Source organism: Lytechinus variegatus, chromosome 9 (genome assembly GCF_018143015.1).
Source record: "Lytechinus variegatus isolate NC3 chromosome 9, Lvar_3.0, whole genome shotgun sequence".
NCBI classification, from domain to species: Eukaryota; Metazoa; Echinodermata; class Echinoidea; order Temnopleuroida; family Toxopneustidae; genus Lytechinus; species Lytechinus variegatus.
Window position 1 is genome coordinate 20,374,236 of NC_054748.1, and position 144,179 is coordinate 20,518,414.

The window sequence follows — 144,179 nt, forward strand, 5'->3', positions numbered from 1 at the left end:
GTTCATTATTTCCATTTTTCCCAGTTTTGTGACATCCCGAAATATAAATAACCCCCGAGAAATCATGGAAAGCAGCAATTTAGTCATGGAAAAGACATGGAATTGTTTTCAAAATTTCTGTGGGAACCCTGCCAGTGGCCCGTATTCTGAACTTGAGTTTAAATTAAACCCTGGTTTAAAGTTGTGGTTTTTAACTACGGAGAACCAATGGGGCACAAATCCCAATTTATGAACTCATGAGGCCTGCATTATTCTTAATTTTCTGGGAATGATAACAAGTATTTTTCTTCATGATGAAAGCAATAGGAACCAAAATAATGAAAACATAATATAAACAGAATATTTGAATTTCGGCTCCCTATAATTTTAGCACACAGACCGTGGTCTAAGTTAAACCCGACTTCAGAATATGGGCCAGTCGATCCATGCTTTAACAAACCCATTCAAGACAACATCCTGAAGCATTCAATAACACAAGACACATCCATGTCCAATTTACTATATTTTTATTTTCTTAATGCAGTCTATTCTTCAAAGAAGCAGACCAGAGTAGGGCCGATACCGGGTCCTGTTCCATCGAGACTTATAATAACAAATGCACAATGTCCATAATCAATTTACCGTATGTCAGCCAATCAGAGAGAAAGATTTCAGTAGCTTTTAACTGTTAGAGCAAATTTGTTGTAACAAGTGTTATGAAACAGGCCCCTTGATTATTTGAAGTACAGATATCTTCATCTTTTACCATCACTGTTCTAGTAATACAATCTAGAAATGTGTAAAAAGACAATAAATTTCAGAAACAGATATCACAATCAGCATGCCTCATGAATATTCATAGAGGGCATATAATGTAAAAAAAACCCCAGCAAATTAATTTAAAAAAAAGATAATCACGATCAACAATTATCTTTGGATAGTTTGATATTCCTGAGATTCATTATTCCAAACGTTCAAATAATCTTTATCACATGAGCACTAACTTAAATATTTCATTGTTACACTCATGAATATTTATAGATAGCAAAAGATTTCAAATCAAATATAAGCAGTAAGTATCTCTGGTTGCAGTTTGATATTCCTGAGATTCATTATTCCAAAAATTTGAATAATAAATCTTTATCACACGAGCACCAACTTAAATATTTCATTGTTACACTCATGAATATTCATAGATATCAAAAAATGTCAAATCAAATATCCTAAGCAGCAAGTATCTTTGGTAAGTTTGACTTTCCTAAGATTCACTCTTTACCACACAAGCAACAATTGACCAACAATATAGTTAGAATACTCATGAATATTCATATAATCACATATGCATATAAAAAAGAATACATGCCCTCAATTCACCTAACCTTTTTGAAAAAAAAAAAAATCAACCAATATTAAAAAATAAATGTTATCCCTTATCCTAATAGAGCAAAGATATACAAAATTTTTAAACAATTTGTGTTCAATTCAGTAGTATACAAAATAGATTAATAGACAATATCAATAAAGGCCTAAGGTTTACAACATATGCTCTTATACTGTTATACAGTGCAAAACATTTCAAGAATTCCTTCACACACAAATTAGTTCACAATACACCTATGACGTACAGAGATGTTATTAAAAATAAACCCATTCAAAGATAATATATAAAACAAGATGGATCTCGGACTACTACAGCTGCAAGATTGCATAAGCATTTCAAATGCTTCACTTCTAAATTTGTCAAATAACCTCTCAGTGACCTTTGACCTTGTGACAAAATCAGATAATTTCACTCCTGTATGCATCTGTGACATAGACTGAATTAAAATCCCTCGATCAGTTGTTTTCATCACTGCGCGCAGAAGCATATTTCTACGAAAATTAAGACCCCTACGACCTCTGACCTTGTGACTCCCAAATCTATAAAGATCATCCTCCCTTACACATGTTTAGCTTGAAGTTAATCCTTCGAACTATTCTTGAGTTATTGCGATAAATTGATGATTTCAGATATGCAATGACCTCTGTGACCTTCAACCTATGAATCCATGACCCCAAATCAAATCAGCCCATTGATTTTTAAACAGTTCTTCAGGATTATCAAGAGAAAAGCAACATTTAAAAAAATTAGTAATGACATCTGTGACCTTTGACCCTAATGACCGAAGATCTACTCAGATTATCGTTATAGCCATATGCATACTTGGACCAAGTTTGAAGTTGTCCCTAAAATTATTCTTCATTTAAAAATATAATAACGATCGAATCGTTCTAGCGAAAACTGCATTGGCTGGACTCAGCAAGCTCATGAAAGATAGAGATATTACCAAGAAAACAATGGTAAAGATCTCTTTATACATGAAAGATATCAAAATAGAATGAATAAATGTATACTGTTTTTCATTATAGGTTCAGATTAATCTACTTTTGCTCCACAAATTAAAATACAATTTAACTTTGAATAACGCCTTTCACATGTAGTTTACCGAGTGCTCATATACTTCATGCAACAGAGAGATGTAAACAAGTTTTTAACATAAATAAAAGACAACAAATCAGAATGAATGAATACTGTTCTTTAGTATACATGTTTTTAAATTAATCTGCTATTACTCTGCAAATGGCACCAATTTGAACTTTCTTTACCCCCATTTTACTTAATGAGTACATTCTAATGCCAAGTATCATGAGTTTTTTTTATACATTCAAATTTATTGCAAACCTGACAACTATTTATTGAAGTCTTACTGCCATAATATTCAACAATACTTCAAATAATTTATATTGTTATTACAAACCCATCCATTCATGGAAGTCCTTATCCACAATATTTCATTTTTTTTCTATTTCAGCATCATTTGGAAGAATTTTCAGCCGTTACTGAGTTAATCAGAAAGTAAGCAGTGATGTACACAATAAGAATCTCTCGTACCGTGGCTGGGCTGATAGAACATCACATCTCAAAATTCAAACGAATGGTGACTGTCCGAGCACCACCGGTTTTGGGGCATTAATAATTATAATAATAATCCGCTTTTATATAGCGCTTAATACATCGGAATGACGTGTCTAAGCGCTTTACAGATATATTATTACCCCGGTCATTGGATTCGATCAGCCATTCCCGTACACGTGTGCACATCCTCCACTCCCTGGGGAGTATTCCAGTCAGTCGCCGGTGAGGCGCACACAGTACTGGAATAGCTACAATGACTTTCACATTCTACCGGGTACCCATTTAACACCTGGGTTGAGAGTGGCAAAGTGTGGATTAACGCCTTGCCAAAGGACGCCAGACCGTGGTGGGATTCGAACACACGACCCTCTGTTTACAAGGGAGAGTCAGAACCACTAAACCACGGCTTGGTCGCTGCTCAAGATTTAGAGCGGAGTTGAAATTCTGGTGGCACCATATCTAAGTGACATCATAATTACATTGAAGTGACATAGCGAATCAAAACAATGAATTACAGTCACATGATCAGCTCAGATTTAAACCTGTTGGTAGGCTAGGTGTGATGAAAGAAAAAAACAAACAATAGAAACAAAGAACATATGGTAAAGCAACACCTATAAATCCAGAAATGCCAACCTTATCAAGATCATTTCAGTGTTTTAAAGGCTGAAAATCAATATTTTGGTAAGAAAATCAGTGTTTTCAAAGAAATACCATAGGACTACATATAAACTGAAACTTAAGAAATCATTAATTTTCATGAAACCACCAACACTCTTTCTCATATATATATATATATATATAAAATATACTTGATTTGTACAATTGATTGTACATTAATTGTAGTCAATCCAATCAATCGTAATGATATTCTTCTAGGATGAATTCTAAACTTTGTGTTAATTAAGGGCCCAAATTGGTTGAAATACAACAGCCAAAATACCCCGACCTAAAAATATGAATTTCTTGATAATACTTTCTTTACAGCATAAGTACCATTTTCACACTGAATAACGCCAGCATGAGATCATAACTAGAGTGCTCATTCAGTTACCAGATTCTCACCCATGATGCCGTATTTTTACTATATGTAGTATTGTCATATATTCCTGCTAGAATGATAATGATAATATCAATAATAAATATTTCTAATGCGCACTTTCTAAAGAATCATTATACTCAAGGCGCCGTAAATAATATAAACAAAAACATTGAAAATATTTAGAATAATAGTCATCAAACATAACATTCATATAAGGAAAAAATAAGGACTTCTCTAATATGCAAATATGTAATGCTTGACACTTGATTGGAATGTCTTAAGATAGTGCTTGGAAGTCTATTTATTATCCTAGGACCGAAATCCAGTTGAAACCACTTTGAGCTAAACCAGTTGAAACCAGTTGGCCAACTGGTTTCAATAGGGAAATTAGAAACAACTGGTTCCAATTGAAACCAGTTGCCATGCAATCGGTTCCAGTTAAAACCAATTGGGCAACTGGAACCAGTTGGTTCCAGTCTTACAATTTCCCTAATAAAACCAGTTGAAACCAATTGGAGGCAACTGGAACCAATTGGAACTTCCGGTTGGCATGAAGCTAATTAGTTACAAACTAATTAGCATTTGTAATAACTATTGCTCATGCCAACACAGAAGCATTGTTATATGTCTATTAATGAAATATAGACTCTCATATGTATATATATTTATATGGAGGAGCTTCGAATATATGTTTTTGTGTTTGATGTAATTTGGTAACAGATAGTGGTATACTAATTATCTTTTAATCTGTTTAATTATAATCTATAATATTTATGAACATGGTTTTAACTGCTTACTGTTCTAAACATTTATCTTAAACAGTTGAGGCACTTGAGAATGAAAAGAAATAAATCGATAAATTGTAAAGGATGATAAAACATTAATATGTGCACACTAGCGGATAATATGCAAATCAACTGGTTTCAATTGGATCCAGTTCGCTAACTGGAAATATTTCCAATTGGAAACCAATTGGAAGTCTTTTCCAGTTAACCAACTGGATCCAGTTAGGATTTCCAGTTACCCAACTGGTTCCAATTGGTTTCAATTGGAAATTGTTACATTCCAGTTAAAACCAATTGAAACCAGTTGAAACCAATTGGAAATCCAACTGGTTTCGATTGGGGCCACATAGCTAAAAGCCCTGAGATATAACAATATTATAGGAGCAATATAAGCAATGCTCCTGAACGACACAAGAAATGTAATTATCATGAACCATTAAAAAATGGCAATTTTGTCCATTTTATATTACATATGGGGCAGCTGCTCGTATATGACTTCAATAAAAAATGACAACTTCTAATAGTTATTTTTATCTTTGATGGAATCTCCTCAACCTTCACCAACATTTTTTTCCTAGTGTTTTCATTACAAACCTTTCGTCAGGGTGATATTCTCCTTAAATGTCAATCTGAGATGTAACGTAATTGCATGGAACGCCACAGAAAAAAACCAAAGGAAAAGGCATGACGGTCACCGGTGAGTATTAGGAACGGTGCTCGTCACTCGACCATAGCGTAGAAAACCGAAGAATATCTTCATGACGAAGGCCCAGATGTTACGGGCGAGTTGTGATCGGTTGATGAGGATGCGCCAGACGATGAGGATGAGTACGGAGTTGAACGTCCATCGGATGTTGCGAAACCTGAAGAAAAAATGGGAAAGCGGTAATTGGGTCAGCTATCTTTTGTTTTATAAACATTAATCTGTTGGATTTTGTTATAACATGTGTTCTCAATAGACTCAAGCCAGCATGCGGGATCAGTGTCCAACGGGTTAATCAAAAACTGCATTTCTAAAAAGTAAACATCAAAGTTTCCTATTTTGTACATAAAACTCACTTTTGATTGTTTTTTTCTTTTTTTTCACATACACCTGCAATAGTTGGTACCAGTTTGCCCAGTAAGTCATTTGGCGGCCAAGGAAACAAGAGAGCAACTTATTATTATTAATATATGTTTGGAGTCACCAGTGCCTTCGAGGCGAAACGCAAACTGAATCACTATGACCCACAGGTCTCTCCTTCCGATATAACTGATTGGGGGGAGTGCAGGTGGACCACTACACCGGGGTTTCCCCCTACTCTTGTAACACGAATAGTGCAGTGGGTTCTTAACATGCAAAGTTGGGGACTCTCCTCTACACGTGGCCTCTATTCAATGTCCTATCCGAGGGACAGTGTTTTCAAATGCATCTATGGAGAAGGGGAGAGATGTTTACACATGTGAGGTGTACTCAAACCCATGACAACCTTTGGTTGACTGGCCGACTGAGCTAACTCGCTCCCTGGCCTAGTACCTACTGTGGATCGAGGCATTATGTTTTGTTTGCTTATTTTCCGGCGTCAAGCCTGAGGGCTAGTGATTAATACTCTTGTCTTTCAATCTGAGGGAAGTAGGTTCGATTCCCCACCATGGCTTTCTCATATTGTGCTTCACTCAACTCCAGCTCCCAATCAAGGTAGCCGTGCTAAGCTGGGGTAATAATATCATAATGTTAAGCAAGACCTGCTGGTAGAAGAGATTTCAGAACTGATTTGGCTATCCTGGGTAAAATATGACATTATTATCACTGTTCCTCCCATCCCACTATTAAACAATGCAAGGGAAATAATGGTAAAAATATATCGCCATGGGGAAAATACAAATGACCATTAAAGAGAAAGCCAAACACAAATTAAAATAATCAAATCAATCAATGGTAATTTCAGTATAAGAAATTGTTGCCAATTTGAGGAGCTCCTTACATTCTGATACGACTGAGTGCCGCTGGGAGGTCGTTCATGTCTTCATTGAGAACGAATCTCTTTGTACCGAGGCAGAAGGTCTCTATGTATGACGGCCAATGAAGCGGTCTTATATCGGTGAAGTATACCTGAAAAGATACGCAAAGCGCCGACAAACTTACGTCATTCAATAGATTGGGTTTTGTAGTAAAAATCTTTTTCATTCATTAACTTCAAATAAGATTCTTACAAGCATAAATCTAAAATATCATAGAGAATAATATAACAAATTAACTGCAGCTGTAAATACCGAAGTCAAACAACATTATCGATAATTCTAAAATAAACATAGCAGATAAATAATTGATTCAAAATAGATACATAATCATCATAGAAACATATCAATTCAAATGAATCTAATTGAATTGTTTTAAGTAGTGCGTGAAGTTAAGAGGCTAAATTAAGTCAAGGGGTTACCATCAATGGCAACTCCTTGATAAATACACAATGGCAATATTAATACAAATTAATATTCAAAAATAAAATGGAAAAGATATAAACTTAACAAAAATGTTTTTTCAGAGCAATACGCATGAGTCACATCGTATGGTCTGATTGATGGGTATTTCATAAAGCTGTTCGCAAGTTAAGAGCGACTTTAAGAACGACTGGTGATCCTTTCTTACAAGCTACATAATCACAGAGCTCCCAACCTCTGTTGACCCCCAAAACATACTGATCCATAATTAAAATCATATTTTGAAGGAAAAAAACACATTGTGAAAGAAAAAAATGGATATGAAGCATGGCAATCGAACATATTTTGCAATAAAAAAATCACATTTTGTCACTTTTGATTATGAAAAACATACGAAATATTGTTAAACATATTGGCAGCTTTGTCATCATCGATGAACATTCAATGGTGAACATCATTTACAAGAAAGGATCACCAGTCATTCTTAAAGTCACTCTTAACTTTAATAAGAACAGCTTTATGAAAGGGCCTCCTGGTTTATACGAGGGGACTTACGGATGTATCTAGAAATGTTTTTAGTCGATTTCAACATACCTTCCTGTCTTCCTCGCTCATAGCGGCTGAGAGGATTGCTGTGTTCCCATTGGTCCACTCCCATTGGTTGTTTGTGAAGTATTTCAGCGTGTAGACCATGTTCTTGATTTTGTGATTTAACTTGACCATACTGAAAGAAAAGTCAAAAACTCATTTAACATAGGACAGATCATCATTGTCATCATCATCATCATCGTCATTAACATCATCATCTTCAACTTCATCATCATCATCATAATCATCATCATCATCACCATCATCACCATCATCACCATCATCATCACCATCATAATCATCATCACCATCATCATCATCACCACCACCATCATCATCATCACCATCATCATCATCACCACCATCATAATCATCACCATCATCACCATCATCACCATCATCACCATCATCATCATCATCACCATCATCATCATCATCACCATCATCATAATCATCACCATCATCATCACCATCATCATAATAATCATCACCATCATCACCATCATCACCATCACCATCAACATTATCCTCTTCATCATCACCATCATCCCCAACATCAAATTTCAGGGTGGAGACCATGTTCATCATCATCACCAACACCACCAGCACAACCACTATCACCAACATCATCATATCATCACCACCACCACCACCATTATCATCATCATCATAATCACCTTCATATCATCATCCTCATCAACACTAAAATCACCATTACTATCAACACCGCAAACGTCATTATTATCATCATCCTCTTCATCACCACCACCATCATCATCATCATCACCACCACCACTACCATCATCATACTTACATGGGTTTCTTGCCTTGTAACCATCTAACAAAGTCCATAGTTAACGCTGGGATCTTTGCTTCAATCATATTGTAATACTCAAAGGCAAGCCTATTAATAAAGCAAAAAAGAACCCCATTTAATAAAAAGTTGCTTTGATAGCAACTCTTGTTGGAAAGTCAACTACCAAGCCAACAGTGAAAATTCTGCTTCCTGATTGGCTCTTCAAATAAAAGATGATATTCCAGCAAGAGTTGCTATCACACATATCAATCTTTTATGAAATAGGTACCTGCAGATCAAATGTAAGCCTAAATGTAAGTCTTTCATGTAGTAAACTTATAACTTTTATTAACAGCTATTTTTCTTAAAAACTCCTGTTTATTCCCAATTACCTTTTGTGTGACACGACATTCGCTCAAGTGATATTTTCACCATGCATTATTTTGTGTATGGTGTAGGATTAGAGGGTTAGATATTTAGGTTTAAAGGCTAGGTTTAATGTAGGGTACGGTGTATGAATCCAGGATTGAAGTTAGGCATTCGATTAATACGTAGAATTTTTATAGTGGAGCAATTGTCGTCAGAGCCAATGGTAATAACTTTTATACCAAGTCTAATGGTAATTTACAGGGGCTGCCTTTGACAATCCAAGAGCTAAATTTCTCTTTACTTGGCCTCTGTATCTGTTACTACCTGAAAGGTGTTGAAAGGACAAGTCCACCCCAACAAAAAGTTCATTTAAATAAAAAGAGAGAAATCAAATAAGCATAACACTGAAAATTCCATCAAAATTGGATGTGAAATAAGAAAGTTATGACATTTTAATGTTTGTTTTGCTTAATTTCACACAATAGTCATTTGCACATCCTGGCCGGTATGCAAACGAGGGGACTGATGATATAACCCACTAATTATTTCTTTTGTATTTAATTATATGAAATTTGAATTGTTTGAATTTTCTCATTTTTCATGCTAAACAAAGGATATTCCTCTATCCCTGAACAAGCAGTGTTACAATTGTTGCAACATTTTGTGGTTCAGTCAAGTTGGTCATAATTTTACACATCGCACGCTTTCTTACCAAAATTTGGTGAAACCACATTTTGGCCGTCTGAAGACATTTTCCAAGGGTGTTCTGTTGTACAGTTGTGAAACGACTTCTGCGGGGCAAATAAAACACATAATACACAGGATGTAAGTCAAATACCCCCCTCCTCACAATCATCATTCAAATAAGATTGAAATTCAACAAGCATAAAACAATCTATGAACATAATTTTTTTTGACATTCATTTGTGCCCTTTTATCTTATTTTTAAGCCTAGAGTTTTTTTAAATTCATCAATTGCTAATTTGCTGTCGATATCACGTACGATCATCATGTGTTTGCGAGTGATCTTGTTGCGTAAAAAAGCTAACCAATGCGAATATACATATATATATATTTGATAAAGTGAAAACATGAACGAGGATATTGGTCCCTATTCAGAATCACTGCTCACGGAAACAAGTTCAAACCAACAAGATTTTTGCTGGTCTGCTACTTGGTGGTAAAAATACAGAACAGAAGTTATGTATGAATATATTCGCAGAACTGGGGGCGTTTCATCAACATTTTTGTCTGAAAAGTTGTCAGATATGACAACTTTTTTTGCGAGAGTGATCACGAATTTCCTAGAAAGCCAGTGAACACTTTTTGCGAGAGTGATCACGAATTTCCTTGTTGACCATAGTAGATTGCGAGACAAATGAATACCCTCTAGCGGTTATTTCAATCCGCAATAATGAACCTATTTAGTATTATGACAACTTTTTTGGATTTTGATTGGCTGAGAAGCACTGTAACTATGGTAACTGTCAGATAAAATGGGACTTGTCGGATAAAATGTCTGACAAGTCCTTTCATGAAACGCTCCCCTGTAGTTCATCTTTTATAAAAATATATTTCACTATCAAATCCCTGTATTCTGAAAGATTGAATGAAAATTGAAAGATTAGAATTGCTTATCAAGTACTTACTCGTCTGGTCTCCTAATAAGTGAGGATTGGTAGGACTGGAGACCAGGTTGTAGATGGGAATGGTAGCAGGTCTGTTTGTGATATAAAAATATGAATTGGGTTACCAGTCTTTATTTATTGTACTATCAAACATTGCTTGATTTAAGAGGACTGGTGACCAAGTTATAGACAGAATGGTAGCAGGTCTGTGTGTAATATAAACATATGAATTGGGTTACCAGTCTTTTATTCATTCTGCTATAGAGCCCATGCCTAATATCAATCTTAACCCTTTGAACCCCGAGTTATTTTGGGCCGCTGTGACCCATACCCTGAATTATTTGCACATATCGACACATTCACTAACTCCCATGAGCCCCTGCGGCATCTTCCCCCCCGCTGATGCGCGGCCCGGCTGAAATTGTTTGGTTTCTTGTAGATCCTAGTCAATATATCTTTATTGTCTGTTTCGCTCTGTTTTGACTCAAGTCACATTTTATGATAGCTTCTCATAGTCCGCAGGTTACTAACCGTGCATTACGTATGCCACACATGCCACAGTTAGTATATTTTGGCCATTTTTTATGCCAAAACCTTCCACATTACGAAACTTTGTGTTTAAAAATGGGTCTCATCTGACACCCCAATTTCAAATTCCAAGCTACTTTCACTCGCCCCCCCATCCCCGATATCAACAAGGAATGGTTATCCTTAAGTAAACAACCACGCACTCTCCCAGATAATCCACCTTCCCCCAAGGAGAAGTGACCTTCATAAGGCCTGGCAGAGAGAGAGCAAGAGAGAGAGAGGGTGATTTTTTTCCGGCAATTGTGGGTCATTTTGCATCATTCAAAATTTCATGTCGATCTTCATCTAAATTCTGAATCGTTTTTAGATATGCTAATGTCCTAAAACGAATAGAATACAAATTCATTCTTTCAAGATTAATGTCAGCCAGGAAGCTCTGAAGAGTTTGTTTATACTATTACGTAACAAGGACAGCTGCAATCCCACTCCATGCTGTTCATCAGCCTGTTGTGGTGGCAGGCATCGGTGTTATCGGCTCTTATCAGCAGCAGCAGTCACTAAATCTACCCCACCCCAGTTTAAACGAGAGAAATGCAACTTTCCCCAAAAACTTAAATTGGGGTGTCAATACCCCACTTGAGCTCCCATTGACTAACAGGCAAGGCATTATCAGCAGTCAGATGAACCCCACCCCAGTTTAAACGAGAGCTCTCCCAAAATCTGAAATTGGGGTTTCAAATACCCCACCTGAGCTCCCATTGACACAACACGCAAGGCAATGGAGTTCCTGTGTTATAAGCTGGTGGGGTATTTTTAAACACAGGATTCACGTAATGCAAAATCAAGACTTTTCTTGACTGAAATTAATGACTGAATATCCCTATACACATACTAGAAATATTGCATCATTTTTAAAAGATCACCTGACATTTAGATCTTCAATTCATATGGATTTAGGCCAGTATTCCGACCTATCCCTATCAGGTTTAAAAGGTTAAGTATATCAATGATTGAGATCAAGGGAAAGAAAGGGGGAGGGGGTTGGAAGGATGGGGGGGGGGGCAGTTTCCACTTCCATGCACTTACTTATAGATACCTGTATGCCATGTTGCACCTATTATCGCATTCACTACAAAATCAACAGGAGAAAAATCCACGATGGCTTCCTCGTTGCCGATCATCATCCTCAACAAGCCTTTGCCCACCTAAAAGAAATATATAAAATGGTATACAAAAAAATAAAAATATAGAAAATGCCAGTTACAATTATGATTCCAAAATGATTTTGTACAAAATCTAATAAAATGGCCACTCAAGTTAAAGATAAATGTCAGTTGTAGTAACAATTTCAAAATAAGTTCATAGAGATTCTAATAAAATGATCACCCAAGTGATATGTAAATGCAAAATATGTAACAATAATAATAATATGCTACATTGATAAAGTGCTTAATACAAATGTTTCGAAGCGCTGCATACTATTACCCCAGCTTTAGCACAGCTACCCTGATCGGACACATCGAGCATTCAAGGAATTACTTCCTATCGGGTACCCATTTACTATACATGGGTGAAGAGTTTCAAATGTAGATTAACGCCTTGCCAAAGGACATGAGTGCTGCTGTGGGATTTGAACCCGGACCTTGTGGTTCAAAGTCGAAGACTTATCCACTGAACCTCGACTCTTCGACAATGGTTTCTGGAAGAAATTATGTAATTGCTGAGAAATTAGCAAAATAAAACATGACATTCCAACACAAAGATGCCAACCTAATCAAGAACATTTCAGTATTTAAGCCGAAAATCAGTATTTTTAGTATTTTGGTAAGAAAATAAGTATTAAGTAATGTTTTCATGAATAAATTTGCATATTTTATTCATAATAGATAAAAAAAAAAATTGGGGGGGGGGGGGGGGCGTCATGCCTCCCTGGTCCTCAAAACATCTTAAATCGCCCAGTCTTTTTGAGATTGAAACTTATCAAAAACCGTAAATATTAAGGTATCCACATTCCAAATCTCCACAAACATATACAGTGAGCTTGAATGACATTCAATGCTAAAAAAAAAAATATATGCAGAAATAGCCAATATATGAGAGGCAGCAAAATGCCATCATGGTGAATTTTATTTTCAAAAAACTCAAAGCACATTAATTTTATTTTGTACAAACCTCATAAATTGCTTAAGAACTATATATTTTCATATGATTTTCATTACAGATTGAGCCTGCGATCTCAAACACACAATGCCGAAAATTTGTTCACAAATTATTATTACCTCCCTAAAGCCTTACATTTATTGTCCACAGTGTACTGCATTTGCACATTAATGAGTCAGAAACAAGAGGATCGAGGGTATTTGTAATCCAGTTCATCGTGACTTAACCGTGAACCAGAATAGCCTGGTGGTTGAGTCACTGCTCAACAAGCAGTAGATGACAGGTTATAATCCCACTGGTACCGATTTTTTCAGACTTATGATTCTCATTACAGAACGAGCACGTGATCTTAAACACATAGGAGAAATGCCAAAAATTTGTTCACAAAAAATATATTTTCATTCTCATTAATTTCTGAAGAGGTACCAGGGCAGAGAAAAATCTTCCATGGATCATTTTGTTTACTTACAGCAATAAAGAGTCCACTAGGGCCGTTGAAATTATCTACCCATCCCTAGAAGAATAGAAAATGATGATAAAGCAAATATTATAAAACAATCATGCAGTGTCAAAACATGCCAATGGATAAGCCAAGAATAAGTCACAGAATCATTGATTTTGAGCTTATTTATGCTCTCAGTCTCCTGGTTTTTGACTTCATTAAACAAATGCATCACTTTCAAGATAGATTCGTAGGGCATTACCGTATGTGTAAAGTGCAAGTTTCATTGACTTGTGCGGCCTTGTGAATCTATCTTGATCAAAGCTGAAAAAAGTTTTTAAGTCAAGAAACGTAGCCCAAAACCATACTTACATGTTCGGTCAATATCAGTGATGCAATAACTTATGCTGTGGTAAACTTTGCCACTATGGTAACAAGGTCCAGCAGCATGCAATTTATCATGGCAGTTACAATAACAGTAAAGTATTATGATTGAAAGTGTTATATGAAAGAGGCACTTGGTGACATACACATTTGAATTTTTTTCAGTCTTATAACTCCTGATGCTTTACTTACAGGGAAAGGTTCTTTCCATGATGCTCCGACGATGGACGGTCTCGTGATGCAAATTGGCAACCCCTTACCCTCTTCTTTAACGACATACTCTGCTAGAGCCTTCGTGAAGGTGTATGTGTTTGGTCTCTTACCCAGGAGCATGGGGGTTAATTCCTGGATTATATCTTCCGACATCCATCTAAAACATAAGGATAACACACATAATCTTAATTGGTTGTTACGATGCAATCTTGATCAGACCGAAAATTGGTAAATGACGTCATGAAAAGACTGTTTATGCTTCCTCAGATATATTTTTATGAGAAATGCCAACATATTTGTGTGTTCAGGGTCAGTATTGGCATTTAAATGAAGAAGGATGCAAATTAAATGTACCCTATAATACATGAAGTATCCAAAAGGGTTGACTTACCCTACTGCAAAATGGTTCACTTTTCCTGCGGCATAAGGATTGACTTACCCTATGGCATAAGGGTTGACTTAATTGGGTCTAATGCATAAGGGTTGACTTACGCTACTGCATAAGGGTTGACTTGGGTCTACAGGATAAGGGTTGACTTACGCTACAACATAAGGTTTGAATTACTGTACGGCATAAGGGCTAACTTACCATATGGCATAAGGGCTGACTTACCCTGTAGCATAAGGGTTCACCTACCTTTTAGCATAAGGGTTCACTTACCCTACGGCACAAGGGTTGACTTAGCCTACAGCATAAGGGTTGACTTACCCTACGGCATAAGGGTTGACTTACCCTACGGCATAAGGGTTGACTTACCCAATAGCATAAGGGTTAACTTACTATGGCACAGAGGTTGACTTACTCTTCGACATAAGGGTTGACTTACCCTATGGCATTAGGGTTGACTTACCCTATGGCATAAGGGTTGACTTACCCTACAAAGTAAGGGTTGACTTACCCTACAGCATCCAAGATCTTGTATGGGTCGACAGGAGGAGGGTAAAAAACTTCCTCTATCTTTTTTCTGTCGCAGTAAGCGTACGCTGTTGATACATGTTGAAACACCTGTAAAACATGGAAAGTATTGAATTGATTTGTTCCACTTTTACATATGTATACATGTAAATATATGCATAAACATAGCATTTCAGGATCAAATTAAGTATCTCTGTTCTGTTGCAGTAAGCACACCCTTATGATACAGGTTGAAATACCTGTAAATATATCATAGTGGAAAGAATTCAACATCAAACATAATAGTAACAGAATATTTACCCAGGGTAGCCACTTCAGTTCCGAAAACTGTTCTCCCAGCGGGCAATGCTATTATTATTACCCCGGCTAAACTAAGCTACCTATTCAGGTGCACACAGCTTTTTGAGGAATTACTTCCTGCCGGTGCCCATTTGCCTCACCTGGGTCGAGTGCAACACACTGTGGATGAATTCCTTGCTAAAGGAAATTACGCCATGGCTGGGATTTGAGACCACGACCCTCTGTTTCAAAGTCCGGAGACTAATCCACTGGGCCACAACGCCCCACATCTTTCAGCAAAATGGTAGCAGACTAAGTGACAAGTGTTGGTAGACCTCTCCTCAAGATTTGTTCTTCACCGCCCTAGATATTGATATCTAAAGTTATTTCAAGTTCATTTTAACAACAGTATTGGACAACTTCAAGTTTGGACAGAAAAGTGATCAATATGAGTGCCGGAATCGAAAAGAAAAGTGAAAAATATACCTCAAGGAAAACACGCTCAAACTACAAACTGTTGAACGATGAACTAGAGGACAATACTACCGTCCCTGCAGGCGTGGAGGTCCCTCCTCAGCCTGCTGGAAATACAGGTACAGAACTGGCAGGCCTTCTTAAAGAGGCAACCAGTAACTTTGAAAAGATGATGGACAAGGCGGTGAAGACATTAGTCGATAGTGTCAAGAAAGTGGAGAGGGCCCTTGAGTTTGAAGGACTTCGAATAAATGACTTAGAAAAGAAAAATGCCGAACTAGAGGGTCGCCTGGAGAAGGCATATGAAACTTTAGTTCAAAAGGATCGATCTAGAGATAGTGAAAATAACAAGGCAGATCGTCTTTCACGAAAAAATAATTTTCGAGTTGTGGGAGTTAAGGAAGCAAAAGATGAAGAGGATTGCCTGAAAATCGTCGAGGACATGCTGAAAACAAAATTTCATATGACAGTCAAGGTGGAGAAAGCCACCAGGACTGGCAAAAGGGGAGATAAGCCACGCCACATCATAGTGAAAACAAATTCCTACGACGATAAGGTTAACATACTAAAGAAATCTAGAGAAGCTCTCAAGACAGAGAAATATTACCTGACCAACGATCTCACAAGGATGGACTTAGAGGTGAAAAGAAAGCACCGAAAGGAGGTGGAGGAGTTGTATCAGAAGGGGACAAAACTGCGTTTCTATGCTGGGCAGTGGAGAAACGAGAAAGGAGTCCCTTACTTTACTTCTTAAGTTACCACATGTAGTGCAGCTTTAAACCTTTAGTTATGCCAGTTCTGAATTACTTTGCCTTGGACATGTTGGAGAGGATGATTTATTTACCCATGGGATTAAAACCACACAGCAGATTTGAGCACATTATCATCTTCTAGGAAAACCAGCACAAGAAATGAACCATTGTTCTCATCAGAGAAACTCTCCAACTCCCTCTCTCTCTTCCTCCCTCCCTCCCCCCTTTCCCCTCTCTCTCTTCCTTTCTCTGCGGTCTCTCTCTCTCTCACACACACACACACACACACACACACACACAGCTATATTGATACTTGTCACAGGAGAGGTTGCCATAATCTTCCTCTTTTTCATTTATTTATTCCTGTTGTAACTGAACTTTGTTGCAGGAGTGGGCATGGCCTCGTGTCTATCGTTTGCCATGTTCTTCACTTTAAACTTAGTTGTATATATGTTAATAAGTAGACAGTTTTTCTTGTTTTACATTTATGTCATTTGTTATATCATGTCGTACTTGAGTCCATTAGCATTGCTAAGCCTATACAGTGGGAGGTGTTGACTACTATTTCCATGTTTAAATGATGTTGGATGATTATCATTTACAACAAGATATTGATTGTAGGTACTATATTCCAAATGAGTTTAACCCACCTACTGGGAAGCAACAATCTCATTACTTAAGCTTCTTGCACTGCAATGCAAGAAGTCTCTCTAAAAGCTTTGAAAACCTAAATATGTTGCTATCATCTCTAAAATTTAATTGCTCTATAATAGGTGTTACAGAGACGTGGTTGAGTATAGGCGGCCATAAGTGCCAAAATTACCGATTTGAGAAATATATATGTACCGTTGAAAATAAACTAAAATGCAGAAATATATCTAAAAATAAAGAAATTTTTAAAATAATTAAGATAACAAAAAATAGAAATTCACAGAATCAAACATTAGTGCAGAAATAAGGACAAACACAAAAACAAGACAATCGCAAAGAATAATAAATGATAAAAAAAATACGTAGATAACCATATAATTGAACACAATCACAGAAATATAGGTTCATGCAGGAATAGAGAAAGACTGAGAAATGTAAAGACATTCATAGAATTAAATACAACTTCAGAAATATAGACAACCGCAGAATTGAAGAGAACTACAGGAATAATAGAGACCACAGAAATAAAGACATTTTCAAAAATATAGACAGCCAGAGAATTGTAGACAACCTAATAAATATAGACAATCTCAGAATTTAAGAAAACTTCAGAAACATAAACAACAGAAATATAGACAACCTCAGAACACAAAAACTTCAGAAACATAAACAACAACAGAAATAGAGGCAACCTCAGAAATACAGACAACCGCAAAATTAAACAAAACGACTGAATTATAGTCCATCGCAAATAGCGCTACCTCGTCGAAAATAGAGACTGCAGAAATTCTGGAGAGCACAGAAATTCTGTAGAGCTGAGAAATAAAAGTACAGCACGTCAAACATACTGGAAATGAGAGGGCAATAGAGGGCGTACTACCACCACGCACGTGTATGATGCATGCATGCGACGAGTGCGATCGAGCATGTGCTATGGTTTTCATCGTTACCGGTATTTTGTATTACATTTATCCCACTTGTTTTGGGATTTAATTTCAACCTCTATGGTTGATTACGTTTGTTGGGCCTGAACTTGGTAAAGAGGACTTCGTGAAACAGCGGACAAGTAGCTCACTATCTCCGATTCAGTCAAGAAGTTAGACTTATAACGGTGTTGAGAAACGGGCCCCATGATGTCTAATCTACGATGACCGGCGTGAAGTTGGTTGGATATTCGATATTCGATATTCAAACTGTGAAGTTGGTTGGATATTCAGGTTCGATATTCAAACGCGTGTGAAGTTGGACAGATATTCAATATTCGATATTAAAAAATTAGGGGTTTTGAAAGCTAGCTAGGGGGTTTAAAAGGTGGAACACGTCTCGGGCAACCATAAAATAGCTGGCTTGCCCTAATACGAGGATTTTTTAGGGGACAAAAGTCAGTGAATAAAAGGGTTGGAAATTTCTAATTTAATTTTTTTTTTCAAGGGGCCCCCAGGGATATCCCGACGGCCTAGCCAGGGTAACCACCTATCCTAACTTGTAGAACTCGATTCGGGTAACAAGATAAACACCTGCTTGACCCGGCGCATGTACATTAAGGGGGCTCAAATTAACAAAATTAAAGTGAATAAAGGGCTATTTAGACCATTTTTTAATTTAAAAAAGTATTTTTTTCAAGGGGCCCCCAGGGATATCCCGACGGCCTAGGCAGGGTAACCACCTATCCTAACTTGTAGAACTCGATTCGGGTAACAAGATAAACACCTGCTTGACCCGGCGCATGTACATTAAGGGGGCTCAAATTAACAAAATTAAAGTGAATAAAGGGCTATTTAGACCATTTTTTAATTAAAAAAAGTATTTTTTTCAAGGGGCCCCAAGGGATATCCCGACGGCCTAGGCAGGGTAACCACCTATCCTAACTTGTAGAACTCGATTCGGGTAACAAGATAAACACCTGCTTGACCCGGCGCATGTACATTAAGGGGCTCAAATTAACAAAATTAAAGGGAATAAAGGGCTATTTAGACCATTTTTAATTACAAAAAGTATTTTTTCAAGGGGCCCCCAGGGATATCCCGACGGCCTAGCCAGGGTAACCACCTATCCTAACTTGTAGAACTCGATTCGGGTAACACGATAAACACCTGCTTGACCCGGCGCATGTACATTAAGGGGGCTCAAATTAACAAAATTAAAGTGAATAAAGGGCTATTTAGACCATTTTTTAATTTAAAAAAGTATTTTTTTCAAGGGGCCCCCAGGGATATCCCGACGGCCTAGGCAGGGTAACCACCTATCCTAACTTGTAGAACTCGATTCGGGTAACAAGATAAACACCTGCTTGACCCGGCGCATGCACATTTAGGGGCAACTCGGTAAAGCATCTCATCAGCAGATTTTATTCATTAATGACACTCAGTCCTAATTCCTCCGCCACTAACATAGTTCCGAAAACCGAGTGATACATGTATTTTGTTTTATTCGCACAAAGTTTGTTGAGTTGTTAACCATATTTTTCTTCTCGAATCAGTCTAATCATTATACATACTTTCTTTTTTGTAATCAGATTACAAAGTAAGAAAAATGAGAATGGGTTGGGTCGAATGATTATCTTTAGCCTTTTTTTGTAGATCGGCTGTCTCTGCATGCTCTTGCAGAAAATAGGCATACCGAAAAAATATGGGGCCGTATATCGATACAAAACGTCTTGTTGAAAATATGAGTTTAACGTTCTTCTAATCTTCAAATAATTCTCAGGAAACATTTTCTATGGCACGTGTAGCCTTCAATTCAATTAATCAACAAGGACGGAGTTATACCCCTAAAAAATAATTGTATTATGAATTAACATGTCTCTTTTATACGATATCGCGTGACTAATTATTGATTGATTGATCGGCTAAATTGCCAATGCGACCATCACATAATTTGAATTTATATTTAAAATCTTTTTAAAAGGCCAAGATTTTCTAGCTCGCTTCGCTCGCTGGTGACTTATACAAATTTTCCACTTTTGCTATGTTTTGCTGCTTTAATATATTTCGTTTATTATCCGCACTGAACTGCTTTGAACTTAAAGGGATAGTCCGGGGTGAAAATATTTATATTTTGATACATAGAGTGGTATTCACTGAGCAAAATGCCAAAAATTTCATTAAAATCGGAAAACAAATACTAAAGTATTTGTTATTAATTTACCCAAGCCAAATTCTAACAATTGTAAAAGGACATTTTTCTATCGGGGATATCAATTTATAATCGATTGCTCAATGAAATTCATAATGTACCAACTTTAAGTTGCTTTCATACTCTATTATGATTATTTAGATTGAGCATTTGTATTTTTACTTCTTTCTTTTTGTTTTCATAGTTTTAGTAAGTTTTTTTTTTAACACTTTTCTGTCAATGTACTTTACTTGGAAATGTTTTTCTTTTAGTATTTTTATTGGTGTATATTACTTTGTTTGGTAAATGTAGGACCCCAAGGAAGAACAGCAGTATTTTGCAAATACAGCTGAATTGGGCGATCCTCCGTTATTGTATCTATATTGTTATGAAATAAAACAAACAAACAAGTTTAAAGTTTAGCAATATTTTGTGAAAACAATCATCATGAATATTTATTAGATGGGCTGTGGATGTTACATCTCAACTTTCATTTTTCTTAACGTGTTAATACATAATTTTTTCCCCGTTATTTCATACTTGTGTGAATAATGTCTCCCTTATAGTGAAATAAGTTGCAGCAATAAAATAATATCAAATAATCAAATAATAAAAAATGGTCTAAATAGCCCTTTATTCCCTTTAATTTTGTTAATTTGAGCCCCCTTAATGTACATGCGCCGGGTCAAGCAGGTGTTTATCGTGTTACCCGAATCGATTTCTACAAGTTAGGATAGGTGGTTACCCTGGCTAGGCCGTCGGGATATCCCTGGGGGCCTCTTGAAAAGAATCCTTTTTTAAATTAAAAAATGGTCTAAATAGCCCTTTATTCCCTTTAATTTTGTTAATTTGAGCCCCCTTAATGTACATGCGCCAGGTCAAGCAGGTGTTTATCGTGTTACCCGAATCGATTTCTACAAGTTAGGATAGGTGGTTACCCTGGCTAGGCCGTCGGGATATCCCTGGGGGCCTCTTGAAAAAAATCCTTTTTTAAATTAAAAAATGGTCTAAATAGCCCTTTATTCCCTTTAATTTTCTTAATTTGAGCCCCCTTAATGTACATGCGCCGGGTCAAGCAGGTGTTTATCTTGTTACCCGAATCGAGTTCTACAAGTTAGGATAGGTGGTTACCCTGGCTAGGCCGTCGGGATATCCCTGGGGGCCCCTTGAAAAAAAAAAAAAGAATTAGAAATTTCCAACCCTTTTATTCACTGACTTTTGTCCCCTAAAAAATCCTCGTATTAGGGCAAGCCAGCTATTTTATGGTTGCCCGAGACGTGTTCCACCTTTTAAACCCCCTAGCTAGCTTTCAAAACCCCTAATTTTTTAATATCGAATATTGAATATCTGTCCAACTTCACACTCGTTTGAATATCGAACCTGAATATCCAACCAACTTCACAGTTTGAATATCGAATATCGAATATCCAACCAACTTCACGCCGGTCATCGTAGATTAGACATCATGGGGCCCGTTTCTCAACACCGTTATAAGTCTAACTTCTTGACTGAATCGGAGATAGTGAGCTACTTGTCCGCTGTTTCACGAAGTCCTCTTTACCAAGTTCAGGCCCAACAAACGTAATCAACCATAGAGGTTGAAATTAAATCCCAAAACAAGTGGGATAATGTAATACAAAATACCGGTAACGATGAAAACCATAGCACATGCTCGATCGCACTCGTCGCATGCATGCATCATACACGTGCGTGGTGGTAGTACGCCCTCTATTGCCCTCTCATTTCCAGTATGTTTGACGTGCTGTACTTTTATTTCTCAGCTCTACAGAATTTCTGTGCTCTCCAGAATTTCTGCAGTCTCTATTTTCGACGAGGTAGCGCTATTTGCGATGGACTATAATTCAGTCGTTTTGTTTAATTTTGCGGTTGTCTGTATTTCTGAGGTTGCCTCTATTTCTGTTGTTGTTTATGTTTCTGAAGTTTTTGTGTTCTGAGGTTGTCTATATTTCTGTTGTTTATGTTTCTGAAGTTTTCTTAAATTCTGAGATTGTCTATATTTATTAGGTTGTCTACAATTCTCTGGCTGTCTATATTTTTGAAAATGTCTTTATTTCTGTGGTCTCTATTATTCCTGTAGTTCTCTTCAATTCTGCGGTTGTCTATATTTCTGAAGTTGTATTTAATTCTATGAATGTCTTTACATTTCTCAGTCTTTCTCTATTCCTGCATGAACCTATATTTCTGTGATTGTGTTCAATTATATGGTTATCTACATATTTTTTTATCATTTATTATTCTTTGCGATTGTCTTGTTCTTGTGTTTGTCCTTATTTCTGCACTAATGTTTGATTCTGTGAATTTCTATTTTTTGTTATCTTAATTATTTTAAAAATTTCTTTATTTTTAGATATATTTCTGCATTTTAGTTTATTTTCAACGGTACATATATATTTCTCAAATCGGTAATTTTGGCACTTATGGCCGCCCATAGTTGAGTGCTCATTCACCACCATTATTTCTGATTGATGGTTACCAGATAGTAAGGAAAGATAGATCAATTGGCCGTGGTGGGGGTATTCTCTTTTATGTGTCTAATAAGATCTCTTTCAAACTCAGGGAAGATCTTTCCCTCCAAAATCAAAGTGCTGAAATCTTGTGTATTGAAGTAGACTTACCCTCTGATAAGAACATGATTGTATGTATAGTGTATAGACCCCCTCAAACTGATATTGATAATTTTCTCACAGGTATTGAGTTATTATTGACTGATATAAATGCATCTGGTAAATCAGTTTGCATTATGGGTGACTTCAATGTTGATCTATTGACAGAAAATGCAAACACTCTCCGTTTCCAAAATATTCTGGAGTCTAATGCTCTTTGTGCAATGATTAACAAGCCAACAAGAATAATTGACAGGTCATCAACACTTCTTGATAACATTTTCGTGAAAACTACCAAAGGTTATTCCCAATCAGGTTTATTTTTTAGTGAGATTTCTGATCATCTTCCAATCTTCTGCATGCTTTATGATATTCATTCCAACAAATACAATAAGGCCAAAGTTATACTAAAGCGCAAATTTACTGAAAGCAATATTTCTAGCTTGAGGGATGCTTGTCAGGAAGATAATTGGGAGGATGTATTGGAATGTCATGATGTTGAACAGGCTTATGAATCATTTAGTAAAATTATTCATCACCATTCGGACAAGACTATTCCACTTGTTAGAATAAATAATAGAAGTACAGGAAAACGGCCATGGATTACAAAAGGTATACTACAATCTATCAAAAGAAGAAATGTCTTATATAAAAAGAGTGTAAAGAAACCTTCACAAGAGCACGTTGAAAAATACAAAAAGTACGGAAATAAGCTTACTTCTAGTATACGGTCATCACAGAGTTTGCACTATTCTAGACAGTTTGAGAATGCTCGAGGTAACATGCCCTTGACATGGAATGTTGTTAGAGATATATTATGTAAGCGAAATAAGTCAGAACCTGCCACAAAATTTGTCCATAAGGATAAAGAGTTTACTTCTGATAATGACATTGCAAATGGATTCAACAGCTACTTTGTGAACATTGGCCCTGACCAAGCAAAGAAAATAACTCCCGTAGAAGTTAATTACAAAGAATATTTACAAGACAGGTCCGAATCATCTATATTCCTTAAGCCAGCTGATCATCTTGAGATATTAAACATTGTTAAGTCTCTTAAAAATAGTAGGTCATCTGGGCATGATGAAATAAGTTCAGAATTGTTAAAACAAATAATTGGCTCAGTCCTAACTCCTTTACTGCATATCTGTAATCTGTCCATTTTAACTGGTGTATTCCCTTCCTCTCTTAAACTAGCCAAGGTTATTCCTGTTCATAAAAAGGAAAGCATGACCGTTATAAGCAATTATAGACCAATCTCAATTTTGCCTAGTTGCTCAAAAATACTAGAAAGAATTGTTTATAATAGACTGATTGCCTTTCTTGACAAAAAACACCTACTTAATCCCAACCAATTTGGATTTCGCAGGTCTCACTCAACAGACCTTGCGTTGTTGAAATTTTATGACTATGTATCTAGTTCTCTGGCTAATCGTGAGCACGTTATTGGTGTATTTATGGACCTGAGCAAGGCATTTGACACCCTTGACCACTCAATACTGCTTTATAAACTCCAACATATGGGACATATGCCCTAAATTGGTTTACTAGTTATCTTTCAAATAGAAGACAATACACATGCTATAACTATTCTAATTCTGGTATATCAGTTCTGAGGTGCGGTGTGCCGCAAGGTTCTATATTGGGTCCATTATTATTTCTGATTTATATTAATGATATTTGTTTGGTATCAAACACATTGAATTATATATTATTTGCTGATGACACAAGTGTTTTCCTATCACACCGTGATATTGATATCTTAGAAAACACCATTAATGTCGAACTTCCGAAATTATCTAATTGGTTTCGAAGTAATATGTTATCACTGAATGTTAGAAAGACTAATTATGTACACTTTAAAGGCAGAAAGTCATGTGCTGATCATGATTTAAGATTGAAACTTGACAATGCTTTGCTGGAAAGACAGACATCTACGAGGTTCCTTGGGGTCTATATCAATGATCAACTTAACTGGAATGATCACATGAAACACATCAGTAAACCAATTTCTCGAAATATAGGTATACTGTATAAAGTTAAGTACCTTGTACCTTATAAAATACTTTACATGTTGTACAATACTCTTATTCTACCTTATGTGTCATATTGCAATATTCTTTGGGCAACATCAACGAGTGTCACAAACCCAATTCTTTTGTTGCAAAAGAAAGCAATTCGCATTTGTGCTGGAGTTGGTTACCGTGATCACACACGCCCTCTCTTTATAAAGCTGCAATGTCTTACTGTTGATGATGTCCATTTTCTTCAAACTTCCCTTTTTATGTATCGGTTTAATGCCAAAATGTTACTTACCTGCTTTTCCAATATGTTTCAACAAAATAATACTATCCATACCTACCACACAAGACAAGCATCTAATATGTATTTGTATAACCCTCGCACACTGTTGGCTCACAAATCTGTCAGACATTATGGACCAGGGCCCGTATTCCATAAACAAGATAAGCTTTTTGCTTAAGTCTTAGCAATTTGTCTTAGCATTTTGCTTGTCTAAGAAATCTTCCCTAACGATATTCTATAAACTTTAAGACATTTGTCTCAAGTCAGGCGATATGGCTAAGCCAAAGTCTCAAATTCTATGACCTTCAGTGACCTTCTTAATGATAAATTGCTGCAGAGGTCACTGCAACAAACTTGCAAAAATGTGACTAAAGTTGTTTTTTCTTTAAAAAATTGATTTAATTGAAACTAATTACAACTATTATAGTAAGAGAAGAGCATTCATCACACATATATGGTAAGAATTTTTAATTCAACTTATCTATAATTTTGTTAATTACCAAAACATTTCAATCCCAAACCGAGTGACTTGCACAGTTTTTTTGTGTATCAGTCCCATATATTACTTTTCATGTATTGTTTGTCAAAATATAAATTGAATATATTCCTCTCGACATCTTTACTCTAACTTCAGTTTAAGTAGACCTAGGCCCCCTAAGGGAAAACTTTTGTAACTTTTGAGACTAGACTTTGGTCTAACATTAGGCCTAGATCTAGCCTAGGCCCAATTAGATCTATAATATTTGTCTGTTTGAAGGAGTATTACACATTGTTTTTTACTTTTTTTACTAGGCCTAGTTTCATGAAGGCTGCAAAACGTAACTTTGTTAGTCTAGTACTAGTGGCATGCCATAGTGGATCGAGCAACCGAGACTGAAGCTATATAATAGTAGGCCTATATTAATACATCATATAGACCTATATTAGTATTGGTCTAGGCCTAGAACAACATTCAGGACTTAGCCTGGCTTAGCCTTACTTAGGACAGGGATAGATTTACATGTAGGACTAGAATAGATCTGACTTAGAGAGGCCTAGATCTAGCCCTAGACCAAAAGCTTCTGTCTCCGACTGTATTTTGGTTTTTCTGCTAAACTACGAGTACGACACTCGACAGTCTAACAACATTACATTGGACTAGACCCTAATCTCACAATGTGATATGACAGTAAATGTCAGAAACTTTTAAATAAATTCCCAGAAGTGACGGTTATTCCTGTCTACAGTGCTACTGCTACTAGTGCTAGGCCTATCGCTATGCATTGCTTGCCAACTACGCCTAAACTTAGTTCTAGGCCTAGTCCTGACCTAGACATCTAAGTCTATGTAGATTCTAAGTAGATCTAGGTCTACTTCTCTTTTACTTAGGTCCATATGTTTGTTTGGAGTTCTTAATTTATACATTTTGGGGAGTTTGTTTAGATCTAGGTTTCTAGAAAACAGGCCTAAAGTAAAGCCTAGACCAACAGCTCAGTCTAGACTGGGGCCTACATTTATATAAAAATTTACTTTAGGTCTAGGCGGCCTAGCCTATATAGTATTATGGCTATACTTTCTTCTATTCATTCTAGATTCTATTTCTAGCCTAGCCGGTAGCCCTAACGATAGGACTGGCTGATCTAGTCAGACTAGTCTACTGTTTGATCTAGAATCTCTAACGTAGGCCTAGATCTAGAAGAAAAATAAGACTAAAAGCTAGACCCTATCTAGATCTAGGCCTAGTAGAAGTAGAACTACAATCTAGGTGTTAATAGTTATAGGTCGAGATCTAAAATAGAGACTTGTAGCTCTATCAAAATATAGATTCTAGTTTCAAAAAATAGTAAATGTATGTAGGCTAGTCTAGATCTATTCATCTTACAGTAGGCCCTAGGCCTGAAAAAGGAAGCAGGCTAGGGATCCAGCAATAATTTGAATTCAGCCAAATGTGAATATCTTCTTTTTAGCCCCAAAGTACCGGTACATTTTAGTAAAATCCACATCGACTCAATCTCATTTTCTGGCCTCACTGTAAATATGTCAAGTTCTTGTCGCAATCTCGGTAGTTTTCGATTCTACACAGTCCCCCACATGTCTAATCACATTTCTTTTATTTGTAGATCAGTTCGCTACCAATTGCGAAATATTGGTTTTATTGGGAAATACTTGTCTCGACCGGCCACAGAAAAATTGGTTCACGTAACAAATTTTCCAATATAGACTATGACTATGTCTTGCAGATCTATACCTCAAAATCAATGTGTGAGCCAACTTTTATAAGAATTGGTTGAAAACTAAAAAGGGTTTCAGACCACAAGATTTTCACCTAATTTCATTATATAATATGTTGTTACCTTGGCAACACGATTTCTGATACAGACAAAAAATATTCTTGCACATTTTCAACTCAAGACTGATGTGTGTGCCAAATTTCATGAGCATCGGTTGAAAAAGATGAAGGAGTTTGAACTACAAGATTTTCGTTAAATAATATTTCGTTACCATGGCAACACGATTTTTGATACAGGCAAAAATATGTCTTAGACAGCTTCAACTCAAGACTAATGTGTATGCCAAGTTTTTAGAATAGACCAGTTGAAAACTGATATAGTAATTCAATCACAAGATTTTCATTTATTTTTGGTATTTTTTTTGTTACCATGGCAACACAATTTTTTATGTAGGCATAAAATATGTTTTGCACATCTTCACATCAAGACTAATGTTTGTGCCACGTACATTTAATGAAAATTTGTTAAAAACTGAGGAAATAGAACAGCAAGATTTATACACAATTTTTGCCAATATATACCGTTACCATGGCAACACAATTTCCGACACTTGCATAAATGTGTCTTGCACATCTTTTCCTCAAATCCTTAGCCATGTTGTATTTATGAAATACAGAATCTGCATTTTTAAGAAAAGTTACTTAGCCATTCATCCTATATCTGTCTTAGTTGCGCAAAACCTCTTAGCCAAATTCTAAGACAAAATTCTTAGCCAATTCTTTATGGAATACGCGTTTTGGCTAAGAATTTTATCTTAGACAGAAAATAAGACAAAATGCTTAGATTTTTTGACTTAAGCATGCTTGTCTAGTTTATGGAATACGGGCCCTGATGTTTGGAATTCGATACCTACTAGTATTAGGAATATATTATCAGTGCATTCCTTCAAAAATGCGGTAAAACGCATACTTGTCTCTAAGATGTAATTTCTTTAGCAAGACACATTTTGTTGCACTGTACATTTTAAACTTAAGGATTGATATAATTTCAAGTATTATTACGCCTCATACACTCCTTGTAAATATTTGTAAATAGTTGTGGAACATAATAATTTGTTTATTTAGTTTTCTTTGTTTTGTTTTTCTTTTTCTTTCCCTTCTTTGAGTAATCATTAGTTTTGACTTTTCAGTATTGTTTTTATATTTATGTATGCATTTCATATATCCAAAGGTCTGACAACAGCTCAAGCATCTGCTTATTTTGTCATACCACTGCATGTCTGCAACCTTGTTATAATCAGTTATGTTAATGTTATGTTAATCATCATAATTATACATTATTATTATGTAAAATTCAATGTAATCAATTTTGTGATGGTTACACTATGTAAATTATCATGACATGCAGAAACAAATAAATAAATAAATAAATACCTTGCTGCTGTATATGATAAACATTTTATAGAGCCCATCTTCTCTGTCAATATTCTAATGCTTGATCAGGATTCTTTTCTCTTCCCCCTTTCATTTTCATAGTAATTAACTTGTAAATATTTTTTGGGTTCATTGTGTTAAAATTTGCATTTCGCCCTTTTATGCTCAATGTTTATATCTGGTATACAGTATTTATTACATCAAATATTTAAATTTTGTATCCAGTTTTTGTAAATATGGCAGCAGGAATAAAGCTTTGCCTTTCTAGTAATTGCCTCTTCATTCATTCATTCATTATTATGAATACCCTTTCTTTCAAATGTTTTCCAGATTATATCATTACATTATTAACCATTTTCCCATGTAATGTATGTTAACTTTGCATGTATCTTGTTACCAAATCAAACATTTGGGAGAGATTGCTTTCAAAGTTTGATAATACTATAATTTTGGAGCAAGGCAGGAATAAGGCAAAATTCATGTATGCATACTGGAAGATTGTATTGTCATGCTTATTCTTCTTTTTCTCCATCTTCTTTTGGTCTTATTGGCACCAGTCAAAGTTAGTTGACTACTTTTGCCAGCTGAGCTAGTGAGCTCCTTTTCCCTCCGAAACAAGAATTTGTTCTTCTCTCTTATTCAAAACTTTCTTTCTTCTTCCTTTCCCCTTTCTCCAGGTTTTGACAATTGATATTGCAGCAGGACACTTTATTAGTAGATTCCCCTTTCATCTATCAAACTTTACAATTATTAGATGCATTTTTGACTTTGCATTCACAAGACTTTCTTTTTCAAATTCAAAGAAATTCAATTTCATACTTTTTTTATACTTACCAGTAATTTCTTCATGCCTCGGCTCAGTTCCAGGATTTTTCTTGTGGCTTGTACGTTCAAGTGGAGGGAATGTCTGGAAACAAATAGAAATAATTTGCATTTATATTAATCTGAATGTATAATAATAGCATTCATAAGGTGGCAATTATCTAGTTGCCTCTTCAATGGCGCAAATTACATTACCCTGTCCTTAGCTCAAGCTGCTCAAGAAAATAAAGTGTCGAGGAATTCATCCTGCTGGGGTACCCATTCACCTCACCTGGGTTGAGTGCAGCACAATATGGGTAAATTTCTTGCTGAAGGAAAACACTTGATTGTTGGGATTCAAACACACATACCTCTGATAGAAAGAAGAGAGTCGTAACCGTATCACGACGCCCCTTCTATAAATAATTTAGGTTTAATCACTCTGCATGTATGTCAAAGAATGAAGTCTATACTTTCTTCATTATAAACTAAATTTGACCCCCTTCCAGATTATGCTGTTCAACATGTTATGATTAAAAAGTTTCCTTATTGTCAAATCTGAAAGAATCAATTTAAACAATATAAAACGCAGATGATCTTTGTAGGTTTGCATGGTGGAATTTATAAAGTTGAGAAGGTTTACGGTTCACCATGAGTAATACATGTATGAAGACGGACAGTTAAAATTCTTTCTGCAATGCAGGTGAGACAAAAGCATATGACTTGAAATTCAGTAGAAGAGGTAATATAAAAGATAAATGCCAGTTGTGATGAAGATCTTATAAATATTTGAACAGAATCCAATGAAATTACCACCTAAGTGTTATCTATAAAATAAACAAGTAATTAAATAATTATTCACAAAAACATTCATACAATGGTATAATATCATGTTCATTGACCCAAAATGTGACCTAAGACTTGTCAATGATACTTGATTATCCATATGTCCACATTTTATAAACTATATCCAAAAATATTGAAAGTTATGACAGCAAAATTACCTCCAACATGGCCAAAGTTCATTGACCTAAAATGACCTTTGACTTTGGTCATGTGACCTGAAACTCCCATGGGAAGTTTAGTGATACCTGATTACTCTTATGTCCAAGTTTTAGGAACTAGATCCATACAATTTCAGAGTTATGATGGTAATTCAACGAATAACCCCAATATGGTCAAAGTTCATTGACCTTAAATGGCCTTTGACCTTGGTCATGCGACCTGAAAATCGCACAGGATGTTTAGTGATATTCGAGTACTCTTTGGCTGAGCTAAGATTTCATAATTTCACAAAGATAACTTTCCATTAACGTACCAGATATAGAATTGGTAAAAATTAACTTTGATTCAAGACACTTTTTCATGAAATAATTGTTATTTGCAACTACTTTCTTTTATACCTTTAAATCATACATCTAGGCATACTTACGATAGCTTTTCATCAAATCTAACGGTGGCTGCCATGTGAAACACAAGCTCTGTCTCCTGCTGAAGTGTTCTGATGTCTTCTTCTTTTAACCCTAGGTCGGAGTCCATCAGGTCGCTCTCAATGGGGATAAGTTTTGACTGGAAGCCTGGCTGTGCCTCCCGGACTTTGTCAAACAACTGTGGATCAGGAAAAAACATCAATTAAGTCAAACCTCCATCAGTCAAACATTCACTGAAGTTGAAACAATTCTTTAGACCAGCTCGCATCTTACAAAGAGTTGCGATTGATCTGATCATAAACCTCCACTATGGAAAGCCAGCAACATCAAAATCTAAAATGCATGCTTCTTCAAAATATTTTCTGATGCCAATATACTTTGGTCAGTATTATAACATACTTTGGTAAATTTCAAAAGATGCCAATATACTTTGTCAGTTTTTAAATGCCAATACATAGGTCAAGTTTAAAAGATGCCAATGCTTGGTCAGTTTTTATATGCCAATACTTTTTGGTGAAGTTCAAAATGTGTCAATTTTGAGAGAGACTGGACGTTTCGGACAGGTTGACTGTCCGAGACTCGACGTTTCGGACAGGTTGACTGTCCATCTTCAAGACGGACAGTCAACCTGTCCGAAACGTCGAGTCTCTCTACTACTCATCATCTCTACTCGCCGACTCAAGCCAGCATCTCCTCATCAGCTCTACTACTCAAGCTGTTCTCACTCAACATTCCTTCTGGTTTACAGTCCTTTTCAGGACTATTTTCAAGAAAGAATACTCTATTCTCAAATCTCCACTTTCTCGCCTATCCACTTCTTCTCTTCTTCTATCCACTGTTTCTATAACACTCCACATGGTGTACCGTAAACCACATCAGCAATTGTACATGCCACCATGCAAACCTTCAAACAACATCCAATATTAGCTAATTTCAAAATGTGCATATTTTGGTCAATTTCAAAATGTGCCAATATTAGTCGATTTCAAAATGTGCATATTTTGGTCAATTTTCAAAATGTGCCAATATTAGTCGATTTCAAAATGTGCATATTTTGGTCAATTTTCAAAATGTGAAAATTTCGGTCAATTTCAAAACATACCAATTTTGGTCAAATTCAAAATGTGCCAATCCTTAGTGAATTCATAAAATGTTAATGATGATGATGCTTATGTATTGCTGTATTCTTATTATTGGTCACTTGTAAGAAACCATTCTTGGAAAAGGTGATCTGATATTTTGGTGACTCTTCTGTGGCTGAATGAAAATAAGCTGCAACAATTGAGATGCGGCCCAGTTAGTTGAGAAGACATCTTTCTCAAACACAGCCATGCTTTTCGTCTAACCTTTCCCAGGGTAGTTTTCATGACATTGATGGTTTGAGATGAATGGTGTATTTGAATCTGGACATTATGAATTTATAATTTACTGGTGTATCTAAGAAATACTTGTTATTGATTCAGTTGAACACTTACAGATTACAGAGTTATTTATTTTACTACATTTAGAGTACGGTACCCTAGTCGAAATGAAATAGTCACATTTACATCTACTCGAGAAAACAAAAGTAAAAAAACAAGATCATGTATAGAACGAAATAATTTTTCCATGTCATAATGCCTTAGATCAATTGCTTGCTACCTTGCAAACAAGGAACTGGGTGTGAAGTGTCGCACATGTGTGCTTAACCCAGGGAACTCCCGCCCGCGTAGCCCAGGACCTTACGTGTAATTGACCATACTCACCTGACTAGCGTGAAGTATGGTCAAAATAATTCTCTGAATAAATAGTTAAAACAGAAATCAAGCACTTACCACGATTATATGGATGAAGGTCTAACGAGTGGCAGTTTCCTGACATCTGGGCACAAACTGGAACCTCAAAAAAACGAGAACTTCTCTCCTACCCCCGTCTCGATCGGCCATTTTTGTTATGAATTGTAACAAAATGGCCGATCGAGACTGGAGTAGGAGAGAACTTTTCGTTTTTTTGAGGTTCCAGTTTGTGCCCAGATGTCAGGAAACTGCCACTCGTTAGTCGTGGTAAGTGCTTGATTTCTGTTTTAACTATTTATTTGGAGAATTCCGAATTTTGACCATACTTCCCTGGGTTAGTGTGCGCTATGCTGAATCATGTTGATGAATTCGATTGTGCACATTTTAGCGATGTGCAAAATTACTAGTTTGCTGGTCTTGTGTTGATGGTGAATTCTTATCAATTTATTTGTAAATATTACTTGAATCATGCAATGGTTCCACTCAGCAGAATTGTTGTGATGAGGCAGATTTCTGTGAAGATGCTGGAGAGCATGCACGAGGGAAGGTGCAAATGTTTAGTTTTCAGTGTTCTGAGGTCAAAGGTGACCGATTACGGGTTGTGATGGCGGTGTTGGTGGATATTTATTTTATTTATGCTCCAGCAATCGAGCCGAGAGTCGCTTTATAAACGAATGTTGTAAAGAGAGGAGAATCTAGTGCTCTCATAAAAAGGCTAGATGGTGGCAGCTTACCATTATGAATGATTGATTTATATTTGGTGGAGATTGATGAGAAATTGTGAGAAGTATAGAGTGCAGATAGACACTCTCAACTTCTCTCTCTCCCCTGTTCTCTCTCTTTATCTCATGTACATAACACCCCCTATTCCGTCACAATAATAATTTACAAAATGTTGATTACTGCAAAGAAATTACTTGTAAAAATCACGATTTCAGAATGGAACTTTGTACACCGAAGTCTAACATAATTGATGAACAATTACAAACGTGTACACAAGTGTTCATTGAACACCTGTGTACACGTTTGTAATTATATTATAACATACTAGATTATTCATCCTTTTACCTTTTCTTTGAATATTCAATATTCAAAACATGAAGTAATCATTTTGTATTTTACTGCCCCTTCGTAAACATTTTCAATTCAGTCTTAGTTTTACAACCAATCATATTTTTACCATTAACCCTTATTTAATTGAATATTCCATTGATCTTGACATTATTGTACCAGTCAATTAGGCCAATAAAACTAAAGCAATACGCCCGGGGAGGGGGGGGGGGCCACTTACATTGACGAGTGGATACCATGCGCAACCCCAAAAACATGTAAAAAGGATGTCCTTTTCACGATAGGGCAATTTACGTACGTAACGTGATAAGGGTGTCAAAAACACAAAAATAATGAAAAAAGGGTATCTATTTCGCTAGAAAAATTACGTGTTTAGGGTCGAATTTGCGGGGATGATAAAACAAAATTAAAATGTTTTATAAAGGATGTCCTTTTTGCCCCAACACTTTGTGCTTAGAGTCCGATTTGGCGAGGTGTAGAAGGTGGGGTCGTACTAAACCAAATAAGGTAAAGCCGACGACCGAAGGACCCGTAACAATAAAACATTCCTATACTGTTGTTTAGGGGTTCATTTCAGGGAATATTTGCCAAGAGTATCGTTTTGTTTCCAATACTTGTTAAGGGTAGGGTTTCACACGCCAATACTTGTTAAGGGGTGCATTTTCAGAATATGGAAATTACGTGTTTAGGGTGCTTTTCGAGACCCCATGGTCGCGCATGGTATCCACTCGTGAATGGAAGTGGCCCCCCCGGGGCAATACGCCATACTTGTACAAATTTAAAATTCAACTCACTATTCCGGAAGTGATTTCTTCAATACGGGCGGACGCCTTTATGCCTGATTTTGGTCTGACGAGAAGGAAGACTCTTCTGATGTCCGGGCAGCACCGGAGGAGTTTCTCCAACATCACCTTGCCGATGAAACCAGTGGCGCCGGTGATCATCAGGGTCTTGCCGGCGTAGAAGTCGCTGACAGAGCAATACCCCATGATGACTGAGGGAGATATGATCTGCTTCTGAAAGAAAAAGGGAGGGTGTGTTATTGTTTTCGAAAAATCTCTTGACTTTAGATAAATGACTTACACAATTCGAGGTCCACCTGCAGTGCTTCAGTTCGCTTTTGCCTCCCAGGCACAGGTGATGCCAAACAATTAATGATAAGAACACATCTCACTAGACAGCTGGCAGCCGTCTATTTCGAGGAGTTTTTTAACATTTTTTAAAATTTCTCCTCGTACACAGACGGCTTGCTATCGTGCAGCCACCATTAGGGGACTTGCAATGCAAAATCCCCCCGTCGGGGCTTTTCAATTTTTGTCTTTAATGAATAAAAATTTCGAAAATTATAGTGACCAGAGTGCAAATTTATATTCCCTCTTGGCATCAATTGCCAAAAAACGGAGAAAAATGAAGTTAAAAGGAACAAAAACAGTGACTTACCTCGGCTGTCGCGCAAATTCACTTCCCCGTTTTATCCGATCTTAAGTACATAAACATATGGCCATTGAGTCCCCTGTACAGCTTACAGATCACGCTAGAACCACTCATTCAATGAACAAGGTTATAATATAACCTTGTTCTCAGTTATATCTCCATGTGTGACAAAATAAGGGTGGCAATGTTTGGCTTATTTTCTCTTTTTCTTTGGGGCAAATGCTTGATTTTTTTACACTGACAGTTTCCATTAGACCTGTTTATTCATACTGCTTGGCTCTTATTCAAATTTGATTCTTTATATCATTTTTTCTTAATTAAAAATAGAGATAAAAAATGAAAATTTTCTTGCCATATTACTTTCCACCAATAGAGGGCGTACACAAAAATATGCCCAAAATTCAAGTTTTTGAGCGCTCTGGTGAATACAAAAATTATTCCCACATTACTAATGATAAATAAATTAAAACTGTATGAAAATTAGTAATTTTGGTCACAAAAGTGATATTTTAATGATTTTTTAGAGTGTGTGCTCTATACAGCATTGGCATACCATAGTCCTACCTGTAGATTCTCCACAGGCCAGATGGTAGCAGTGAACAAGTGGCTAGAACTTCGGTCTCTGTATTTGGTGACTGAAGCCAACGAAGTTCAGCTGAACAACCAACAAAACAGAGACCGAAGCTTTTGGTCTAACATCTCACCTGCTCAGAATTCTTCTTGTAATAAATCTTCAGCTACAGAAAACTTTCATCGGTTGGAGAAGATGATATATACAATGTTTAAACTCTTTTCCTTTTGTTGTTCAATCACAGTTCTGCCTGTACAGTTTCTGAAACACAATTTTCAGTCAAACGTAAATAAGAGCCCTCAGACATGTCAGAATTGAGCAATCCATCTCATTCGTCACCTACAATAGGTCACATTGCATGCATTGGATGCGATGCTAACCCAACTTGATTAGAAAGTAAGTTCTTGGAAAAAAAGGGGAAAGAATCACTGCACATGGATAATCCGGTAATGAATAGAGACTCTGGTTGTATGACCTATATAATTGTCACCCTTTCTTTGGTTCGGTGATTAAGAGCGATGTACACAGAGCGCTGGCACCAGTGTGTGACTGCACGATCGCTTGTATGGCATGCGCATGGCGAATGTCCACTCGAGTACCGGTACTCCATGGCCACGTCAGGAGTGAATGGAAAAACTCTCCTCTAATTATTAAACCGTTACGGTTGGTAGCAGTTTATAAACATTGTCAACAATCAATGGCTTCAAGACAAAGCTAGAAAAGATTTGGTTTGAGTGGCATGCCGTGCCTAGCGGGCCGGCAACATAAATTGAGATTATTTGGGCCACTAAATTCTGCAAAAGCGCCATGACTGTGCTATGGCATCAGACATTTGGAAATGGGGGAAATCCCAGGGGACAGGTCGGGGGACGCGCCTGGGACGCGTTCCCCGGCCCTCAGCTCAACCCAAAATAGTAGAGGGGGGGGGGGGGGGGGTGGGAGGGCGCAAGAAATGTCCCCCAACTATATTTGGTCTTTTATTATTGAAATATATACATCATTCAAAGTCGAAATAAAACATGTATTTTAATTGGACGAGATGAAATTACTTTTTTGGTGATTACCTTTTTCTTTCCTTTTTTTTGCTTGTCAAATCTATTCTGGTCGGAATGACCTTACATATTAGCGGTGATAACTCTTTTTTTTTCTTTTTAAAATTTTGCAGCCCCTAGTCGACCCCCTATACCTTTGGAGAGATATTTCCACCCTTGGGCTAATTGGATCATTAGCAGTAGAAAAGCATAAAATGGATAAAGCCCCGGTGGGGTCACTCAGCCACAGAGGGGGACACGTATGACCGTTACCACAAATGCAAGTGACCCCCTATTGCAGTCAATTTCAAGGACATTTTGTGAAATTTACCCCCCTATTTTCACGCAAAACAAGGACAAAATTGCGGTAAAATGGTACCTTGAAACACCCCTAATTATAAGATTGTAAGGACACTTTTGCCCATTTCGCAAATTTACCCCTATTTACCGTATTTCAAGGACAGGGCATTTAACACCCTTTCCTCATTAGAGGAAATTGCAACACAGGCGTCAGAGTGCTCAGTCCTTAAAGATGACCAAGAGCCAAGTCATACTGATACAATAATCCAAAAGAACTTTATTTTTCTTGAAAAATAAGAAAAGTAGAATTCTTTGTAAAAATAAATGTAGAGTTGTCCATATAAAGATACAAAGCATGATGAGCGCGCCTTCTGCGGCTGGTGACTCGGCGACGGATTTTACTTCCCGTAATCGTTCCCGAATCGTTCTCCCCTTTTTCCTGACCCCTAAATCCATCAGATCGAGGACGATGAGCACCCCTCACTACTTCGAGGAGTGTTCTGTCCGCGGACGTTCCATTAAATTGACCCCTTTTCCCGCGATTTTGGTAACGGTCATGCGGTCCCCAAGTCATATTGAGTGACCCCACCGGGGATAAAGCGTTATCTTATTCATCCCCGGTATATATGCATGCACAAATGTAGAAAAGCCCCGAGAAAAGACATGAAAATAAATCTTTCCCACAGAGCAGAGATCATTTCAATCATTAGGCGCAATACAGTAGCTAGTTCCCGCGCTTAATAGTTTAAAATGCCTGAAGAGGGTTTTTTTTCCTTTCATTTTTTCCTAGCTTAATTTCTTTTTTAAATTTCCCATCGATCCCTAATTAAGGGGGGGGGGGGCGATTTGATGAGTATATACCCTTTTCCCTATATGTCTATTTTTTTTGTCCACATTTAAGGAATAGTTCCCCCTTTAATTTTTTTGGCCATCACTTAATAAATCAAAGATTTAACACCGATGCTCTTCAAGCTATATCTGCGAATTTTAATGTTCAAATCTTTTAAGATTTGATAATCTTTATGGATCCTGGCAACTAATAACGTTGCACAGGCCTATTGGAAGACCGGTACATACGGGTTATGATTATTGGGTACTGATAAACTTTTTCATACGCAAATCCCCAAGCATAGTCTCTTCAACTCTCGATCATCCAGGTCTTGCAACATTGTAATTGTTCTTCTCGTGGACCTGTGTTTGTAACTTTGTATTCATTTGTTCACAGTGTGTCCACAATTTGTTTACAATGTGTCCACAGTTTGTTAAGTGTGCTCATGCACATTACAGTGTATCCACACTTTGTATATGTTTACAATTTGTTCTCAGTGTGTTCTCAATATATATATATATATATATGTCCACATTGTGTTCCCAGTATGTTCATTGTGTGTTTACAGAATGTTCATAGTGTGTTCACAGAATGTTCATAGTGTGTTCACAGAATGTTCATACTGCATTTGTTCAAAGAATGTTCATTGTCTGATGACAGTGTGATCGCGTACAGCATGTTCACAGAATATGTTCATTGTGTGTTCACAGAATGTTCATAGTGTGTTCACAGAATGTTCATTGTGTGTTCACAGAATGTTCATTGTGTGTTCACAGAATGTTCATAGTGTGTTCACAGAATGTTCATAGTGTGTTCACAGAATGTTCATAGTGTGTTCACAGAATGTTCATAGTGTGTTCACAGAATGTTCATAGTGTGTTCACAGAATGTTCAGTGTGTTCACAGAATGTTCATAGTGTTCACAGAATGTTCAGTGTGTTCACAGAATGTTCATAGTGTGTTCACAGAATGTTCATAGTTTGTTCACAGAATGTTCAGTGTGTTCACAGAATGTTCATTGTGTGTTCACAGAATGTTCATTGTGTGTTCACAGAATGTTCATAGTGTGTTCACAGAATGTTCATAGTGTGTTCACAGAATGTTCATAGTGTGTTCACAGAATGTTCATAGTGTGTTCACAGAATGTTCATAGTGTGTTCACAGAATGTTCATAGTGTGTTCACAGAATGTTCAAAGTGTTCACAGAATGTTCATTGTGTGTTCACAGAATGTTCATAGTGTGTTCACAGAATGTTCATAGTGTGTTCACAGAATGTTCATAGTGTGTTCACAGAATGTTCATAGTGTGTTCACAGAATGTTCATTGTGTGTTCACAGAATGTTCATTGTGTGTTCACAGAATGTTCATAGTGTGTTCACAGAATGTTCATAGTGTGTTCACAGAATGTTCATAGTGTGTTCACAGAATGTTCATAGTGTGTTCACAGAATGTTCATAGTGTGTTCACAGAATGTTCAGTGTGTTCACAGAATGATCATTGTGTGTTCACAGAATGTTCATTGTGTGTTCACAGAATGTTCATAGTGTGTTCACAGAATGTTCATAGTGTGTTCACAGAATGTTCATAGTGTGTTCACAGAATGTTCATAGTGTGTTCACAGAATGTTCATAGTGTGTTCACAGAATGTTCATAGTGTGTTCACAGAATGTTCAAAGTGTTCACAGAATGTTCATTGTGTGTTCACAGAATGTTCATAGTGTGTTCACAGAATGTTCATAGTGTGTTCACAGAATGTTCATAGTGTGTTCACAGAATGTTCATAGTGTGTTCACAGAATGTTCATTGTGTGTTCACAGAATGTTCATTGTGTGTTCACAGAATGTTCATAGTGTGTTCACAGAATGTTCATAGTGTGTTCACAGAATGTTCATAGTGTGTTCACAGAATGTTCATAGTGTGTTCACAGAATGTTCATAGTGTGTTCACAGAATGTTCAGTGTGTTCACAGAATGTTCATAGTGTTCACAGAATGTTCATAGTGTGTTCACAGAATGTTCAGTGTGTTCACAGAATGTTCATAGTGTTCACAGAATGTTCAGTGTGTTCACAGAATGTTCATAGTGTGTTCACAGAATGTTCATAGTTTGTTCACAGAATGTTCAGTGTGTTCACAGAATGTGCATTGTGTGTTCACAGAATGTTCATTGTGTGTTCACAGAATGTTCATAGTGTGTTCACAGAATGTTCATAGTGTGTTCACAGAATGTTCATAGTGTGTTCACAGAATGTTCATAGTGTGTTCACAGAATGTTCATAGTGTGTTCACAGAATGTTCATAGTGTGTTCACAGAATGTTCATAGTGTGTTCACAGAATGTTCAGTGTGTTCACAGAATGTTCATTGTGTGTTCACAGAATGTTCATTGTGTGTTCACAGAATGTTCATAGTGTGTTCACAGAATGTTCATAGTGTGTTCACAGAATGTTCAGTGTGTTCACAGAATGTTCATTGTGTGTTCACAGAATGTTCATTGTGTGTTCACAGAATGTTCATAGTGTGTTCACAGAATGTTCAAAGTGTTCACAGAATGTTCATTGTGTGTTCACAGAATGTTCATAGTGTGTTCACAGAATGTTCATAGTGTGTTCACAGAATGTTCATAGTGTGTTCACAGAATGTTCATAGTGTGTTCACAGAATGTTCATTGTGTGTTCACAGAATGTTCATTGTGTGTTCACAGAATGTTCATAGTGTGTTCACAGAATGTTCATAGTGTGTTCACAGAATGTTCATAGTGTGTTCACAGAATGTTCATAGTGTGTTCACAGAATGTTCATAGTGTGTTCACAGAATGTTCAGTGTGTTCACAGAATGTTCATAGTGTTCACAGAATGTTCATAGTGTGTTCACAGAATGTTCAGTGTGTTCACAGAATGTTCATAGTGTTCACAGAATGTTCAGTGTGTTCACAGAATGTTCATAGTGTGTTCACAGAATGTTCATAGTTTGTTCACAGAATGTTCAGTGTGTTCACAGAATGTTCATTGTGTGTTCACAGAATGTTCATTGTGTGTTCACAGAATGTTCATAGTGTGTTCACAGAATGTTCATAGTGTGTTCACAGAATGTTCATAGTGTGTTCACAGAATGTTCATAGTGTGTTCACAGAATGTTCATAGTGTGTTCACAGAATGTTCATAGTGTGTTCACAGAATGTTCAAAGTGTTCACAGAATATTCAGTGTGTTCACAGAATGTTCATACTGCATGTGTTCAAAGAATGTTCATTGTCTGATGACAGTGTGATCGCGTACAGCATGTTCACAGAATATGTTCATTGTGTGTTCACAGAATATGTTCAGAGTGTGTTCACAGAGTATTCAGTGTGTGTTCACAGAATGTTCACTGTATGTTCACAGAATGTTCATACTGCATGTGTTCAAAGAATGTTCATTGTCTGATCACAGTGTGATCACGTACAGCATGTTCACAGAATATGTTCATAGTGTGTTCACAGAATATTCAGTGTGTTCACAGAATGTTCATAATGTGTTCACAGAATGTTCATTGTGTGTTCACAGAATGTTCATTGTGTGTTCACAGAATGTCCATTGTGTGTTCACAGAATGTTCATTGTGTGTTCACAGGGTGCCAGGTAAAAATGGCAGAGGTAATAATGGCAGAGGTAAAAATGGCAGAGGTAAAAATGGCAGATACTGAGGTAAAAATGGCAGAAGTAAAAATGGCAGAGGTAATAATGGCAGAGGTAAAAAAATGGCAGAGGTAAAAATGGCAGAGGTAAAAATGGCAGAGGTAAGAACAGCAGATATAAAAAGAGCAGAGGCATAAATGACAAGAGGTAAAAATGGAAGACGTGACAATAGCAGAGGTAAAAGTGGCCGAGGTACACTATTAGAAAAAACAGTAGATTCTACAGAAGAAAAATAAAAAACAGGTTTTACAGAAAAAAACAAATAATTTTGAAGATTATAATAACAGGATGGTTTTCCACAATTTTTCTTCAATTTTACAGAACAGATATGTTTTAAAAAAGGGGAAAACAGTTTTATTACAATAAATTTGTAAGGGTACATGCACAAAATACCAATTTTCTGTAAGTTTACACAGTGCAGTAAGATTACAGGTGTTCTCCAGACTCTGTTGCAGGATTATTTTTTATTTTTAAGTATAAATTTTCTATAACAGTGTAAAAAATGGCGGAGTTGAAAATGGCAAAGGTAAAGATGGCATAAGCAAAAATGACAGAGATATGGAATGCTGGTTTGTTAAAAAGCCGAGAAGAAAAGTTTTCACTCTAAAATCAAAGGGGATTTGGTTAAGGGGAAATGACTTAAAAAATTATTTCAACTAACATGACTAAGTGAAGTTCTTTTGACTCAGAAAAAGAATTACAGCAAAAATAATAACAATCAGATTATAAACAATGTTTTTTTTTAGCATACCAAGCTAATTACCAAGAGGGTGCTGCTTATGGTGTAAAAAATACCCAACAGCACTTCTGCTTCCAAGGGTTATGACCATCAAGCCGTCTATATCATATTGGATACAATGGTAAAGAAGGTTCAGGGTCTTTTTTTATGCAAAAAATCTGAATCAGACGGTCCCCTCGATCGACCCCAAATTGGTTTTCCAGTCAAGATTATTATTGATTTTCATAATCAGTTACATATTCAGTGCCAAATCTGGGAACGCATGCTTGTTGTCATTCAAATATTTAAAAAGAATAGTACAGACGACATTACAAATAAGGACATAATATTCAACCACAATCATTCGTGACAATTTCAAGGTCTAAGCTTTTCCCACTATGTTCTTTTCCCACCCTTAACCCTCTCTGTCTCTCCACCTCCTTTATGTCTACTCTTCCTCCTCTTTGTAACGGTAAACCTGGCAAAACTTTAGACATAAAAAACAGCTAGACAAAAAGTAATGTTATAAAATGATGAATGAGAATAGTGGAGTTTCATTTTGCTCCTGATGAATTGAATGAAAAAATATTTGTCGTTTGATTTCTGTTTAAAAAGCTTTCACGGTACACCTCCAACGAATTCGTAAACAGCATTGTGAGGCCGATAAAGACATAATGATATGATGAAATGCCTAACCGTGACATGCACTTCTAATTTGTCGTTTGATTTCTTTTTAAAAAGCCTTCACGGTACACCTCCAACGAATTCGTAAAGAGCATTGTTAGGCCGATAAAGACATAGTGATATGATGAAATGCCTAACCGTGACATGCACTTCTAATTTGTCGTTTGATTTCTTTTTGAAAAGGCTTCACGGTTCACCTCCAGTGAATTCGTAAATAGCATTGTGAGGCCGATAAAGACATAATGATATGATGAAATGCCTAACCGTGACATGCACTTCTAATTTAATCTATGTACATGCGGGGGCTTTTTGACAATTCATTGCATCGGGGTTTGAGGCTGGCCATATTTTACCTAGAGCTGTCATATTTACCTCTCCCATTATGACCTCTGCCATTTTACCTCTGCCATTTTTACCTCTGCCATTTTTACCTCTGCCATTTTTACCTCTGCCATTATTACCTCTCCCAATTTTATCTCTGCCATTTTTACCTCTGCCATTAATTACCTCTGCCATTTTTACCTCTGCCATTATTACCTCTGCCATTTTTACAATGAGCCGTTCACAGTATTTTCATAGTGTGTTCACAGAATGTTCAGTGTGTTCACAGAATGTTCAGTGTGTTCACAGAATGTTCATACTGCATGTGTTCAAAGAATATTCATTGTCTGATGACAGTGTGATCGCGTACAGCATGTTCACAGAATATTCAGTGTGTTCAGTGTGATCGCTGTGTGTTCACAGAATGTTCATAGTGAGTTCATAGTGTGTTCACAGAATGTTCAGTGTGTTTTCAAAGCGTGTTATAATAATGTTCAGTGTGTTAATTACAGCGTGTTAACAGAAAGTTTAGTGTGTTCACTAGTGCATGCGATCACAGAATGTTCATACGGTGTTCCTGGAATGTTTATAGTGTGTTCACAGAATGTTCATAGTGTGTTCATATTGTGATCACATGTATACAGTGGACTATGTGAAGATGTGATTCAAACTTCAATGTGATCCAATTAAGCTCATATTTACAGTGTGAAGACGATATAACATTGACTATACTGTGATCATCCTGTGAACACACCGCAAACACCTTGTGACTATACGCTGTGACAACACTGTGACCCCACACACCATTGACACACTGTGAATACACTAAGACCACACTGTGAACATGCTGTGCTCCAAGCTAATATGAACAAAGTACTGATCACATAATGTAAACACGTACTGTGACGACACTGGGACCACACTGTACTCCACGTGAAATTAGTTGTGAATACACCGAAACACGCTGTGAACATAATTCAACACACTATAAACACATGTATGACCACACTTAGGCCTACTCTGTGCACACTCTGTAGGACAACATATGAACACACCACTGTGCTCCACATTTCGACACACCATGAGTACACATGAACACACATAGGATACTTATCTGTTCAGGAGGGTTCACAGTTGGTTGAAGGCAGCCTTTTTGTATTATAAAGCAGGGAGTTGGGAGGCCCAACTAGGGAACGCCATGGTACGAAGGGAGGGGGAAGAAATTGGCAAGGTGATCTAAAGATGACGTCATTATAGAATAAACAAGCCACTGGTGTTTCGCAAAGATTTAAGTATGATCTTACCAATGTGGTCAGGACTTTTATAACGCACGCAACCAGTGCAACTCTGAGTGATACATAATTCTGTGTGACCCCCCCCTGGGTGTCCTCTACATGTGCTTTCTTTTTTGTTGCTTCCTTTTTTCTCATATTCTCCTCTTCTTTCTTCCTTTCATGGAGGATGGTTGGTCCCTTCCCGTAATTAACGTACCTACAGGGGGGAGGGGGTGGGGCAGACTGCCTTCCTGATGAGTCACAATCCATGCAAGGGATGTATTCCTGCCCCCCCCCTAACAGGCCACAAGTTGCCCGAAATCCTTTATTTGTGGTTGAAGACCTTTTTTTATTTTTGCTTGGTAATTTTTTTTCTGGCCCGAAATCCTTTATTTGTGGTTGAAGACATTTTTTTTATTTTTGCTTGGCAATTTTTTTTCTGGTACAAAATCCTTTATTTGTGGTTGAAGACATTTTTTTTTTTTTTTGCTTGTCAAAATTTGGGCAGACGAATTTGCCCTCCCCCTTGGAAAATCCTGGGTACGCCACTGCTTCCCGTGAAGAACCATCCGTGATTAATGATTGACTTCCCCCCCCTTCTTACAGCTCTTGATGAGGTGCGTAAATGGAAAAATACAAATCCAAACAGCAATTGTGTTCTATGTTACAAGGTGTCAGGGTCATATAACTCGGAGATAACGGACAAATTAAGAGTGATGGTAAATCAAAGTGTTGTGGTTCCGGCTTGGAATAGTTACAATATTGCTTGCAATTATACACCTGGAACTATGATAGAAGTAAGTATTTATTTTAGAAGTCAATTTTCAATTAATTATGTAGTTAGTGATTCATTGATCGATTCATTAATTTTTGTTTGATTGTTTGATTCGTCAAGAAATAAATCGACTCATTCATTCATCCATCCATCCATCCATTCATTTCTTCCTTCCTTCCTTCCTTCATTCATTCCTTCATCCATCCATCCATCACTTATTTCATTAATTCACTCGTTAACCACTAGAAAAAATAAATGCTACATGTATTCCTTATCCTCATAGAGCAAAGATGTACAAATTTTAAAATAATCTGTATTAAACTAACTCAGTAGTATGCAAAATAGATGATATCAATAAAGATGTATAGACCACAACATATGCCTTCATACTGTTACACAGTGCAAAACATTTCAAAAATTCCTTCACACACAAATTGAAATGAAGATTTTGATACCAGCCTTTTAACAAACAAACTATACCATATAGAGATGTCTATAGTTCACAACATATGCCCTTATACTGTCATGCAGTGCCAAACATTTCGATAATTTGTTTACACACAAATTAGAGTGAAGATTTGATACCAGCCTTTTAACAATTCAACTATACTATACAAAGATGTCTATAGTTTACAACATATGCCCTTATACCGTCATAGGGTGCAAAATATTTCAACAATATCTTCACTCACAAATTGAAATGAAGATTTTCATACCAGCCTTTTAACAAATCAACTATACTATAATACTATAAAGAGATGTCTATAGTTTACAACATATGCCCTTATACTGTCATGCAGTGCCAAACATTTCAACAATTCGTTTACACACAAATTAGAGTGAAGATTTGATACCAGCCTTTTAACAATTCAACTATACTATACAGAGATGTTTATGGTTTGCAACATATGCCCTTGTACTGTTATACAGCGCAAAACATTTCAATAATACTCTTAAACACAAATTAGAATGAAGATTTTCAAACCAGCCCTTAGTTCACAATATACCATACAGAGATGTCTATAGTTTACAACATATGCCCTTATACTGTCATGCAGTGCAAAACATTTCAATAATTCCCTCACACACAAATTGGAATGAAGATTTTTATACCAGCTAAATACTTATTCACTTATAATACCATACAAGTACATTAAATAAACTCATTAAAAAATAATATAAAACAAGATGGATTTCAGACTTCACTTAGTTGGGAAATATACCCCTACCCCAGCAAGATGTATACATGTTTCACAAACGGTTCCATGACATTTGCTCCGGCGACAATTGCTCCAGAGACAATTGCTCCGCTGTAAATTCCATACTCTAAAAGAATGACCAACATCAACCCTGGATATAACACTATACCCTATCCTAAACCTAACATACAACCATATTACAATCCTAACCCTAACCAAGTATCCCAGCCGAAATAAAGCCTGGAGCGTTTGTCGGCAGAGCAAATGTCGTTACACCCTCAAATACATCACTTCTCAACTTGTCAAATGACCTGTTGGTGACCCTTGAGCTTGTGACATAATCAGATCATTTTCACTCCCAAATCCAAACACGACAATGTTTTTACTTAATCCCTCGATCAGTTGCTTCACCATCGTAAAAGCACCATTGTAAAAGTACGAATATAAAGACCTCTTCGACATTTGACCTTGTGACCCCATCAGATCAATTTCACTCCCATATGCATATGAAAAAAAGTTTGACTTTGATCCCTCGAACACTTATTTCATCATCGCAAATACATAATTTCTACCACTGGCGTAAATCCTTGTGTCACACCTATTGTTAAGGGGGAATGGAACAATAGATCATCCCCCCTGAACAACAGGTGTGACGCAAGGATTTACGCCAGTGATTTCTACGATTATAAAGACCCCTCCGGCCTTTGACCTTGTGACTCTAAAATCTATAAAAAGATCATCTACACTAACACATACTTGGTTTGAAGTTGATCCTTCAAACTACTCTTGAGTTATTTCGAGAAATTGATCATTCCAGATATGCAATGACCTGTGACCTTTAACCTTTGAATTCATAACCCCGAATCAGGGTCCCATCTTACAAAGAGTTACGATTGATCCGATCAATCGTAACTCTATGGAAATCCATCAGTGTCATAAATTTTTCTACAGGAAATTTGCACAATGTCCTTTGTAAACAACGAGAAGCACAGTGATCTTTTAAGAAAACAATAAATGCATGAATATACATCATAGCTAGAAAATATTTTGAACACAGATGCATAATAGATGTTGACGTTGCTGGCCGTCCATAGTTGCCATTGATCAAATCAATCGCAACTCTTTGTAAGACGGGCCCTGTGGAAATCCGTCCATGCCATAATTTCTACTGCAGGAGACTTGCAAAATGTCCTTTGTAGATAAAGAGAAGTACACTAAATTTTCAAGAAGACAATGTATGAATAAAAACATATCTGGAATATATTTTGAACAAACATGTATGTTATATGTTGACGCTAATGGCCTTCCAGAGAAAAAACACAATGCCTTAGCCAACCAGCTATGGTTGCCCAAGACATAAAAAACACAAATAGGAATATTGCCTCTTAGTTTCCAAAGAGCTCATATGCTACACTATATAGAGATGTTAAAAATGTTTTAAAAGTTACATTTAAGGGACACAACTTTACCAAGGCTGAGTTTAAACTGCCTTTTCCCTAAATTGAAAACAAGATCATATTTGAATATTGTCTCTGAGTTTGAGTGTTCATAGTGTTATGTAGTATGTATTTAACTTCCTGTTATCCTTTCAGTCATTCACCCTCACTTGTTTACAAACTCCCCCAATGTCATCTTAGAATCCCAAAACCCCCAATACCATTTAACTGCATCTAAGCCTTGACCATAAAAAGACCAACCCTCAGTGACGTCAGCTAACTTCATGGAAGAAGTATGACTCACACTCCAGCCCCAGTCACTTGCCCAGAGCATCACCACACCCCATATACCAGAGAAAGTGTGATAGACAGTGACCTGTAGACCAATCAGAACAAGTTTAGATCACTCCCACTTAAAATAGTTACACCCCAAAACAAAGGATATAAATAAGACTTCTTGATTATTAGAGAATGGAGAGAATACAATAGAATACTAGAACGACACTCATCCAGATAGACTGACTGACTTCAAGACTTAGACGTCCATCGAATATTATATAAACTTCACTCCGAATCTCAATCTGATACTTCTAAATTATTTTATATTCATCGTCTCCTGTTATATCTGAATCTTCATGTACTTCGAACTGTAGCTGAATATTGATAATTAAATACTTTGTGATTTGAACTGTATAACTTTCTGCAAAGTTTCCTCATTACCCTTCAATAATCACCGATCCCAACACAACAATAGACTGCACTAAAAAGAGAAGTAAAAAAAAAGTTTTTAGGATTACATGAAAGATAGCAAAACACGATGGCCCGTATTGTGAAGTCAGGTTTAAAGTTGTGGTTTAAGTATGGGAAGCCAAAGTATCAAAATTTGTATTAAGTTGCATGTTTCTTATGTTTACTGTGCTCTTTCCTGATTCATCGATGGTGAAGACAATCGTTTATTTATACTTCCTAGAAAATTGTAAATGATTTCAGAGCCAATTGAGCTGAATTATGATATCTCTACTGTTGGTGATTTATGTAACAATTGGCTGTCCATACTTAAACCACAACTTTAAACCTGAGTTTAATTAAACCCGACTTCAGAATAAGGGCCAATGAATCAATACTGATTTTTTTACAGGTTTAGATTATTCTACTTCTGCTGCACAAATCAGAAACAATTTAAATTTGAATAATGCCTCTTACATGTAGTTTAACGAGTGCTCATACACTCCACACAACAGAGAGATGTAAAAAAAGGTTTCTAACATTATAAGATAGCAAAGTGGAATGAATGAATAATGTTCTTTGGTTACAGGCACAAATTAATCTGCTAATACTCCAAATTGGCAACAATTTGAGATTTCTTTACCCGCATTTTACCTAATCAGTACATTCTAAGTATCATAAGTTTGTTTTTCATATCATTTTTCGATATCATTTATTCATTGATGTCCTAATTCCACAATATTACCTACACAAGGCATTTTAGCAGATAAATAAACGTCATATTTCGCTCACTACTTTCAATCCGAGACCAAAGGGGTAAACATTTTCCATGTTGCCCTCCCCAGCTTTACCTACAGGAATCCTGTACAAGAACAGAGGGCAATATTGGCCATATTTCTGCTAATGCGCATGCGCAGTAGGAGTCGATTTTGATCGTTAGTTTCACTATTTGAGAAATCTGGCTGGAACCAGTTTATGAACTAACGCTTTGTAGATAATGTGCGGCGAGGCCAGTGCATACACCATACACAAACCAAAGCGCATGTGCGCGCCATGCATGATGCGTGACTTCAAGGTAGCAATTAATGTCACAATGGCTTAGCAAGGATTACTTGCTAAGTTCGTGAATAACCTGAAATCAGGAGTAGCGATGAGCAAGCAGGCATATACATTGTTCCGAATAATAGCTTGATATACACATCCTTCAGTAACAATAATATTGACTGGCTCTTCTTTTGGGAGACATCAAATATATTGCCATTAAAAAAACATATTGCCCTCGTCTAAATGATTGCGGGCTACGTATATGACAATACCCTCAAGGCCAGTCAATATCATATTAAAATTTCAATGTCTAAACATTTCAGTATTATTTGGAAGTACCTTCATCATTTTCTCAAAATTTAAAAGGCCAGCTTATAAATGGCTGTATTAAAATTAAGGTGATGCATAACATAATTTCACTTGATTCATAATGACATCACACTTATATCAAAGTGACACCGTGAATCGTAATTACTTTAGTGTCACATGTCAAAGGTTAGCGATTGATCGTATACTTGATTACTTAATTACAACAGTCACATGATCAGCTATGATTAAAACATGCTTTGCACGATTAAAAACAAACATACAAACAAACAAAGAACATGTAGCACAACACCTATAAATCCAATAATTCAAAACCTGGATTTTGTAACACGAAGGTTTAGAGATTGATCGTATACTTCATTACTTAATTACAGTCACATGATCAGCTCTGATTTAAACCTGCTTTGCATGATAAAAACAAACAAACAAAGAACATGGGTTTTGTTACACAAAGGTTAGCGATTAATCGTATACTTGATTACTTAATTAGTCACATGATCAGTTCTCATTTCAACCTGCTTTGCATGATAAAAAAACATAAAACAAAGAACATGTAACACAACACCTACATGTATAAAACCCAATAATTCAAAACCAGGGTATTGTAACACAAAAGTTACCGATTAATCGTATACTTGATTACTTAATTACAGTCACATGATAAGCTATGATTTAAACCTGCCTTGCATGATTAAAAAAAACCATACATAGAAAGAACATGTAACGCAACACTTATAAAACCAATAATTCAGAACCTGAGTCCCGTAAACACAAAGGTAGCGATTGATCATATACTTGGTTCTGATGATTGATTGTACATTGTAGTGAATGCAATTAATCGTAAAGATATTTTCTATGACGATTGCTAAGCTTTGTGTTATGGGCCCCAGGTTTCCTCAAAGTGCACTTGGTTAAAATACAACAGCCAAAATACCAAGACCACAAAATATACAGATCTTATCAAAAATTTCATTACACCGATCTTCACATGGTTTGTTTTTCTAAATAAAAATGTGCGATTGCATCGATTATGCCAAATCATCCATAATTCATGCATGAAATCAGAGTTTCTGCTGTAACTCATGAAATAAAGATCCTAATAAGCAATTGTCATTATTTTCATAATTCTTTGTAACCTCCTAAATCCTAATATTAAAAAATATGGTATAAAAATCAATTTCCTATGCATTTCTACTATTTTTCAATTTTCAAAATACAATTCTTTGGTTTTTGAAATGTTCTTACTGTTTTTTTTTTTCAACGAGAAATTTTATGGCTCCATAAAAATAATTGTACACTTTCTTTTACCTGGAAAAACAATTGTACAAAAAAAATTAAGGTTTTACAGCCATTTCTGGTCAGACATGAAGATAAAATTATGTACAACTTCAGACCTACACACCCCTGCAACGCAAATTTGGTCTCAAATTGTGAGACTTTAAAAAAAGTCGTGAAACGTCTGTGCTAAAATTCTTGAAAACCAACAATGTTAAAATTTATTTACATTGTATGTTTCTTATACTGACTGCTCTTTTCTCATGCTTTCACGGTGAAGAATATTATCCGCCCTTTCACACAGTACCAAAATCGTAATTTGATTGATGATTACACAGAAAAACAATTCTAATGATGAATTTTTAGCACGCGTGTAACCAAACTAGAATCACGAACACTAATCACAATCATGAATTCAAATTCTACTACGGAGGTGAATTCCACTTAAGTTGCACTCAAATTACGGTACAAATTTCACGTCTGAAAGGGTTGACCTCCAAAACATCTTTTGAGGGACGGAGCTTACGTGACATTTCAAGCACTTCTGTAGATAATACATTTGTCATGCACTCATCGTAGTTTCTTTTTTGTGATGCAGTGCTTTGATTGACAAGTCACAAAGGACACAATACCGCCTTTGCTCAGGAATTCGAATTCAAATCACAGTTTTTGAGCGAAAGTGTGAATGGTACAATGATTCTAAAGACGAATTGCAATCATCATTACAATGATGATTCAAGATTCTCGTGTGAAAAGGGCCTACATTTACGTTGGTTACTATTCCCAGATTGTTATGAATGAGATGACAGTCTGATGAGAAGATAGAATTAAACTTGTACTGTAAGAGATTGGTGTCAAAATTGGCTATCCACAGTTAGACCACAACTTCAGACCAAAGTTTAAAATAAACCCAATTCAGAATACAGGTTGCAGACCTCTATTGGCCATTGTTTTTTACTCATTTTCATATGTAAGTTATTATCTATAGTCATTATTATCCGAGGGGTACACAATTTACAAGGCCTGCTTCTCAGTGGACTTCTCAAGCGAAACCGTACTTATTTATCAATATAGATATTTTGGTTTTTGGGGTTGCAACGAGTACTATTAACTTTGGTTTCAAATTTACAATTAATAATTGAAATTTTCTATTGCATGCATTGTTTTACTCTAATTGTAAAATGATTGAAATATGTATGAATTGTATAAGTTTGTCGGAAATGAGAAAAAATAAAACTGAAACAGAAATATCTCGGATGGAATGTCACAGAAAAAAGACCCAAGGAAGAGGCGTGATGTCATCAGGTTTTAGAAACGGTTCTCGTCACTCGACCGTACCGGAGGAACCCGAAAAATACCTTCATGACAAAGGCCCAGATGTTACGGGCGAGTTGTGATCGGGCGATGAGGATGCGGCAGAAGATGAGGATGAGTACCGTGTTGAACGTCCATCGGATGTTGCGTAACCTGAAGAAAAGAGTGAAAATGAAGTAACTGGGTCAGCTTTCTTTAAATAGAAACGCCTTCTTGTTTCATCCCACTGTCATTAATTCTTACTTTCCTTCATGAACTTCTCCAGCTCATAGATCCCCAATACATGGGGTTGGATGAACATACTATATGGACTTGCCCATATTATACAGTAGAGGCCAGAAGTTTACAGACACCCAGGAACTTCAAGAAAAGTTAAATTTGCCGAACATTATAAAATTTAGTGTATCTTATAAAATATTTGTGCTATCATGACAAATTTGATATCAAACAAATGAGTATGTCATGCTTTGTCATCAGCAGCTGAAAAATATTTAGGTGTTATTTTTTTCCCAAAAATATCTTCATATTTTAGACAGATTAAAATAAAAACTTGACAAAAACATTTCATATTTGTGCTCGTTACTTCTCAACACAAACATTTCAGATTACACTTTTTTGTTCAGTGGTGACATATCATGATAGAAAGTGTAATATCATAGATTTGACATTTATCTGTTTCTATGAAACAATGTTTGAAAATCTGATAACAATAGCATACATTTGGCACGAATATTACTTTTTTCTTCAAAGAAAATAACACCTGAAATATACTTTAATCCCAATAGCATCCATGGCAATCATGAGAAAAAGCTAAACACGATCTATCATTTGATACCAAATTCGTCATGGTATTATTTATATTTCTGAAGATATAGTAAATGTTGTTTGGATAGTAATTGTTGTTTGGCAAGCAAACAAATTTCACTGAATTCCATGGGTGTATATAAACCTTTGGCCTTAACTGTACATACCAATGTAATGTGCCTTCCAATGACAATAGAACTGAAGTATAAACAATAATAAAATAACGTAGAGACGGTTTACGATTCACCATGTGTAATATCAAGAAGGGAAAGGAAATACAGGCAGAAAATTCAAATTGAAAGATGAGAAAGGATGAAAAGAGGAAATTAGAGGTATTCTTTCTTGAAAGTGAGTGAAGTCCTGAAAAGGACTGTAAACGTGATGAGATGAGCTGAATATGGCTGAATTAGCGATGGTTTGAGTAGTAGCAGGTTGAAGTGAAGAGAGATTACTCGTTAAGACGGACAGTCAACCTGCCCGAAACATCGAGTAGAAGTAGGAGTATGCCCAGTGCATCAGCTGGCGGCCAGGGAAGAGAGCAAACTTAATCACTGTGACCTGATGGTACGTCCGCCCAACCAACAGATGCACTGGGAAGACTGGTAAAAATATAGCATGAAGACAAATAAAATATCAAATATAGATACGGATAATGATAAAGGCAAACATCAAATATAATAATAACAAAAAACAAATCAATCAATGATCGTTTCACATATATATATATAAGAAATTGTTGCCAATTTGAGGATCTGCTTACATTCTGAGATGACTGCGTGCCGCTGGAAGGGCATTCATATCTTCATTGAGAGCGAATCTCTTTATTCCGAGGCAGAAGGTCTCTATGTATGAAGGCCAATGAATAGGTCTTATATCCGTGAAGTATACCTGAAAATATTCGCAAATGAAGAAAACTTACGTAAGTTAATGTTAACGGGCTGATCCAATTGAATTGAACTAAAAGTTAAAAATTCACAAAGGTGGTTTTGAAAACCCACGGTTGAGTCCATGGTTTATGCAGATTTCCTGTATAGATTACGCTTAATTCAGCGCATATCTGGCGTGCGTATAAACAATTCCAATGCTGATGCGCTTTTGTCACAGTGCGCCAAATTGACACCTGTTGCTGTAGTTATCCACGCTATTTTATTCACGAGTCCACCATTTTTATTCATGAGACTCAATAATAAAATAGTGTGGATAACCTTGGCAACAGGCCTCAATTTGGCACACTGTGACAAAAAAGCGCATCAGCATTGGACATTTTTTATAAACGCTAAATTAAGCGTCATTTATACAGGAAATCTGCATAAAACATGGATTCAACCGTTGGTTTTCAAAACCACCTTTGTGAATTCGGGCCATTATGTTTCAATGGAGTGCACGTGGTAAATCTGTAGTGTAGTGGTTCTAACTCTTTTCTAGTAATCAGAGGGTCTGCTGCCTAGTGTCCTTTGGAAAGGCATTAATCTAAAATTTCCCACTCTCCACCCAGGTGAGTATTTCATAAAGCTCTTTGCAAGTTAACCCTAAAAAGACGGGGGGGGGGGGGATGATTCAGCCTCCCCCTCGACATTTTTCACGATAAATCTGCCGCTCGAAATTTTTTTGACCGCGTCGCTCGCTGACTTTTTACTTTCAAGTCTCGCGCAACTTTTGAGACCAAAATTGTGACCCACGGGTATGCGGTTCCGAAATTACGCAACATTTCATAAGTGCATGCAGACCCAAAATTAATCAAAAACGTGAATTTGTGTACAAATCCAATGCAAATAGTGTTTTTAGCCAAAATTCATAAATGTATCATTATTTTTCCTTTTACTGCTTAAAATCAATTAATTTTATCTTGTTTATGGTCAACATAAAGTCCCCGACAATTTCCATTTAAAAAATAATAAAAAACAAAAAGTCAAAAAACAAAGAAATACATAAGAAATTTAGAGAACAATAGAATACATAAGAAAATACATGTTTTTTTAAAATACAAGTTTGATCAGATTCCTATCTTGAGTATGTGAAACAAAAATTAGCATTTTAAGGGCATATTTTATTAATTAGAGCAAACTTATGATTTTACACATAAATTAGCATAATTAATGAGCAATGAGATTTTTCTGCAGAAATTGGTATTATAGTTTTGTAGATAATGCCATGGGTAACGCGCATGCCAATTTTCGTGGGGATCGCGCGATCAACGGCCGAGATCATAAGGAGGGCTGAATCAGCCCCCCCCCCCCCGTCTTCTTAGGCGTCGAAATAGCCCAGTCTATTTAGGGTTAAAGATCAAGTCCACCCCAGGAAAATGCTTATCTGAATAAATAGAGAAAAATCAAACTAGCATAGTGCTGAAAATTTCATCAAAATCTGATGTAAAATGACATTTTATAGTTTCGCTTATTTTTCACAAAACAGCGACATACACAACTAGGTGTGTCAGTCGATGATGTCCATCACTCACTATTTCTTTTGTTTTTTATTGTTTGAATTGTACAATATTTCATTTTTCATAGATTTGACAATAAGGACCAACTTGACTGAACAATATAGTATTAAACAATGCTAATTCCACATGTTCAGGGAGGAATTAATCATTGTATCACTTGACAATGAGGAAAAAATTAGAATATTTCATATTTCATATAATAAAATACAAAAGAAATAGTGAGTGGATGACGTCATCAGTTCCCTCATTTGCATATCAACCAGGATGTGCTTATAACTGTTTTGTGAAATAAAGCGAAACTTTAAAATGTCATAACTTTCTTATTTTACATCCGATTTTAATGAAATTTTTAGTGTTTTGCTTGTTGGATTTTTCTCTTTTTCTTCAAATCAACTTTTTGTTGGGGTGGACTTGTCCTTTAAGAGTGACTTAAAGAGCGACTGGTGATACTTTCTTGTGGTAAATGACCACAAGTTCATTAAATGTTCATTGGTGATTATTTAGAGCGTAAGAAAGGTTCACCAGTCGTTCTTAAAGTTGCTCTAAACTTAAGAACAGCTTTATGAAACACCCAGCCGGTACTAAACGGGTACCCAGTAGGATGTGAAAGTAATCATAACTTATCTGGTATTGTGTGCGCCTCACAGGCAACTGAGTGGAATACTCCCCAGGGAGTGGAAGAGGTGCATACATTGTGTACAGGAATGACGGACTGAATCCGATGACCAAGGTAATAATTAATCTGTGAGCACTTAGATACCTAAAATGTATACCTTAAGTGCACTATAAAATAAGATTATTTTGATTATATTAATGCGGGTAACCAATAAATCCTGGTTTATACAAGGGGACTTACGGGTGTTCCTAAGAATGTTTTTGGTCAATATCAATGTACCTTCCTGTCTTCCTCGCTCATAGCGGCTGAGAGGATTGCTGTGTTCCCATTGGTCCACTCCCATTGGTTGTTTGTGAAGTATTTCAGCGTGTAGACCATGTTCTTGATTTTGTGATTTAACTTGACCATACTGAAAGAAAAAAGATCAAGAGGTCATTCAACGATTGAAGCAATCATCATCATCATCAGCATCATCCTCCTCATCGTTTTAACCATCATTATATCACCATCATTGGCATCATCATCACCATCATCACCATCGTCGTCATAATCATCGTCATCATCATTAAAATCATCATCATCATCACCATCCTCATCATCATAATCATCATCATCACCATCAACATTATCATTATCACCATTATCATCCCCGTCATCATCATCATCACCATCAACATTATCATCCCCATCATCATCATCATCACCATCATCACCATTATCATCCCCATCATCATCACCATCATCATCACCATCACCACCACCACCATCATCATCAACATTATCATCCCCATATCATCATCATCATCATCATCACCATCACCATCATCACCATAATCATCAACATTATCATCCCCATCATCATCATCACCATCACCATCATCACCATAATCATCATCATCATCACCACCACAATCATCATCATCACCATCACCATCATCATCATCATCACCATCACCATCATCACCATCATCACCATCACCATTATCATCATCATCATCACCATCACCATCACCATCATCATCATCATCACCATCATCCTCATCATCATCACCACAATCATCACCACCATCATCACCATTATCATCACCATCATCATCATCACCATCACCATTATCACCATAATCATCATCATCATAATCACCATCACCATCACCACCATCATCATCATCATCACCATCACCATCATCATCATCACCATCATCACCATCATCACCATCACCATCATCACCATCATCATCACCATCATCATCACCATCATCACCATCATCATCATCACCATCATCATCATCACCATCACCATCATCACCATCATCATCATCATCACCATCACCACCATCATCATCATCATCATCATCACCATCACCATCATCATCATCACCATCATCACCATCATCACCATCATCACCATCACCATCATCATCATCATCATCACCATCACCACCATCACCATCACCATCATCATCATCATCACCATCATCATCATCATCATCACCACCATCATCATCATCACCATCATCACCATTATCATCATCACCATCATCATCATCACCATCACCATTATCATCCCCATCATCACCATTATCATCCCCATCATCATCACCATCACCATCACCACCACCACCATCATCATCAACATTATCATCCCCATCATCATCATCATCATCACCATCATCATCATCATCATCACCATCATCATCATCATCATCATCATCATCATAATCACCATCACCACCATCATCATCATCATCACCATCATCATCATCACCATCATCATCATCACCATCACCATCATCACCATCACCATCACCATCATCATCACCATCACCACCACTACCATCATCATACTTACATGGGTTTCTTGCCTTGTAACCATCTAACAAAGTCCATAGTGAATGCTGGAATCTTTGCTTCAATCATATTGTAATACTCAAAGGCAAACCTATCAATAAAGCATAACATATTACTTTAAGTTAAAGGACTAAATGTTGCAAGTATGTCACATTACTTTAAGTTAAAAATTACTTTAAGTTAAAGGAGTAAATGTTGCAAGTCTGTCACAAAGTAAACTGATATTTTCTGTTTAGGGTTATGTTTCTAACTTCTGTTTGTTCCAAATTACCTTTTGTGTGACACTATATTTGTTCCTACGATATTTGCAACAGGCTTTATTCATGTAAGGTTGAGTTCAGATTGCAATAGGGTTTTCTTTTTAGGTTCTAAGGTTAGGTTTAGGATATGGTACAGTGTTTAAATCCAGGGTTGAAGCTTAGTCATTTGATTAGTGTGTGGAATTTATAGCGGAGCAATTGTCGCCGGAACAAATGTTATCAAAATGACTTTTATACTGAGTCTAATGTAAAGTACGAGCAGGATTTGGTGATTCTTTCTCAACTGGACGCAACTGGGAATGTAAATATGACTAAGTCTAAGTCACACCTAAATCTTTGTGAAACACTCCAAGATCTTTTGAAAAATAAATATATGAAAAACAAAGAAAATAAGAAGTATTTGTTTTTTCTCCTAGGCAAGTAATTGCTTTCATCACAGTGAAGAATATTTTTCTTGTAAAGACCTAAGCTGCCCTTTTTTTCTTTTTGGGGGGGATAAAAAAAGTAAAGAGAGGTAAGAGATTGTTCAACACAAGTTTGTTTAGATGGATGTTTGGTTGCAATGTGATGTTCACAGGCCTACTTACCAAAATTTGGTGAAGCTACATTTTGGCCGTCTGAAGACATTTTCCAGTGGTGTTCTGTTGTACAGTTCTGAAACGAGTTCTGTGGGGCAAATAAAACACATAATACACAGGCTGTAAGTCATTTTTTTATCTAAATACCCCTCCCTCATCCCCATCATTATTAAAATGCAAATAAGATTAAAATTCAACAAGCACAAAAACACCCACTATAATCTATGAACAGGAAAAAATAATTTTCACCAATCTTTTATATTGTATACTATCAAATCTCTGTATTCTTGAAGAAAATAATGAAATTTAAAAAAATTAGTAATTTTTCTATCTACTTACTAGGTTGGTCTCCTATTAATTGAGGATTGGTAGGACTGGTTACCAAGTTGTAGATTGGAATGGTGGCAGGTCTGTGTATAATATAAACATATGAATTGGGTTACCAGTCTTTATTTATTGTACTATAGAACATTGTTTGGATTAACAGGACTGGTGACCAATTTGTAGACTGGAATGGTGGCAGGTCTGTGTATAATATAAGCATATGAATTGGGTTACCAGTCTATAAAATTCATTCTGCTATAGAGCCCAAGCTCTGAATAAATGAATCGGGGCATATTTTTGTATTTATGACTATATTAGTGCAATTCATGAATACATTGGTGTAATTCATAATTTACAGATATATTTAGGGTTCATAATTTTCAGGCTAAGGATGACATGTTTAATTACTTTGAAAAATGTTCCTTTCATTAAAATGTTACGTTCTATTTATTGTTTTCGTCTTCAAGTTATTCATTCTTTTGGTAACCTGTGTTGTGTTGCGGCATAGAAACTGAACGGTGTTGGGAGGTAAAGGATGCTTTCCATGGAGTGTTGTGGCCCAGTGGATTAGTCTTCTGACTTTGAAACAGAGGGTCGTGGGTTCGAATCCCAGCCACAGCATAAATTCCTTCAGTAAGAAATTTATCCTCACTGTTCTGCACTCAACCCGGGTGAGGTGAATGGGTACCCAGCAGGATTAATTCCTTGAATGCACTGAGCTCTGAAAGGCAGCTCGAGCTATAGCCAAGGTAGTAATAATAATAAACAATGCGACTCGGAATAGAATATTTCTGATAGATGGCGCTATATCAATGCCCACTATTATTACCTCCCTTTCCCCAGTACGGTCGAAGAAAATGGATTTTCCTTTTGACAGCTGTTATCCAAGTTGACGACGAACGCCGACGGGTAGCTAGTAATTTTATCCTGGGGCAACATGTCGGACGGGTTATTGACTGACAACATGAGAGGGGATGTCTGTACCAATTTTAATCTGAACCCTGCATTATTTGTACATATCGACCACATTCGCAATTTCCCGTAATTCGAGCCCCCAAGGCATTTTCTCCCAGCAGGTGCACTAGCTGCCAGTGGAATTTGTTTAGGTTCTTGTAAACCTAGTTTACCAACACAAATATATCATCTTCAGTGGCTTTTTTACGCTCAAACTCAGTGTTTTGACTCAAGTCAGATTTATCAATAGCTTCTCATAGTGAGCAGGTGACTTACCGTGTATAACACCATGTCTGTTTCACTATAAATCACTGTTTTGACTAAAGTCAGATTTATCAAAAGCCTCTCATTGTCGGCAGGTGTATAGCCATGCATTACGCTGTTTTACTACACATGCCACACAAAACTCCGCAGTAGAGTAGTATAATTTGGCCATTTTTTAAAGCAAAAACCTTCAAAAATCAACACCAATCTTGACTGAAGTTATTGACTGAATATCCCTATACATGTACTAGAAAGATGGCGTCATTATTAAAAGATGACATTTACCCATCGCACAGAAATTCAAATTTTCAAATTCAAATTTATTTTCATTCTTCAAAATGATACAAATAAGTACAAGATAGATTGATTCAATTTGAATAAACAATAGCATGAACAAAATTCAATATTGAAAAAAAAAATACATATTTGAAATTAATTTAAATATAAATTAACATACATGTCAAGTCAAATCAATACAATCAATATCATTAAATATAATTAAATCAATGCAATTATATATCATAAGAAGAATGGAGGGGTCCACTGAAAAGCACAGCTTGTATAATGTGGACCCCTCAAAAATAGATACAAGGAATATAGAAATATACGTAAAGTAATACATGAAGATAACGAAAAGGCAAATAATAATAGTAAATGACACGAAACAACACAACACAGGAACATGAGGTGGACAATAGGACGATTATGTCTTAGAGAGCCCCTGTTACAATCGGCAATGTGGCAGCGATGCCTAATGTCACCTCAATGCATTACTTACACATTTATATGTTTTGATTTAACAATCCAAAAGATGTGACTGGGCTTACTATCAGCGCTCTGTTATACTAACGTTTCTGTGCTGTCGGCACTGACATTTAGAACCCATGTTTTTCAAGTCATGTGGCTTCAGGCCAATATGCCGGCCTATCGGGTATTTGCAAGTTCTCTCTGATGCCTGTTTTCAGGCCTATCACGTTCAAAGGGTTAATCACATCGACAATCAAGGTTGGGGGGGGGGGCACATTCAAATTCAACTTCCATGCACTTACTTAGAGATACCTGTATGCCACGTTGCACCTATCATTGCATTTACTACAAAATCAACAGGAGAAAAATCCACTATGGCTTCTGCATTGCCGATCATCATCCTCAACAAGCCTTTCCCAACCTACAAAAATCGTTAAAGATAAAATGCCAGTTACGATTCCAAAATGGGTTAGTACAGACTCTAATAAACTGACCATCAAAGTGTCTGTAGTTATAAATGAAAAATATGTACCATAGGATTCTTGAAGGGATTGTGTAATTGCTGAGAAGTTGGGAAAATATTGGGTCTTTATCCAAGCAATAATATTACATAGTGTCCCACCTGTGCTTATCTGTGTTGGTGACCTTAAATGTAATTGTTTTTTTCAGCTTAGATTTCATGATTTTGCACAGTTAAGTCACTTCAGTGAATGTTTTACTGAAACATATCTAGATCTAGGGTGATATACTGATAATAAACCTTTGTTTTACAAACTTTCTCATGAGATCATTGCTTAAAACATATAAAAAACATAAATATTGAGGTATCCACATCTCCACAAAGCATACAGTGTGCTTGAATGACATCAATGCTCAAAAACGATAGCCAATATGAGAGGGAGCAAAAAGTAATCTGATTTTAACCCTTAATGTGCCATTCACTGTAATCAGCAAGTGCCATTTTTTTCAAAGAGTCTATATTCAATTGTTATATTTTTTAAAAGAGTCACTTCTGAGACAATAATATTAAACCTCTTGACCATAAGCTGAACTGAACAATGGAATCACTCATGCATGCAATGCTCTCCTCAAAATGCAATAGGCTTAACAATAGCTGTATGACCATTGCACGAAAATGTGTTCTTAGCACTCCAGTGGATGCATAGATATGCGTTCATGGCATGTTAAGGATGAATTATTTTTATCATTTTATTTTCACAAAACTCAAAACTGACATAATTTTATGGTATATAACCTCATAAATAAATTGCTTAACCCATTAACTCATCATATATTATATTTTATTCATTTCGCATTGATTTGTTAAGAGGTACCAGGGCAGAAAAATTCATTCAAGACTCCTTTTGTTTACTTACAGCAATGAAGAGTCCACTAGGGCCGTTGAAGTTATCGATCCATCCCTGGAAGAATAGAAAATGATGATAAAGCAAATATTATAAAACAATCAGTGTCAAAACAAATAGATGGAAGGTCATGAGAATGATTTCTGAAAGGTTCATTGCCTCTTGGTCTACACCTAATGGCCTGTATTCTGAAGTCAGGTTTCATTCAAGGTCAGGTCTAAAGATGTGGTTTAAATATGGAAAACCAGGGGCCCTTCTTACAAAGAGTTACTATATATAAATCGTAACTATGGATGGCCAGCAACATCATCATCTATTATGCATGATTGTTCAAAACATTTCTTAGCTATGATGTATATTCATGCATTCATTGTTTTCTTGAAAATTCACTGCGCTTCTCTTTGCATACAGAGGACATTGTGCATGTTTTTCATAGAAACAAATTATGACACTGATGGATTTCCATAGAGTTACGATTGGTCAGATCAATCATAACTTTTTGTAAGACGGGGCGAAGATGTTACACAGATTTTTGACAACAAAGTTACCCATAGGTGTTTATGAAGCAGGCTCTCTGTGACATACACATTTAAAATTGCTTTCAGTCTTACAGCCTATCTTAAGTTTTGATAGTTTATTTTGTTGTTTCGTAAAAGACCTTCTAAGCCATGGAATGGGCTGAAAAATTCAGGATATAATCTTAGCCTTCTAATATCCAATTATAAACATGTAAAGTAAGTGCTCATATGGCTATTTTGAGTAAAAATAAAAACATTACCAGAGAGAGGGCGCTAGATTTACATTCAAATCCCAATGGATGGAAAAAAATATCATATTAAAATTCTATTGGGTAAAAAAAAGGCATTCATTGACTACTATGCTTTTGTAATGTGTGACGCACGTGAGTCTTGATTGAGACTAGTGATTAAAAGGCAGAGATCTGAAACACAAGCAAGACCTCCCTGTCTCTGAAATTATGTGTCATCTATTGTGATGGTTTGGGAGTGACGTTTGGATTTGGAGAGATTGAGGATATTGTATAGTGAGATTTAGAGATGTCTTTGGCTACGTAACATAATGTTTAATGACACTTTCATGTTGTTCACATTACTGAACCGTTACCAAACTTAAGACAGGCTTTAACTTTTGAAACTTCACTTACAGGGAAGGGTTCCTTCCACGACGCTCCAACAATGGACGGCCTTGTGATGCAAATTGGCAACCCTTTACCCTCTTCTTTGACAACATACTCCGCCAGAGCCTTCGTGAAGGTGTATGTGTTTGGTCTCTTACCCAGCAGCATGGGGGTTAATTCCTGGACTATATCTTCCGACATCCACCTAAAAACATAAGGATAACACTTGTGTTATCTTGGTTATTATCATGATCAAAACCGGAGATGAGTAAAATGACATCATCAAAATACAATTTGTTACAACAAGAGAGGAGTTCAGAGGTTAAAGGTAACTAGCTTGTCTAGCTACAGGCTCCCTTAGGGAATGACAACCCTAGCTCGCTTCCGTACAGGCTTTGAAAGGGAAAAACCCTGTTTCAGTCCTAGGAGCAAGTGGCTTCGGCCCCTGGCTATGGTTGGTTTGGGTTGACTGCCCATTCCATCTAACTACGGTACTATTGTCACATTATTTAATTATGGTTTATTATGTGGCAGTCATGGACCAGTTTTCATCATTTTATAATGGCAATATCGGGCCCAAAGATCAATCTAAAAAAACAAAAACAAAAAACTTATAAATGCAATTATGCTTCTTTAGAAATCATCTTTTTAATGAGAAATGCCAACTTATTTGTGTGTTTAGGGTCAGTATTAACGACTGCCTTTTAAATGAACATAAAGCAGGATGCAACAAAAATGCACCCTATAAATAAATAAGGGTTGACTTACCCTATGGTATAAGGGTTGATTTACCCTATGGCATAAGGGTTGACTTAACCTACGGCATAAGGGTTGACTTACCCTACGGCATAAGGGTTGACTTACCGTATGGCATTAGGGTTGACTTATCCTATGGCATAAGGGTTGACTTACCCTACGGCATAAGGGTTGACTTACCCTACGGCATAAGGGTTGACTTACCCTACGGCATAAGGGTTGACTTACCCTACGGCATAAGGGTTGACTTACCCTACGGCTAAAGGGTTGATTTACCCTACGGCATTAGGGTTGACTTACCCTACGGCAAAAGGGTTGACTTACCCTACGGCAAGGCTTGATATTAGCGGTGGCCCGGGGCCACCAAAAATTCCTCTCGGGCAACCATTATTGAAAAAATGTTAAGTTTTGGTGGCCCGAATCGGGCAACCAATAATTTTCAAAGTAGCGCAATTTTTCTCCCGATTTTGCATGCATTTATCAACTTTCTACAGTTCAACTTGCAAGCCAATCATCATGCACCTTTTTTGTTAATCTACACACAAATACACACACACAAAGATTGCATAGTCATGACTGTATGTAGGCCTACCGCTAGCATACAGTAACTATTATTCAGCCGGCCGTGCCGGCTGTCTGGCTGAGCTTTGCATGCATGAAACCACTGCTGCCAGCTGTGAGCTAGCAGACTATTCAGACTCAGGGAGCTTCGATACGAAATGTTACTGCTAAGAAATCTTCCCTAGAACTTTGAAAATCTACGTCAAAGTCACATTTTACACTAATGAAATGCCCTTCTACAGTCCATATTACTGAAACCTGCATTAAAAGGAGGAATAATGACCTCTCTTTTGACTCAAAAAGACCGATTTCGAAATGCATTAATACACTTAAAACACATAGTTGAGTACATCACATTCCCACATGTGCATTTGTATGTATGTTGATAATTGGTTTCTTTCGAAGCTGTGTCTCCTCTAGCCAAAAATAAATAGACAGCTTCTTTCTTTCTTGTTCAATGACTTCTTAAACCACTCTTAAGGAAGTAAATACTTTGGGAAGGCATTTCATTGATATGAAATGTGAATTTTTCCATCATTTGTTAAATATAGGGAAGGAATTTTCTCACTGTTTTTTCCAGATAACTTTTGCCGTTTTCTTATCTTTTTTCTTTCATTTTTTTACAGTGATTAAACCATTTATACCTCTTCCCATTGAATATGCCTGATTAAAGAATATGTTTTTCCTGAATACTAATAATAACAATTTTTGCCATTTTTTACAATTTTGTCTTATTCATTTTTCTTACATTTTCTTTTGTTTTTTTTCTCAAATTTTTTCCTGTTCTTTGTTTTTTCTTTCATTTTTTCATTTGTTTCATTTCACTTATTTCACAATTTTTGTTTTCTTTTTTTCAATATACTTTTCTGAAAATTATTTTTGTTTATTTCCCCCTTTTATACATTGTTCTAATTCTGCAGCATATTTTTCTGTGATTTTCTCCTGCTATAATCAATATGCTGGAAAAGAGAAAATAAACTTGATTTGGGGCCTGCATAATCTAGGTTTCACGATCAAAAAGGAAGGAAGGAAAAATCATTGTTTTGTAAATCTATCTGAGTTTGGTATATGCACTATTGATTTACTTTACCATAGTGTGTGTCTATACAGAGATTAAAAGTCCACACAACCTGGGAACAGTACAATTCTTTTATTCTCTTTCACTCATTTCATATTTACATACAAGATGTACAAAGAATAGTGGTAGTGACTGCAGAATATTTCAGAAGTTTGTTTTATTCATTTCAATTAATGTTTTTCTTTATATTTTTCAGGCCACCAAACTTAACTGCTGGGTCACCAAAAAGAATTGTTTGAAGGTTTTGGTGGCCTGAATGGGCCGCCACCAAAAAAAGTTAATGTGGAGCCTTACCCTACGGCATTAGGGTTGACTTATCCTCCGGCATAAGGGTTGACTTACCCTATGCATAAGGGATGACTTACTATACGGCATAAGGGCTGACTTACCCTATGGCATAAGTGTTGACTTACCCTATGGCATAAGGGTTGACTTACCCTACGGAATACGGGTTGACTTACCCTACGACTTAAGGGTTTACTTACCCTACAGCATCCAAGATCTTGTATGGGTCAACAGGAGGAGGGTAAAAAACTTCTTCTATCTTTGTTCTATCACAGTAAGCATATGCTGTCGATACGTGTTGAAATACCTGTAAAAAGAGGACATGTTTGGAATATTGAATTGAATGGAATTTATTTGTTGGGAGAAATCACTTTCAAAGTCTGATATACTAGTAATTATGGAGCAAGGCATGTATGAGGTAAGATTTAAGTAGGCATTATTGGAAGATTGTATTTCAAGCTTCTTCTTTCCTATTTTCTCTTGGCTTTAATGGCATCAATCAGAGTTTGACTATTTTCACCTTGGAAGCTTTTCCCTAAAATAATAATTAAAAAATATCCATCTTTTCTTTTCTATTTTTTAAAAAATCTAGTTCTTTCTTTCCTATTCTTTCAATGCCTTTTCTCTTGTTGTTATTTGGGTTTTAATGTGAATATTTTCCCACATTATAGGAAAATTCTTATCTCCAGGCATAAACAATAAATATCGGAGTAAAGACATTTTAATAGATCATCCCACCACCTTGCTTAATTTCTTTTCTCAAACGTTGCAATTACTAGATGCAATAATTTTTTTTGCAAATATCTAAAGAAATTTAATTGCATACTTTTTTTGACTTACCAGTAGTTTTTTCATGCCTCGGCTCAGTTCCAGTATTTTTCTTGTTGCTTGTACGTTCATGTGGAGGGCAAGTCTGGGTACAAACACAGAAATAACTTGGGTTTAAATCACTCTGCATGCATCTCAAGGAATGAAGTCTCTATTTTCTTCATCATGCTCATCTTTTTTTAAAGTAGATGTTAACAACAGTTAAGATTTCACTCAAGCTGCTCTCATTGAACATTACTCAAAACTCCGCCAGGATATCAATGCTAAGGCTATTAAAAGTGACTTTGATACACAGTGCGGCCCCAAAAAACTAAACCGAGATTTAGCGATGATTTATCGTAACTTAATCATAAATAAAACAGACAAATGACCTACCAATGTAAAGCTAAGAATCTCCTCTTTCATCTGATATTACTTAGATTTCGTGAGACAAAAGGGCAGGGAAACACAGGGGCTCAGGCCGATTGTGCCCCTGAATTGCTCAATAAAGCCCTGGGCCCCGTCTTACAAAGAGTTACAATTGATCCAATCAACCTAAAATATATGGAAATCCAACAATGTCATAATTTTTTGTCAACGAAATTTGAACAATGCCCTTTGTAAAGAAAGAAGAAGCAAACTGAATTTTCAAGAAAACAATGGATGCATGATTGTTCGTCATATCTAGAAAATATTTTGAACAAACATGCATTTTAGATACATGTATGTAGACATAGCTGGCTTTCCATACTTACCATTGATTGGATCAATCGTAACTCTAACACTGGGCCCAGGAAAAATCCCCATTCACTGTTAAAGCTTATTTAATGTATTGTAAAAAGCCCCCGAAAATAAAACAAATAATGTTTTGCATGCACAAAGTGTATGACTTGAAATGCAGTAGAAGAGGTGAAGGTACATTAATCATTTAGGCATTGGTGGATCGGGGCATCTGGCCTGATTACCTTTTCTTTCCACATTTTTTTTTAGCTTGTCAAATTTTTTGTGGACGAAATGACCTTCAATTTTTGGTGAAAACCATTTTTTTTTGCTTGTCAAATTTTTTGTGGACGAAATGACCTTCAATTTTTGGTGAAAACCATTTTTTTTTTTTGCTTGTCAAATTTTTTGTGGACGAAATGACCTTCAATTTTTGGTGAAAACCATTTTTTTTTGCTTGTCAAATTTCCTTTTGGGAAAAATGTGCCCCCCACCTTTCAAAAAATCCTGGATCGGCCCCTACATTTATTGTAATACGGTGAAAATTAACTTGGATTCAAAACACTTTTTCATGAAATAATTGTTTGTTACGACTACTTTCTTTTATACCTTAAAAATCATACATTTAGGAATACTTACGATAGCTTTTCATCAAATCTAACGGTGGCTGCCATGTGAAACACAAGCTCTGTCTCCTCCTGAAGTGTTCTAATGTCTTCTTCTTTTAACCCTAGGTCGGAGTCCATGAGGTCGCTCTCAACGGGGATAAGTTTTGACTGGAAGTTTGGCTGCGCTTCCCGGACTTTATCAAACAACTGGGGATCAGAAAGAAATATCAGTTTAGTCAAACCTCCATCAAATAAACATTCACTCAAGGTCTTTAGACCAGCTCCCGTCTTACAAAGAGTTGTGACTGATCTGATCAACTGCAACTATGGAAAGCCAGCAATGACAACATCTAAAATGCATGCTTCTTCAACATATTTTCTTGATATGAATATGTATTTATATATATATATATATATATATGTATCTAAATCCTACTTAAGGAGAAGCTTTAGGGTTAATAATCAACGGAAGGGCGAACTCGACCCAAAGGGGAATATTTGGATTCGCCCTTACGTTTTAAAGCTAAAATTCTCAATGACGGGGGTTCAACACAATGCTTAAAATCTATTCCAGCAGAGGGCAGTATTCCTTTTTACTTCCTACGAACTTTGGGCCAAATCTACCCAGCAGTACTCTGACATTACAATCATGCACAAAACTGTGTGTATATACCGTTTGGAGGAAAACTGGTTGTTAAGGCGAATTGATGTATATGCTGACAATCTTTGTAAAATGGGGTATATATCAACATTATCTGTCAATGAAAATGTAACTCAATCCACCACCTACGTTATCCCAAAACTACACCACAATATATAAACTGTACAAAACATGAATGCTTTTAATCCTAATAGTGCCCCTCCTTTTTCGAAAATCTCTATATATTTTACTTTTATATCTTCTACGAAGATTTCGCTGTTACAATGATAAGCGTTTGCAACGTGAACATGTAGTGTGCACGAGAACAGCGAAAAGCACAAATTACCGCGCGCGCAGGCCTCGGCAGCGCCTAGCACGGCCTAGCATATGGGCGCTGCACTAGGCGGCCGGCCTGGCCCGGCTGCCCCGGCGCGGCGCGGCCGGTGCAGGTGATGAGGTCGAGGAGCTGCGTCGCGCCTAAAACCAGTGCAGCCGACCGAACACGACGCCTTCCGCCAGTGAGTGGAAAGTTTCTTGAAAGTTTCCTGAAACTGTAAATAGTACGACAGATGGTGGACTGTACTCACTAAGAAGAAGAAGAAGAACTTTAAGTTTTGGATATATTTCTAGCAACTTAACGGTAAGTCAGTGACCACTGTGCATACCGGCGGTAGGCCTAGGCTAACACAAAACTATGTTATCAGTCATGATTTGTAATATGAAGGGAGTGCCTAAGTCTGCGCACCTAAAATTTGATCTCGATTTTATTACAAAGTAAAATATTATTTTGAGAGTCATCAATGTCATTCCATTCTCTATATTCTAATGATCAAGGAAACAAAAAAATTCAAGAAATTATTTACAAGAACAATGTTTTTCTACGATTTTCAGACGGCGGGCTTGTCACTTTGTGTAGCAAAAATGATTGGTGCCCATGTCTGCGCACTAGCTCATTTTGCACGCAAATCAAATGCAGTGAACTTCAGTTTCGGACATTTCTTTTTTGACAATTATTGAAATTTTCAGGGTAGCAAATTGAAAGTTGCTGATACTCATTTTTAATCAAATATTTTTGTAGTTTTTGGTATCAAAATAGATTGCTGCGGTCAAGATTGAAAATTGGTATCAGTTTGATGTTTTGTTCTATGAAAATTGCGCATTTACGAGAGTGCGCAGACATGGGCACTGCGCAGACTTGGGCACTCTTACCATACGATTTGTATTTCTGATTTTGTCTGCCTTATTTTTCCTCTTTTCTTTTAAAAGTTGAGCACACATTGAAATTTTCTTTGGCTAGCCTAAGGCTTCATTGCCGTGTTGAGTGCATGCTTTTCACAACTCCTCAGTCCTCTTTTCACAACTCCTCTCTCAGTTTTGTATTTGACTTAGATCTAGATCTAGCCTACATGTTAAACGTACGAATGTCACTGTCTAAACGTAAACCCTGTTCTGTGTACTAGGCCTACCCCCATCTGATCCTGTCATCATGTAGAACAACTCCTCTGCACCATTTGCAGTTCTCCAGACTGGAGGAAACTAACCGAAGAAGAAGCTGCCGAGACTTCTCTTCATTAGATCTAGTCCTAACAGTTAGGACTAACTGTTAGATCTGAAAATGAAATGTAGCTCCGCGGCCGTTATTGGTGCAAAAAATTCCTCCAAGCGGCAGGCCCTCCAAGCTATAAACTAGTTAGTTTTATAATATAGATTCTAGGTCTAAGTTAGATAGGCTAACTATAGGCCTAGATCTAGACTTTGTCTAGGGGCCTAGACTAGTCCTAGGATGGGGGGTTGGGTGTCCGGACACTTGTCTTAACAAAATTGAAGCCCTGTTTTTTGTCTTTGGATTAAGCCAAAATATATAGATCTAGGCCTACGTTGAATTGTGCTTTTCATCATCAATATTTGATCTCCACAATATTGTTTCCCATTTTGTGCTAAAAAACAACGAAGAATTTGATTGTAAACCTTTTCAAATGGCTGTTAAAATGGAGTGTCCGGACACCCAACCCGTCCGGACACCCAATAACTGGACAAAAAGTTACTAGAGTCTAGATTTACTAGTATTAATCCGAGTGAATTACAATAGACCACACTGATAAACCTAAACTAAATAGTAAATTTTCTAAACAACAATTTTTAGAATAATAGAAGTCTAACGTAATACTAATAGGACAAAGAGGAATAAAAGATCTAACCAGTTGTTTATCAGTGTGATCTACTTTTAAACTGTTAGGCCCCTAGATCTAGTCTAGATGTTAGATCTATACCGGTAGTCAAATAACTTAATGTAGATCAATAATCTTAATGCTATTAAGTAATATCAATAGATTTACTTCTCATTTTTGCAGATGAAAAGAAGAAAGCCAGAGGAGGTAGCGAAGCACTACATTAGTTGTGGCCAGGACCCAGACTGGATCCAACAAAAATGGGTGAACAAGGAAAAAGGTTAGATTTTCTTTAGCTCTGTCATCAGCATTTTCCACAATTTGTATGTTCCTTGCAGAGAAAAGTGCAAGAGCAATAATCTTCAGGGGGCTTAAGTTAGGGAATTGTATGCCTTGGGTGCTACGTAACATAGATCTAGTCTAGCTACGGATAGCTCAATGTATGATGGGGTCACAATAATTTGTGCAGTTTTCACAATTGTGTTTAGATTCTGATGTTTGGAGCAATAAATCTCTTGAAATACACAATTATTTGTTGAATCTATTTATATAAAACAAATAAATAGATTGTTGACTTCAAATCATCGAAAACAGAGCATTGATTTACGAATGGATTGCGGTACAGAGATCGCTATATCAAAATTCGAATGACGAAATGATCGCATCACTCCACAGAGCAAAATTGCAACAATTGTCAACAACGAGGGTCATATATTGTATGGCATAAGAAGATGGATGGTTTTCAATATTCATATTTGTAGATCAATACAACCCTGGAAAAGATTATTAGACAAGGAAGTGTTGAGTTCATTGATAGAACTTTCAGACGATTTCTAATAGCTAACTCATGGTTAGAGGATGACTACTCTAAGGGAACAATTACCGTCTGCATTGCTCAGACACCAAGGGTAATTACCCCTAGGACAAATATCCCCAGGAACCCCCCCCCCCCCCCACGAACGACATTTACACCCCAGAAGATAGATAATTTAGAATAAGTGACAAAACATAAATGTTCTAAAGGGTAATTGACCCAGGGATTTTTTCACATTAAATTTGCATAGTTATCCAATTGAAACAAATCAAGTTACTTTTAAGCATAAAAGTAAAAAACTTTAAAATGCCAAGACCTACGCTTGAGTAGACCTTGGACTTGGTCCTTGCTCATTTCTACAGAGTGAGCCATTCTCAGCCTCAAGCTAAACAATAACTGGAATACTGGAATTGGAAAAAAAAGCAGAAGTAAAGTAAAATCAAAACCTATTTGAATTGTGGTTGTTGGAACTCATGTTTATGTAAATTAGATCTAAGTCTATGCAATACACTTGAGGGATTCCAATTTCCAGCAAAAATATTTTGATAAATTTTCTGGAGCAATCTACATTGAAATTGGAAAAGCAATGAGTGGTAGGTAACTTCATATCTACTCAAGATACATTTGGGTCATTCCATCTGGATTCACCCAATGGGTTTTCCTTACCGTCTCAGAATTTGCTCAAATTTGGCATACATAAAATTGACATTTACTTAATCCCAAGAACCCCCCCAAAAATAATGTAAATGGTCCATTGGTTTTTGCACTATGGCCTGCCCTTTTTGTTTTGTTTTGGTAAAAATGGGTGTGACCTTCAACATTCAACGGCACATTGCGCCTGAACCGGTCGACCAATTTTTATCAAACTAGTACCATTCAATAGGAAATTCATATTTCAAAGAGGAATTCAAAAATGGTATCAAAACTATTATTTGAGTAATTTAAAGTGGTATGGCCTGAATCTGTGAAGTTCCTGGTCCTGATCCTCAAGTGGATATTGATGACCAATAAGAACGTTAGCGATCGAGAGAGCTCAATATTTTCAGTACATTTTGGAGTTGAGTTCCACCACTTTACAATTGGCTGGAGGGACTATAGTAATTATTCCTTTCATGACAGTATTCTACAGTTTATTTGGGATACTGTCATGAAAGGAATAATTACTATAGTCCCTCCAGCCAATTGTAAAGTGGTGGGACTCAACTCCAAAATGTACTAAAAATATTGAGCTCTCTCGATCGCTAACGTTCTTATTGGTCATCAATATCCACTCGAGGATCAGGACCAGGAACTTCACAGATTCAGATTCAGGTCATAGCACTTTAAATTACCCCTTGACCTTTGCTTTGACCTTGATTTTGACCCCCGGCCGAATAATTTTTTAACTTGATTTTTATGTAACTTAATCGTCAATATAATATCAACATAATATGTAGAGATCTAGGATCATATTTTATTTCTTCATCTAAAAAGCTCTTTTAAATTATATTTACAAATTTACTGTTGGCCCCACATATTGATATTGGTGTTAATGTGTGTACAAGTCTCCATTATACATGAATACTCCCAAACTAAAATTACATTGAAATCAAATAAAAAAGGGAAACTCAACTTATCAGGTATTACAGGAAACATTAAACAAAATGAATAATATATGTAGACTACATGTATATTTGCTTATGAAAAGAGACATTTGTTTAGCCCTTTTGATTGGGGTGCAATTGGCCTACATACAACTCACAAGAAAGCTGTAGTTTTGACGGAAACAACAATGAGTGTGCTTCGTAGTCAGCTCTACTGTCCCATACTAGATATACCCTACAGATCTTTGAAGTATCAACATGAGATATGTAGTATTTTAATTGATTGTAATGTAACTTTAGTTTGAAAGTATTCATGTATCATTGAGACTTGTACACACATTACCAACACCAATATCAATATGTAGGGCCAACAGTAAATTTGTAAATATCATTTAAAATAAAAATTGGTCAACCGGTTCAGGCGCAATGTGCCGTTGAAAGTTGAAGGTCACTCCCCTTTTTGCCAAAACAAAACAAAAAGGGCGGGCCAGGGCTCAAAAACCGATGGGCCGTTTACACTAATTTTTTTGTTTCATGGAAAGCAAATGTTAAATTTTATGTGTGTCGAATTTGAACAAATTCTGAGAGGGTAAGGTCCAAAATGGCACTTTTATTGGGTGAATTGGCATGGAATGACCCATTTCAGGAATCTTACCCGCGCCCATCCCCATTATCTTAATGCTTGCCTATAAATCGATCAAAAGGCATCAAACTCTTATTAATAAAGTCATATTTAATCTTTTGGAATTAACATTTCTCATCATCAGGTCGTGGTGTAGTTGCTACAAGGGATATTACAAGAGGTGAATTTATAGCTGAATATGAAGGGCATCTGATTACAGAAGAACTTGAAAGAAGGGAAGAACAAATAGAAAGTGTCTTCAGATATGAATTCACCTGGAAAGGAAAGAAACTATGGTAGGTTTCATAGCAGACCGAATCTTACATATCCGGAAGTAATATATTATCCCACATGTTTTGCTCAGTTCTCACTATCACATTGTAACTCACATGAGTTAAAAGCTTAAGGTACCAAGTATGGTGTTAATTGCCAAAATGGAGGGGGTGGAAGCATGGCCCAAAACAATCACTTATGATGTTCAAAACCCTAATAAACCATATATTTGTGGAACGCCGAGTTACTAAGCTATCCAAAAATTTGACGTTTTACAATCTTGGACCTTTTATATGCTAATTAGCTAATTTTTCCCCCAAAATTGTAAAAAAAATAAGGTTTTCAAAATGTGAATTATAAATTGTAACCTCCTACATCATTTATGCTATGTGAATTTTATCTTTTTTATTGGGTTATGGGCTGTGAAATCTTCGATTTTACACGGAATTCCAATTTTTTCCCTCAAACACCAATCTACATTTTCCACGTTTTTTTTCCTTCCCGGATCGAGATCCGAAAGTCGGAAATGCGCGCTTCAGAAAAGCGGTAAACTTCAGTTCTCAGCTTAGGCATAATTGTCCATAGCTAGAAAAGCATATATACTTCGCACTGAAGTTAGCTAGTATTCTTGCGTCGGAAAAACCACCAAAATTTACCCTTGCAAGCTACACGAAAACAGCGCATTCGTAGGGAAGGCGGAAGGCCATCAATAGTACATGCACGTCGATGTTAGTGCATACACACAGCGAAAGACGAAAACAGCGCATTCGCGTATAGGTGGGAGGCCATTCATAGTACACGCATGTTGATGTTAGTGCATACACAGCGCTATGGTGCAAGTGCACCTTTTTTTGTCGCTAGCGAAATATGCAAATATACATTTTTGTTCAATAACGCTTATATATTTTTTGTAATACAAGGGGACATCAAAATGAAAAGAAATGTAAACAAAAATAAAACAGCATCTCATCCAAAATCAATATTAGGAATACTTTGAAGGGTTGCTTGTGCTTCCATCTGCACTCCATTTAATTTTTATCCTGACTATAATCACATACAGTCACATAAACACCAAGGTATTTTGCTACATATAAAATAGATCTGTATATTGTCTCGCCTGCATAGCAGAGCGAGACTATAGGCGCCGCTTTTCCGACGGCGGCGGCGGCGACGGCGTCAACAATGAAATCTTAACCAAGGTTAAGGTTTTTAAATGTCATTATAACTTAGGAAGTATATGGACCTAGTTCATGAAACTTGGACATAAGGGTAACCAACTATTACTGATCATTCTGCATTATTTTCATGTCACATGATAAAGGTCAAAGGTCATCTAGGGTCAATGAACTTTGGCCATGTTTGGGAAATCAGCATTGAAATCTTAACCAAGGTTAAGTTTTTGAAATGTCATCATAACTTCAGAAGTATATAGACCTAGTTCATGAAACTTGGACATAAGGGTAACCAAGTATCACTGATCATCCTGCGTGAGTTTCCAGGTCACGTGATCAAGGTCATAGGTCATTTAGGGTCAACGAACTTAGAATATGCACAATTTTTTTTGAAATTTCATCATAACTTGGAAGTATATGGACCTAGTTCATAAAACTTGGACATAAGGGTAACCAAGTATCACTGATCATGCCAAATTTCGGTGCGCTTGCGCGATCAACGATGGACTGAAGTGATTGAAATATCCCAATAGGATTAGGGTTAATATTCTGCCATCCTCATCCTATTACTAGAAAAATCCTAGAAAAATCTGTCTATATGATTGTTATGTCTCATTTGTAGCTCTGTATTTCTGTATTGGTCATTTCAGCCGGATCATCTGTTGGTGTACCAACCCTTGGACCTCTTTCTCCTAGAGTCCCACAGAGTCCCACTAAGGAACGCCTTGATCCTCAAAATTCATCACGATGTAATGATGGAGGTACTATATGTTTTTTTTTTCACTTCAATTAGACATAATCATCTTAAAATATTCACTTTTTAGAACCTCCTGCACATTCAGTAAATTTCATTTTGGTATGAGAAGTATAAAGGTACTAGCAATTGATATTCTAACATCGTCATCATAATATACCTAAGTTTGTTTTTTACATTTTCTTGGAATAAATATGTTTTTATGATTTATAAGTCTCAGTCAGAATCTGTTATAAATGGCATTAAGTGAATTACCTGCAATGTGAAAATATAACTTTCTGTTTCTGTATTGTTTATTTCAGCTGGATCATCTGGTGGTGTATCAGCCCCTGGACCTCTTTGTCCTCCTAGGAAAAATCCTACCCTGGTACCCCTCAATCGTCAGGAAGATTCATCAAGAGGTACTGCATATTAAAACAATCCCTGTATATCAATAGTGTAACTAATTGTTTACTAGTTTATTCCTCCTTGTGCTAAAGAAAAAATATGTTTTAGAGACATTGATCTTTAATACAGTTTAATTTGCAATGAATAAACATGGATGTATGAATTTCTGTATGTCTTGTTTATTACAGGTCTCCCTGCAGTGTCCAGTCCTTCTAATCAGGATTCTCTCTGTCCTTTTATGAAATTGTTGATTATATATTTATTTGGTACAACTTGCTGTAACAGTTTTCTTTGTCCCTGCTAGACTGACATCAAAGAAATGTCAGGGAAATTTATAATTGGCCAAAAATATCAAAATAACATTTATAGGATAAAATGCTATGACCCTTTGATAGTGTAGTCTCTTTGACTGCAGTACAAGTCTTTTGTACTGCAAATAGTTAACTTCAACATATAGAAAACATTTATAGCTGGAAATGAGGTTGAAATAACTATTATTGAATTTTTAAGACTTCATCACAGATCGTCTTTTTGAAATGCTGGGAGCCCTAACTGGCAATTATTCACATGCAGATTTTATTTCTTGTCATTGAATTGATGTAATGGGAATTAACTTACCAGGAATGTAGCACCTTAAACACACCAATTCTTGAGTGAGGTAATCGAGCCTCTGATTGTGTGAAAGACCATTAATAATTCCCCATTCGCCAAAATAGAGTTCGTGTGTATATACATTCTCCTGAAACATGACTACTAATCCCATGCTTTCTATTTTGAAGTTATCTTGATTTTCCAAAAAACAATAGTCTATGAATATTCTTCATTGTCTATAATTATTCTCTCAACATTTTAGAACGGAGGTACACAAGATGGGAGTCTGGGGAAACGGCTCAACTAAAAGAGTTCTTCAAAGAATACTTCACATCAACTCAAACAAAACTTCCATGTAAGTTTGACTATCTGCTATATTTTAAATATGTGACCCTGCATCTCAAAACAACCATCATACCCATCAAAATAATGAAAAGAAAGTACCCATTCTAAAAAAAAATATTTACTTAGAAAAGGGGCTTTGAAGTTTGGGGTCTATTCAAATGCAAAATCTCAACCAGGGGCGCTCCGTGCAGTGCATGGGACAAAAAGCAGAATACAAATCTCCACAGCAATCACTGTGAAGGTATTATTAAATTAAGCTGAAATTTGACACACTCATTACAAACAGTCTAGTTATGCTTATTCTCAACTTTCGATGCAATAGCATCATCCTTTTAAAAGTTATCAAGAGTTTGAAAGTGAAGAGGGTATAAAAGAATTTCAAGAATGAAAAGGGAACTCTACCCCCTAAAGACAAAGTGTGCTAGAAAAACTGCAGTAAAGACATATTTCCTGTTTGTTTTATGATCCAAGAAGAATTGCTCTTTCAGAAAATATGTAGAAAAATAAATTGACATATTTTGGTCCTATATTTTTGGTCCTTGTGTAAAATCGGTTTGTGCAACTTTTTGTTGGTTTTGAGATACGCGGTCACATATGATCTACACAAACATTGACAAACTACTAGGTGTTTGAAAACACTGATCATGTAATTTTCAGGTTTGAAATATAATTACTAGACAAATGCAGTTTGAATGTGACCCTTGTCTTTTTTTTTTTGCCTCTGCCACACTGTTATGTTTTTGGGCCATCTGTCATACTGACCATTCAGGATAATAATACATTAAAAATATTGAGTTTCCCCTGACCTTGTCTGTTTTGGCTTTTTTTCTGTAAATATTCTCATTACAACTTATAGGTCATTTTGTAGTCTGAAGCGGTATTTGTTTTTTCACCGAGTACTCCGGTATTTAAAAAGGGGAATACCAGATACACCGATTTTCGGAAATTACCCCCCCCCCCCATATCAATCATATTCTCACAGCCAATCTTCAAAATCTCCTTGATATTATCAGGGAGATCAATTGAGTTTTCACTTGATTCTATCAAGCCCAGTCTTTAGATGCAGTTACCAGTTATTTTGTCTTCTTAATCTGGATAAATGAGACTGAATTATGAATGCCTCACATAGTACAGATGCTTCCTTTTGTTATGTGACTTTTTACACATAAAAAGGATCAGCAAAAGTGGAAAAGCAGAAAAAGGGGCAAAAGGTATTCCCTGAGGATTTGTCATACTACTAGTAGTCTATTTTGCTAAGTCGTATGCATCATTCAGAGAAGAGGTTTCCACGGGTGTTGGTATCATTCTTTTTCTCATGTAAATACCATGCATACTTTTATAACGTGTTGGTGCATCTAACAACTTGAGAGAATCAAGTTAGACCTCACTGAATCTCCCTGATATTATCGGGGAGTTTTTTTAGATCAGGTGCTTCTCACCTGTTAACTTATTTTAAATTTATGGCAATCTGTGCTATATCTATCTTTATTGATAGTAATTGCAATAACTTCAATGTCACTTTGATTTCAACAGCAAGAGCAGAAATTAGAAAATTCAAAATGAGATTTCCAGCCTTCAGACATGATGTAAGGACCATAGCAACCAAGGTCATGAACGAGGTGCGGAAGACCGAACGACTGACAGAGGAAAGAGTCAAACGACTTGGGATAAGATAATGAGGTGATGGGCTAACAGGTTAATCGGGACATTTATGGTAACAGTAACACGCATCTTTTAGGATAGATTCAGGATTGTGCTTAGAATAAAATAAACTTACAGTCTTCATAAATCCCTTTTGAGTGTTTTCAACAATCCAATTAGTGAAGTCTTTCTATATGAGCTCACCTGAGCCGAAGGCTTATAACTGCACAGATGCTCGTCCCTGCAAAAACTGTCGCCTCATGGGCAACAGAGCATGCGGATAGTGATTAATCACCTAAATATTAGCTGTGGGGTCATGCTTGTTATCAATTATTTTATGGTACTTTGATGAATTGTGTTAGGGTCCCTTACAATCAAGTGGGTGGAGCATTGGAGGAGTACCCTCTCATGATCGAGCTATGAGGATTTAAAATAAAATAATGCATGCAAACATATTTTTGAAATGTGATTCAGGCAATTGCAGGGGCAGAGGTAGTTGATGTCAGATTTGCTGGCAGGATTAAGAGTACATAGGGCCCACAGGGCAACAGTTTGTTCAGGGGTGACCATTTGGTAGGCAAGTCAGAGGATCTCTCAATCAAATTTATTGATAAAATACTACTAGAGGCATAGGATTGAAAGTTGCTCAATTGAAGCATGTGGTAATTACTAATTTGCAATTACATATGACAATTGCATGACATCAGGTGAGCACCAGGCCCCCTGGGGCTCTTATCATTTATCCCTAACTGCCCTCCTCCATAGTTTTGGCGATTGCATCGCGACCGCTACCAATTTCAGATTCTCGCTTTATGACTTTTTCCCTTGCAGTCTTGTCTTGCACACATTTTGCAGGGACTGATTTTTAAAATTTACAGGGGAGCTATAAATAGCTCTCCTAGAGGCTCTCAAGGAGAATTTTTAGGGGAGCTAAATTTGTTCTTCACGTAGAAAGATTGGGGTTACAAGGGGCTCTGTAAATCACTCCCCAAAAAGCATTTAAGGGGAGCTTGGGAGAGCAATCGCTCTCACTCCCCTTAAATCTTACTCCCTGATTTTGATACCACATTTGTCCTTATCAGACCTACCTAAGGGGTATTATGGGCCAATTAGCAGACATGCCAACAAAAAAACGTATTCCGTACTTTTCTATCCTCTTTCGCTTCTTTAGGGGGTACTAAGATTTATAGATGTCTATGAATGCATAGCACCATCATGCCATACTGCATTGCACCTGTCTTCATAGAAAACATTTAATTGTCCAATGAATTGTCTATGTCCCTCATTTACCAGAACGAATGCTTTTGGTGCAGGAATGAAACACTTGTGAAAATGTATGTATGTATGTTTTCTATTGAAAATAATTGAATAATAAAAGGTTTTCAGGTCGACAGGTGGAATGAGATTGATATTTTTATGATCTGAATAATTATTGACATCTAATGAGTTTGGTACCCCTTATCCAAATGTAAAAGACAAGAATGCACTTTTAGGTTGGCAGTACTGAATTAGTATGCACATGTCATTAAAAAGGCTATAGCTGCATATATTTGTGTACATTTACATACATTAATACTTTATGCAAATCTGCTGTACTCATAAAAATAGATAAGAATTGATTTATTTCACACTTGGGAAACATTAATCTTCATTATTACACAGTTTTCATGTAATTTTGTACTTGTTTAGGCTGAAATTATGAAAATATCCCCCAAATGCATAAAATACGCATTATGAATAATTCATTTCCTAATTATGCACAAAAAAAATGCACAATTGATTTTAAAAAATTACACCACCAGATTCAGCATCCAGCATTCAGATAAAATTTAGCTTCTCAGCCTCACTCCAACTAGAGCATTTTACCCACTGTACAATATATAAATACAAATATATGTTGTGCTAGTAATGTCATGCCTAGCTGATTCTAGTTCAAACTCGGAGATGTAATCATTAGTCTAGTAAGATAGATGATTGTTTGTGAAGGCAGCTTTAATTGTAAATAATTGGAATTAAGTATTTCATTGTTGATTCACCTAACTCTCAGCAGCCTTATTAAAAAGGCTGTATAAAATTAAATCTGACTTATTGCCTACCTGAGCAAATGCCTTCTAAAGCCTCCCCTAATGTTTTGGGGGTTTACTTCTTTTTTTTAATGATGTTGGTGCTGGGGACAAAGCAGGTATACTTGGCAGACAATCAGTGTATATATGCATAAAAATATACATGATAGCACAGGTACGTCATTTTTGTCTCACCTGCGAAGCAGAGTGAGACTATAGGCGCCGCTTTTCCGACGGCGGCGGCGGCGGCGTCAACATCAAATCTTAACCTGAGGTTAAGTTTTTGAAATGACATCATAACTTAGACAGTATATGGACCTAGTTCATGAAACTTGGCCATAAGGTTAATCAAGTATTACTGAACATAAGGTTAATCAAGTATTACTGAACATCCTATTAATGGATCTGATTCATGAAACTTGTACATAAGAGTAATCAAGTATCACTGAACATCCTGTGCGAGTTTCAGGTCACATGATCAAGGTCAAAGGTCATGTAAGGTCAATGAACTTTGGCCATGTTGGGGTTTTTTGTTGAATAACCATCATATCTCTGTAAGTTTATTGGTCTAGTTCATAAAAAGTGGACATAAGAGTAACCATGTATCACTGAACATCTTGTGCGAGTTAGATTAGTATTCAAAGTCAGCACTGCTGCTATATTGAACCGCGTGATGCAGGTGAGACGGCCAGAGGCATTCCACTTGTTGTAAGTGTAAGCATGGCTGGAGTATGTTTTTTTTTATTCAATTCAGTTGACTTCTGCTCAGGAGATCAAGTGTAATGTGAAATATACTGGAATGGATATCATTTATTTGATAAGTGCTTGTCTTATGTTTCACTTGCTCTAGATGTGTAACAGCTACATTGTAGTTCATGTATTTGTGGAATTGGACACGAGAAGAAGAAATTCATGACATATCCTTCCCTTGTCAGCACCACCCCCTTCTCTTTCTCTCGCTGTACTAGTTTATCGAAAAATTCACCTAAAAACTGAGAAACAAAGTTTACCTGCATAATATCGATTGCTGTGTTTATTTTTATACAAAACAGGACAAATATCAAAATTCATGACGAACATTGAAGAATTTTGCTGGATGTTATTACATGCATTGCTCCTTTTCATAGTATTGTATACCCATTGCATAATATACGTTTGTGTTTATTGTTCAAGTATGAAGTAGGAAACTTATTAACAATTCATAACAAAGGTTCAACAAGTTTATCCATTGCCATAATATGCAGTGTGTTACATAAATTAACCATTTGTCTTGGTTTAAGATATACATTTGGTATAAATATAACAATTATTAATTAATTATTAATTTTTATTTTATTATTAATTATTAATACAAAAAAATTTGCTCATAATTATAGATAAATGAAGCGCTCCTTATCGTTCATAGCATCAATACAATGCTTCCCCTTATGTCACATATGGCACTGCATGTCTAGAAATTATGAGAAATTGAAAGGAAATTTTTCAAGAACTGAGATTTGTAGTATCTGTAGTAATCTGTATGTATTTAGTACTGTGAGTTGGACATGTACAAGAGGTCGTAGTTCATGAAATGTGACATTTCAATTGTTTCTTTGCATGTTTGGTGTTTATAAGTACTTTGTGGATACAGTATTGCTCGGAATAAAGTTGACACATTACCGCGCTGTACCGCGTAAGTCGACGGGAGATCGGGTACCGCGCGATTACCACCAGCAAATTCCCATCGGCGGGAGTCTCCTGCCAAGAGAAATTACGGCGGTAATTACCACGAGATTTTTTTAATAAAAATCTCGTGTATTACCGCGGTAATACCGCAGAAGGAGGGACGATCTTATGTTGATAATAAAATGTCACAATTTAGACAACTCACATGGTTCAAATTAGCCCTCCTGACTTGCCGCGATGTCTCTCTCGAAATTACAGTACAGCAACTTATTGCCGTAAGATGCCGTCTCGATCTCCTCGAAACCCAAACAAAAATGTCATGGCTTGATGTTTAGCTTTGCGCCAGTGCACAATTTTAATGCACGCTCGTGTCATCGCCCTCAAATTGTCATCTTTCTGAACTTCTTTGAACGAAAGTCGGGTCGAGATGAGATCATGTACTTTCTGGGATAAGTTGTAAATAGTTACAAGAAAAAGGGAGCACCCAATAACGGAGGGACAGAGTCGAGCAAGAGGAGAGAGCGACAGATACGAGAGACGGGGAATGATCAAGAGAGAGGGAGAGAGAGCATTAGATAATGGATAGAGAGGGCGTGGGGGCGGGGTGGTTAGATTGAGCAAGAGACACCGAGGCTGGAAAAAACAGACCTATCGTCTATTTCCTTTAATTTCTTACATTCCTTTATCGTCATTCTCTCACTTGTTCGCAACTATAATTATTTAATTTTAATATTTTCAGTGCATTATTGCCCAACAATCCTCCTGCCGTTATTATGATATAAGGAATGATAAACTACTTTGTTTCTCCCACCACTCGATCAAGTCTCAATAACAGCACGTACAAGGCATATTAAATGATTGCACCACGAATTGATTACTCATGCTTAATTATAATCAGTGTTGTTTTTCCCTTGTTTCCTCATATTCTATTTTTATCGTTTTTTATGTTGATATATTTCCATTTGACCCATGTCTCACTCATTAAATTTTTACTGAATCAATATCTCAGGTCACTTCTCCCTCGATCCCTATCTTTTTTTCCTCCATTCTTTAATCCTTTTGACTTTTTTGGTGTAATATTGCAAAGCTCTATATTCAATATTATCCGACGTTCAAGCTGGTGTTAATGGATGAACAAAGATAAAATATTTTTAAGTGTCAATTTATTGTCACCGGATCGTCATAATATGCATATATCTTCTTAAAGTTTAATTAATCTTTCATTGTTTGAATGATAGTTTTCAGAATTGTTTTTATATTCTCTCCTCTCACTGATTCACGTCACCTCTGTCATTGTCTGCTGTCATCTCTCTTGCTCGCAGTGGCGTACCTCAGATTTTCCAGCAAGGGGGAGGGCAAATTCGTCCGCCCCAAAAAATTGACAAGCAACCAAAAAAAAAGTCTACAAGAACAAATGAAGGATTTCGTATCAGGAAAATTTTGGCCAGCCAAAAAGTCTTCAACCACAAATAAAGGATTTCGTATCAGAAAAAAAATTTACAAGCAAAAAAAATAAAATTCAAGACCAAAGTAGCAGGCCATCTGTGTGTCGCTCGTCAGGGGGGGGCACTCTCTCCCATCTGACCCCCCCCCCGCCGTAGGTACGCCAATGCTTGCTTATACCATGGTCACATTTGTTCCACGGCGGCCGTACGGCGAGTCGAAAACAGCCGTTTTATCCATTTTGATTCAAACCACCAATATGTAGTTGGACAAAAAAATGTTAAAACGGCTGTTTTCGACTCGCCGTACGGCCGCCGTGGAACAAATGTTACCATGGCATAATGGCTCGTGAGGTGCTGGTTTGCACAGCAAACCAGCCTGAAAGGTCGAGCGAAGCTTCTGCAGCCTCCGTAGACATAGTCTGCTATGCAGACTCGTTGAATCAGCTGAGGTACACACACTGCTGATGTGGGTCTACATTTTTAGACTAATGTTTGCTCGACTCACTTTTCCCTTGCCTTATCGTTCCTTAGATACATGTTTTTAATTTGATATATAGATATTAGTTTGATTCGTATAATCACAATATTTATCTACCGTCTGTTACCAAGTATTGTTATCTTTGTCTTTTTTTGACTTAGATTTTGACTATATTTTCATGTATTATATGATGATTTATAGTTTTTATGTTTTCCTTTGGTCATTGATGAAAAACAATTTTATGCTGATCTTTTGTACCTGAATGTTCTAATAAACAAATAAAGGTGTATATTTGTCAATAAGTAAATATTTGGTCTTAACTAAGACCCAACGGTGGATCATATTATCCTGAAGGCACAAAGATGAACCACTGAAGTCAGACAATGAATTAAATTGTCCTGATTAACATCATGACAATTAACTGTAAGTATGAATGTCTTCAGTTAAGTTTTAGTGCCGGAATAAACATTTGCTTGTGCTTTGTGAAGGCTTGTTTGTGCTTATCCCTCACTCGGCGATATCTGCATTGCGACAACGACAGAGTAAGCCCGAGAGTAAGCATATATGGGTATACGATCAACGTTAGGCCTAATTTGGTAGTCTTTTGAAGAAGTGTACAAGGCTAGTACTAAGTAACTACATGTAGCTAGCTACAATCACTGTCAGTGTCACTACGTCAAACCACTAGTACGAGTTTAGCTAGCTACTGTACTACTAGTATACGGTACCGGTTACCGTACATTGTGAGCAGAGGCCGAGAAGACAGTGACAGTGCATAATATTCCGATTTTGTCTCTAAAATGGACGTCCATCATTAAAAAATACAATACCTGTATCATTTAACTGAAGAAAATGAGTTTAGGTTCAGTAACAATCACTGGGATAGCACAAAAGCACGAAATACTTTCTATTTGGTGATTTTGTTGTAACTTAGTTCGAGCAATCTGATTTTCTTTCGAGCTCGCTGGTATGGTACGGTATCTGCAAAAGCGCTAACGAGTACTCGCACGAGATGGGTTTTTCTCTTAATTATGGTATGATTTAGGAGTAGACTGAATAGATTATGCCTAATATCACTGAGAAATACGACAAAAAAAGTTCTAAGAGGCATAGCGAGAGCTTTTAATATAAAGGATGGGAACAATTACTAAGGAAAATGTTTCTGAAATTGAAAATCCCATTTGAAATCGAAACAAACTTCGAGATAAAAAAAGTGAATTTGAGCTGTAGAGGAACGGGGGGGGGGGGGGGGGGGGGTAGCACCCTCCCCCTCTCCATCGAGAACCATTAAAACATTTATTGTGGTAAAATAACGGACATACGTAAGTGACCTGACCCTTGGTTATATGCAGAATTTTTTTCGGGGGGGGGGGGGGGAGATGCATAAAATAAAAAAAAATTGAAGTGAGAAAAGCGACCGAGCTTGTCATTGCGTGTTTCCGTTCTGTTAAGAATGTTCAGACTTTTCGTGGCATATATTACCTTCATTTGGGAGTGAAACACATTTTTTTTTCAACTTGTAAGATTTTACTGAATAAGCATACCCCCCCCCCCCCCGTTGAAAAAGTTGGATCCACCCCTAAACTTCAATAGTGATGCTGTGATTAAAATGATTGACGGAGCGAATGAGGGAAAACCAAGCAATAAAACAATGGAAACGAGTCAGGAAGTGGCAGTATACATAAATTAAATAAAGAAATATATCCAATGAAGTGACATTAAATTTCGCAGTACGTTTTTCATGAATGTGTAAGAATGAAAAAAATAAAATAAATCAATCAGCTAGAAATGTGGAAAGATAAACTTACCTTATTAATCTAATGCACAACATAGTTATAGTTTGAACATCGGGTATAGTCGAGGACGACCTGGCATCATCATGGGTGAGGGGTAGTTTGCAGGCACAGACCCTCATTGGAACAAGTGTGCCTCCACGCAAAGACTAGCACATACAAAACTTGCTGTTTCAATCCTGAGCGAGAGAGCCTTCAGTACACAAGGCATGAGTAGGCTGCACATTCAGACCCTTATTTCGAGTGAAGGGTTTGCCCAGCAGACTAGGTGAGGGGTGGGTTATTTCTATTTCTTCAATCATCAGTTCTTCTAATTTATCCATCATTTGATTTCATCAGTCAGTATCAACCTCTCTTGTAACCACACGTACACATACGCCTGCTATCTATATCTTAATTTCTCTTAATCTCTATTAAGACGATCCCTTTATTTTATTCCTCAATATCAATAGTTCCTGTCCTCTTCTATCGCTCTTAATTTTTGTTGAATATCTTGTCTATCCCCTATTTTATTCACTATCAATTATGATACTTCCAAAAGAACGGCACGATACCAAATTGAAGACAAAAATAAAGAATAGAACATAACATTTTAATAAACGAACATGTTCCGAGGTGTCGCACCTCATCCTCAGCCTGAAAATTATTAACAGAGTCATTGCTATTTATACTGTTAGGATGTCAATTATAAATTTCAAGAATGTAGTTACACAGGATTATAAGGTGTGAATTCAATTGTTCAATGGAATGCAGTAAAAAAAAAGTCTATGGATTCATCAGATAGGGGTGGGTTAAATTAAATGGATAACATTATTTGGAAATTGCACACCTGTTGGTTTAGTTGAGGTTGTTTCCATTTGATGAAAAGCCCTTCTTTTCTTTTTAGTTGAAAATCTGTTTGAGCAGTATCGAGAATTTTGAAACAATGGGTATTTCATTCTAACTGGCATTGGGGTGACGATTGCAAGTGTCTCCAGACATGGTAGACAGTGACTGTGTGTAACTACATGTACATTCTTGAAATTTATACTTGACATCCTAACTGTATAAATACCTATGACTCTGTTAATAATTTTCAGGCTGAGGATGAGGTGCGACACCTCGAAACATGTATGTCCTATTCTTTATTTGTGTCTTCACTATCAATTGTTATTGTCTTGTATTCGTCTACCGTTCTTGTTCTATCTCTTTCAAGCATATAGGCCTATACCCTTAAGTATTTTATTTATTCAGATCATTCTTTCCTCTCTGATCTCGCCTTTTCTTCTCTTTAACTTCAATCGTTTCCATCAGTCACACATATATAATATGACGGTACAAGACTCTTACATTGTTTTGTTTCTTCAGCATCAATAAGATCAGGAATGATGTCCTCGTACATGTATATTAATTCCTCTTGAAACGTGGTTAAATTGAACAACCCTAGCTGTATGTGAACTTAACTGGGGTCAATTAATTACACCGTCTCGCGCATTTTGTGGACAATGAATAGAGGTGTGAAGATTATAGAACAGCTAACAATGAGAAGGCTGTAAGTTACACAATGATCTTTTGTGTAACTGTTTGAATAGAACATGTATTAAGCCAATTAAGTCAATCCCGTTATTTTATTCCTCTATATCAATAGGTCCTGTCCTCTTCTATCGCTCTTAATTTTTGTTGAATATCTTGTCTATGTCTATCCCCTATTTTATTCACTATCAATTATGATACTTCCAAAAGAACGGCACAATACCAAATTGAAGACAAAAATAAAGAATAGAACATAACATTTTAATAAACGGAACATAGTCATTGCTATTTATACAGTTAGGATGTCAAGTATGTAGTTACACAGGATTACAAGGTGTGAATTCAATTGTTAAATGGAATGCAGTAAAAAAAATACAAATTCTATGGATTCATCAGATAGGGGTGGGTTAAATTAAATGGATAACATTATTTGGAAATTGCACACCTGTTGGTTTAGTTGAGGTTGTTTCCATTTGATGAAAAGTCCTTCTTTTATTTTTAGTTGAAAATCTGTTTGAGCAGTATCGAGAATTTGAAACAATGGGTATTGCATTCTAACTAGCATTGGGGTGACGATTGCAAGTGTCTCCAGACATGGTAGACAGTGACTGTGTGTAACTACATGTACATTCTTGAAATTTATACTTGACATCCTAACTGTATAAATACCTATGACTCTGTTAATAATTTTCAGGCTGAGGATGAGGTGCGACACCTCGAAACATGTATGTCCTATTCTTTATTTGTGTCTTCACTATCAATTGTTATTGTCTTGTATTCGTCTACCGTTCTTGTTCTATCTCTTTCAAGCATATAGGCCTATACCCTTAAGTATTTTATTTATTCAGATCATTCTTTCCTTTCTGATCTCGCCTTTTCTTCTGTTTAACTTCAATCGTTTCCATCAGACACACATATAAACCCCTCAAAAAAAGTTTTGCAACTCGTTTTGGGGGTGATATCTTTTTGGTTAATGAAGTATAAAAGATGAAACTGGTATCTTTGGAAAGCTGAAATATTCTTCTTTACAATGACATGCCATTTGCTGTGATTATGTAATCATGGAATATGCAGTCACCCTGAACATCGAGAAAAGTCAGAAGTGAAATGTTGCAAAATGCATTGATTTCCAACAAGAGTCTCCATTTCTATAGAATTTCCACCATGCAGGTGACAGTGAATGCACTCGGTCCATCCTCGAAACAATTGGAAATTCGCTATTGCAAACGACGCATTTTGCAACATTTCATGTCTAACATTGCTGCGTATTATCATGTCTGTGTATTTCATGATAACACTAGCATGACAAATGACACATGATTGTAAAGAAGAATAATCATGCTTTCTAAAGATATCACTTTTACACATGATGATGGCACATTAAGAAATTTATTAGCACTAAAATTTGCAGTATGAGTTGCAGAACTCAAACATGACATGGCAACGAATTTTGCAACATTTCAGTTTTTACATTGCTGCATATTAATATCATGTCTGTGTATTTCATGATAACTCTGGCATTACAAATGACACATGATCGTAAAGAGGAATAATCATACTTTCCAATGATACCACTTTTACATATGATGATGGCACACTAAGAAATTTTTTAGCACTCAAACTTGAGCTGCGGAACTTTTTTGAGGGGTTTATAATATGACGGTACAAGACTCTTACATTGTTTTATTTCTTCAGTATCAATCTTCCCTATCGAACGTGTACATTATTTATATAGACAGATAGATAAGATCAGGAATGATGTCCTCGTACATGTATATTAATTACTCTTGAAACGTGGTTGAATTGAACAACCCTAGCTGTATGTGAACTTAACTGGGGTCAATTAATTACACCGTCTCGCGCTTTTTTGTGGACAATGAATAGAGGTGTGAAGATTATAGAACAGCAAACAATGAGAAGGCTGTAAGTTACACATCTGATCTTTTGTGTAACTGTTTGAAAAGAACATGTATTAAGACAGTCCATGAATACCCACCCCCAAATTGTCCAATATAGTTGGCATTTTGGGGCCCGGAGTGTTGATGAGGGTGACGATGATGGTCATGAGGATGATATTGAAAATCTATCATATATTTTGGATAAAAATCACCTGTTGTCGATAAAAAGAGAAACAATTGCAATAATTCCTGGTTGTCTGTTCTATATAGACGAACAATACACAGGGCAACATTAAAATGAATATACATAAACATATTAGCAAGAGATAATTGATATGCACATGGATTAAAACGAGTCAATTCATAAAAAGATACCATTGCAACATTTTGTTAATATTACTGAAATACATTTATAGGGAATTATGTTTTAAATGTTTTTTTTTACGTTACAGCTATAACGTAAGTGAAATGTTTTATAGTAATGAGAAAACCATTTTTATATGATTTTAACATTTCCCATAAACATTTTTATGATATTTTGTCAATGTTTTGTGCCACGGAAAATGGAGTATATTGGTAAAGCAAGAAAACTGGAAGGTAGTGACTTAATTGACCTCAAAAGGAATAGAATTCCCGGATCATATACACACCAATAATATAAGCCTCGGGTAAGTTGAACTGGAGTTATCATGTTGAGAAGGAAAAGTTAACGAATGGACGGACAGACGGACACCGAGTGTGTCCTTCATACGGGCGGGCGTAAAAAGACGATATAGCCTACAGGGGCAGGCTGTTGCTGGAATGATGAACGGGGAGAAAGGGAACAGAGTAACACTAACAGGCATATAAAATATTTAAGGAAGATGTAAGGGGGGGACTGAATAAGATTTTTCAGAAAGTGCTGATGCTAGGCATTTAAAGCAGGGCCACTTGCGGGTTTTCTTTTTCCGGGAAGGGGGGTTCAAGATGGCCGATCGAAGAGAAAAGAGGGAGAAGTAGGAGGAAGAAGACGACGGCGAGGAGAAGGAATGAAGGATAAAGAAGATAAGGATACAAGAGAAGCAACGGATGATATGTTGAATGAACGAATGAAGGTGATAAAGGTAAAGAAAGAAGAAGAACAGGAAGAAAACAAAGTGAAAGACATAAGAATTGAATGAGAATAAATAATATACGAATGATGATATTGAAAAGTAATCTTTTTGGGGTATAAAATCATGTGTTATCGATAGCGATAAAATGAAATATGATGGGAAGTGAATAATCTTTGAATAAAAGACGTAACCGATAAACGTACAGAATTTTACAGAAAATGATGGAAATCAAATTTACTAGTTCTTCGAATAAACAACTAATTAAAACACAGAACTGATGAACAGGAAAATGGAAAGCAAATATACTCGTCCTCTGAACGTCGGAATGATGGAAAGTGAATCTACTTGTTCTTGGAATGAACGATGTAACAGATAAAATAAAAATACAGAATCGTTGAATAGAAAAATGAGGGAAAGCGGTTTTTTTTTCTTTAAATAAAAGACGTAACTGATGAAACAATGAAAAGAATTGATGGAACTAAAAAATGATATGAAGGTAATCAACTCGTTCTTGCAGTGAACGATGCAATTAAACTATACAGAATTGAACAGAAAAATGATTGAAAGCGAATGTTCTTTGAATAAAAGACGCAAGTGATTGAATGAAAAAAAAAAACAGAATAAATGAACAGAAAATGATTGAAATCGAATGTTCTTTGAATAAAAGTCGTCAGTAATGGAAAAACACAAAAATATTGATGAACAGAAAATGATAGTTAGCAAATCTAGTAATCTCTGTTCCATTCTGAGTAGATCTCGTATCTCATAGGTTTGTTTATTTAAATGTATGATTATTTTGACTTAATTCTAAATCTCTATTTCATAACTTCATAATAAAACTCAAATCTGAATTAAACTCGTCCTTTGAATTGACTTTGTAACGATTACATGAAAAAAAGTCAATCAATGAACAGAAAAATAATGGTAATCTAATCGTCCTTTAAATGAACGACGTAACAGAAAAATACAAATACAGAATTCATGAACAGAAAAATGATGGAAAGCGAATCTACTTTGAATAAAAACGTAAGTGATGAAATTAAAAACAAAAAAACACAGAATTGATAAACAGAATATGATGGTTAGCAAATCTACTCGTCCTTTAAATAAACGACGTATTACTGATTAAAAATTAAAAAAAAACAATGAACAGAAAACGATGAGCATAGGCGGCGGGGGGGGGGGGGGGACAGATCCCCCTAAATTTGAGGTGGGAGGATGGTTCCCCTCTAAAATTTTAGTTGATAACCTTTTTTTTTCTTGTCAAATTTTTTAACTGTGTCCATCACAAGATTTCAGGTGGACCCCTCCTATTTTTGTTGGCTTCCGCCGCCTATGATGGGAAGCGAATCTTCTTCTTTGAATGATGAATAGAAAAATGATGAAAATATTCGTTCTTTGAATGAAATACGTACCTGATTAAAATTACAGAATTGAAGAACAGGAGATAAAAATAAAAGACATAAATTATTATCTACTCCTTTTAAACGGAAGACGTCATTGATAACATATACACTGAAAAATAAACCTTTAGCTAGCTTCATAAATAAACAGTGGAAAGGGAATCTACTCGTCCTTTAAGCCAAAGATGTCACAATAACTGGGTCACTCGGTCAGGAACTGGGCACATGGATTTTTAGCGGGAATTTTTCTGATGCGCGCGCTCGAGGCAGTTTTTCAACCTACTGTCTATCGGGTTGATATTTTGAAGTGCAAATGACTGGATGGTAGATTAAGAGAATTGAACAAAGTGGGTTTAGCCATAATGTTGTTAGCCCATCTGATAAATAGACCAAGTGACAATAGAACATCCGTCAGTAAACTGACGGGATCGCATCGGGATCGCTTGAGATTGCGTCTTGTTTTTACCCAAAAGTGTCTAGTGTTGAGGCGAAAAGTACATGGACAAATGGTGATCAGATCTGACTAAAATCTCGTGTTTGACGTGATAATTGGGCCTCTCTTCAGCCAGCGGCCTGCGGGAATTACCGCGGGAATTTCACACGTGAAATTGGCTGGCGGTAATTTTTTGGTTCACGCCTGTCTCGCGGTAGGTGCGTGACCCCTCGGGAGGGTGTCAACTTTATTCCGAGCAATACTGTAACCCAGGTTTGGTGCAGTTCATGCTTCAACGTCATTGTGAATTGTCTTTTTACATTGTGTATGAATGGATGTTTTCACATTGTGATAGATTGCTTGTTTCATTAAAATTCACTTAATCAGATGCACTTCTGTCCTCGTATGACATTTGTTGGTGTAAGTTTTTGTCTTTAATCTTGGACGCAGTCTTTTTCTTCATTTGTCTGCAGGGGGGGGGGGTAATAATCATGCAGACTTCTCAATAACACTGCCTGCAGTTACTGTAAGAGAGTAAGACTTAGAGTGTTTTAGAAACGCACGACATTGTGTTTCAGGGTGAAATGATTCTTCCATATGAAGACAAAGTTACTCTTCCAGGTATCCCCCCCCCCCCTGGGGGCACAATAAACGTGGCTGCCGTGCGTACACCTTTATTATTTTTTTATTTCATTTTCTTGCGGGGACAGGGGAGGGGGCTCTCACCACAAATTTTGTAAGCTTCAAGCTTATTATCTAAATCCCACTGTCAAAACAGACTTTACTATTATTCATGTACAGGTATTGGTGTATGTTTGTTTTTAATATGTGTGTGTGTGGCGTGTGGGGATACATATATTAGTCTGTAAATATATTGAAAAAGTGTTTGTGTATGTATGTTATACGTGTTTATGTAAGTGTTCTTTTTGTTTGGGGGGTGTTTATACATGCGTATAGGGGTGTGTGAGGTGGTTGGCCTATTGCTTGGTTTGGTGCAACTATGGGCATGCGTTTGAGGGAATGAGGGAAATGAGATGAATTGAATTTCTATTTATCAAACGCGCCTAGTGGGCAATGACCACAATCTCATAATGTGTTTATTTGAGTGTGTGTTTGGGGGGGGGGGGTGCACAACAACAACGTGAAATGAGCGAAGAGTGTGGGTGGATTAGTTGATATGCCTATAAATGTGTTATGCCTTAAATTGGTATACCTACTTCAAGAATATAGGCGCATAATGAGTTTGTAATCAACATCCCATTGCCGTAATTAGTCTTAAAATGAATGGGCATCCACTACCTTATTGATTGTAAATTAAAAAAAACAAAAAAACTTAAATACAGCCCCAAAACTTCAATTTTTTAAAATAATCATGATCCTTTTAATATGCAATAAGTCGTGAAGACTTTTTTGTGGGGGGCGGTCTTTAACCCTTTTCAGAACTTAACTCACTTTCCCCTGACTGAACACCATCCCAAACTGGGGGGGGGGGGGCGGGGGTACGCCCATGCCACCCCATGATCATCCCCCAGCTTGCGCTGTAGGCTACATTACGTTGCTCAGTATTTAACCTCCTTACCGCCATGCTATGAATCACGGTAATCCACTGCCCAAACCATCTATGAAAAATAATACATGCAGGTTAGAATCTTGCATTCTCACCGGTCACCCCTCCCCCCCCCCCCCAATCATGATCACTCATTGACACCGTTTTTTGCAACACATATTTTAAAAAGAAGAGTCTACCCAAAAATATTTTTTCAACAGGATCAGAAATATTAGATGATCAGAACAAAAAAAAAAGTTGAGAAAAATCGGACAACTAATAAGAAATTTATGAGTGTTTAAATCATGGAGCTAAAGCTCCATGATGATAGATAGGTAGATCCCCTATATGCATGTTTACATCAATACAAACTTTGTAGCTTACGTACTGTAGAAATGATGCATTTTGCACTATAAATATAAACAAAATTATGGTAATTAGTGCACCAACGACGTCATCAAATTGGCGACATGTCTAAAAGTTTTCACTGATTTGCCCATTTTTTTTCAAATCATTAAAAAGTCATAACTTTTTTTTATTACCTGTCCGATTTCCCCCAAACTTTTTTTTTCTGTATCTCTCACTTTAAGGGCTATTTTTTTTCTAATGCCAAAATAAACAAAGGTGCCGGTAATGGATATCCTTGTCTAACGAGTAACGCCTCTTGATGGGAATATATCGTCGGCGGAGGACCAGAAGGGCGCTATTGCAGATCAAAGATGTTCCGTTGGAAACCAGAAGGGCGCTATTGCTATTGACTTTGTACAGCAATAGCGCCCTTCTGGCTCCGAACGGAACACCTTTAAAATGTAATGACGCCCATATGGCTCTCAACAGACGATAATATGTTAGCCATCCATTCAAAATGACGTTGTTGAATATATATAATATAGCTATCGATTTCCTAAATCCAGTTTTAAAACCATAAGCTCTTAAACAATTTAAAATAAAATTCCACTCTAGCGTGTCAAACGCTTTGTGAAAATCAACAAAAAATAGACACCTTTCGGCAGGTTGCGTATAACACGACTAAATATATTTCCGAAAAAATTGTTCAGCTTTTGAAATCGGGACCGGCTTGCGATTGTGATGTCCGCACAGTTCAATACATGACGTACGTATCTATTGTCCCATGACACACGGCTTAATTCTACGAAAGTAGCTTTAATTATGTTGTATTTGAAAATATCAATTACATCCTGAATGAGCCTTGCTACATCAAAACCACGTCTAATATCCCTCCTGATCTTCGTCAATCAATTTATGCAGGACTTTCTGTAATCCATTAGCGAGTACTGTTGTAATCAACTTATAATCGATATTGAGCAACGTTATTGACCGCAAATTTTGTAGGTTTTCTCTTTCACCATTTTGAATATGGGAGAAATAATTCCTTTCCTCTGTGAATATCATAGTATTCCTTTCGGAAAGCTCTTATTAATACTCTTAAAAATAATCCCCTATATAGTGGTGTTATGTTTGACAAAAACGGGTATTGCGTGTACTTCCAAAGGGGAATATAGTGGTGCTACATGTGACAAAAAGAGGTATTGCATTTACACAAAGGGGAATATATATAGTGGTGCTGTATATGACGAAAAAGGGGAATTGCATATATACAAAGGGGAATATAGTGCTGCTATATGTGACGAAAAGGGGAATTGCATGTACTTACTAAGGGAAATATAGTGCTGCTATATGTGACGAAAAGGGGAATTGCATGAACTTACAAAGGGAATATAGTGCTGCTATATGTGACGAAAAGGGGAATTGCATGTACTTACTAAGGGAAATATAGTGCTGCTATATGTGACGAAAAGGGGAATTGCATGTACTTACAAAGGGAATATAGTGCTGCTATATGTGACGAAAAGGGGAATTGCATGAACTTACAAAGGGAATATAGTGCTGCTATATGTGACGAAAAGGGGAATTGCATGAACTTACAAAGGGAATATAGTGCTGCTGTATGTGACGAAAAGGGGAATTGCATGAACTTACAAAGGGAATATAGTGCTGCTATATGTGACGAAAAGGGGAATTGCATGAACTTACAAAGGGGAATATAGTGCTGCTATATGTGACGAAAAGGGGAATTGCATGATCTTACAAAGGGGAATATAGTGCTGCTATATGTGACGAAAAGGGGAATTGCATGCATTTACAAATTTATATTTATTATTAATATCATGTGGTGCAATATATTTTCTAGAAAAACATTAATTTTTGTTTTGTCTGATCGTAAAATAAACAAATTTATTTTATTTTCTCATTTTTAAAAAAATAAATACTGCCCAGTTAATAAGGCGAAGGAGCCGACTTTACAAATACTGAAAGGAGAAGGCCCCTTTCGTTCATTGTGGGGTAAAAATACCTTAGGGAGAATTTTTGGGAGAACCAAAAATTGTATATTCCAAATTAAACGCAAGGACACAGGGAAAAGGTCCTCACTTTTTTATATTACCTCCCGTTATTCACAAATATTTATCAAAATCAAAATTTAATCACGCATAGCCTCATTAACGTGATATAGGTTGAATTCCCCTTTGCGTACAATTTTCGAGCATTCGCCCTTTGGTTGAATCTAGGTATATATATATATATATATATATATATATATATATATATATATATATATATATATAAATCCATCGGATTCATGAAAATTTAGTGTGCTTAATTTGTTGACAAAGGATACTAAGGAATTTGTTTCAGAAAAAAAAATTATGGCACGGATGGATTTCCATATAGTTGAAGTTGATCGGATCAATCATATCCTGGGGGGGGGGCACTTCCATTCACGAGTGGATACCATGCGCGACCATGGGGTCTCGAAAAGCACCCTAAACACGTAATTTCCATATTCTGAAAATGCACCCCTTAACAAGTATTGGCGTGTGAAACCCTACCCTTAACAAGTATTGGAAACAAAACGACACTCTTGGCAAATTTTCCCTGAAATGAAAACCTAAACAAGTACAGGAATGTTCTATTGCTACGGGTCCTTCGGTCGTCGGCTTTACCTTATTTGGTTTAGTACGACCCCACCTTCTACACCTCGCGCAAACCGGACTCTAAACACGAAGTGTTGGGGCAGAAAGGACATCCTTTATAAAACATTTTAATTTTGTTTTATCATCCCCGCATATTCGACCCTAAACACGTAATTTTCTTAGCGAAATAGATACCCTTTTTTCATTATTTTTGTGTTTTTGACACCCTTATCACGTGTACGTAACGTGTCCTATCGCGAAAAAGACATCTTTTTTACGTGTTTTTTTGGTCGCGCATGGTATTACACTCAAATTTCCTTTCCAAGGCATAGCACTTTTGTCTTAATGAGAAAAAGAACAAAGAAAGCCGCTCCAAGGCATGGCATTTTCTTCATACCGAGAAGTAGAAAGAAATCTGCTCCAAAGCTTCGCATATTTTTTTTTACGCCGGTCGCATTGATCTGCTACAAGGAGCTGCAATTTTGGTGAAAGCGGCCGTAGAGCGCTTTTCGACCATCGCCTCAGCGCGAGCGCACACGGCGGAGGCCGCACTAGCTGCATCATGCACGACTGCCCGTTCCATAGGGATGCATACGCAGAGATACGGAGATCCGTTCCAAGGACCCCCGTTCTCACAAACATTTGAAGTTCCGAAGCCCGTTCCGAGGACCCTTCTTTTTACAATAAGCCCACTTGTCAATGTAAGTGGCCCCCCCCCCCAAGTTGTAAAATGGGCCCATATATGGAAAAGATGTGATATGTAGCCTATACCTCTTCTACATGTAAGTCGAATTTGTTCAAAAACAAGCAGGGCCCCGTCTTACAAGGAGCTATGATAGATCTGACCAACCTCAAGTATACGGAAATCCATCAACGTCATATTTATTTCTACGGGAAATTTGCATGTCCATTAAAAAAGAAAAGCACACTGAATAAAAAAAAGAGAGTCAAAAGGGGCCTAAGCTTTCGATCCTAGCAGAATCTTCTTCAGAGGCCAAAAAAATAAAAGGAATTAAAAAAAAATGACGAATGAATATACATCAAAATAAAAAAAATGTTCTAAATTAACATGTGTTTTAGATGTTAACAATGCTCTATTGCTCTCAACAATATTCTATTTTACTGCCAATTTCTACGCAGTAAGTACATGTACATGTCTCAATTCACTCAGTCTTTGAATGCATATCATATTTTTATCAGAAACCTTGAGGCGCGATAGCTCAGTCGGTAGAGCGGGGGTTTTGGATTCTGGTGACCCGGGTTCGATTCCCACTTGGTGCGCTAGTGCCCTTTGGTAAGGCATTTATCCTCATTACCTGGTCCCTCGGAGAGGACCTTGAGCCATCGGTCCTCTGGTTGCTTTCTTACAAGCATTCATGTTTTCTTTATAGCAATCAGGTAAAAACACAATTGAATTTTAAATTCATCTACCAGCCAAACAAATAGGCCGATGAAAACAATACAAATACAAATTCAACTCACTATTCCGGAAGTGATTTCCTCAATACGGGCGGACGCCTTTATGCCTGATTTTGGTCTTACAAGGAGGAAGATTTTCAATATATCCGGGCAGCACCGGAGGAGTTTCTCCAACATCACCTTGCCGATGAAACCAGTGGCGCCGGTGATCATCAGGGTCTTGCCGGCGTAGAAGTCGCTGACAGAGCAATACCCCATGACTGAGGGAGCGTTTCTACTCTGCTTCTGAAAAGAAAAATAAAAGGTGTTATCATTTTAGAAAACTCAATGGCCCGTATCCTGAAGTCAGGTTTATCCTAGACCATGATCTCACTCTGTGCTAAAATTATGGGTAGCCAAACGTTTGAAAATTATGTTTATATTGCTTACTTGAGACTTATGTTTACTATTTTGTTTCCTTTTGCTTTCATAATGAAAAAAAATACTTCAGTTATCATTCCAGGACAGTTATGAACAATTTCATAATTTGAATGCGTACTGGATTTTGTGCTCCAATTGGATCTCCATAGATAAACCCCAACTTTAAACCAGGGTTTAATTTAAACCAGAGTTCAGAGTTATTATAATACTAGTAATTATCTCAGAACTAAATTAGTAATTAACATTGTTCGTTCCTGGACCTAAGCCAGTGCACCAGCTTAGTTATGTGCAAACATAGTCTAAAGGCACATACCCTGATTGATACTTTGATCAGCAAGTGGGTATTCATGCAAAGACTAGCACATAAAAAACTTGAGCGAGAGGGCCTTCAGTACACAAGGCATGAGTAGGCTGCACATTCAGACCCTTTATAAACTCAAATGAAGGCTTTGCACAGCAGACTAGTGCAAACCCTTCACTCGAAGAAAGTGGTCTGAATATGCAGCCTAAGGCACCTGCCAATGGCTTGTGTACAGAAGGTCCTTTTGTTCAACAGAAAGTTGTACGGTACGGTATACGTGCTAGTCTTGTGTGAAGACCCATCTGTGGATCAAAGTTTCAATAAGGGTCTGAACGTGCAGACTACATGTAGGGGAAATGTTCTATTAACATGTTATGTAATGATAATGATGTGGAAGTGCCATGGTGTAGCAGTTCTGACTTTCGCCTTGTAATCAGAGGGTCATGTGTTCGAATCCCACCATGGCCTAGCGTCCTTTGGCAAGGCATCAATCCACAATATGCCACTCTCGACCCAGGTGTTAAATGGGTACCCGGTAGGATGCGAATGCCTATGTAGTATGCCTAGCAATTGAGTCTTGGAACTCTTGTTGGAATGCTCCCCAGGGAGTGGAGATGGTGCATACATTGTATGCAGGCATGCAAGGATCCAATGACCAGGTAATAATATATCTATAAAGCGCTTAGAGACGTCGTTCCGATGTGTTACGCGCTATATAAATGCGAAATATTATTATGATACTGCAAATGGAAGGCAGGTTGTAAAACCTGTGACATTTAAAGAAAAATATTAGTCACTAGATTTGTAACGTTTGCTACCACTGCATGTAAAAAAATGCAATTTTGCTAGTATGTAAATTTGATTTCTCAAATATTCCAAGTGGCCAATTTGTGCACTTTCATTCTCATAGTACATCCTCTTTCCTCCACATATGGATATCTTTGTATTTTTTAATCATTTATTATTTTTTGAGATTGTCTTGTTTTTGTGTTTGACCTTATTTCTGCACTTATCTTTGATTCTATCAATTTCTATATTTTTTGTTATCTTTATTTCTGAAATTTCTTCATTGTTAGATATATTTCTGCATTTTAGTTTATTTTTAAGAGTGTATATATAATTCTCGAACTGTTAATTTTGGCACTTTTGGCCGCCCATATACATCCTCTTTCCTCCACATTGGAAAGGACACAGCTCCATGCATGATGGTAACTATACAGCTAATAAGAAAAATAAGAAATTCAGAATCAATCAAATAACAAATTAAGTAAAGTGAGTAAAGTAATTAAATGTAATTGTAAGGTTGAGAAAATTATATGTTTGGAGGTAGAAAATAATCAAAGTTCTAATTCAAACTCAATTATCAAACTGAAGAGGAATAAGTGAAACTGAGACGCAAATAAAGAGAACTAAAACCGGAGGAGTCTAGTTTTACACAGCTTAATATCTGGGCTATTTTGACTCAGCTTAAATTTGGATCACAGTATAATTTACATAAATATTTAAATCAGAAATAAAAATTTTCAATTCCAATTTCTTTCCCTTTAAACATTTCAATTACAAATTACAATTAGACTGTACAATTGCTCAAAATATGTTATTAATTACCTACTGCGATTGATCAATCACTCTGTAATTGAGCTCCCAACCCTGCTTTTGGGATGTTGCAAGAAAATTGGGTTCAATTGCAAGCATTGGCGGCGGAAGCCCAAAAAATTAGGGGGGGGGAGGGTCAACCAGAAATTTTGTGATGGACACATGTAAAAAAATTTGACAAAAAAAAAGAAACTAAATTTTAGGGGGGGGAGACACATTTTAAGGGGTGTTCACCAGAATTTAGGGGGGACGCAGGTAAAATCAGCTACCAGCTAAAAATTTAGAGGGGATCGTCCCCCCACCTCAAATTTTGGGGGATCTTCCTCCCCCCTCCCCCGCCGCCTATGATTGCAAGTCTATTTTTGTTCCTGAAATCAAGCATATGCTGTGCAATCATGGATTAATTGCAAATTTGCGAATGATTGCTAATCTACAATGTACTCCATGAAACAATTAGGCCAAGTAAAAAAAGATAGTAGTTGATCGTCCGGGTTTTTTGAGAGCGGTGATGAGGGAGGTCCTTGCTATTTGCTATCTTACTATTTTTTTTAAAGGATACACACGAAGAAAATTCACGAAAGTGATGATTATAGACAAATTATATATGGATGGAAAGGTATTGTCTTTTTATACACAAATATATCACTAAAAAGTCTTATAGATGTCGTGGAAATGCAAGAAATGAAATTATTAGACACCCTTCTCAGCCCCCCAGACCGACAATCACGCAGCCGAAAATGGTCGAGAATAATGACGTCACACAATCGACGAGCTCATCAGCTCTCTGTGCATCATGCACTGAATCACCTTACTGACCTGTTCAATATCTTCCGAATTTACCGTTTTCTTCATGTTATGTGACATTCAATTTCTGTTTTCGACAACTTCAGACCAAACGTGAATCAGAACTGTGTTCCTTTGCCCGTTTTTATTGAATTGTGGACTGTAAAGACCGATTTTGTCTACTGCATTCGTCATTGTGTTGCTCCACTCCAGTCAGTGAGTGATCAGGGTACCGGTAGTCACTTAAGAACCAAGTTTGAAAGGATACTCGTAAAATTACGTCACTCTCGCCGATGAATATTCATTAGATCGTGGTCGTGCGTGTTCAATACACACTGAGTGCATGCATGCAGAGAGTTTGTATTGAACACGCACGACCACGATCTAATGAATATTCATCGGCGAGAGTGACGTAATTTTACGAGTGTCCTTTCAAACTTGGTTCTTAAGTGACTACCGTGAGGGAGTCGCTGCCCAAAGTAGGTCTAGAGAATCTAACTTGAAAATAAAAAGCAGCAATTAAGAAGTAAGATTTAATAAATACAGGACTGAACAGAATCTCACATGAAAATAAAAAGAGAAAAAAGAGCTGGTAGGAACGGGGAAGAGTTTCGAACCAGGTGGGTGTTTCATAAAGCTGTTCGTAAGTTAAGAGCGACTTTAAGAACGACTGGTGAACCTTTCTTACGCGCTAAGTAATCACCAATGAACATAACATTTACCACAAGGATCACCAGTCGTTCTTAAAGTCGCTCTTAACTTACGAACAGCTTTATGAAACGGCCCCCAGGATCCCCGCACTCACAAAAAAACTACGTGCGTACAGATTTGTCCACAGAGAGTTCTGAAACGTTTCCGGGTTCATAATGATATATATACAAAGTGCGTTCGCTGCTGTTGCCTCGCAATGCTTCGGCAATCCAACTGCAATTCCAATCATTTCGCGATGGATATTGCCGTGTTTTTTTGTGGTTCCTGAACTTGCTACGTAATTAAATTTCATAATTTTTATTCAGTCGTGAAGACGAATGTCTATGTTTTATATTGATAGTAATATCAATGTGGTGCAAGCATGATTTCTAAGTGAAAATATGCTTTGTTTATTCACGTATATTTCTTGAAAACAAATAATTTTTCCTACGCTAAATATCGGTTACCAAAATATGTTAAATGTGCATTTCATTTTACTGTTCAGAAAATTCAAACTTTTATCTATGTAATAAGACCAATCTTGTGAGGAATAAACAATTCTAAGAGCAAAGAACGCTGATTGGAAAGATCGTCTTCAATGGGCTGCTGTCAGCTCAGCTGCTCACTGCTCTTGGTGTGACGTCACTCAGATGGAGCTCGCCAGAGGACGGACGAAGGCAGAAATATGCCATGAAAATAAGTCATTTTTGAGAGCTGATTTCTGCAAACTCTAATCACTATTTTAAAAAGTGAAGTTATATATCTGATTAGTAATACTTCCCCTTTATAATGATGACCACAAAAAGACATTATAAAATACTTTTGATTCTTCAGTTGTCTACTTTTTAAAAACAAGGAGGCATTTTCTTGGCCCGTTTTTTTACATTAGTGATGAGGGAGGTCCTTACTATTTACTATTTTTTTTGCTATTTTTTATTCAAATGGTTGTCAGGCCCTGTCAAGCTCGAAATATGTGATCAATGCATGCTCAATATTAATAATAAATGAGTAGAAATGTATGTAAATATAAATGCATAAATATATATATACATACAATTGATTGGAAATCTATATATACGGAAAATGTATTATGCAATAAAAATCTTTCGATGTATTTATACTGATGTATACCGGTACTGTATTGTAAAACAAAACGTTCATGTCAAGTGAATGATTTAAACATTATTCTATATTAATATATATATACATATATATATATATATATATATATTGTAAAGGTAAAAAATGCATGGGGGTGGGGTCATTTTTATTACCATGGAGCCATGTTTAGTTTTCCAGAGCCAATCTCTTTTTTAGCTCTGGGCATGGTTTCGCATCGCAGTTTTCCAGCTGCTTGTATATTCATTAACATGTTGTTTAATACTGTTCAATTTTTATTCATTTTTTAATTGATATCAAATGTTAAATGATGATTGAATTAATTGTTAATTGTTCACATAATGTTTATTATTTCATGTTTGTAACTGTGTTAGATATATTTACTAATTTTTACAATTTTCCATCAAATTGAATAGCTCAAGGAAGAATAAAGTTTATCAAATTTGAACAGAATTGGCACTTCTAGGAATCCCATTAATGATTTTCAATCTTCATAAAGAATAACCCACTTGAAATAATTTTTTTAAAATATTCAATGCACTGCCTGCTGACGTTAGAAAACTCAATTGATTTCACAAATTCACATGTTGCGCCAGCACAGTCAATAACATCATCCCAGCACACAAGTCATGCATTACCCAACAGAGTCACAACAAGCAAGGTCAATCACCGTTACACACATCGAAGTACAGGTGCTATCACTCACCAAAATACCCGCCGAAATACAAATTTACGTCATTAAAATTGATTTTTCTGCGCCATATTTCCAAAGCAGGCGACAGATTAGTTCAGATTCAGGAAGCGGGGTCCCGAAAATGCACTAAAAATGAAGAAATCCGTGATCTTCCCCGAGTTTGCAAACTTTATTTTCTTGCTGATTTATGATGGTATCTTCAAAATTCCAATAGAAAACCAAATCAGAATTTTTTTCTTTCCTGCAGTTACGGCGATATCGGACTTTGCAATTGTTTTTGAAGTTGCGAGAGATCCCAAACCACATGAGAGCAAATCGCTCGCCAATTTTGTGATTTTTTTCGCTATTCAGCAGCCATAAAAATAGTAAATATCAAGAAAATTGATGCTGCAATGAAAAAGGGAACATCAAAAAAGGAACATCCCGATTTTTTTTTTTTTTTTTTTTTAGCCAATTTTTGAAAATAGTAAATATCAAAAATTTCCATGCGGCGGCCAAAATAGATGCGCGCGAGGACGATCAACTACTTTCTTTTTTTACTTGGCCTAATTGAGCTCCCAACCCTGCTTTTGGGATGTTGCAAGAAAATTGGGTTCAATTGCAAGCATTGGCAGCGGAAGCCCAAAAAATAGGGGGGGTCAACCAGAAATTTTATGATGGACACATGTAAAAAAATTTGACAAGCAAAAAAAAAAAAAAAAAGCTAAATTTTAAGGGGGGAGACACATTTTAAGGGGTGTTCACCAGAATTAAGGGGGGGACGCAGGTAAAATCAGCTATCAGCAAAAAATTTAGGGGGGATCGTCTCCCCCCACCTCAAATTTTGGGGGATCTGCCCCCCGCTTCCGCCGCCTATGATTGCAAGTCTATTTTTGTTCCCGAAATCAAGCATATGCTGTGCGATCATGAATTAATTGCAAATTTGCGATTGATTGCTAATCTACAATGCAGTCCATGAAACAATTACATAGTGTAATCTGATTTGCTAGCCTTTAATTTTAGAGTGATCAATCAATTGTAAAATTGCAACAGAATATTTGCAATTGATTCCAATATTTCCTTGCAACACCCTCTTAGACTTGGATCTAGTCTTGATATTTTGTTTTCATCAAATATTCTTTTTTTTTTACATTTTCCATATACTGGTAGTGGTAGAGGGGACTCACACATATTGCGAGGTTATAACTTATAGTAGAGGGTAGGGTGTACTCAGGGTGACCAGATTTCACAAAATGAAATACGGGACAATCGATAAACAAAAATCAACAAAGAAGCCAAAACACGGTGTTAGACTTGTGAAAAAATATAAAGAATTGGAAGGGTGGGTGAATTAGAGAATGAAGGAGAGAAAGAAAAGAGATGAATTGAGAAGGAAATGCATGAAATGAAGGAAAAAAAGAAAAAAGAAGGATGAAAAGAAAAATAAAAGATATTAAAAAAAAGTTTCCGTCATTCTTTGAAATGAATATAGAAAGAAAGAAAGACAGAAAGAATGAAAGAAAGATAGAAAAAGAAAGAAAGAAAGAAAAGGAAAGAAGGAAGAAATTAAGAAAGAATGAAAGGAAGGAAGAAAGAAAGAAAGAAAAAGGAAGGGAGGATGAATAAATGTGTGAAGGACAAAATAAAGGAGAGAATTAAAGATAAACGGTAAGAAAAAGGAGGAGGAAAGAAATATGTTTCCTTGATTCTTTGCAAGAAAGAAGAAAAACAGGAAGGGAGGGAGAAACGGAAAGAAAGAAAAAATAAGGGGAAAAAAATAGAAGGAAAAATAATATAAAGAAAGGAAGAAAGAGAGGGAGGGGAGAGCGAAAAAGAGAAAATAATGGAAGGAGAGAATTAAAGAACGAAAAGAAACACTCGGAGAGGAAGAAAGAAGGAAGCCAAGGAAATTTTAAGGAAATAAATAATGAAGGAAATAGAAAAGGAAATTTGATACAGATGGAAAGAATTAATGAACAGAGAGAGAGACAAAATTAATGTTCAGGGAGGATAGGGTAGAAAATAAAGAAAGAGGAAAACAATTTCAAACTGCAAGCAAACAAAAAAAGTCCAATCATGTAACAAAATCATAATTTGGTGGGTTTTTTTTAATGAATTAAAAAATTTAAAAAGTAAAATGCTTTAGAAATGAATAAAATTTCAAAGTGAAACATATTGTCAAACTTTTGAAAAAAAGATCGTACACACCAAGACTCAAAACGAAAGCTAAAACAACTATATCTATCATACGAAAAGTCAATAACTTGTTCCTCCGACTACATCTCCGAATCATTAATCTGAGAATCAATAACATAATTATAAGAATTTCCCGCCGATTTTGTGATTATTTTGGTGGAAAAACTGTTTATCATTTGAGTTTGTTTGCACCATTGAGAATTTGCTCTGATCCTACATGTACATGCCTATATTTATTTTATTTTTTTATTTTTTTTATTTCTATTTTTATTTTTATTTTATGTTAAGATATAGAAACTATTGTAATAAGTGCTATACATTATTATTATTATTACTATATAGTAGCCTGACACACACAGGCAGGAGGCCAGTTCGTTTGCAATGTATTGGGTTAGCAAAAAATCACTGCAGAACTTGCAAAAGTTTACATTTATCGATTGAATTGTTGTCTCTGCTTCGTCATCTGTTGGTTATTTGATGAAAAATCGTCACTTTTAAATGTATTAACTACATTTTGTTCAATATTCTGAAATACGGGACAAATGGGCGTCCCAGGGGGTTTGTCGGGACGCCGGACAAAGGAGCAAAATACGGGACAATCCCGGGAAATACGGGACGTCTGGTCACCCTGACTTGACACTGACTTCAACAATTTGAAGCCTTTTTTGTATCTGGGTTACACACAAAAAATGAATTGAATTGTTATCTTTTTCAGTTTTGTTCTCTAGATCTATCAACATGATTAAAGACTAAAGTCTAACAGTTTGGCCTAAGTAGGCTTTGACTTGTTGTTATTTAAGACTTGACTTGTTACCTTTGCTTGACATTATTTTAATTTTTTGGCAAAATGGCTGTTTGACTCTTATTTTTTTAGCTCTTTTTGACTTGAGTCACCACGCCATGGTCACTTTATATCGATTGTCAGGACATACAACCTGTCTGACACACAACTGCCAAGGGCAAATGATTAATGGGAGTTTGAATCTCTTTATATTACCCACAACCTACAACTTTAATCACAATATTTCTGACCTGGGCACGATCACATCACAACGCGTCGACCGTCGCGCAAATGCAAACTTCGCACGGGTCACGGAAACTGCAGCACTGATGCTCGTCGTACGGTCGGACTCTCCTGAGCTGAGCCCGGCTGCTGGGCGCCCAAGCCAAGGCCAAGCCTGGCATGCAAGGTGTCGATGCGCCAAAAAGTTAACAAAATTTGCCCCCGGTCCGATTGCTTTATTGCGATCACTCACCAGAAGAAGAAACAAGAAAGCCTAAGATGACGAGGAAACACTGAGTTATCAAAGATGGCTCCAAACAGAATCCGTTGGCGTCATTTGGCTCATTCTACTGACTATGCTATCGACTCCCAGGCCCAGTCAGCTCTCCCCTGTTTTAAGCCGGTACGGTATCGCAGACGTATATTACATCACGCCATAAGATCACACCACTGTGACTTTGGAAAGAACTCCGCCGACCGCGGGGCCGGCTGCAGGGCCGGCGGCCCGAAAATGGGCTGAGATAGCTTGATACAAAAATAATAACCATGAAAAAATAATTCTTTTCACATGATACGAACAATCTCTCCTTTGCATCCATTGGACACGTAGTCCTCATTCTTTGCCTGGAGATTTGTCAGGTATCTATTATTTTCCAGTATTCCATAAAATTATAAAAATATCCCTATTCATACAGGACAGATTGTCAAAACGTATCAGCTACCGCTACACGCTCGTATTTTGATTGGCGAGTTATGTTTATCTCGATAATAATTCTAAAACAAACTACTTAAAGACCCCATTTGATCACAGTTTATCAAAAATTTCGGCTCGCGATTTCCGCTCGCATTGTTGAAATAATATATTCATGCATCTTATCATACTCACAAAAATGATTTAAATTTCCAGTTTTCAGGCCAAAATATTAAGAGATTTCGCGCTCTCATGCTTATGAAGAGAAATAGGAAGATACTCATCATTTTCTTATGATGGCATAATGGTCCTATATCAAAACTCAAAGTAATATAATGAAACTTATCAGCTATTTTTAACTGTGATCCATATCCACAATTTTCTCACAAAGTGCTTGAAAAACAAAGCTTAAATTGACTCTTTTCAGATCGGAATAACTATATTTTTTTGCTCGCGCTTCGCGCTCGCTTTATTGATTTTCATGATAGAAAGGTATTTAAATTACCCTAATTCTACATGTTCTAGGTCGAAATCTGAAATGCGTTTATTTAGGTGTGTAGCTTGTTTAGCTCTATAAATCATTATCCAGATAATGATGATCAGTGGCGGACCGTGACCCCGCGGAGACAAAGCATGGGGGGCACGGCGTTGTTCACAAACAATGCAGTGCCCCCCCCAATGCTTTGTCTCCTCCGGGTCACGGTCCGCTACTGATGATGATGGTCTCGGTTGGTCGGTTGCAGGAATTCTGAATAGTTGGCTTAATTTAGCATAAGCAATTTAAGGTCAAGTCCTGCACCCCAGCAAAATGTTGATTTGAATATATAGAGAAAATCAAACTAGCATAACTCTGAACATTTCATCAAAATCGGATGTAAAATAACAAAGTTTAAGGCATTTTAAAGTTTCGCTTAATTTTCACAAAACAGCGACCTTTATCGGTTTATTGCACTGTAAAACAAATATAATTGATGACAGATTTTTATCATATTATCCAGAAAAATGATTTCGTATTCCCCTCCTAATTTCATTCTTTCTTTTCTAAATATTTTTCGCGGCCGTAGAACTGTCTGGGCTAGACTAAGTGTCCCCCGAAGCGCCCCACATCCCATCTATAAGGTCGAGTCATCAGTGGGTCCGATTACTAATCTTATAATAATAATAATAATAACAATAATAATAACGGTATATTTTACCAGGGTAAAGTTCCGAAAAACTATTCAGTTCCGAAAACTATTCTCCCAGCGGGCCCTGCATTATAATTATTACCCGGCTAGGCTATATATTATTACTTCCTGCTGGTACCCATTTTCCTCACCTGGGTCGAGTACAGCATGCACTGTGGATGAATTCCTTGCTGAAGGAAACTACGCCATGGGTGGGAGTTGAACCCGCGACCCTCTGTTTCAAAGTCCAGAGACTAATCTACTGGACCGCGACGCTGCAATAAGCGCTAATTGTCCAAGCCTGACAATTATATAATGACAAGTTGTTTAGATTATTTCAAAATTGTTTAAACGTTTTTAAACAACATGTTATAACCTTAAACAAGTTGTTTAAACCGTTTGACAACTCGTATAAAACAACTTACTTAAATCTTTAAGGACTGTATTGTTCAAAACATCCAAACACTTATTTAAAAACTTTGAACAACTTTGTAAAGCCTTTAAGAACTTGCTTAAAACTTTAAACATGTAAAACAAAATGTCACTAGCGTTTTACAGCTATTGCACCTTAATCTATTAGGTACATTTTGGAGGGGGGGTTACACATAGTTTCTAAGAAGGCGTATCACATTTTCGTTTATTCAAAGATTAATTAATGCATGATTTATTTATTTATTTATATGTTCATATTCCACAATAAGCCAGTTCGTAATTCCTTTCTGCGCATGATAAAAAGATTCTACGCATGATCAGAAGAAGGTCATTTGTACTAAAGTGACATGGTGCTTTAAAATTTAATGAGATAAGCACCAACTTTGATTTCTTGATTATTCATATATTCTTTTGAATTGTCGTTTTCATTTACATCCACAAAAAACAACAATGCTTCCACGAACGACTGGTATTTCACAGTTTGTCAAGTACATTGTGCAACATGCTAAGATATGCATTCAAAGTATGAATGCAACAAATACCTTCATTAAGTGTTCATTGGTGTGCTAGTAATCTAGTCACCTGGTCTATTCAATTTCTTCATCCTGCTATGTAAGGCAAGCTTTCGTAATATTGTCTCACCTGCGAAGCAGAGTGAGACTATAGGCGCCGCTTTTCCGACGGCGGCGGCGGCGGCGTCAACATCAAATCTTAACCTGAGGTTAAATTTTTGAAATGACGTCATAACTTAGAAAGTATATGGACCTAGTTAATAAAACTTGGCCATAAGGTTCATCAAATATTACTGAACATCCTCGAGTTTCATGTCACATGACCAAGGTCAAAGGTCATTTAGGGTCAATGAACTTAGACCATGTTGGAGGAATCAACATCGAAATCTTAACCTGAGGTTAAGTTTTTGAAATGTCATCATAACTTAGAAAATATATGGACCTAGTTCATGAAACTTGGACATAAGGTTAATCAAGTATCACTGAACATCCTGCATGAGTTTCACGTCACATGACCAAGGTCAAAGGTCATTTAGGGTCAATGAACTTTGGCCGAATTGGGGATATCTGTTGAATTCCCATCATAACTTTGAAAGTTTATGGATCTGATTCATGAAACTTGGACATAATCAAGCATCACTGAACATTTTGTGCGAGTTTCAGGTCTAATGATTAAGGTCAAAGGTCATTTAGGGTCAATGAACTTTGGCCGAATCAGGGGTGTCTGTTGAATTACCATCATAACTTTGAAAGTTTATTGGTCTAGTTCATTAAACTTGGACATTAGAGTAATCAAGTATCACTTAACATCCTGTGCGCGTTTCAGGTCACATGACCAAGGTCAAAGGTCAATGACCTTTCTCCAAATTGGATGTATCTGTTGAATTACCATCATAACTTTGAAAGTTTATGGATCTGATTCATGAAACTTGTACATAAGAGTAATCAAGTGTTAATGAACATCCTGTGCGAGTTTCAGGTCACATGATCAAGGTCAAAGGTCATGTAAGGTCAGTGAACTTTGGCCATGTTGGGGTTTTTTGTTGAATAACCATCATATCTCTAAGTTTATTGGTCTAGTTCATAAAAAGTGGACATATATAAGAGTAACCATGTATCACTGAACATCTTGTGCGAGTTAGAGTAGTATTCAAAGTCAGCACTGCTGCTATATTGAGCCGCGTGATGCAGGTGAGACGGCCAGAGGCATTCCACTTGTCTTGCTTTGAAATCTGCCTATCATGATGAAAGAAATGAAAGGTCATTTGACCCAAATTGCCCATGAAGTAACTACGAACTGGTCTATATCATCAAAGTACATTTCGTAATCATGATAAAAAGAACTTTTTTATTTAATGCCCTAGTCATAGCTATACAACAAAATAAATAACCGAATTGAATTAATTAATCTTGTCCTATAAAGTCAAATATCCTTAATTCTTCCTAATCTATATCAACATAAACCCACTTCCGATGATGCATAATTTAGTGTCATGTCGAACAAAAAAAAATGAGGGGCGCTGCATGGTGTATGGGGCAAAACTTGTCTCTAAAAACACGCGAGCGAGCGAAAAGTTTGGCCTTTTTAATATAAATATCTTATTGTGCGATAGATTTTGACATAAAATTTGAAAGTAGTATATCAGTGGCGTAACTACGGGGTTGGTGGGGGGCATGGGGGCAAGGCTGCCCCCCCCCAAAAAAACGGAGGAAAGATAGAAAAAGAGGAAAAGGGAAGGGTAACGTCGTGGGAAAGAAGAAATTATTGTACATTAAATACATGTGTTATATTGCATAAGAAATAGTTTTTTTAATAACTTTAAGAAACATGATTTGCTCAGGGCCTATGTGTTCATCATTCCTGTTGCTTGCATTGTATGTATAACGGGATATGTAATCCTGTTGTACTAAAACATCCTGTTTTCAAGTCAATATACACCAAATGTATTTCCTCGCTCTTCGAGTTAATATTGTTTTATATACAGTGACATATGCTTCTTTTTCATGACTACTTAAAATGATTACCCATTTTAAGGTCTGCATATAAAACATTTCCTGTCCGTGCTTATACCATGTATACGTTCGCATTAGTGGATTGGTGAGATATGTCTGCTCTTCCTTAAAATGTCCTATTTCTTATATAGTTATAAAAAATTCAGCTCGCTCTTCGCATAATTTTTTTTGTTTAGTGAAATACGTATGGTCTTAGTGAATTCCTACAAACAAGCCTTAGAATGCGCCTCTAGTCAGGTCTGAATTTCCCCCGGGGGGGCCACTTACATTGACGAGTGGATACCATGCGCGACCAAAAAAAAACACGTAAAAAGGATGTCTTTTTCACGATAGGGCACGTTACGTACGTAACGTGATAAGGGTGTCAAAACCACAAAAATAATGAAAAAAGGGTATCTATTTCGCTAGGAAAATTACGTGTTTAGGGTCGAATTTTCGGGGATGATAAATCAAAGATAGAATGTTTTATAAAGGATGTCTTTTTTGCCCCAACACTTCGTGTTTAGGGTCCGATTTGCGCGAGGTGTAGAAGGTGGCATAGGCGGCGGAAGCGGGGGGGACAGGGGGGACGTGTCCCCCCTAAATTTTGGGAGGGGGGGACGGTCCCCCCTAAATTTCTTGTTGATGACCTTTTTTTTTTTTTTTTTTTTTTTTTTTTTTTTGCTTGTCAAGTTATTTCCTACGTCCTCCCTAAAATTTTGGGTTGAGAACCTTTTTTTTTCTTTTGGCTTGTCAAAAAAATTTCGGTTGTCCCCTCCTTAAATTTTTTGCTTCCGCCGCCAATGGAAGGTGGGGTCGTACTAAACCAAATAAGGTAAAGCCGACGACCGAAGGACCCGTACCAATAAAACATTCCTTGTTTAGGAGGGGTTCATTTCAGGGAACATTTGCCAAGAGTATCGTTTTGTTTCCAATACTTGTTAAGGGTAAGGTTTGAAACGCCAATACTTGTTAAGGGGTGCATTTTCAGAAAATGGAAATAACGTGTTTAGGGTGCTTTTCGAGACCCCGTGGTCGCGCATGGTATCCACTCGTGAATGGAAGTGGCCCCCCCGGGGAATTTCCTAAACTTTGAGCACGGGATTCGCGCTCGCAATATTTTACTGAGATGCGTATGATAGTCATGATTGCAATGACTACAAAAAGTGCAAAAAGAGAGCGAAGTTGGCTCAGTCGGTAAAGCGTCTGCCCGTCGAACCAAAGATCGTGGGTTTAAGTCCACCCCGGGCGGATGACTGAAGCCAGTGCGTTGTGTGTAAACGTCTCTCCCCTGTTTCATAGATGCAGGCTATATATGTTACAGTGGAAAACATTCCGTACCTCGGATAGGACGTTAAATGGAGGCCCCGTGTCGAGGAGAATCACCACCTTTGCACGTTAAGAAACCACTGCACTATTCTAGAGTAGGGGAAAATCCCGGTGTAGTGTTCCACCTGCATTTTTTTAGCCTTCAACCAACAAGCTCTGTTTTTACTTTTGGCTCCTTATATCCACATCTCTCATTTTCTTTCTTTCTTTGTCATTATTTTAGAACCAATTACAAGAATACATTATAGTACTTTTTCTATTGTTAGGTATAAATTTCATATTTTACGATATTTATTTATGCTTATCTATGATACATAGTATTGATTAATATCATTGTTTGTATTGAGTTGTTGATTTTGTTGAAAATTTGAAATGTTGATATGAATAAACCTTGAATGGGGAGGAGAGACCTGCGGGTCAAAGTTCTGTGTGCGGGCCCTTCTAGGCGACCCAGTTTGGCTGGCTCCTGCACCGGGCTCCTGCAATGCGCATTTGAATGGGTGATTTCAAGTCCGGTGTTGGCCTTGGTGTTGGTGTTGAAATTTTGATTGCTTCCCCTAGCTCCGAAACTTATCAGAGTTTGTATAAACTGATCCAGATCATATTATCGACATCTCAACATCTAGTGAGTGACTTTTCGGGACCAACTTCATTTGGTCAACATGTTTGGTGTTATAATCGCGTAAAATTTGACCTAACACCAACGCCAAAAGGTCAACACCGAACTTGAAATCACCCAATGTCTTTGACAGATATATGGCGCCAGACAAATGCTGTGCATCATCATCATCATCATCATCATCAAGTGCTTCGTTTGTTTAGATGTAATTCTAACAAAATCAGCAAGCGCTTGGGACTCGCAATGAATTCCTTAAAAAATAGTCCTTAAAATGTCCCTATTTGGGGGTCATTATACAAAAATTTCAGCTCGTGGTTGGCGCTTGCATCATTTGGTTAGTGATTCTGGTCTTCGTAAATTCCTATCCAAACAAGCCTTAAAATGCTCCTCTTCTCTTCAGGTCTGAATTTCCAAAATTTTCAGCTCGAGCTTCGCGCTCGCAATATTTGATTAGCGAGATGCGTGCGTTAATTATGATTACAATGACTACAAAAAGTGTTTAAATGTAATTCTAACAAATCAGCAAGCGCTTGGCTTGCTCACATTGTTTGTTTAGCGAGACAGGTACGAATCATGATTGACAAAAACATAATGTCCCTTTTTGTCTGAATGTAAAAAAAAAAAAAATCAGCTCGCACTTCGCGCTCGCATCATTTGATTAGTGAGATACATATCCGTTTAATGGCACAGTCCTTAAAATGTCTCTATTTAAGGTCAGTATACCTGGAAAATGAGCGCGCTTCGCGCCCTCAAAATTTGTGCTGGTGCCCCCCAAAAGCCGTGACCCACTGTACGCCACTGATAACATCTCGCCCTTTTCCCTTTGTTCCCTTTCTCCATCTTATATATCTCTCTCTTTCTTCTTAGTCGTTGAACTTTTGTGGTCCAGTGCCCAAACCATATGTCATCTACAAATTACAAATAACATGAGGCCTATCCACTGCAAAAACTCCGGTGTTGATTTAACACCAGCCCGGAATCTATATATGTCCACACCAGAGAAGTACTGAAACAACACCAGTTTTGGAATTAATCCGATGGTGTTTTAATACAAATTGGTGTTGTATAAACACCTATCTGGTGTTAGACCAAATCCAAACTGGTGTTGTTTAACACTCGCCCTGGTGTGAACATATATAGATTCCGGGCTGGTGTTAAATAAACACCGGAGTCTTTGCAGTATACAAGTCATTAATTTAGAGGATACGTACGTTTCCAGGAAAGTAAGATTACCCTATATGGTAAAATCTGTTTACTATCACCAACTTGGTCACTTTTAATTAGTTAGTTTTTTTCTTGTAACCAGTGGCGTACAGATGGGGGGGGGGGCGCTTGCCCCTAAATTTTTGACGCCCCCCCCCAAAAAAAAGGAGAAAAGGAAAGTGAGGAGGTGATTATCTGAATTATATCAAATCTATCACAAAGTTGAATTTTCGTAATAAATATGTAGGAAATTTTTGCTCACTCGCTTTGCTGGCTCACAACTTCTGAATAAATTTTGCCCTATACGCCATATCTGCTTGCCCCCCTCAATAATGTTGTTCAATACGCCGAATATCCCGCAATATGTTCTTAGAAATAGTCCGATACATTTGGTGCAGCTGTTAACTATTCAAATGTTTAAGTGGAGTCGGAAATAAGAATTCCAGTGCTCCACTGCATAGCACAATGTTGTAACTGACTTTTTATATAAACTTGAATTCTATTATTTATCCCATGCACAGTGCCAAATCGTGTCCCGTGGGGTTTAAATTTAGAAATTTTAGCAGCCATCTTTGAATATTTCAGTTTGTAGACAATTTAATTTGTATTATTTTCTAAAACGGCAAATTTCACCTCGACAATGACATAGAAATGTCTATTTTGATAGCACCTCATCTGTTTATTTTATGTTGGATGCCTGATTTTAAGACCTATTTTGTCTTCTTAGGCTCCCCCACAGTAATGTACACTTCTTTGTATTATTTTTGAGCAACTCGATTCACTTTCCTTTTCAATTATGTTTGTTTCCTATTTCGTACATTTTTGTAATGTTTTTATATTATTGTGGAAATAAATTATTTTGATTTGATTCGAAGTAATGGAGTTGGGGATTCGTGCGTGCATGTGTGGGAATTTGGGGAGGGGGGTCGAAACCCCACTTCGTCATTAAGCGACGCCTCCGCATGCCACGATGACTGATATTTTCATCTTCATTCTCAGAACACAGAGGGGTTATTTCCTTTTTTGGATGTAACTCATCTCTGTTGTTCTTTCATACGTAAGTTTGATCTGACTCTATTTTAATAACTGCCCACGTATGCCGTACTACTTTTTCAGTTGTCGTTGTTGTTATTTTGTTTTTTGTTGTTAATGATAATATCCGCTCGTGTCCCTACTTTTTCCACATAAGCTAACTTGTTCCTCGCATCACGTTCAGATGTTGTCTTATCCAATGTCAATTTAATGCATATTCTGTATTTTTTAATGTGGTATTCATTACATATTAGTTGTTGTGGGAAATGTGATATAAACCGAAACTAAGACTGAAATACGTTTCCGTGTATCAAATTATAATCCCTCGTTGTCATGCATTGACTGAATTAGCTGGTTTGAACTTAATTTCTATTCAAGTTATAATGAATCTACGTGATTAAAACCCACAGGTTTCAGGAAAAATCAAACGGGATAACCACTCCCTCCTTCACTTTAAAACACATTGGGTAAAATTTTAACCAACTCGAGGGTAATATGTTTTCAACCAATTTGGGGCAGTATCCAGTAAGGTTAAAAAAATAAGCAGCTATTACTTTTAAATAGAATGGGCAAAATTTTCATCAAACAGGAATGATAAAAATGCCCAAAGGAAATGTCCAATGTTGGTTGGACACATAATTACCATGATTACCCCAACGGAGCATTTTACCCAATATTTTTTTTATAGTGTTGGTGACTAGATGTTATGGACATTGAAAAGAATTGTTGCGTCACAAACATTTTACGTGTAGATATAATTTATTTGGGAATTTTTAAGGAAAAGGGGAAAATATCCCGGAAAATAAAGTCCATAGACAACTTTACAAGGTCTAAGATTACAATAAATGGATATTCTTCTATTTCTAAAAATGTGATTACTCTCCGAGTTAATAATTTTCTGATCGAAAGTACATATTCTCCGGAACGTATGCAATTTGCGTATCACCTTTGTACATCATTTTTTTGACTGAGTTGAGAAATCTGGTAGGACTAAAAAAAGAATATGACGATTTTTTTTTCAAGCAAAGTTTATGAAAATATCGGTTAAGTTATGTCTCATGCTATGTTTAAAGCAATTTTACAAGCAATATTTCAAGCCACGTTTCAAGCAATGTTTCAAGAAATACTACAAACATTAATGTATTAATGTTACGAAGTTTACAACAAATATTACAAGGCAGTTTCAAGCAATGTTTCAAGAAATGTTACCAGAAATGTTACAAGAAAATTTTCAGCATTGTTACAAGTAATATTTCAAGTAATGTATCAAGTAATGTTTCAAGCAATGTTTCAAGAAATGTTACAAGAAAATGTTCAGCATACTTACAAGTAATATTTCGAGCAATATTTCAAGTAATATTTCAAGCAATGTTACGTGTGGATCATAGAGGTGGATTAAAGCCTTAATTTATCGGTTACACTTCGTAATTCCGAAGGCTCTTTATTCCGAAGGTTCGTAATTCCGAAACACGTAAATTGCCTATACCTCGATGTTCGTTAATCCGAAAATTTGTGGCGTTATTCCGAAGTTTCGTTCGTCCGAAGGTTCGATAATCCGAAAACGAAATAAGGTTCGATGTTCCGAAGGTTCGTTAATCCGAAAATGAAATAAGGTTCGTTAATCATTTAGTTTCGGACTAACAAACCTTCGGAATTACGAACCTCATTTCGTTTTCGGATTAATGAACCTTCGGAATTACGGACCTCACTTCGTTTTCGGACTGACGAACCTTCGGAATATCCGAACCTTCAGAATAATGAAGCTTCGGAATTACGAATCTATGCGAATTTATCTACCTCTATGGTGTTGATACACTGTACTCCTTGCATATTTATTTGGGAATTTCTGAGGAAAAGGTGGGAATAGCACGGAAAATAATGTACATAGACAACGTTACAAATGTCTAAGATTACAATAAATTGATATTCTTCTATTTCTAAAAATGTAATTACTCTCCTATTCAATAATTTTCTGATTGAAAGTATACATTTACACCGGAAATTGCGAATCACCTTCTTACATCATTTTTTAAATGATAGGACTAAACTAAAGAATATGACGATTTCTTTTCAAGCAAAGATTATGAAAATATCGGTTAAGTCATGTCTCAAGCAATGTTGAAAGCAATTTTACAAGCAATGATACACACATTAATGTTACAAAGTTTATAAGTAATATTGCGAGGCGAGTTTCAAGCAATGTTTTAAGAAATGTTACAAGAAATTTTTCAGCATTAATGCAAGTAATATTTCAAGCAATGTTTCAAGTAATGTTTTAAGCAATGTTTCAACAATCTTTCAATCAATGTTTCAATAAATTTTACAAGCAATGTTTCAGTAATGTATCAAGTAATGTTTCAAGCAATGTTTCAAGAAATGTTACAAGAAAATGTTCAGCATACTTACAAGTAATATTTCCCCGGAATATTTCGAGCAATATTTCAAGTAATGTTTCAAGCAATGTTACGTGTGGATCATAGAGGTGGATTAAAGCCTTAATTTATCGGTTACACTTCGTAATTCCGAAGGCTCTTTATTCCGAAGGTTCGTAATTCCGAAACACGTAAATTGCCTATACCTCGATGTTCGTTAATCCGAAAATTTGTGGCGTTATTCCGAAGTTTCGTTCGTCCGAAGGTTCGATAATCCGAAAACGAAATAAGGTTCGATGTTCCGAAGGTTCGTTAATCCGAAAATGAAATAAGGTTCGTTAATCATTTAGTTTCGGACTAACAAACCTTCGGAATTACGAACCTCATTTCGTTTTCGGATTAATGAACCTTCGGAATTACGGACCTCACTTCGTTTTCGGACTGACGAACCTTCGGAATATCCGAACCTTCAGAATAATGAAGCTTCGGAATTACGAATCTATGCGAATTTATCTACCTCTATGGTGTTGATACACTGTACTCCTTGCATATTTATTTGGGAATTTCTGAGGAAAAGGTGGGAATAGCACGGAAAATAATGTACATAGACAACGTTACAAATGTCTAAGATTACAATAAATTGATATTCTTCTATTTCTAAAAATGTAATTACTCTCCTATTCAATAATTTTCTGATTGAAAGTATACATTTACACCGGAAATTGCGAATCACCTTCTTACATCATTTTTTAAATGATAGGACTAAACTAAAGAATATGACGATTTCTTTTCAAGCAAAGATTATGAAAATATCGGTTAAGTCATGTCTCAAGCAATGTTGAAAGCAATTTTACAAGCAATGATACACACATTAATGTTACAAAGTTTATAAGTAATATTGCGAGGCGAGTTTCAAGCAATGTTTTAAGAAATGTTACAAGAAATTTTTCAGCATTAATGCAAGTAATATTTCAAGCAATGTTTCAAGTAATGTTTTAAGCAATGTTTCAACAATCTTTCAATCAATGTTTCAATAAATTTTACAAGCAATGTTTCAGCAATGTTTCAAGAAATGTAACAAGCAATGTTTCAAGCAATGTTACGTGTGGACCATAGAGATGGAATAAAGACTTAATTTATCCACCTCTATGGTGTGGATACACTATACTCTCTTTCATATATTTGTGAATTTCTAAGGAATAGGGGAAAATATCCCGGGAAATAATGTACATAGGCAACTTTACAAAGGTCTAAGTTTACAATAAATGGATATTCTTCTATTTCTAAATGTGTGACTACTCTCCTAGCTATCAATTTTCTGATTGAAAGTGCATTTACTCCGTCCAGATTGGGAATCACCTTTGCACATCGTTTTTTTTATTGAGTTGAGAAATCAAGTACGGCCTAAAAAAAGTACATGACGATTTTTTTTAAAACAAAAAACAATGAAATATCTTTAAAGTTATGTCTTAAGCAATGTTTAAGGCAATACTTTACAAGCAATATTCCAAGCCATGTTTCAAGCAATGTTTCAACTTTACAAACAATGTTTACAAGAAAGGTTGCAAGGCAAGTTTCAAGCAATTTCTCAAGAAATGTTACCAGAAATGTTACAAGCAATATTTTAAGCAATGTTTCAAGCAATCTTACAAGGAAATTTACCAACAATGCTTTTATCAGAGTTTCTAGAATTTCTGCACTGTCACAGTCGGTACTGCTATTATTATAAATGATGTAGTAGTTTAGTTACAGTAAATTCTTTTAAATAATCCTTTGAAAAAATGTATTTCCTATGATATCATGTCAGTTTTCGACTCACAATGGCTGCCACAATAATAACATAATAACCCTTACTTATATTTCATTTGTTGTAACATACAGTTCCCCTATTCCTCTTTAATATTGATGTTACTTTTCTTTTATTTGTAATGATCCTAACCCTTTGATATCTTATAGTTAGACATACATTTGTAACTGATTGCCATTTTTTTAATTTTTTTTTATTTTTCACTCGATTTTCTATTGTGCCAGAATTATTTCATTGTTTGTTGTTTTTATCAGCGAATAAATTATACAATTAGTAGTATTAAAATTAGTTACTGTTCCTTTTTAATAATTTAAAATATTTTAGTTTGATTAATATTACCATTTAAGTAACAATATTTGTTTATTTATGTTACTAAGTATTGTTATCTTTGATTTAGATTTTGACTTTATTTTCATGTATGATGTGATGATTTATGTTATTCTTTATGTTTTCATCAGGTCATTGATGAAAAACAGTTTTATACTGATCTTTTGTACCTGATTAAATATGTTCTAATAAATAAATAAATAAATAAATAAATAGTATCAATAAAATTATAAAACAATTATAAACATGTAATTCGAAATATATGTAATACTTTCTATAAAACCAATGTTCTTGGAAACATTAAAACTGACATCACGTTTCTTACCCAATAGATTTTATTTACGGTAATTGCATTCACGCGCAGGAAGTGACCACGCCCTCTATTAAGGTCGAGGGCAGATAAAATTAGACTCGCTGAGCAGGGGCGGATCCAGCTTTCGCCAATAGGGGGGGGGGGGCCGAAAAATATTTTGATCAACATATTTCTCGATTGGCCGCTACAATCTGGCTTTTTTGTTGGTTTTTCAGGGGGTAGTACTAACTAAAGACTGAAGTTTTAATTATATGTTAATTTTCATTGCTATAAACAATATACGGTATCTCATGTGGTCTTAATATATAATGCGAGCGCGAAGCGCGAGCTAAAAATCTTTGATATTTTATATCCTTAGAACTGAATATTCAGAGCAGTTTTTATAATCATGAACAAAGATAAGTATCCAACTAAACAATGCGAGCGCGAAGCGCGAGCCGAAATTTTATCATATAGTAATGTCATGGTCACATTTGTTCTACGGCGGCCGTACGGCGAGTCGAAAACAGCCGTTTTAACATTTTTTGTCCAACTACATATAGGTGGTTTGAATCAAAATTGATAAAACGGCTGTTTTCGACTCGCCGTACGGCCGCAGTAGAACAAATGTGACCATGGTATAACGTAAAAAGTGACTCAATTAGGAACTGTTTTTAGTGATTAATGAAGAGGATACAAGTAACACCAATCAAATAATGAGAGTGTAAAGCGCGAGTTCAAAATTTCTGATATTCCGACCTGAAAAAAATGAACAGTCTTAGCGCGTTTTAATTAAATAAACAAGCTGTGTGTCTCAAACAATTAAATGCGAGATAAAGGAGCATTTTGACAAATTTTGGTAAGAATTTCCGAAGAGCATAGGTTTCTCACAAATTAAACAATACGAGCGCGCAGCGCGAGCTGAACCTTTTGATACACATCAACAATTTGTGTAAATCAAACAAAATAATGAAAGCTTGATGTGCGAGCTAAAAAATGTGTGCAAATTGATATCAGAACTGGATATATTGTATATTGTACATGTATATATATTGGTTATATATTAGTGTCATTTAACCCTCTTGAATGGGATTCATTACACAGGCAATGCGAGCGCGAAGCGCGAGCGAAAATTTTTATATCAAGTCTATTTTCCAATTCTTCCCCTCACCTTTTTTTGGTTTCCTTTCGGGGTCGGGCCGGCCCTTACGAGGCTGTAAATTACACATCATGGGTAAAATACCTCTTTCTTACTTTTCTTTCTGTTTTTCGTAGTTTCTATCACGGTAAAGAGTACACTTTTTCTGCAGGTTGTCAAAAAATAGGGGGGGGGGCCGGGGCCGGCTCGGCCCCTCCTGGATCCGCCCCTGCTGAGGGTCGAAAAGTTACCATCAATGGATGGGATGTATATCTGACATTCCTTATCTAACCAGAAAAGAAGTCCGACCAGCTCATTTTAAAAGCAAATCGGCATTTCTGAAGACATCTCCCGAGCGATCAAATTTATCACTTGAAACAGTAAAATAGCCCAAATCCTTCAACCAGTAAAATACCTCCAAAATTGAATGTTACTTCTTCCTAATTTGGGCAAAAGATGGTTCAGTAGTTGCCAGTCCTAGAATCAGTGTTAGATTGCAAATCTTAGTCATACACTTTTGCCAGTCAGCTGTATCAAATTTACAACAAAAAAGGCAAATGGCGAAGCTTTCATGTCACTATACATCGACATTAAAATGCCATTCGCGCTTCGCGTTAGCATTGCCTGTTTAATGAGATACATATCGTATTTGCTATAATAAATCAAAGTGAGAAAAAAACCGACCCAATTTCAGGTTAGTATATAGTCTCTAGCAGAAACGAGACAAAGTCGTCGCGTTTTCGACTTTGGCGACGACGACGACGTCAACATCCATGGGCGGCGGAGCAGAACGGTTATCCTTAATTTGTTCATGGAGGGGGGGGGGGTCTATTGTTGCGTCCTCCAACACATATAACAACCTTCTGCTTCGCCGCCCATACAAACATCAAATCTTAAAGGCAAAGTCCACCTCAGAATTTTTTTTATTTGGATAAGTAGAGAAAAATCAAACAAGCATTATGCTAAAAATTTCATCAAAATCGGATGTAAAATAAGAAAGTTATGACATTTTTAAGTTTCGCTTAATTTCACAAAATAGTTATATTCACACCCTGGTCAGTATGCAAATGAGGGAACTGATGACATCACACACTCACGATTTCTTTTGTATTTTATTATATGAAATATTATAATTTTCTCCTCATTGTCCTGTGAAACAAAGTTTTATTTCGCCCTGAACATGTGGAATTACCATTGTTTAACATTTTATGTTTCAGTCAAGTTGGTCTTTATTGTCAAATCTGTAAAAATTGAGATATTGTATAATTCAAACAATAAAAAAACAAAAGAAATAGTGAGTGAGGGACATCATCGATTCTCTCATTTGCATGTGTGCAGTTGTGAAAAATAAGCGAAACTTTAAAGTGTCATAACTTTCTTATTTTACATCCGATTTTGATGAAATTTTCAGCATTATGCTTGTCTGATTTTTCTTTATTGATTCAAATCAACATTTTTATGAGGTGGACTTGACCTTTAACAATGGTTTTGAAATGTCATAATGAAAAGATTATTGAAATGAGGATTTTTTTTTAAAATGATGAATAGTTTTGAAATGTCATAATGATATGTCATAACAATTTTTTTTTAAATTTCATATTGAATTTAAAAGTACAAGGACCTACATTTTGATCAATTTTCAATTTAATTTAAATTCATTTCTAAATTAAAAAAAATGTATTTTTCTTCAAATTTTCCACAAACTTGTGAACCTTATTTAATGATTTTTTCAATTCAATTAAACTAATTTTCATTCTTCAACATAATACAAATAAATACAAGAAAAATTAATTCAATTAGAATAAAAGCATGAACACAATTCAACATATTCTTTATGGTAATTGATTTCATATGAATTCTTCTTAACAAAAATGAAGAAATTTTGTAAAATGGAGGGAAATTAATGGTTTATTTGAAATGAAAATGAAAAGAAAACATTGATAATTCAAAAATGATAAGCGATTTAATGAAGCTATTGCGGGCCTATTATGCCAATATCATTGCAATCTATTTGATATTCCCAAGATGTCTAATTTAGGAATTTTTCTTTTTACGTGATATTTTTTTGTTTTAAATCATATTTATTTCTTCCTCATATCAAATGTAAAAATAAATATAACATGACATCATTAAAAAATAACTGTTTCAAGTTTACACATAAACCTTTTAACATGGTAAGAAAAAAATATATGACTTAGAATCAATCTGCTCACATTTCTTTAACAACTTATAATTACGAAGGGATTAATACAGAACAGAATCCGGGTACAACAGCAAAAATCTAAATTACGGAAATAAACTTATAATCTGTATATAAAACTCAAGTTAAGATTCTTTTTTCCTCCCTCGTTTACCATACTCTTCAATCAAACTGATTAATGAGGCAGTTATATTAATAAAAAAAACATACACACAACTTAAAACCAGACCCTTAGCTACACTCAACCCCCCTACCCCCATAAACGACGAATATGACATGTAGAAAGAAAGGCGGTTATAATTGTGTCACAAACGCAATAGGATTTTATTTCATTTACTTCCATTTCCACCATTTACAATTTGTTTTGTTCCATATATCCTTATAAGCAATAAAAACAAAAAGTCTATGTACATTAAGATAATAATGAAATATAAATTTTGTGGAAACTACCTCACAACTCAGTTACAATCAATATAAGCATCAAACTGTATATATAGTATCCCCATTTACCTACTTTCGTAATGTCACAATATTCATAAATTTTCCCGATAGCTTTCCGAAATTTTAGCCATATAAAAAGAATATGTTTCATTAACGAGAATAAATTAAAATAACCGACTGAGCACTTATCAATCAAAAGAACACTAAGTTACTTTATAGCCCGAAATAAAAACACTGGTACACTTAACCAGTAATAAATTACAGATGCATCAGACAATCTTATAATTTAGTGAAATGCAAGTTTATTTATTATATGTTATTTCTACGGATGCACAACGCAAGGGATAACACCAGCTTTTTGAGAGATTTGCAACTTCACTTCCGTCTAAAGTACTTCGCAAAAATATATAAGTTGGGTGAAATTTTTACATTTTGTTATAATCCTCATTTCATTGAGTTTTAGTGATTTTACACTTGAAAAACTATACCAAAGTATTCAACAAATCCTGGACAAAAATGCGGACTCTCGTAAAGTTGACAGACTGGCAGATCATAATGAAGATTTTTGTTCTACTTTTCTTATTGAAGATTGCAGATTATGGCTGGTAAGATATGAATTTTCCAGATAATCTACAAAAGTTTTTATCTATTTTTTTGTTATAAAAATATGCTTTTTGTGGACCCTCCTAGGGCCTGTAATAAAACTTAGCAATAATTCTGGAACATTATTTGACGATTGATTGCATTGATCACACAGCAAAAACTGTGGTGTTAACCGGTGTACATAGAGGACCACACCAGTTATTTTACACCGGTGTCAAATTGGTGGTGTTAGTTTTACACCTATAGGTGTTATTACAACACCTTTTTTGTTACATTTACACTCTTTAGTGTTTATGTTTAAGCTCTAGGGTGCAATTTGAACACCTCAGGGTGTGGTCCTCTATTAACACCAATTGGTGTCAGTTTTAACACCGAAGTTTTTACAGTGCACTATATGTACAATCATTTGTGAAAATTCAGCTTACGATTAATCACTAAACTATGTTACGGGACCCTAGTTGGCAGATTATTGCCGTGAAATCACGACATTAATTCTTATGGGCAGCGGGGGGGGGGGGGGGGCTAGTGGCCTTCTCCTCCAATAATTTTCAGGTGATATACATAGGGAAAATCTCTAAAAAAGAAGAAGATGAAGAAGAAGAATCAAGAAGGGGAAGAAGAAGGAGAAGAAGAAGAGGAAGAAGAAGGAGAAGAAGAAGTGTGCGGAAATTATGACTTGCCAAGTCTACACATGTCCGTCTCAAAATGATCGATCGAAATATATACGATCATAATGAGCAGAAAAGTCAGAAAAAATGCTGAGGACTTGCGCGCACTGGCGTAAATGAGTCGTGGACCCCGATAAAGTTTGAAAAAGGAAAAAAGGTAAAGGAAAGGGTTGAAAATATTATTTTGTGTATTTTTTACCATTCTTTTTATTTAATTGTATGTGAATGTGCCATTTTTTTATTAATCTCATCATTCTTTTCTCCTTTTTTTACTAAGAGGTGTGTGTGTGTGCGTGAGAGTCGTTTCAGACGCTTAACTCGAGTGAAAGGTTTTCACAGCAGACTAGTGTTAACCCCCCTAACCCTAATCCTATGATCCGCAAATGAAATGTAATTTATTAAAGGTCAAGTCCACCTCAGAAAAATGTTGACATTTCAAACTTTCGCTTATTTTCAACAAAATAGTTAATATATGAACGAGCCAGTTACATCCAAATGAGAGAGTCGATGATGTCACCCACTCACTATTTCTTTTGTTTTTTATTGTTTGAATTATACAATATTTCAATTGTTACGAATTTGATGATTAGGACCTCCTTGCCTGAAGCACAAACTGTTAAAATAATGGAATTCCATGTGTTCAGGGAGAAATGAAACTTCATTTCACATGACAATGACGAGAAAATAAAAATATTTCATATTTCATGTAATAAAATGCAAAAGAAATAGTAAGTTGATGTTGGTATTGACTTGTCCTTTAAAAAAATAGACCAGAATATGTGAGTTCTGTTTACATTTATCATTCGAATCTGCATTTAGTCTCAAGACACCGACACTTATTAAAACTGTGATCAACGAACCGGTCTTCACATAAGACTATCATATAAAACTTGCTGCTTCAGCTTCCACGAATCATTCAGTAGACTGCGCGTTCAGACCCCTTTAACTTGAATGAAGAGTATGCACATAATTATGTAGGCGAATTTACACTGGCTTGATGACAGGACGATAGTAAAAAAATATTCACACTTGTCAATCAAGTAGGTATATACGTCAAATTTTATGAAATAGGTTAAGTTCAATAAACATTTAGCAATTCGTACAATGTTTTAAACAAAGCACGGGTACAACTTATATCACAAAATAAAAACTTATGATAAATTGGGATTTTATTTTCTAAAGGCGCTTAAATCCACATTTTAATCAGGGAATAGCAGATTGTGCATACACAGTAAAAACTGTGGTGCTAACCGGTGTACATAGAGGATCACACCTGTTGTTTTACACCGGTGTTAAATTGGTGGTGTTAGTTTTACACCCATAGGTGTTATTACAACACTTTTGGTTGTTACATTTACACTCTTTGGTGTTATGTTCAATCTCTAGGGTGTAGTTTTAACACCTCATCATGTGGTCCACTATTAACACCAACTGGTGTCAGTTTTAACACCACAGTTTTTACAGTGAACCATGAGACTAAGAGAAAACCTTCGAGATAAGAAAGTGTTTTTATTGCCAAAATATCTTCGAGTCTGTTTAAACAAATATCGATATACATGTATGTTAGTGTTTATTTCTATTTCCATCTAAAATTTATATAATATCCATGTTCAAATTTAACAAATCAGATAACTCACACAAAATATGGAGGATGGTCCATTTTGGAAGCATTTTGGAAGTATTTAAGAAACATCTCAAGGCTCTGCTTTTTAATCAATAATATTTACATGTATTATTAAAATTTTCTATTCAATCATTGTGTAAAGTGCTGTGAAACGATGATATTTTCACTGTAAAAATTGTGGTGTTAAAACTGACACCAATTGGTGTTAGTAGAGGACCACACCTTGAAGTATTAAAATAACACCCTAAAGATTGAACATAACACCCAAGAGTGTAACTGTAACAACCATAGGTGTTGTAGTAACACCTAGAGGTGTAAAATAACTGGTGTGGTCCTCTATGTACACCGGTTAACAATACAGTTTTTGCTGTGTTGTAAGTGCGCTATATAAATGCACATATTATTATCATTTACAAAATATTGCTGCAATTATTGGGTCCTTTATAACGTAACTACATGCATAAAACAAAAACATATAATTACAATAAATATACACAATACGTATTCGAATACTTTAACAGAAAGAATATACAAACACAATAACCCTGGCCATCCCACCCCCACACTGTTTGAAAATTTATCCTTAAAATAAAAAAGTTCCTGTAGCAATCTCAAGAACAAATGCAATCTTACCAGATTGCGTAATCTTACATTACATCATGTAAAATTATAGGAAATTGGTATTTGGTGTAGGGAAAACCTTACAAATATCCTCAATTAAAATACCCTTTTCCCTTATTAAATAGACCTGTCCCATTAAATTGCAGAAAAACTCCTGTTTTATGAATTTACAGAATGATTCTGTTATTGCTTTCTGCAAAATCTTCCTTTTTTCTGTAAAATCAGGGTTTTTTTTAACAGTGTAGAGCAATGCAACAAAAGGTTAAAACAATTACTGAAAACCAAGATAGAATTGAATATTAGATTTAAACGACTGGATCGTTGAACTAGACGACAAAATAATTGGTTATAAAGTGTAGCCCCCCTATCGATAAAAAAACAAATCGTTTACTATTTGACTTTGGTCTTCGGAGCCGGAGCCTAATATTTCGATGACTTAATTAATTGTTATCAGGATTGAATTTACAACATTATGGTAATATTTCTTATCGAAAGCACTCAGAAATCACTCCATAATCTTGATCATCTAAAAATGGATTTTATAGCCGTGATATTTGACCTTTTTTTCTTTTTTTAAACAAGTGAACACCACGTTACCAATGATGCATATAGCATTTCCATTTATTTGAAAGCAGGATGAAAGAGCATTGTATATTAAATGCCTTGCTCACAGGCACATGTGCCGCGGCCAGGGTTCGAACCACAGACTTTCCATGTATAGCCAGGCGCCTTAGAACACTCGGCCACGGCACTACCTCAAATATGTCGATGGGGTTACACTTCGTAATTCCGAAGGTTCGTAATTCCGAAACATGTAAATTGCCCATACCTCGTTGTTCGCTAATCCGAAAACGTAAAAGGGTTCGTTAATCCGATCATTTGTCGCGTTATTCCGAAGGTTCGATAATCCGAAAACGAAATAAGGTTCGTTGTTCCGAAAGTTCGTTAGTCCGAAAACGATATAAAGTTCGTTAATCATTTCGTTTTCGGACTAACGAACCTTCGGAATTACGAACCTCATTTCGTTTTCGGATTAACGAACCTTCGGAATTACGAACCTCATAGGCGGATCCAGGGGGGGCGAGGGGCCCGGGCCCCCCCTATTGGCGGAGCAAAAAAAAAGAAAAAAAGGGGAAAAGAAAGGAAAAAAGAAAAAGAAGGGAAAAGAGAGGAGAAAAGAAGAAAGATAAGCATAAGAGGAGGAAGATGAGTGAATAAAATACGATGAGGGGAAGACTTTGAAAATTATTTCTAACAAAATCTTTCATGCTTCGCGCTCGCATTGCCTTTTATGTGATATCTTGCTCAATATGGACCTTAAAGTTAAAATATCAAATTTTGAAATCAATATACAAAACATATTTCAGCTGGGAAAATGAACTTTCATTATTCTGTTTTATTTACAAATTGATTTTTTTTAAGGATGTAAAAATTTATGTTTAATGGTCTGAATATTAACAATTTCTGCTTGCGCTGCACGCTCGCAAAATTTTATTTGTCAGGTACCTATTATTTTCCTGTATTTCATAAAGTTCTCAAAATATCCCTATTTAGGTCAGATTTTCAAAACGTATCAGCTAGCGCTGCACGCTCGCATTTTGATTAGTGAGTTATGTATATCTCAATATTAATTCTAAAACAAACTACTTAAAATCACCATTTGATGACAATTAATCATAAATTTCTGCTCACGATTTGCGCTCGCATTGATAGATATTAAACTTATGCATCTTATCAGTGGCGTAACTACGGGGGGGGGCATGGGGGCACGTGCCCCCCCAATCGGCTGGCAAAAAAAAAACGGGGAAAAGGAGAAAAAGAGGGAAAAGGGAAGAGAAACGTAGTGGGGAAAGAAGAAATTATTGTTCATTATAATGTTATATTATGTTATGTGATATGTTATGTTACATAAGAAGCATTTTTCATAACTTTATAAAACATTATTTGCTTCATTGTGTCTTCATTGTTCATGTTGTTCCTGGTGCTCGCATAGACTGTTTAACTATATATATAATCCTGTTGTACTAAAACCTCCCGTTTTCAAATCAATATACAACAAATATATTTCCTCGCAATTCGAGTTATTGTTTTATGTATTGACATATTCTTCTTTTTCATGACTACTTAAAGTGATTGCCCTATTTTAAGGTCTTAATATAAAACATTTCCTGTCCGTGCTAACGTTCGCATAAGTAGATTGGTGGGATTTCTGCTCTTCATGAACTTAAAACGTCAAGTTTTCTGATCTGAATATCAAAAATGTTCAGCTCGCGCTCGCATCACTTGGTTAGTGAAATACGAAGGGTCTTAGTGAATTTCTACAAAGAAGCCTTAGAATGGCCCTCTTCAGGTCTGAATTTCCTACATTATTTTCAGCTCGCGCTTTGCGCTCGCAGTATTTGATTAGTGAGATGCGTATGATAATCATGATTACAATTACTTCAAAAAGTACTTCATGTGTTTAGATGTAATTCTAACAAAATCAGCAAGCGCTTGGCACTCGCATTAGATAACTATGGTTAGATAATTATGTATACTCTTAATGAATTCCTAAAAAAACATAGTCCTTAAATTATCCATGTTTGGGGTCAATACATACAAAAATTTTAGCTCGCGCTTCGCGCTCGCATTATTTGGTTATTGAAATATGCACGGTCTTAGGGAATTCCTACAAACAAGATTTAGAATGCCTCTCTTCATGTCTGAATTTCCTAAATTTTCAGCTAGCGCTTCGCGCTTGCAGTATTTGATTAGTAAGATGCGTTTGATAATCATGATTACAATGACTACAAAAGGTGCTTCATGACTGTGTTTAGATGTAATTCTAATAAAATCAGCAAAGGATGGCACTAGCATTAGATGACTATGGTGAGATATTTATACTCCTAATGGATTCTGAAATATAGTCCTTAAAATTTCCCCTTTTAGCTCTGAATATCAAAAAATTTTAGCTCGCGCTTCGCGCTCGCATTATTTAATCAGTGAGATACATATCCGTTTAATGGCACTGCATGTCCATAAAATATCTCTATTAGGTCAGTATACCTGACAACTGAGCGCGCTATGCGCGCTCCCTAAGTGACTCAAAATTTTTGCTGGTGCCCCCCCAAAGCCGTGACCCACGGTACGCCACTGCATCTTATGCATATTACAGAAGTACTTTAAATGCCCAGTTTTCAGGCCATAATATTAATAGATTTCGCGCTCTCATGCTTAGGAAGAGAAATAGGAAGATATTCATCATTTTCTTATGATGACATAATGTCCTTATAGAATATCCCGGTCCTATGTCATAAACTCAAAGTAACAATAATGAAAAATACCAGCTCTGTTTTAACTGTGATCCTTTTTCACCTCACAATTTTTCCACAAAGTGCTTGCAATTAAAGTGACCCCTTTTCAGATCGGACTATCATATATTTTTAGCTCGCGCTTTGCGCTCGCTTTATTGATTTTCATGATAAAAAAAGGTATTTAGAATACCCAAATTCTAGGTCGAAATCTCAACACACGTTTATTCAGATACGCAGCTTGTTCTCCATTTAAATAATTATCCAGTTTTAGATCACAATATAAAAAATTGTCTGCTCGCGCTTTTTGCTCGCATTATTAATGTATGAAAAGTGTCCAGAATTTTTCCGCTCGCGCTTCGCTCTTGCATCAGTACTGTTAAGTTTTTGTCTTATCCTTTCCACGATTACAAACTTGCTTAAAATTTCCATTATTCAGGTAGAAATGTCAAAAACTTCAGCTCGCGCTTCGCGCTCGCAATATTTGAATGTTGAAATAGGTAACGTCTTTCATGGCTAAGTTCAAGCAGTCCATAACAGGTACGTTTTCGATCAGCTCAAAACGTATATAAAAATTTTCCGCTCGCGCTCTGCGCTCGCATTAATAATGTAAAGAAGATCCCCACTTCCTCATCCTTTTCATGATTTATAAAACTTGAATAGAGTGTCTCGTTCAGCATATTCAGTAGGTCTAAATCTCGAAATTTTTTGCTCACGCTTCGCGCTCGCACCCGATCGTTTAATTATATACCTAATCTGTTAAGTTACAAAAAAGTGTTTAGAATTTCCATTCCTTACGGGTAAAAATTTCAAAATTTTTCAGCTCGCGCTTCGCACTCGCATTGTTTGATTTTTAAAAAAATATGTAGCGTCTTCATCATGGCTAACTGCAAGCAATTCTTTAACAGTACCTTTTCCATCAGTTCATTTCTGCTCGCGCTTCACGTTCGTAATAATTATTCACTTGCATACACATCTTTTATCAGGATAACAAACATTGCCCAGAATGTTCAAAACTTAAGGAAAAAAGTACATAAGATTCCCCCCCAAAAAACCCAAATAGCTCGCCCTTCGCGCTCGCATTATATAAATAAGGATTATGGTATTATATATGTTTATTCATAAGAATAAAGCTAAGAAATGACTATTAGGACTACCCATTTAAAGAAACCAAAAATCTCGGCAAATATCATATTTGAGTGGCCGATCGGGGAAAATATGGCTGAAAAAAAATCCGCCCCCCCTATTGGCGAATGCTGGATCCGCCCCTGGAACCTCACTTCGTTTTCGACTAACGAACCTTCGGAATTACGAACCCCATTTCGTTTTCGGACTAACGAACCTTCGGAAATATGAATCTTCGGAATAACGAACCTTCGTAATATCCGAACCTTTGGAAAAACGAGGCTTCGGAATTACGAATGTATGCAAGTCGGTTGAGATCGATCATGGAATTCTCGCCAATGTACAGTCCAGCTCGGACATTGTAAGATAGGGGCAAGGGGTATTTGACACATAAAAAAATAGTCTTTATATATATACAAAAACAGGTTCCATGGTATTCGCTTCGGCGATAATTGCTCCACTGCAAATTCCACGCATTAATGGAATGACCAACTTCCATCCTGGGATTAACACTATACCCAATCCTTAACTATATTGCTACCCTAACCCTAAATCCTATATCTTAGACGAAATGAAGCCCGGAGCAATTGTCGCCGGAGCAAGTGTCATGTCACCACCAAAATAACGTATTTTACTAATGTTTTCCCCCTTTCTTTTTGATTTACCTTAGGTGTCTCCCTGTGCAAGGGAATGAAGATGACACTGAGCTCCAGGTGGACCACTCTGGAGATTCTGAGGTATGGAAAAATCGGGTACGCTCTCAACGGACATTTTGAGGTGTTCAGACATGTCTCAAGGGACAGATCTCCTAAAAATAAAAAAAAGCTGCCAGTGAGCGACGCGAGCGAGCAAAAATTACGACCTTTTTGTGGTAGATTTTTTTATAATATTTGAAAAAAAAACATTATCTAATCCCATTTTCCCTTCTTATTTCTTGTTCTGATGATTTGATCATGAGAGGTTTTCGGGTCCGTGGCCCCAAGCCCGCCCTCATTTGTATACGCCAGTGTTAGAACGAGCTTATTATTATTATTTTATTCGGCACTTAATCGAAAAGAAAACATGTACAATGCAAGATTGACAAATATTACAAAAATACAAATAGTGTTTAGACCTTTTCTCACCCAACCAGGTAGCCTGGGTAGGGAATAGGTCAACTTAATGGCCATGGCCCACAGGCCTTCCCTCCCACACCCGATTGGGTGAAAAAAGATCATTACATACCTGTTTGAAATAAGTGATTAAAGATCAGCCAAAATAAATGATTGATGTCTATGTCAGTTGCGTTGATGGTGGGGGGAGGGGCTATTATAGATAGATAGATAGATGTCTATGTCAGTTGCCTTGAAGGAGGGGGGGGGGTGGATGGGCCTACCTATGATTTTTAATTTAAAAAATATCAAATAGCAGGTAAAGAAGGATAGAAGAGAGGGGATAGATATAGATAATAATTATAGCTTGGAGGAAGAGAGAAAGAGGAAGGGGGGAGAGAAGGGGGAAGAAAAATGGGTGGATATATTCACAGATAGATAATATAGGTAGGTAGGTAGATAGATAGATAGATAGATAGAAAGATAGTTAGTTAGGTAGATAGATAGATATATAGAAAGATAGATAGAGATAAATAGATAGAGACAGAAAGACAGATAGATAGATAGATAGGTAGGTAGATAGATAGATAGACATATAGGTAGATAGATAGATAGATAGACAGATAGATAGGTAGATAGATAGATATGTAGATAAATAGATAGATAAATAGATAGATAGATAAATAGAGTAATAGATAGAGGGGGGGGGGAGAGGGAGAGAGAGATGGGAGAGGCTGCCCCCTTTATCATACTGACTATCTCAATTTCGTCTCTTCCTTAGGCTGATATACGTTCGAGAATCCACGAAGCAGAAGCCGTCATCAATGAGGCCTCCTCCTCCTCCTCTCGACAAAGTAAGAAAGACCAGACCCCGTCTTACAAAGAGTTACGATTGATTCGATCAACCACAACTATGGAAAGCCAGCAACATCAACATCTAAAATGCATGTTTATTCAAAATATTCTCTAGCTACGATGTATATTCATACATTTATTGCTTTCTTGACAATGCAGTGCGCTTATCTTTGTTCACAAAGTACATTGTGCAAAATTCCTGAAGACAAAAATATGACATTGATGGATTTCCATACACTTGAGGTTGATGGAATCAATCGTAAGTCCTTGTAAGACAGGGCCCACGGATGTGAGTTGTGAGATTCACATTCACTCTAGTCAGAATAAACATTTATTTTCTTCCAACTTATATATTTTTTCCATCTTATGTTGTTTGAATCCAATTTGTGTGCATGATCGAGGGACCAATTAATCCCATTTTTTGTTGAAAAGTTACATTATAACTCCAAATAACACGCACACAAAAATCACATCAATGTCTGTTCTACTGAATTATTGGATTTTGAACCTTCATAAAGTTATGTAAATCCATGCCTTTCTGATTTAAGCTCAGTGGCTTCGCCCCTTCACTCGTAGTTATGATCACGATCTCACCATTTACAGATCATGTTGATTTAAAAAAATTCTAACCAATAAACCAGATATATTTTCTTGAAGTTAAAAGAAAAGCGTTAATATATGAAAATTTGTTTTTTAAAAGCATTAAAAGAAATAATATGCCCTCTTCATTCACAAATAAAGGATTTCGTACCAGAAAAAAAGAAAAAAAAATGACAAGCAAAAAAAAGGTCTTCATGCTCGCCGGGGGGGGGGGGGCAATGAAGCTCTTCAATCTCGTCAGGGGGGAGGGGCAGGGATACGTCCTTTGCATGGGTTGTGGCTCGTCAGGGGGGGGACTGCCCCCTGCCCCCCGTAGGTATGTTAGTGGAGCTAGTTGCTCCAGTCACATCAACAAGAATCAGTAGTCTCAATTAATGTTCATGTTTTGATTGTCATGATTGCGTACATCATTTTATATATATTTATTTCTATTTACTTCGTCGACATCACCGGAAATATTTTTTTTCATTAATGTTGTGTAACCTTCACAATTTACTTTCAGATTGTCAATGCTGTGGGGCTGGCGTTGATATATTCCTCCTCGATACTGGCGTGCACGTCCATCACAAGGAGTTTGATCAAAGTCGTGTCAAGTTCTATTACGATGCTATTACCACAGAAATAAACGTAAGCAACTGTAATTATACAAATATTATATTCAAAAGTGGGATTGCGCGTTTTTTTTGTGTGTTTATCTTATGTTCTTTTCATATTTCTAATTAATTTTGTTGTTTTGGCTGTTTTTATGCAATCAAAGATTCTGTCATAATCTTTTTTTGTGTGTGTAGAAATGTCAATGCTTGTCATTTCTTTTTCTTCAGAAAATGTGCCCGACTTCCCCCGGTTTTATACACAATCTTTTTTCCATTGTTGATTGTGTAATTTTGTCTATATTATTGCTTGCATGTCAAGAGAGGAGAAGTTTATTCTCTCCTCGTTCAGGAGTAATTCCTCTTTAAGCGCTTTCGCTTTATAAAATAATTATGCATACTGTTTGTTTTGAGGAGGAAGACATACGGGTTAAGGTTACTGAGTTAAACTTGTCCATATCCAATTCCCAAGCAGCCTCTCAAACTCTCACTCATGTCATATATTTATCATGCAACATTGTTAATTGTTCTTCTGACTTGTTTGTTACTCTGTTTTTTCTATGTTAAAATGCCAAATAAGATGATAATTGAGTAGAAATAACCAGTTGTCTCACGATGTATCAAACGTAGTAGGAAAGCGCCGTTTCGTCTGCAAGCTGCTAGACTTCGTCAGGCAGTTACCAAAGATAATAATTATTTCTTTTGTTAATAATAAAATCATTCAAATAAAAAAAATAATTAAAGTCTTTTTTTTTCTAAACTCGTAGAAGACCAATGACCGGTACGGCCACGGAACCGCAGCTGCCAGCGTGGTCGTAGGTCTCAATAAAGGCATTGCTCCAGGAGCTAAGTTGCATAGCATCCGTGTTGCCAAGCGTCCCGATGTAGTGACATATGATAACGACAACCCTGTAGGTGAAGCCTCTGATATTCTAGAGGGTAAGACAATATACTGTTAAAGGGGAATGATATATATATTGACTTGTTTCCCTGCAGGAAAGAACAAAGGTAGTGTCACACCATCATGGAGGAAGGAAGATATATTCACACATTATGTTCATAGTGTGTTCACAGTATGTCTACAGTATGTTCACAGTGTGTCTACAGTGTGTTCACAGTTTGTTTACAGTATGTTCAGAGTGTGTTCACATTGTGTTTACACTCCCAGGACCAAAATCCAATTGAAACCAGTTGGATTTCCAACTGGTTTCAATTGGTTTCAATTGGTTTCAACTGGTTTCAATTGGTTTTAACTGGAATTTAACAATTTCCAGTTGAAACCAATTGAAACCAGTTGGGCAACTGGAAATCCTAACTGGAACCAGTTGGGCAACTGGAAATCCTAACTGGAACCAGTTGGGTAAATGGATATGACTTCCAACTGGAAATGATTTCTAACTGGAACCAGTTGGGTAACTGGAAATCCTAACTGGAACCAGTTGGGCAACTGGAAATCCTAACTGGAACCAGTTGGGTAACTGGAAATGACTTCCAACTGGAAATGATTTCTAAGTGGAACCAGTTGGGTAACTGGAAATCTTAACTGGAACCAGTTGGGCAACTGGAAATCCTAACTGGAACCAGTTGGGTAACTGGAAATGACTTCCAACTGGAAATGATTTCTAACTGGAACCAGTTGGGTAACTGGAGATGACTTCTAACTGGACAGATGGGTAACTGAATTCTAATTGGAACCAGTTGGGTAACTGGAAATAAAACTGGAACCAGTTGGGTAACTGGAAATCCTAACTGGATCCAGTTGGGTAACTGGAAATGATTTCCAATTGGTTTCCAATTGGAAATTTTCCAGTTACCCAACTGGATCCAATTGAAACCAGTTAATTTGCATATTTTCTGCCAGTGTGCACAGATTAATGTTTTATGAGATTCATCACAATTTACAATGTATCTATTTATTTTTTTTCAATTTGAAGTTCCACACTTTTTTCAGATAAGTGTTTCCAATACTTAGCAGTGAAAACCATGTTCATAAATGTTATAGATTATAATTAAAACAGATTCAAAGATAATTAGTACACCACTAACTGTTACCAAATTACATCAAATAATAATACATATATTTGAAGAACTCCAATATGAATATATACATATGAAAGTCTGTATTTTATCAATGCCCTTTACATTGGTATTAATAGACAAATAACACTGCTTCTGTGTTGGCATGAGCAATAGTTAGTGCAAATGCTAATTAATTTGTAACTAATTAAGTTCATTCCAACTGGAAGTTCCAGTTGGAAACCAATTGGTTTCAACTGGTTCCAGTTGAAAACCAGTTGCCTCCAATTGGTTTCAACTGGAACCAATTGAAACCAGTTGCCTCCAATTGGAATCAACTGGTTTTAATAGGGAAATTGGAACAACTGGAACCAATTGAAAACCAATTGAAACCAATAGCCAACTGGTTCCAGTTGCCCAATTGGTTTTAACTGGAACCAGTTGGCAACTGGTTTTCAATTGGAACCAGTTGTTCCAATTTCCCTATTGAAACCAGTTGGCCAACTGGTTTCAATTGGTTTTGCTCTAATTGGTTTCAACTGGATTTTGGTCCTGGGCTGTGTCCACAGTGCGTTCACATTGTGTTTACAGTGGATTCACAGTGTGTTTACAGTGTGTTCACATGCAGTACGTATTTACAGTGTTTTTTCTGAGTGTGTTCACAGTGTATTCACAGTATTCAGTTTGTTGAACAGTTTATTTACAGTATGTCCACAGTTTGTTCACACGGCGTTCACACTGCGAACACCCTGTGAACAGACTTGGAACACGCTGGGAACACACTAAGATAGCACTGTGACCACACTGTGCTCTACACTGTGAACACGAACACACCATGAACACACTGTGAATACACTATATGAACACACTGTGAACACGGTGTGATTACTAACATGACCACACTATACTCCATACTGTAAATACACTGCATGTGACCACACTGGAACTAAGGGTGAACATGGGAAAACACATTGAAAGGGTATAAGGGGGGGGGGGGGGGGGGGTGGCAAGACGATCTAAAGCTAGGTGACGTCATTATTGAATAACAGGGATTTACGCAAGCAAGGGGTGTTTTACAAAGATTTAAGCATGATCCGACCAATGTGGTCATGCATTTTATAACGCACGCAACCAGGCATTAAAGTGCAACTTTAAGTCACTTGTGAAACACCCATAGATGTCCCATACATTTAGACATTCTTTCTTTATTCTCTCCATCTTTTCTTCTAATTTTCTCTTTTTTTCTGTTTTCAGTACTTGAAAAATAATGGGGGTGGGGGGGGGGGGGTGACTGCCCCCTTCCCCCTGTAGGGCCATCCGTGATATTGATTGATTTTTCTCTCCCCCCCTACCCCTCTTACAGCTCTTGACGAGGTGCGTACATGGAAGAATGCGAATCCAAACAGCAAGTGCGTTCTACTGTACGAGATGTCGGGGATATATAACTCAGGGATCACGGCCAAATTAAGCGGGATGGTAGATGATTGCGTTGTGGTGGTCCCGGCTGGGAATAACAATGATATTGCCTCCAGATATACGCCTGGACGTATGAGCGAAGTAAGTATATATTTAAATATTTAAAGGGAAATGAAACCTTTGGAAGAAATAGACTTGTGTAGAAACAGAAAAATCAAAGAATAAGAATAAAGAAAGTTTGAGAAAAATCGGACAAATAGTGAGAAAGTTATGAGCATTTGAATATTGCAATCACTAATGCTATGGAGATCCTCACATTGGCAATGCGACAAGGATGTGTGATGTCACTGATGAACAACTTTCCCTCTGGTGGACTATAAATACCCTCAAAATGTCTCTTTTTGCTTTTTGTTATGATGATACAAACTCTTTATCCATGATGTATTCTTAAAAAATATGTATTACATGCCCTCATGTAGACAGAACACATGATTTATGGATAGATGTGATAAAAGAGGCAATTCTAGTGAAATATATACTAAAGTAATGGGGAGAGTTGTTCACAAGTGACATCACACATCTTTGTCGCATTGCCAATTTGCTATCTCCATAGCATTAGTGATCGCAATATTCAAATGCTCATTACTTTCTCATTATTTGTCCGATTTTTCTCAAACTTTCGTTGATCTGTTTCTTTGATTTTTCTGTTTTCACACAAGCGATCTTGTTCCAAAAGTTTCATTCTCCTTTAATTAATTCTTTTTTTAATTCATTCAATTATTCATGTATTTGGTGATTCATTGATTATCGTTTGTGTGATTGATTGATTCATCAAGAAATAACTCATTCATTCATTCACTCATTCATTCATCCATGTTCCATTCGAAGGAGAAATATGCAGAAAGAGATTAAGAAGAGGAAAGCGAGAAGAGAGGAAGAAGGAAAGGAAAGGGGGATGGGAAGTAAAGAGAAGGGGGGGGGGAGATAAGGAGGATAGTTTTTATTCATTAATTCGTTTTTAAATTATATAATTATTCATTACTTCATTTTTAAATTCAATCGGATCTGCCCGTTACATACTGTACTGGTAAACAAACTTAACATGACATTATTATTATTGTTCTATGATTATCATCATCATCATCATCATCATCATCATCATCATTATTATTATTATTACTATTATTATTATCATCAATATTATTAGCATTACTATTATTATTATTATCATTATTATTACAATTATTATTATTATTAATACTATTACTATCATTATTATTATTGTTATCATTATTATTATTATTATTATCATTATTATTATTATTACAATTATTATCATTATTAATACTATTATTATCATTATTGGTATTATTATTGTTATCATTATTATAATTATTATTATCATTATTATTATTATTACTATTGTTATTACTATCATCATTACAATTCTTCTTATTATTATTTAGGTTATCACAGTAGGAGCAACCAACAGACAAACGAAGATCTATTCTCAATCAAACTATGGATCCAGTGTGGACATATACGCCCCTGGAAGAGTAGAGGTAGCCTCACACCGTGATAATACCAGCTATGTTTGGGTATCTGGGACATCCTTTTCAACTGCAGCAGTGGCAGGTACATTGGGGGCAGATCCGGGGAGAAGGGGGCAACATTCCCCCCCTCCGCCCCTCTCCACACTGGGCCCCGTTGCATTAAAAGTAACCATTATGGTTACTTGACATCCGATGGTAACTGCCATGGTAACGCTGATCAACACCAGCCAATCAAAATCGAGGGTTCCACACTGTTAAAAAAACCCTGATTTTACAGAAAAATAAAAGAAGATTTTGCAGAAAGCAATACCAGAATCATTCTTTAAATTCATGAAACAGGAATTTTTCTGCAATTTAACAGAACAGGTCTGTTAGAAAAAGGGGAAAAGAGTGTTTTATTTAAGGAAATTTGTAAGATTACACACACCAAATACCAATTTCCTGTAAGATTACGCAATCTGGTAAGATTACAGGTGTTCTCGAGACTCTGCTGCAGGAACTTCTTTTAGTTTAAGGATAAATTTTTTAACAGTGCATGCAAGTTATCATTGAATGGCACCACCACTTTCTATTCATTACTCCTGGATTCTGGGAATATTGTGGTAATGATTGACCCCCCTAAAAAAGAAAAGAAAACACACAAACACAAAAACCATTCTAAGTATGCTTTTTTTTTTAGAAGCGGGAGGGGGTGGTCATTATTCCATGAGATAATTTGTAAACGTGCAACATATGGTCCAAATGTCTAAAGTGCAAAAAAAGTTCGCTTACCTTGCGATTTTATTTCCAGTCCATGGATTTCTTATCAAGATTTTCCCTTTATCCTACAATTTTTGAGAAATTTGAATTTGAAATCTTATTTGAATCTGAATGTGAATTTATATTTGAATTAAAAGTTGGATGTTTAAATTTGAATTTGAACTTGAAATAGTATGTGAAAAGAACTTTGAATAGTACGTCATTTTGAATTTAATTAAATTTTAATTCAAATTGGAATGTCTGCATTTGAATGTTTGAATATGAAATTGATTTTTGTAATTTAGATGTCTGATTTTTAATTTTACTATGTGTTTTTATTTTTATTTTTTTACAGGAGCCGCAGCAATCGCCCTTGGCAATAATGACGTGAGATCACCACACATCACGAACGCGGTGAAAAACTTTATTCTTACGAACTCGAGCCGAGTGACGGACTTGACAAACGACAGGGTTTCCATACAGTTTGATCTGTCAAATTCTCACTTTCTCTTTGATAACACCGAACTCTGTGAACAATGTAAATGCAACGGATCCTAACAAGCCCGAGGATGAAACCACGCTTCCTGCTGGAAAGATGATCAGTGTGTTCACAGTGTGTCAATAGTGCGTTTACAGTGTGTTAATAGTGCGTTCACAGTATATTGCGTTTACAGTGTGTAAATATTTTGTTAACAGTGTGTTAATAGTGCGTTTACAGTGTGTTAATAGTGTGTTCACAGTGTGTTAATAGTGCGTTTACAGTGTATTAGTAGTGTGTTCACAGTGTGTCAATAGTGCGTTTACAGTGTGTTAATAGTGCGTTCACAGTATAGTGCGTTTACAGTGTGTTAATATTGTGTTTACAGTGTGTTAATAGTGTGTTCACAATGTGTTAGTAGTGCGTTTACAGTGTGTCAATAGTAGGTTTACGGTGTGTTAATAGTGCGTTCACAGTATAGTGCGTTTACAGTATATTGCGTTTACAGTGTGTTAATAGTGTGTTCACAATATGTTAGTGGTGCGTTTACAGTGTGTCAATAGTGCGTTTACAGTGTGTTAATAGTGCGTTTACAGTGTGTACAGTGTGTTGACAGTGTTGTGTGTTGAAGTATTTT

At 36.3% G+C, this 144,179-nt stretch overlaps 4 protein-coding genes and 2 long non-coding RNA genes across 11 annotated transcripts; 3 read left to right on the forward strand and 3 right to left on the reverse strand.

Annotated features, from left to right (window-relative positions):
* Nucleotides 1-5,298: 5,298 nt before the first annotated feature.
* On the reverse strand, nucleotides 5,299-36,729 carry LOC121421310 (fatty acyl-CoA reductase 1-like). Of its 2 annotated transcripts, none has more exons than XM_041615990.1 (14): nucleotides 36,264-36,729; nucleotides 34,920-35,138; nucleotides 31,282-31,457; nucleotides 29,883-29,955; nucleotides 15,191-15,297; nucleotides 14,271-14,448; nucleotides 13,722-13,766; nucleotides 12,179-12,297; nucleotides 10,586-10,656; nucleotides 9,649-9,727; nucleotides 8,586-8,675; nucleotides 7,778-7,907; nucleotides 6,727-6,854; nucleotides 5,299-5,625 (listed from the first exon to the last, which is right to left on the reverse strand). In XM_041615990.1, exons 2-14 carry the CDS (start codon nucleotides 35,112-35,114, stop codon nucleotides 5,454-5,456), a joined length of 1,563 nt encoding a protein of 520 aa, XP_041471924.1. In that variant the 5' UTR covers nucleotides 35,115-35,138; nucleotides 36,264-36,729; the 3' UTR covers nucleotides 5,299-5,453. The 2 variants fall into 2 exon arrangements, with proteins under 2 accessions (XP_041471924.1, XP_041471923.1); XM_041615989.1 differs by having other exon boundaries at nucleotides 34,920-35,141.
* On the forward strand, nucleotides 32,852-49,063 carry LOC121421312. Its single transcript, XR_005970953.1, has 3 exons — nucleotides 32,852-32,864; nucleotides 37,564-37,566; nucleotides 48,308-49,063. It is a non-coding gene; the product is annotated as an uncharacterized LOC121421312 (long non-coding RNA).
* On the reverse strand, nucleotides 46,029-47,878 carry LOC121421313. The gene is made up of 2 exons (XR_005970954.1): nucleotides 47,644-47,878; nucleotides 46,029-47,520 (listed from the first exon to the last, which is right to left on the reverse strand). It is a non-coding gene; the product is annotated as an uncharacterized LOC121421313 (long non-coding RNA).
* Nucleotides 49,064-52,703: 3,640 nt separating the features above from the next.
* On the reverse strand, nucleotides 52,704-109,133 carry LOC121421314 (fatty acyl-CoA reductase 1-like). 3 transcript variants are annotated; one of them, XM_041615992.1, is made up of 14 exons: nucleotides 108,975-109,132; nucleotides 100,004-100,222; nucleotides 69,240-69,415; nucleotides 67,914-67,986; nucleotides 67,274-67,380; nucleotides 64,421-64,598; nucleotides 63,271-63,315; nucleotides 62,197-62,315; nucleotides 59,945-60,015; nucleotides 59,615-59,693; nucleotides 58,769-58,858; nucleotides 57,199-57,328; nucleotides 54,621-54,748; nucleotides 52,704-53,209 (listed from the first exon to the last, which is right to left on the reverse strand). In XM_041615992.1, exons 2-14 carry the CDS (start codon nucleotides 100,196-100,198, stop codon nucleotides 53,044-53,046), a joined length of 1,557 nt encoding a protein of 518 aa, XP_041471926.1. In that variant the 5' UTR covers nucleotides 100,199-100,222; nucleotides 108,975-109,132; the 3' UTR covers nucleotides 52,704-53,043. The 3 variants fall into 3 exon arrangements, with proteins under 3 accessions (XP_041471926.1, XP_041471925.1, XP_041471928.1); XM_041615991.1 differs by having other exon boundaries at nucleotides 100,004-100,225; XM_041615994.1 differs by lacking the exon at nucleotides 52,704-53,209 and having other exon boundaries at nucleotides 54,659-54,748; nucleotides 57,160-57,328; nucleotides 100,004-100,225; nucleotides 108,975-109,133.
* LOC121421315 lies at nucleotides 69,627-82,174 on the forward strand. Of its 3 annotated transcripts, none has more exons than XM_041615995.1 (6): nucleotides 69,627-70,488; nucleotides 72,200-72,296; nucleotides 77,131-77,241; nucleotides 77,537-77,635; nucleotides 78,475-78,567; nucleotides 80,091-82,174. In XM_041615995.1, exons 2-6 carry the CDS (start codon nucleotides 72,200-72,202, stop codon nucleotides 80,231-80,233), a joined length of 543 nt encoding a protein of 180 aa, XP_041471929.1. In that variant the 5' UTR covers nucleotides 69,627-70,488; the 3' UTR covers nucleotides 80,234-82,174. The 3 variants fall into 3 exon arrangements, with proteins under 3 accessions (XP_041471929.1, XP_041471930.1, XP_041471931.1); XM_041615996.1 differs by lacking the exon at nucleotides 72,200-72,296 and adding an exon at nucleotides 75,181-75,331; XM_041615997.1 differs by lacking the exon at nucleotides 69,627-70,488 and adding an exon at nucleotides 75,181-75,331 and having other exon boundaries at nucleotides 72,209-72,296.
* Nucleotides 109,134-134,528: 25,395 nt separating the features above from the next.
* On the forward strand, nucleotides 134,529-143,681 carry LOC121421882 (extracellular serine proteinase-like). The gene is made up of 8 exons (XM_041616683.1): nucleotides 134,529-134,566; nucleotides 134,876-134,942; nucleotides 136,078-136,150; nucleotides 137,254-137,378; nucleotides 138,109-138,280; nucleotides 140,721-140,914; nucleotides 142,240-142,408; nucleotides 143,420-143,681. The coding sequence occupies exons 1-8, from the start codon at nucleotides 134,529-134,531 to the stop codon at nucleotides 143,620-143,622; spliced, it is 1,041 nt and encodes a 346-aa protein (XP_041472617.1). The 3' UTR covers nucleotides 143,623-143,681.
* The last annotated feature ends 498 nt before the right edge of the window (nucleotides 143,682-144,179 follow it).

What these genes read in the sequence shown, in the direction of transcription:
- LOC121421310 (XM_041615990.1), bottom strand. Translation starts at nt 35,114, where the DNA reads ATGGGGTATTGCTCTGTCAGCGACTTCTACGCCGGCAAGACCCTGATG. An exon ending in TGGCATACAGGTATCTATAA is followed by an intron (nt 10,657 to 12,178) that starts GTAAGTGCATGG and finishes TATCACAAACAG; the next exon opens with ACCTGCTACCATTCCCATCT. An exon ending in CTTATTAGGAGACCAGACGA is followed by an intron (nt 9,728 to 10,585) that starts GTAAGTACTTGA and finishes TTTGCCCCGCAG; the next exon opens with AAGTCGTTTCACAACTGTAC.
- LOC121421882 (XM_041616683.1), top strand. Translation starts at nt 134,529, where the DNA reads ATGGAATTCTCGCCAATGTACAGTCCAGCTCGGACATT. An exon ending in TACAGTCCAGCTCGGACATT is followed by an intron (nt 134,567 to 134,875) that starts GTAAGATAGGGG and finishes GATTTACCTTAG; the next exon opens with GTGTCTCCCTGTGCAAGGGA. An exon ending in CGCCTGGACGTATGAGCGAA is followed by an intron (nt 140,915 to 142,239) that starts GTAAGTATATAT and finishes ATTATTATTTAG; the next exon opens with GTTATCACAGTAGGAGCAAC.
- LOC121421315 (XM_041615995.1), top strand. Translation starts at nt 72,200, where the DNA reads ATGAAAAGAAGAAAGCCAGAGGAGGTAGCGAAGCACTACATTAGTTGT. An exon ending in ATGGGTGAACAAGGAAAAAG is followed by an intron (nt 72,297 to 77,130) that starts GTTAGATTTTCT and finishes TGGTCATTTCAG; the next exon opens with CCGGATCATCTGTTGGTGTA. An exon ending in TCAGGAAGATTCATCAAGAG is followed by an intron (nt 77,636 to 78,474) that starts GTACTGCATATT and finishes TCAACATTTTAG; the next exon opens with AACGGAGGTACACAAGATGG.
- LOC121421314 (XM_041615992.1), bottom strand. Translation starts at nt 100,198, where the DNA reads ATGGGGTATTGCTCTGTCAGCGACTTCTACGCCGGCAAGACCCTGATG. An exon ending in CGTGGAAGGAACCCTTCCCT is followed by an intron (nt 63,316 to 64,420) that starts GTAAGTGAAGTT and finishes CTATTCTTCCAG; the next exon opens with GGATGGATCGATAACTTCAA. An exon ending in ATTAATAGGAGACCAACCTA is followed by an intron (nt 59,694 to 59,944) that starts GTAAGTAGATAG and finishes TTTGCCCCACAG; the next exon opens with AACTCGTTTCAGAACTGTAC.